At 44.9% G+C, this 140613-nt stretch overlaps 9 protein-coding genes across 13 annotated transcripts in view; 8 read left to right on the top strand and 1 right to left on the bottom strand.

The window, feature by feature from the left end:
* Positions 1-3329, top strand: part of LOC129343583 (phospholipase A2 inhibitor gamma subunit B-like) — a 5559-nt gene extending 2230 nt beyond the window's left edge. For both annotated transcript variants that reach the window (XM_054999875.1, XM_054999876.1), the window contains exons 2-3: positions 5-127; positions 2551-3329. In XM_054999875.1, coding sequence (XP_054855850.1) covers positions 5-127; positions 2551-2747 — 320 coding nt within the window. In that variant the 3' untranslated portion in view covers positions 2748-3329. The remainder of the gene's footprint in view (positions 1-4; positions 128-2550) is intronic.
* A 7987-nt stretch (positions 3330-11316) lies between these two features.
* On the top strand, positions 11317-32615 carry LOC129343657 (phospholipase A2 inhibitor NAI-like). 4 transcript variants are annotated; one of them, XM_054999995.1, is made up of 7 exons: positions 11317-11390; positions 15078-15166; positions 15829-15975; positions 20630-20746; positions 25464-25613; positions 26655-26795; positions 30427-32615. In XM_054999995.1, the coding sequence occupies exons 3-7, from the start codon at positions 15927-15929 to the stop codon at positions 30636-30638; spliced, it is 669 nt and encodes a 222-aa protein (XP_054855970.1). In that variant the 5' UTR covers positions 11317-11390; positions 15078-15166; positions 15829-15926; the 3' UTR covers positions 30639-32615. The 4 variants fall into 4 exon arrangements, with proteins under 4 accessions (XP_054855970.1, XP_054855972.1, XP_054855973.1 ...); XM_054999997.1 differs by lacking the exons at positions 11317-11390; positions 15078-15166 and adding an exon at positions 15199-15246; XM_054999998.1 differs by lacking the exons at positions 11317-11390; positions 15078-15166; positions 30427-32615 and adding an exon at positions 27406-27479 and having other exon boundaries at positions 15489-15975.
* Positions 32616-38018: 5403 nt separating this feature from the next.
* On the top strand, positions 38019-54577 carry LOC129343658 (phospholipase A2 inhibitor and Ly6/PLAUR domain-containing protein-like). Its single transcript, XM_054999999.1, has 5 exons — positions 38019-38566; positions 46338-46454; positions 48094-48243; positions 49885-50025; positions 51321-54577. The coding sequence occupies exons 1-5, from the start codon at positions 38518-38520 to the stop codon at positions 51524-51526; spliced, it is 663 nt and encodes a 220-aa protein (XP_054855974.1). The 5' UTR covers positions 38019-38517; the 3' UTR covers positions 51527-54577.
* Positions 54578-61621: 7044 nt separating this feature from the next.
* Positions 61622-76554, top strand: LOC129342787 (phospholipase A2 inhibitor and Ly6/PLAUR domain-containing protein-like). Its single transcript, XM_054998673.1, has 5 exons — positions 61622-62150; positions 70571-70687; positions 72002-72151; positions 74117-74257; positions 75766-76554. Exons 1-5 carry the CDS (start codon positions 62102-62104, stop codon positions 75981-75983), a joined length of 675 nt encoding a protein of 224 aa, XP_054854648.1. The 5' UTR covers positions 61622-62101; the 3' UTR covers positions 75984-76554.
* Positions 76555-80514: 3960 nt separating this feature from the next.
* On the top strand, positions 80515-85830 carry LOC129342788 (phospholipase A2 inhibitor gamma subunit B-like). Its single transcript, XM_054998674.1, has 5 exons — positions 80515-80733; positions 81147-81263; positions 82642-82791; positions 84202-84342; positions 85519-85830. The coding sequence occupies exons 1-5, from the start codon at positions 80682-80684 to the stop codon at positions 85716-85718; spliced, it is 660 nt and encodes a 219-aa protein (XP_054854649.1). The 5' UTR covers positions 80515-80681; the 3' UTR covers positions 85719-85830.
* A 6148-nt stretch (positions 85831-91978) lies between these two features.
* On the top strand, positions 91979-102198 carry LOC129343062 (phospholipase A2 inhibitor and Ly6/PLAUR domain-containing protein-like). Its single transcript, XM_054999040.1, has 5 exons — positions 91979-92315; positions 95754-95873; positions 96919-97068; positions 98662-98811; positions 99903-102198. Exons 1-5 carry the CDS (start codon positions 92267-92269, stop codon positions 100100-100102), a joined length of 669 nt encoding a protein of 222 aa, XP_054855015.1. The 5' UTR covers positions 91979-92266; the 3' UTR covers positions 100103-102198.
* A 22-nt stretch (positions 102199-102220) lies between these two features.
* Positions 102221-110165, bottom strand: LOC129343063 (phospholipase A2 inhibitor gamma subunit B-like). Its single transcript, XM_054999041.1, has 6 exons — positions 110096-110165; positions 108625-108763; positions 107151-107267; positions 104460-104612; positions 103665-103805; positions 102221-102405 (listed from the first exon to the last, which is right to left on the bottom strand). The coding sequence occupies exons 2-6, from the start codon at positions 108671-108673 to the stop codon at positions 102248-102250; spliced, it is 618 nt and encodes a 205-aa protein (XP_054855016.1). The 5' UTR covers positions 108674-108763; positions 110096-110165; the 3' UTR covers positions 102221-102247.
* Positions 110166-112030: 1865 nt separating this feature from the next.
* LOC129342978 (phospholipase A2 inhibitor NAI-like) lies at positions 112031-120408 on the top strand. Its single transcript, XM_054998935.1, has 7 exons — positions 112031-112626; positions 113581-113695; positions 114231-114347; positions 114874-114884; positions 115057-115192; positions 116549-116692; positions 120107-120408. Exons 2-7 carry the CDS (start codon positions 113647-113649, stop codon positions 120238-120240), a joined length of 591 nt encoding a protein of 196 aa, XP_054854910.1. The 5' UTR covers positions 112031-112626; positions 113581-113646; the 3' UTR covers positions 120241-120408.
* Positions 120409-128646: 8238 nt separating this feature from the next.
* On the top strand, positions 128647-133004 carry LOC129342977 (phospholipase A2 inhibitor NAI-like). The gene is made up of 6 exons (XM_054998934.1): positions 128647-128695; positions 130182-130298; positions 130448-130452; positions 130541-130598; positions 131962-132099; positions 132868-133004. Exons 1-6 carry the CDS (start codon positions 128647-128649, stop codon positions 133002-133004), a joined length of 504 nt encoding a protein of 167 aa, XP_054854909.1.
* Positions 133005-140613: the final 7609 nt, after the last annotated feature.

Here is a 140613-nt window from a genome sequence, read left to right as displayed (position 1 = left end):
CCAGCCACCGAAACCTCATTGAAGTGTGAGACGTGTATCGCTGAGGGCACCACCTGCTCTGGAGAGAGACAGATTTGTCATGACAGCCAAGATGCCTGCATCAGCTCTGTGACTGAATACACCAGAGGTGAGTCTATGGGATTACGATTCCAGTCTATCCAGGGAACAGGTGGTGGGATAGCTCAAGCCACATAGAGCCTAAGAAGCAGCTTTATACTGAATCATACCATGGGTATCGGCAATCCAGCATTTTCTGGCAGGAATTCTCGAAGGTTCCAGGCAGAGACTTCCTCTCAGCCTTGCTCACTGCAATCCTGGATAGAGTTAGACCCTCAGTGGTTATACCTTTCAAGCCAACTGGAAGGTGTAACATTGCTTAGGGTGACATTGTCAGTTCCTTTATATAGGGCCTGAACCAAGGACCTTTTATATACAATTTCAAGGCAGGAAGTAGGGCAGGATTGAGGCTCCAAGAAACACAGAAATATCTAACATTTCACTAGTCAAAGTAGGGATGAATTGGAAAGTGAGTGGGTGTAGTTTGGTACCTGGTCTAGTTAGGGTTGCCAGGTGCTCCTCCCCTACCCTCTGTTGCCCACACTAATCCAGTTTGCAGTGAGAGAAAAATGGATGTATGACGGTGCGAATGTTGTGACATCACTTTCAGGTGATTGTGGTGTTCTAGGAACTGACCCAATCTCTATGATATTTACCATAGAGACTGGGAGAATTCCTAAGGCTTAGATGAGCATGTGTGACATCAGTTCCAGTAATCAATAGAAGTGATGTCACAGTGTCAACAATGCTTCCTCTTCCCAGAGTCTGCCCCCTAACAGCTCCTGGGGATCATAGTGTGGGCCTGGCTCCCTAAGTCTAGTAGCATGGCCTGGCCGATGACAGTGATGTCAACCAGAAAACAAGATGGCAGCATGCAGTGAAGCCAGGGACCCCAGATGTCAAAAGCAACAAAACCAGGCAGAGGCAACTACATATATATGCCCTATTTTGCATCAATACTATTTAGAGGACATTATGTTAGTTTGGCCATCAAAAAGAGCAAGAGTCCACTTCTTCTTCTGAAGTGAGCTGTGACTTGTGAAAGCTCATACCCTACCATAAATTTTGTTAGTATTATAGGTGCTACTGGACTCTTGCTTTTTTGTGCTGCTACAGACAGACTAACAACAACAACAAACATTCGATTTATAAACCGCCCTTCAGGATGACTTAACACCCACTCAGAGCGGTTTACAAAGTATGTCATTATTATCCCCACAACAACAAACACCCTGTGAGGTGGGTGGGGCTGAGAGAGCTCTGAGAGAGCAGTGACTGACCCAAGGTCACCCAGCTGGCTTCAAGTGGAGGAGTGGGGAATCAAACTGCCTCTCCAGATTAGAGTTCTGCTCTCTTAACCACCACACCAAGCTGGTTCTCGCTGACATGGCTACCCATCTTCACCTGTGGCCAACAAAAGTCAGGCTTAGAAGTGATAGTTGGAAGGAAACAGGAACTAAAAGGGCATCGATGCTGGTGCGACATGTTTAATTTAATTTAATTTAATTTATTACATTTATATTCCGCCCTCCCCGCTTCAGCGGGCTCAGGGCGGATAAGAAGGAGCAAAATCTTAAATATCACTAAAACTTTAAAAACACTACATCTAACCATTAAAATTACAGCTATGCAAATATATAAATTTCATATATTTACATATACATAAATAAAGAAGCAGCACATAATTTGGATTTGCCGTTCCGTACAGCGGTTCTGCCAGAGCAAATATATGCAGTATCAAGTATGGACAACAGCATCTGCATAGGAGGGCACATGATTTAACCCCCTCCCCCCCAACGGGGGTTAGTCCTAGAATTGATTATGTTCTGTTTCAGCAATTCTCCAACCCCGTATTGGATGGTTGTTGTGGATTTTCCGGGCTGTATAGCCGTGGTTTTGGCATTGTAGTTCCTGATGTTTCGCCAGCAGCTGTGGCTGGCATCTTCAGAGGTGTAGCACCGAAAGACAGAGATCTCACATTGTCACAGTAGCACCAAAAGACAGAGATTTCTCAGTGTCACAGTGCTACACCTCTGAAGATGCCAGCCACAGCTGCTGGCGAAACGTCAGGAACTACAATGCCAAGACCACGGCTATACAGCCCGGAAAATCCACAACAACCATTGTTCTCTGGCCATGAAAGCCTTCGACCCGTATTGGATCCTTGCTAATGTTATGTCTTTGTAAACTTATATTCATTTACTCTATGACATTGTTTATGGAAATGTTCTTGACACTGTATGAAAGTGCCTGCCCTTGTCCTTGCCACTAATTGTATTAATCCCACACTATGTAATCCGCCTTGAGTCTCAGTGAGAAAGGCGGAATATAAATAACATAAACAAACAAATAAATAAACAAACAAACAAATAAATAAATAAATTTCAACTATGCCAACCGAAAGGTCGGATTTATGCTATGTGGATGGATGAAATAATTGTGGATGGAGAGAGACCTCCCCCTCACTTCTTGTTTTTTTTCCTTCATGTTCAGGAAAGGTGACCACGGTCACCACCATGAAGTCCTGCTCTACAAAGTCGGCCTGTGGTTTATTAAAACCCGGGGTCAGAGGTTCATCTGGAAGACTCGGGAATTTTATCAAAAAAATTCAATGTAGCAAAGCCACGGCCTCGTCCGGATCCTTCCTCCTGGCTCTCTCTGGCTTCCTGCTCCAGAACTTACTCTTTTAAGGTGCTTCTCTGCTAGCGATGGAGCCCTGAAGGATGCTCTCTCTAGCTTCTGGGGATTCTTCTCTAGAACCTGACATCTTGGACTTCAGAGGAAATTGTAATCTCCTTTCCTGCTATCCCTTACTCATTTTGATTTCCCCAAAAAGGGCAAAGAGAATGTTTGGCCTTGGGTATTTCTCCCCACCCCTAAGTAGGAACATGCATAGCAGCAGACTTTTTTTTAAAGGGGGGGGCTTCTTTCCCTCTCTCTTTCTCCTCTATTTGGCCTGGTCTATTCTGCCTTCGATGATTTAAAAACTTGGATTGTGAAGTAGGGTAAGACAACCTCCAGCTTGTGGCATTCCTGGAGATTTGGGGTGGGGAGGATGTCTGGGGAAGGAATAATTTGGGAATTGGAGAGGGAGCTTGAAGAAGATTTGATGTCATAGAGTCTACCCTCTGACGTTGCCATTCCCCCCCCCCAGAGGAATTGATCTCTGTAATATGGACAACAACAACAACAACAGCCAAGTTTATTAGCCAGAGACCATCACATTCTTGAAATTAATTCAAAATTACATGATTGCACATCAGAGAGACACACGCCATTTAAAAATAAATATTTAAAAGGTACACATTTCAACATATTACCACCTTTCGAAATTTACTTAATAAACCAATCTTTAAATAAAATAAAATAAAATAAAATAAAATAAAATAAAATAGATCAGTCTTAAAAGCATAATTATTTGACCACAATATGAAATTAAAATATCCAGGCAATCATTAAAATTGTAGCTCTGTAATATGGAGATTGTTTGTAATTAGGCCTCCCATTTACCTGTCCAAGGCAGGGAATTATTTGCCCTCAGAACCAATTTCTTGCCCCAGGGGAACTGAAGAGCAGGAGAAAAATGGTTTCCGATTAGTGATGCTCTAGGAATTTCCCCCTAGTCGCTATGATAAAGACCATAGAGACTAGAAGAGGCAGCCTAGGACAACACCACACTGTCCCCAAATTCTACCATGCCCAGGCCCTGCCTTCCAAGTCTCCCAGCATTTGCTAAGGCAGTGTTAGGAACCTTAGATGTAATTCTGGAAGAACTCCAGGTTCTCCCTTGAGGCTGTTGTTGTCGGTTATACAGGGACTTTGGGAGAATGTGGAACCATTATTAGAAGTTACATGCGATAAGATCCCTGCATTTTCTGGAATCTTTTAACTGCCTTTCTATTGGCTTCTGCTCTTTCTTGCTCACCTAAGGCAACTGTGCCGTAGACACAATATTGGAGACACTCACTTCCATGTTACCCTCTCTCAATCTTGCCTTATGCCTTCTTTCGCCTCTTACTTGTATTAGCGTTTATACTTCATGACAAAAGATGTTTCAACATCGACATCAGAAAGCTAAAGAAGTTTGGCATCCACAGAACAACAAAGGCAAGGAAACAAACCAGAAGACAAACCAACATTACAACATCAAGAAGTAATAGTGGGGGGAAAAATTAATACTTTATGCTTTCGGAGTCAATAAATGTTTGCCAAACTGTCTGCAGACTTTACTGTCTGCCATCTTTCAACCCTCCCTAGTTTCCGTCCTTTAATGAATTTTGCACTCTGACCTTGGCCGTTTCCACATGGCTCCCCGCTGCTCGTAACAACCCGGAATATCACGAAAAAACGTGGAAGATTGCATTTTCTCGTGCGAAATTTGCACGACGTCACATGAGAAAACGCGAGAAAACGTGATCTTCCACATTTTTTTCGTGATATTCCGGGTTGTTACGAGCAGCGGGGAACCGTGTGGAAACAGCCCTTATTTATTCATTTCTAAGTTGTAAAAAGATATTCGTGGACACCACTTCTTTGCAATCACCCACTTTGCTGCATCTAGAAATCAGAGATCAAGGAATTGTGGGGGTTTGATTCGAAGTGCGACAGTTTGATGGTATTCTCTTGGATTTCATTCATACTGTATTAACATAGGAGATGGCATAGAAACTTGGCAGGCCTTCTCTGAAAAGTTTCATGGTTGGTATCTTATTCATAAGTTCGTGCAACGGTTGAGTATTCTCAGCTGCTTGAGAGGGAAGTCTTGTAGGTCTCTAAGGCAGCAGACTGGCCATTGAACTTGGGGGGGGGGGGCTCTGCCATAGAACCCTGGAAACTCTGCCAGTGCCTCAGAGACCATTTGACTCAGACCACGTCCATCATTCTCATTGACAATTAGTGTCAGCTCACCAATGGTTTCTTCTGGCACCATCTGTGGACAGAAGCTATGGACAGGGTTGCCAGCCCTGCAACCAGCAATCCCTGGTAGCTTTGGGGGGGCAGAGCCAGCAGATGGTGAGCCTCGCTGATGCCCTGATGCCACACAACCCCCTCCCTCAACATGATGCTCTAGGACTCCTTCCAGCAATCTCTTTTCACAAGGGAAATTGCCCCATGAGAGGCTGGCCCTGGGACTTTCGACCTCTCCTGAAAGTGGGGATCTCAGTGCGCATTCATAAATGCTCACTTTCTAGGCTTGCCATTCCCCCAGTGGGGGTGGGGTATCCCCCACTCCCATCCTCTGCCCCCCACTACCACTCACCTGTCCAGCGGAGGGAGAGGCGCGGGGAAAGACTGGGGAACAGGCCTCCTGGGTGCATTCCCAGGGTGGCGTGATGAGTTCACTCTTGAGAGTGACGTCATTGTCCCACCCTGAGAGCCCTCCCCCTGGGGTTCAAATCGGCCCAGTGTGAAGCATATGCATGCTCCTGGGCCTGCCTGATGATGTCACTTCCCAGGAGTGATGTCTTTGTGCAGCATGCATGTGAAGAAAATAAGTGAGTGCCACGTCCCCCTCCTTCCACCAGGAGGGTAAGGAGTCCTGGCAGCCCTATCACTTTCTAAAATAATCACTTGGGTGGGGCCAGACCAGTGAAGGAGGGGATCAGTCTGCTACTGCACAGACATGCAAAAGAAATGGGTGTTGACCTTGACTCTGGGGATTTCCTGTCTTACGGGTGGTTGCACTAGGCACTGACTGTGTGTATAAGGACACGGCAGGAAAAGGGGTTCCAAATTAGGTGGTGGCAGGAATCTTAAGAACGTTTTCCTGGGAGTCAGCCCTGTGGAATACAATGGGGGCTTACTTCTGAGTAGACCTGCTTAGGGTGGCTGCCTCAGAATCACAGTACACCTGCTTATGCTGCTACACCTCAGTGTTGAGTTGTGTCTTCCAGGTTGCTTCGTGCATCAAGCTGGGAGAGCAGGGAGGGGTATGATTCTTCCCATCTCACCTGGTACAGGTGATCTTGGGGGATTGTCCTGGAGACCACCACTTAGACTTATTTTCCTGGGGGTGTTCAAAAGTTTTGATTTCCCCCCCTCTGACAAATAATTGATAATAACTTTCTGGTCATTTTTCATAAGGTAATAGGAATTCTTCCATCCGCATGACCTGCTCTAAATATAGGGAACGGAAGAGATTATTTCTTCGATAGCACAGTAGATTTGGGGTGGGGGAAGAGAAATTATTTAACTCTGGTTGGCTTAAAACATATAGCTGTCTCTTGTATGTTTAAATCTTAGGGGTTTCTGTTGTTGTATAGGGTCCTGCAATTAAATAAAAACAGAGAGCAAATAGATAAATTAATAATAGAGCATTAAAAAGAAAGGGGGGGATTGCACTAGCTCTCACACTTCCTATCACCAGGAAAGCTCTCCCAAGACTCTTTCTTGTCTTTGTGCATATAATCCTAGGAAAAAACTGAGTCCAGTCATTTGTGCCAAGAGGAAAGGAGGAATCGATCCGTTAAGTACAACGGGATTGAGTCAGATCCAAACTGATATCATTTGCTGTCATCTTCTTTCATTATTTAAGCAATTTGCATCTCACTGCTCAGACTGAAGATTCTCGGTGGGGCTCATAGCACCATAAAATACACACATGCCCAGAAATATTAAAATCTTGCCTAGGAAAGCAATTTACAGACAACAGGATCATGGATACGAATTTAAAATCAAACTAGAATGGGATCCACTGTGGCCGATTTATGTGCATGTTGTCTGAGAGAAATATAACCTGTGTGGTAGCCTGAACTGTGTGTTTGTGAAAGAACATACTGGCCACTTTCACAATCCTTTTGAAGTGGATTTTTTGTTCCACACATGGAAAATCAGTTTCAAATGTTCACTAAAGAGTATTGAAAGTGGATTATCCAACATGTGTGGAAGCAGCCTCAGTCAGGAAAAGCAGGCAAACTGTGTGTGCGCCTGAGAAAAGGTCTTACTTATAATTGAGAGAGAAATTAATATCAAAAGCAGGCAAATTGTGTGTGAAGCCTAAGAGAAGATCAGTGTGACTGGGTTTAAGTAAAGTAACTAAGAATTGAGATGAGAACTACTCTTTTGAAACCATCAAGTTTTAGAAATAATATGAAACCAATGTGTTTCTTATAAAAATAAAAGTTTATTTTGGTTTTTTTATATCCCAGAGTATCTGTCATTCCTATATCCCATTCCTATCCTCGGGGCCACATAGAACCACAAAAAAGCCTGACCTTTGGGCATGTTACTAAAGGGGAAATTTAAATAAAATATCTTAGAATATAATATTCCTGGTGGCAGCAATCTACCAAGAGGGGGCAAGAATAAAAGGCATTCCTCCTCTGCTGGGGTGTCATCTTACTCTCTGGGATGTTCCACTGCTGGGCTGACATCATCTCGGCTTTGGCCTTCTCTACTAGGTCGTTGTTTGCTTCTTCTGGTCGTTTCTCTATCAATATTCTGTTCCAGCCTGGTTTCACATCTGGATAAGGCATCGGCTAGTACATTAGTCTTTCTCTTACACCCTCTGGGTAGATTACTGCCACCAGGAATATTACATTCCAAGATATTTTATTCCAAGATATTTCTCCCTGACAGTCTTTGGGCAGTGCTCTGAAGGTACCAGTGGGCCCTATGCTGTAATAAACCACAGGCATATCTTTCCCAGTATTCTCTGCTCTAACATGCACCGTCTCTCCATGCCTTCTTGGAAACCTTTTCTGCAGATGGTGCACACTGAATCTTGGACGTTTTGCATACAGGCACATATGTTCTGTGTTGTAAGCAGCTGCTTCCCAATAGATAAGGGGCATGTTTCCAATTTCAGAAAGTGCACAGAGACTTTGGGAAAAACTAAGCAGTGTCTATGCATAGCAAGGGATACAATTGGCACACGGGCAGAGTGGCCGTTCAACTTCCAGGGACATTTCCCAGTGGGCTATTGCCCTTAAGGGGCACTGTAGACCACAAGCAAGCCTAACCAAGCTCTAACAACTTTACTTGGCTCAGGCTCTTCCTTGGCAATGGTGGTTGGTGTCAGTTCTCCCCCCACACACTGCTACCAGTTTTCAGGAGGAAGCAATGGGTGAGCTAATTGTTTGCACTGCTAAGCTGAGTGACCCCTGCAGTGGTGGCATGTAGCACCACATAGGTCACTCAGCTAGGCTTGCTCCAGGGCCATTTGTGCCCCCCAGTCCACTCCTTATGGTTTAGAAATGTAGAAACATAGAGCTGGAAGGGAACCTAAAGGTCATCTAGTCCAACTCCCTGCACAATACAGGAAATTCATAGTTCTCTCTCCCCTACCCTCCAGCTTCCCCTGCTTTATGCCCAGAGGAAGGCAACCCTCCCCCCTCCAGTATATCCGGCCAGTCTGGAGGCAAATTCCTCCCTGACCCCAAAGTGGCGATTGGCATTACCCTGGGCATGTACCAAAGGGTCCTGAGAGCCTAGGACTGGCTCTTCCCTTCATGTCCTCCCCCTTATGAAACCAGAAAGAAACCGCCATGTCTGTTCTCCTCTACCCCCATGCCATTCAGTGCTCCAGATGGAACACAATGAGTTTTGCTTCTGGCTTGACAAATGAATAATACGGCTTTTGGCCCACTCCACCAGTTCAGCAAGGCCGGTTATTTCTCAAAGATGACGGTAATATGATTTGCGAGAACGAAGGCTGTCCTACCAATTCATCACAGATAAATAGATAGATATGAGGTCACCCTCTGGAGCCCAGACCCCATTGCCAGAACAATTCCTCACAGACATGCAGACTCCGACTTCCGGAACAATCTGCAGCCTGCCTCCTGAGGCCCGGCAGCTCTCCTTTCTTTGGCTGATCCCTGAAAATGTAGAAAGCAAACACATCCAAACATTTATTTTATTGTTGGGGTCGCCTTTTCTCTGGGTAGTACTGTAAAACTGGACCAAGAACATTAGGTAGCATTATTAGGGGTTTCAGCAAGGTTCCAGGAGGATGCCACAGACTGCAAAGGGGATATCTGGACACAGACAGCAGGAGAACCTACCACAGCCGATTGTAAAAGGGTGTGCGTGTCTTTCCCTCCCGGTTTCTCCTCAGTTTTTGTAGATGTATTGTGAGGTGGACTGCTGAGGGAACGGACTGAGTAGAAAAGTCTGTTTTTTAAAAAAATAGGGGAGCTGAAGGGACCTGTCACCTTTAAAACAATTTTCCTCACAGGGCGTAACAAGTATGTTTGTGGTTGTTGCTGTCATAAAGATTTGCACATTATGAAGTAAGCAAGTTGGGTTTAGCATCCTCACTGTGTTGTGGGTTCTTTTTAATTCCCACTAGAGGTGGGCACAGACTGAAAAATGGACCAAAATTTAACACGGACCACCCCAGTTCGGTGTAGAGATGGCTTTCCTTTGCCTCTACAGGCTCTTCTTTGGTGGATCCCCCATCCCTGCTTAACTTCCAAGACCTGACAAGATCAGGGTATACTGTGTTACCTTCCCTCCATTAATTTCAAATGTGGGCATGGGCTAGGGGGTGGGGTGGGGGACTGCTGAAGTAAACGAATTCATGCAGAGTTGGTGTGTTTTTGCACATATACAATGTATCTGAAGAAGGGAGCTCTGAGGGCCAAGCTACACATGACGAATGACACTTGAACGGCAAGTGGATTGAGTGGAGGGCAAGTGAACAGGGAGAAATACACTTGCCGTTCAAGTGTCATTCGTCATGTGTAGCTTGGCCCTGACTCTTCAAAGGTTACACTCTGAAAATTTTGTTGGTCTCTAAGGTGCTCCTGTACTCAAATCCTGCTATGCAATATTGAGTTTGCTATTCACTGTCAAAATTAGGGTTGCCAATCTCCAGGTGGCACCTGGAGATCTCCCAGAATTACAACTGAGAGCCAAGCTACAAGTGACGAATGACACTTGCCTGGCAAGTGAACAGACTCACGTGTATTCCTCCTTGTTCACTTGCCATTCACTTGCGTTCCACTTGATCAAGTGGAGAGCAAGTGAATGGCAAGTGAACAGGGAGGAATACACGTGAGTCTGTTCACTTGCCAGGCAAGTGTCATTCGTCACTTGTAGCTTGGCTCTGAACTCCAGACTACAGAGAACAGTTCCCTGGAAAAAATGGAGTTTGGACTCTCCCCTCCCCAAACTCCACCCCAAATCTTCAGGAATTTCCCAACTCAGAGTTGGCAAGTGCAACTCCTAGAGAGAGGCACCTATTCCTCTGCGAGGGAGAAGTTCAGTCACTCAGGGAATCTTCTGTGGCTGGACACACTTAGGGATCATTCAGAACTCACAGTCAATCCAAAGAGCAGCAGCAGAAAAGCCAATTAAGGTGGCACTATGACAGTTAATTACAAAAAGTAGCAACGTCAGGCATTAATGTGCAAGGCGCCACAAATGCCATAGCCCTGCCCCTCAGAAGCCATTTCAGTCTGGTCTTTGGCAGGCAGGGGAGATCGCTTGGCTGAGGAAGCATAGGGCAAAATGACATCACGTACAATTAAAGCCTAAGCAAGAAAAATGCAGAGCTCATGTATGCATTTTGCTAAGTGTTCAGGGGTTTTAGATATGCGCTGCCTCGTGTCTGTTTCATTGCTTCACATATTCTAGAGCTGAGCGGAACATCAGAAGAGACAGCAGATTCGGGGGCAGCTCTCTTCTTAGCTCCTGTCCTGTCCCTCCCTCTTTATACCTCGCTTGAAGCAGGCCTGGCTTCTGGATAGCTGCATAGCAGGAAAGCTCCTACCCTACCATACATTTTGTTAGTCTTATAGGTGCTACTGGACTCTTGCTCTTTTCTACTGCATAGCACTGGTAAGAGTGAGGGTTAAAAGCCAGAAATATCCTATTGGATCTGACTCCAGCCCAAATATGGGCTTGGGCTGGCCAGACATAGGACATTTATGATTTTTTTTCCAGCTTCGCAAACAATGCAGCCCACACAGTTCTTCTCAGAACTAAATGTTCTCTGGCACTTCTGTCCAAATGGCTTGAACTAAACAAAAAAGAGGGTCAAATTTAACAGCACAGTAGCCTTTTTTCAAAACATTTCAACCTCAGGCAGTCAGAGGCCCTTTGGAAAATTAAGCAAAATTAGCAGAATGTGCAGTTTGAGCATTGCCTTGTTTCTGAAAAATAGCATCAAAAATGCCTCGTCCTCCCATCCCCTTCCATTTTATCTCTCCCTGTATCATCTCTCTCTCGAGAGGACAAAACAAGCCACTCCTCATTTGGGTATAAAATTTCAAGGAAATGGATGCCAAATTAAATTAGCCCTGTAAATTTGTTATGAGGAGGGAGCTGAGAAACAGGCATGGAACAAAATGGAACAAAATGAAAGCTTTACTTTAGAACAGCCCAAGGTACAGCAGCTGATTTGAGTGTGTGTGTTTAAATAGACTTTTTTGGTATGAGATTTAAGCCAAAATCTTTTAATCAGTATTCAGATCAAGTTAAACCTTGGCAAACTCCTTCCCTCCAAAATTTCACTGTAATTTAGGGGTGTGTGTGTTTTCTTTCTTCTTTTCCTCATAATTTTATAGATATATGTATTGTTAGTGTGTTATGTTTAGAATTGTGTGGTTTTTCTTGTTCTCTCTGTTGTTTATTGTGTTATGTAGTTTATAGTTTAAATAAAGAACATTTTAATACAAAATTTCACACAGAAAACTAAGAATACTGTGGTTACCTGCAGCATTCTTACCCTCCTTTCACCCAAAGCTGTTACCCACCCCATATTTTTATTTAACCAACCAGTGGAGTGTAGAGCCTAGAAACTAACCACCACAGGGTAGTAGTTAGGGTTTCGGACTAGGATATGGGAGACCCTCATTCAAGTCTCCATTCTGCCATGAAAGCTTGCCGGTTGCCAAGTGACTATGAGCTCACAGCTCAACCTTCCTCACAGGGTTTGTAGGGAGGATAAAATGGAGGAGAATGTTGTGCACCATCCCGAACTCTTAAATGTCTTAAATACAGCAGCAAGTAAACTGGATATCTCCAAGCTACCATAAAGCCAGTCACTTTCTCTTAGCCTAAGCTACCTCACAGGGTTGTTGTGAGGATGAAATGGATGAAAGGAGAACCACAGAGATGCTTATTAGAGGAAAGGTGGATTAAAACTGGGATAGATGGACTTTAATACTGCCTCTCTCATACTGTGCTCCAGAACAGAGTGTATTCTGGCTATCCCCAGTAAAAGCAAAATAGGAATGTAAAAAGCTCTTCCTGAGAAAATTTTGGAGAACATCTTCTGGCCTATTAGCTGGTTCCAAATTTCCCCTACAAGTCTGAAAGCAACATTTTGCTGAATTGCTGTAGGTATTAATCAATAGTCTTACGCCCACCTCCAGCCTCCAGTTTGTAAAATCTGAGTCAGGCAATTCATGATAGGACGTTCTGGAAGTTGCTAATTCATAGGGTCACTTTAAGTCAGAAGCTACTTGACTGCACATGACCCACGCATAAATAAAAGGAGAAACCCTAAACCCGAAGTGAAATATGCCATATCAAAGTGAAGGTGCAGGTGAAACCACATATCAGATTAAGGAAAGGGTGCTTAGAAAATCCCTGCCTGCTGAATTTCTAATGGGCTTTTCAGCTTCAAAACTACTGGGATTTTTTTTTTTTTACCAGAGTAACCCTGAAAATGTTAGAAAGAGTCAGAAAAGGGGTATTTATGTAAAGCTAAATCCCAAGATTATGTAGGAAGAAGGAATGCAAAGGGAGATAATGCATCTTGTTTCTCCGAAGCATTTAAAAAACTTTTTAAAAGTTTTTTTAAAATTACTCTTTTTGATTCTTTAAATGTTTTTTTTAAATATGTATTTTACTCTGAAGCACTACTAAGGAAAAGAAAAAAGAAACCCACAGGAAGAAAATTTGTTTCTGACAGGGAAGGGTTTTTTAAAAAAAACTTTTAGTGTTGATAACATTTACAGGAAACATTTGACTAGAAAACTTTCTGCACCAATGCTCCACTAAGAAGAAAATGAAAATGGTTTATGCACAGGATAGAACATCTTTTTTTTAAAAAAATCTTGCTTATTCTGCTGGAATAATTAAATAATTGAGCTGCAGGCTTTTCCTCCCATTTGAAGGGGGTTTCCCATTTGAGGGCAACCAGCAATGGGTGGAAGAGTTTTGCTGCCCCCATGCTTTCCTGCTACTGCCATACCCCACTGAACAAAGTTAACCTGCCTTACCCCTTTTGCTGTCCCAGTCTCCCAAATTCTTGCAAGATTACTTCATCTGGAAAACCTCTGCCACTGTTTTGGTTTCCATGATGACGGATGACCAGAAATTATGACCAAATTCTTCTCAGAAGAAAGAATCTTCCAAGGTTCAGGAACAGGCATGCACTCCCGGCTTCACTGCTTTGAAAAAGGCATGGGAGAGTGAGGAGCTATGGAGGATTATTTCCTTCATCCCCCAAAGTGTGATGGAAGTGAAGTGGCTCAGTGGATGAGCAGGCAAGCAATCCAAATGGCCTGCATGAGGTCAACTGCCTCATATGCATCATAATCTCTAGAGGTTTGGAAAACAGGGTATGGGGAAGTGGACTATTGCTCAACATGATGACATATCTTCAAAGTACAGACCACATTAAGTGACACTCTAGGAATCCTCCCAATCTACCATAGAGATTGGGGCATTCCTAGAGTGTCCCTCAGTGGAGTAATGTTACTTCTGGGTCTTCTTCACCCAGAAGTGATATTGCTGTGATTCTGTCTCCCTACCCATTTCCACTCCTGCTGCTGCTTCTGGTGGAGGCAGTAGACTGTGGAGATGGGAGGTAATTAAAAAAACAACAACGGGCCTCTATAAACTAGTAAGAGGATAGCAGAGTGGTATCAATTGCAGAGGAAATGTGATGGGTGTAACTTTGGATTGTACTGGCTGGCATGAGTGTGAGAGAGAAAACAACAAACTTACACTTATCTTAGGTTTAGAAAGGAAATAAGAGGAACCCCATACTCTGATAGGAAAGAGGAGAGCGAGATTCCCATCTACCTATCTTGTCTAAGGATGGGCAAGATGGAGAGAAGAGATAGTTGTGTGTGACAAAGAGAGGAAGAGAAAGATGTCACAAGGAGGAAGTCCTAAGATTAGCAATTTACACATCAGGATAGTAAAGGAGTAAACAGATGCCCTGACCTCTCTATCTTTCTAAATTTTGGTTTGCCCCCCTCTAAATCCTAAGGAAAGGGACAGTGTTAAATCCTCCTCTTCTAACAGAAGTTGTGCTCCATAACGGGTCACGTGGCCACCTTATCCTCAGAGCACCTCATGATACTTGAGCTTGCTGGACCTCACCTCTTCACTGCTAGCTACATAAACAGTGGTGGATTCTACTCCTTTTCCTAGGCCTTTGTCTGCCTATCAACCTTGGGAGCAGCCAGCTTAGGGAGAGACTATAATTTGTTGGAACTCCAGCAAAACACACACACACAAGGGCTCTCAACAATCCCAGTTAGCTAGGTGGGTATTGGAGATCTAGATGGGTACTGGAGATCTCCTGGAATTACAACTGATCTCCAGACTACAGAGATCAGGTCACCTGGAGGAAATGGCTACTTTGAAGGGCATTATACCCTACTGTGGTCCCTCCCTTTCTCCAATCCCATCCTCCCCAAGGTCTGTCCCCAGATCTCGAGCAATTTACCAACCTAGAATTGGCAACCCCACTGCAGAAGTGTCTCAGAATTCTTGTATTTTGCTCAGGACTCGCATGCCAAACCTTAGGTGCCTCCTGGAGCTCTTCCCTGTTCTTTCACAGGAACCTCAGGATCCGTTCTATTGAAATAAAGACTAATAATAATAACTGTGTTTATATAATAACTGCATTTATATACTGCTGGGATTGCTGGGGCTGAGAGGAGTGGCTGACCCAAGGCCACCTACAGTAGTGGGATTCAAACCAGCAGAGTGCTGATTCTCAACCCAACCACTTAACCACTGTGCTACAGCAGCTCTTTCTGTAAAGGTGCATCAGTTCTCCCATCTTGATGGTGCAATTGCAAACCTTGCCCCTTGTTTCTTCTTTGCAGGAGAATTGCAAAAGCAAGGTTCATTTCCCAAAGGTGCCAGAAGTTGAATTTAGCCTCTCTGGCCTCCCGCTCCGGCTCTTGTATTCTTGGTAGGTGTATGCGTGCTGTCCTTTAGTGGTGAGAAAAGCCAGAGATTCACATCTGTGAGGGGTGCAGTCTACTTTCAAAGGTAGGGAAGACAGAGGAAATAATGGATATGTAGTTTTCTCTCCACTCACAAACACATTCCCAAACCATTCTTTTGTACAGGACAGTGAAGAGAAACAGTTGCTAGAAATGATTGATTTGGAGGGGGGCGGGGGAGAGAAAACAAAGTGGTAGGCAGTGCCATGCCCTATTCTCCAAAGTCAATCCAAAACAAGCCCCCGTTGCAGAATTAGCTGCCATCTCTTGCAAGATTTGTGCTTCCTCCAAGTTGGCAGAAAGTGCAAAGCAATAAACCCTGGACTGGCGTGGATCAAAGAACCCACAGCGGGCTTTGGCTGGAACTGTGGCCCTTGTATGTTGTAATGTCATTTCCCTCTCTGACTGTTTTCTCGGATGCATCCAAACTGGTTTGGGTGTGCATTATAGTAAAAACAGAAAAAAAAAAACAGTTACTGGATTCCTTGGCAAGCCTTTTCTGAAAAACAACACCACTCCACCCTGGCTTCTTCTGAGCCCTCTGGTCTTTGGGGCAGGACAAAGGATGAGGGAGTTGTTTAGATGCATCTGTCCCCCTTTCTGGGAAGTGTTTATCTATTTTTCTCAGCATAGTACCTACCGCTGCTTCCAACAGAGAGGGAGACTAAGCTACAGCCACAGAATCCACCCTTACTCTTAACCTAGCCTCAGACAACATCTGGAATCATGCAAAGTCTTCTGATCATCTGCCTCCTTGCCTCTTTGATAGCTACAGGTGAGCATCTTGGGCCATTTGAGAAGAGACACCAGGGGACTAATTGGATCCAAGCTTTCCCTTGCCCTGCCAAACTCACTGCATGTTTTTATTGACTGATAAAATAGTTATCTCACTTAGTGCTGAGATAATGGGCTACTGCACTTCTGAACAATCGGATTAATCAATGTTTATAGCAGTATGTTGCAGCAGGCATACAGCTGGGGTTGCATCACGCGATCGTCTCACTACTCTGTCGTATTTCTTGATGTTTTTGATGTCTAGCAACTATTAGCGATATGCATGCAGAAGTTAATCACAACTAGAAGCAGATCACCTCCTGTTCACTGCCTTGAACATACCAGTTTGGATTCTTACTAATTAAAAACAGTCGGTCATCTACCAAACTGTTTTCCAGAAACTAGCGTCATACAGGCATTTTTCTGTCTGCTTTTCAGAGTTGCGTAAGAGGAGAAAGTGAACGAATATAATCTGATGCGGGGGAGGCATCTTCCAAACAGAAGATAGGAAATTTATTTTTATTTTCCTTTTTTATACCCTGCCGTTCTCCCCAGTGGGGACCCAAAGCAGTTTAGCTTATTCTCCTGACCATATTTTCATCACAACAACTCCCTATGAGGTTAGTTAATCTGAGAGTATGTGACCGGCCCAGGGTCACCCAGCTTTCATGTCAGAGTGGGGAATCCAACCTGGGTTGCCCAGACCCTAGTTTGTCACTCTAGCTATTATGGACTCTCAAATCCCGCCGCCCACCATGCCACCGAATGAAATTTCAATATAGAGCTTTTTAAACTACTCCAAACTGGGTTAAGGAGGGCTTCTTGGTTTACTGTTCGAGTAACCCTATCCAGTTGTCTAGCTGTTCTGTTCTTTGTCTGCACATCTGCCTGTACTCTATGGAAGGCAGGCACTGGGGAAAGGGGATAAAGATGGAGTCTAATATACTTTCCACTCTATGGTAGGCAAGGTACCTGCAGAAGAGAATGGAAACATTTTGCTTGCACCTCTGAAATGCAGATGTGTGGGGGACAGAGATTCAGACTAAATATACCCCCTGCCACCCTTAAGAAATAGGAGGCTTGCAAAGGATTGAGAAAGGCAGAGGGGCAAACGATTTCCCCAAATGAAAGACATGGCCATATCAGATCAAAACTGAAAGATACAGGATGAAGAAAAATCAGACCGCTTTATACCATGATCATTAAGAATAAATTTCAAGAAATTAGAGATCCCCTATTTAGATCAGGGCTATGGTGCTGGGAAGAGGTAAGGGGAGGGGGGGTGTACAAAATAAAAAGCTGATTTTCGCTGATTTTAGGGGGACAGGGCTTCGTGGTTACCTTGACAGTCTGGTGTAGTGGTTAAGAGAGGCAGGGCTCTAATCTGGAGGACTGGGTTTGATTCCCCTCTCCTCCACTTGAAGCCAGCTGGATGACCTTGGGTCACTCACAGCTCTCTCAGAGCTCTCTCAGCCCCACCCACCTCACAGAGTGATTGTGGTGATGATAATAATAACACACTTTTAAACCACTCTGAGTGGACATTAAGTTGTCCTGAAAGGCAGTATATAAATCGAATGTTGTTGTTGTTGTTAGTATTATTATTATTCTCTGTCCCTGCATCTCTTCAAGGAGAAGACTGGGTCAGTGTAGGCCAAACTAGACTTGACAGCATCCTCGTAGTGCCACGGAGATGCCACTGCCTTTTAAAAGTCATTTTAAAATGCTGTTTGGCATGATTCCACTCAGGCCTGCGGCATGGTGGGCTGTGGCTCTCTTTTCCCACCTGTGCTTTATCAAATGCCAAAATGGCTGCAATCAGGTGTTTTGGCACTTGAAAAAGGTGTGGGGGGCAGCATTTTAAGTGATTTTAAAATGGTGGTGGCGTCCTCATGGTATTATCACTAGTTTAACTTAGCGTGTTAGCCTAGAATGGGCCACACTGTTTTAAGGTTCTCTTTTGCAGACTTTCTTGTGTAAAGAAACCTACATGACAGGCTATGGTGTGTAAGATTACTATTTAGGGGTAGTTGTGGGAAGAGTTTAAAAACCTGAGGTAAAAGTCACTTTATTTTGCATTTAGAAACAACTGACTGTTACTGGCACACTCTTTGCTTTGACACAAATTACTTATTGCTGTAACAAACTGTAGCCTTGACTCACAGCCATTGTAGAACAGCTACGATTGTTTAAAGCCTCGAGTATCTAAAATTTATTTCCCTTCTCAGTAAAATAAACTCTTTTGATTTGTGTTTTAATTCTCTGTGTTCCTCCTTTGTTTATAAAAGAACAGACAAAGTCTGGAGAGAGATCCACCAAGGCAGGGCCAAGACCAGGGTTGCCACCAGCCTCAAGATGGTGGCTGGAGATCTCCTGGAATTACAACTGATCTCCAGGTGACAGAGATCAGTTCCCCTGAAGAAAATGGAAGGTGGACTCTATGGCGTTACAGCCAGCCAAAGTCTCTCTTCCTCCCAAACCCCGCCCTCTCCAGGCTCTACCCCCCCCCCAATCTCCAGGAATTTCCCAACCAGGAGCTGGCAACCCCTAGCCGAGATGCCTCTGTAATGGCATTGCAAATTACTTTAGAGGTGGCTTCATTTTAAATAGGGCCAAGGACTGACAGGTAGGAAAATAAACTTCTTAGTGGCTTCTGTGTCAACTGAGCTTAGTGTAGGTGGCGGGTAGAAACATGTGGTGTTGGTTTTACCCAGGGCTTTTGGGGGGGGGGAGAGGTGGTGGAACTCAGTGGGTTGCCCTTGGAGAAAATGGTCACATGGTTGGTGGCCCTGCCCCCTGATCTCCAGAATTTATCTAAACTCCCCTCTGTCTGGAGATCAGGAGGCGGGGCCACCAGCCATGTGACCATTTTCAAGAGGTTCCGGAACTCAGTTCCACCACGTTCCCGCAGAAAAAAAGCCCTGGTTTTACCCTTCAGTATACACAAGTTGTTATACTCACACTGCCATGAAGAGGATGAGGCCCTCTACTGAGGTTGTGTTTTCCTGCCAAACACACAAGAGAGTAATTGCTTTTTACTAACAGGCTGCTTTCTAGTTCAGGCTAATGTTTGTTTAAGTGCATGTCTGCCCATTCATGTGCAAAGGAAGTAAGGGTTTGAGAGAAACTCAAAAGAAAAATGTCGTGTGTTGCAGAGGACCGTATCCCTGCTGGACCTTGGATGTAATCCTAAAGCCAAACTCTAAACTGTCCAGGATTTAGGATGGTGCTGCCTACCAGTTTTTTCACGGCCTGGCTTCAGTACAGCAAGTAAACAGAGCCCAAATCGACATAGTACAAGCAAAGTCTGGGGGCAAAGGCGAGAAGAATGTTTGCCAGTACACTTCACTTTGGTTTAAAAATAGACACTGATCTCTACTTGAGGATTCTAGGAAAGCAAGTAAAATAAACCAGAAATAAATAAAATAAATACAAGGCAGAGGCCCAGTGACTCAGCCCTTCCCTCTCCCAAGTTTGTTCTGTACTGCAAAAGTAACCACAACATCTCCATTTTTGATTTCACTTCTCCCTTGGGCAAAATGAAACTTATTTGAATTCTACAAACTTTTATGCTGTTTGGGGTTTTCCTGTAAAAAGTGTGCATTTCAACAGGTCAATGCTATTTGTGCTAATAAATCTGCATCAGGCGTTATATGTATGTTCTGCATACTATGTAATTACCATATAAACTCCAGATTAAAAACCAGGCAACCTGTGTACATAATACAAATCTATAAGGCGGAGAGCTGAAACTCCCCAGTGGCAGGCTGCAAGGAATATCCTAATCTAGACTGAGTGGTGGTGGAGACTCCCTCAAGACATAGCTGAGTGATGGCGACCCCTGATGGGGTTTTCATGGCAAGAGATTAACAGAGGTGGTTGGCCATTGCTTGCCTCTGCAACCCTGGTCTTCATTGGAGGTCTCCCATCCAATTCCTAACCAAGGCTGACCCTGCTTAGCTTCTGAGATCTGATGAGATCAAGCTCACTTGGGCCATTTTCACACGGCCATGCACCCAGAAGATCGCGCGAAAGTCATGGCATAAAAGCATCTTCCTTGTACGATTTCCTGGCACGATCCTGTCTAATGGCCCTTTTTCTGACATCATCGGGCCATTAAAGGGGATCGCGCTGGGAGATCGTGCTAGGAAGACGCTTCGTGCCATGAATTTGCGTGATCTCTCGGGGCATGTGTGAAAACGGCCTTGGGCTATCCAGGTACCAAAAAAGGTACATGATGCCATTCTAGCATTGCCAACTCCAGCCTGACAAATTCCTGGAGAACTGGGAGTGTATGCTTGTGGAGAGGGATTTCACCAATAAGCTATTGTATACCATAGAGTTTGCCTTTTGAACCTGTCATTTTCTCCCGAAGAACTGATCTCTGTAGTCAGCAGATCAGTTATAATTCTGGGAGAACTGCAGGCCGTGCTAACCATGTGTCCTTCCTAGGGAGCAGCAACAGAAGTTCTGGGGCCACAATCCCCCAGCAGAGATGCAACTTCAAAGTGCCTGGAGAACATTCACTCAGCTCTAAGTTAGAGTCTCTCAATTTCCCCCAGTTTTAAAAGCCTAGGCTTGTAGTTTAATTCTACCCCAGCAAAAACAAAACAGAATCAATCTGGTTACCATTTCTTCTTTGCTCTGCTCTTTAGGTATGTCTTTGATGTGTGAGATTTGTGAGGGCTTCGGACATACCTGTGAGGGACCTTTGCACCCTTGTCCCTCTGGTTTTGACACCTGCGGCATCATCCAGACAGAGGGCACAGTGGGTAAGTGCAAAAGACCAGAAGCATCCAGCAGGCCTCAGTTTACATGGGGCAAATCATCCGAATCCATTGCAGTTTTCTCTTCTGCAGGCAAGTCCAGATTATTGATAAATATTAACTTCAGAGTTAGAGTCTGGCCCTATATCCCAGGTGCCTACCCATGGTGGGCAAACTCCCGGAGATTTACCCACTCATCTCCCAATCATCCAGTGATCAGAGGGAAAGGGGCAAGCGCCCAGAGGTTCCCCGCCACCATCAGGTACCTCAGGAATGCGTGCTGCACACATGCTCCTAAGCGGCATGGTGACTTCACTTCTGGAAGTAATGTTGGTGGGCTAGCCACAGGATATTTTCCGCACTTTGTTTGGGGTCGATTTGAGCTCCAAACAGGCCAAATCCGTCCCATGTGGAGTGCAGGAGCGCTTGGGGGGCCGGTGCAATGATGTCACTACTGGAAGTGATGTCATCGCCTCAGCCCCGTGGATCCTCGTGAGCGACATGGGGTAAGTGCCAGCTCTCCCTACCTCCTGGCAGGAGGTGAGAGGGACCTGAAAACCCTACCAATGAAAAGCCTGGCCATCGTGCGCATTTCATCTGACATCTTTGAAATCCGATGAACATAAACAGGATTCTCATTGTTATGAGGAAGGGGGACAAAAGATATTTTCCTCACTTTAGGTGAATTAAAAGTTAAACCAATAACAACAACAACAACAACAACAACATTTGATTTATATACCGCCCTTCAGGACAACTTAATGCTCACTCAGAGCGGTTTACAAAGTATGCCATTATTATCCCCTGGGAAGTGGGTGGGGCTGAGAGAGCTCTGAGAAAGCTGTGACTGACCCAAGGTCACCCAGCTGGCTTCAAGTGGAGGAGTGGGGAATCAAACCCGGCTCTCCAGATTAGAGTCCTGCGCTCTTAACCACTACACCAAACTGTCAGCATGAAAGCGAGACTATTCAATGTGGAGCTAATTTTACAGTTGGTCTCGCTTTGCAGTGTATACCTCTTTTTCCTTTGACTATACTCATTCAAGCCTTCTAGTGCCCTCTTTAGATTTTTGCCTGTGGTTCCTAGGCTGAGGCAAGGCTGAGTGTCTTCAGGGCTGTCTCTTCCCTTTTTTATTTTTTTAAAAAATTATTTATTAGTGCAAAAACATTTTAAAAATAAAAATAAAAAAGCAAAACAGGAGAGGAAAAAAAGAAAGAATACAATGCTGCCTACAAAAACACTATTGTAACCAATCAGGGGGTAATTAGCTTCACAAGGATAACCAACAACACAGCAAAAAAAAGCAAAAAAAGCACGCCCAAGATGGAACCGATTTACCCAATAGTTGTAATAGAATTACCCAGTAGTTGTAAAAGAATTGGGAGTACAATATTGCAAAAGAAGTAACACGCTGCAAGACATACATGCAAAATCAATCATTACATATCAGACCAGTTATTCCAAAGTCCTTTGAGATACAAAAACAAAGCCGCTGGTATGACCATTAACCAGCTGTAGCCGATAAGGTTCCCAATTGTATGACGAGAAGAGTTGTGAGCACTTGTAGAAGCAGCTGCAAGGCGGGCGGAAAACAAGGCAGGCGCTTGTGAAAGCCGCTGCAAGGCGGGCGAAGATTAAGGTGCGGGAAACAAAGCAGGCACTTGTAGAAGCCGCTGCAAGGCGGATAGAGATAAGGCAACGAGCATGAGCCGGCCAGATATTTCTTTTTTCTCGTTTCAGACTTGAAAAAATCTTTCCTCAGGCCACAATATCTAAACGATTAATTAATATCAGGCAATAATATCCCGACAATACATACAGGGACCCCCCCGGGGCAAATAGTTAATACTTACATCACAAATTCAACTGAACAACTTTTTCTCTCCAAGGAACATATCCATAAATGCCGAAGTGAGGGGTGTGTGACATATCAAGCGCTTTATACATGATGGGTCAATTATATCATTAACACAAATGATTTAAAGGTACAGTATAAAATTACACACATGGAAGAGTAAACCAAGGGACAGGCAATGTTAATATAAAAAATTTTTATGACTACCTGCCCGAAAGGATAATAGAAACAAGGAAGAATAGGGAGACCTAGAAAGATCATGGGAGGCTCAGAGACTGGCTACGAAATCATAAAAAAGAGGAGAAGTCCAAGTGATTATTGAGGCCATGTGGGATCATGGTTTGAAGTCTGAAAATCCACCTGGTCTCAGCCTGTAGGAGAAACCGGTTCCGTGGCCCCGATCTCGAAACAACTTCCAGGACAGTGAAATGAAAGGGTCTATCAGTTGGATGTCGGACCCTAAGGTGTTCATAGAGAGGAAGATCCAAACTTTGGGTTCTACATCTAGAGACATGTTCTTGGATACGTAATCGCAAGGGACGGGTAGTGCAGCCAACATAAAGCCGTTTGCAATCACAGATAAGGAGGTAAATAACATTAGGGGTGCTGCAGGTAGAAAAAGATTTTGAATACAAATGCTTACCTGTGGTCGGGTGTATAATTTTTGTCAATTCTATACTCAAGGGACAAGCATTACAATGACCACAGGGGAAATGCCCCTGTGGTAATTGAGACCCATCAGTTCTAGGTCTGAAATTTGAGTGGACCAAAAGATCTTTGAGGTTCTTAGTGCGCCGGTAGCCAATCTGCGGTAAGTTATTACACCCCGGCAGATCAGACAATATATGCCAATTTCTATGGATGGTATTCGAGATGGCACCCGACAAAGGTGAGTAGTCTAATGCCCAAGTAATTCTATCTGAAAATGTATCCCGACTGCGATAACTCAAAAGTTTAGACCGAGGAGTGGTATCAGCTTTCTTTCTCGCTCTAGTAATAACCCAGGGGGGGTAGCCCCGTGTTGCAAAGGCCCCGCTCATGCGAGCCTGCCTTGTTTTCCGCCCGCCTTGCAGCGGCTTCTACAAGTGCTCACAACTCTTCTCGTCATACAATTGGGAACCTTATCGGCTACAGCTGGTTAATGGTCATACCAGCGGCTTTGTTTTTGTATCTCAAAGGACTTTGGAATAACTGGTCTGATATGTAATGATTGATTTTGCATGTATGTCTTGCAGCGTGTTACTTCTTTTGCAATACTGTACTCCCAATTCTTTTACAACTATTGGGTAAATCGGTTCCATCTTGGGCGTGCTTTTTTTGCTGTGTTGTTGGTTACAAAAACACTATTGGCAAATCTATACACAGGTATCTATAAAAGAATTTCAAATATGTAAAAAAAAAGTTCATGTGCAGTTGCCTTCTAGAGGCAATACATTCAAATGTTGATAATTTATAAGGTCTTCAATCCAGTAATTTACAGGAGGTAAAAGTATAAGTTTTTCAGCAACTGTAAAGTCATGGAGGGTCCATTTCCATCGACCATCAGTAAGATTCCAGTGCTGATTCCGCACAGGTTGGATAATGCACTTCCAATCCTCTTTAGAGATCATTTGGAACTTAATTTTTCGAGTGTGAAACAAAAAATCCACTTCCAAACGATAGCTAAAGTGCATTGTAAGTGCATTATCCAACGTGTGTGGAATCAGCCCTAGTTTAACAGTACATTAACATTCTCAAAAATCAAAAAGAGTCCAGTAGCACCTTTAAGACTAAGCAACTTTAGTGTAGCATAAGCTTTCGAGAATCACAGTTTTCTTCGTCAGATGCGTGATGTCAGATACTTGATGTAGAATTGCAGCTTCATTTCTCTTGCAAGAGCTTTTGCTTTTATGAATTAACGCTTCTGATGAAGAGAACTGTGATTCTCGAAAGCTTATGCTGCACTAAAGTTGCTTAGTCTTAAAGGTGCTACTGGACTCTGTCTCCTCCTTCTCAGTTGTTTGAGGAAGCAGAATGGGGCCAAAGGTGGGTGTTTAACTACTGCAGCAATTGGCAAGCCCAGTCTCAAGCCATTTAGGGTTTCAAAGATAAATCAACACTTCACTGAAGGGCAAGTTCACATGGCAACAAGCAGCCTTTACATTTCTTGACTCGACAGTACAGCATTTTAAAGGTGATGAGTCATGATGACCAGCACTTTGAATTCTGCACAGAGAGGAAAAAGGTCTTTCTTTGTAAGTGTCTTTCTTTGTAAACTGGCAAGATACATCCGTCAATAATTTATGCCAGATGCAAAATAGCAGAGTCCAGTAGCACCTTTAAGACTAATGTTAGTTAAGACTAACCTAAGTTCTTTCATGAACTTATTTACATTTACATGACCCTTACTCCCTGCACCCTCTCCCCCATCCCCTCACCACCCATATATCTCTGTCCAGTTTCTTCATACCCTCCATGCATCGGAAAAACAGAGCTGTGGTTCTCAAAAGTCTATGCTACAATAAAGTTGGTTAGTCCTAAAGGTGCTACTGGAATCTTTGCTATTTTGCTACTGCAGACCAACATGGCTAACTCCTCTCGATCTTATACCAGATGCTTATTATACAATTAAGGAAGCAAACGAAACCTCATTTGATACCAATTGAAGCTTCTGAGCAGTATTCAAAAGCAGTCCCACAAAGAGGGCACTGCGGTAATCCAGCCTGGGTGTGATCGTTGCACGGTGTCAAAAAGGCAGCTTGATGTTATCTTGTGAGGGTTACGAAAGATACTGAGCAGTGTAAGCCATGGGGGAGAGGGGCTGAGCACCCCATATTGGTCTCATTTACTTAAAATACCTTTTCTCCGTCTCCTTTCTCATCCATATAGGACCCCAAATTAAGGCCACTGTGAAGACTTGTTTCCCAGTCAGCGCTTGCGAGGAAGGCTTCGCTGTTGTAAATTTAGGCAGCTTCGGAACACTGGCGACCAAAGTTACTTGCTGCGTGGGACACGAGTGCTCAAAGGTCCCTCACACCTGTATGTCACGACTGAGCCCCTCCCCTCTATGCTCTCACACAGCTCCAAGCCTCTGAAAAAGAAAACTTACATTCTCCCCCTTCAGTTCAGTGTCAAATTTCTTACTATTGCTTGCAGCAAGTGAACCATTAGATAACAACAGAGGAATCCCAATGCACAAGTAAACTCCTCCGCTGCTGCATAGATATTTTCTGGGTCTCTTTTTAATAGTAACTCCTGTTGGAGTAAAGTTTTTATTTGTCAGGCCACAATGATGGTTGGGTGTATGGCCATAGCCAAATCCGGATTTCCAGCTCAGAGTCCCTGAGGTTAGTGACTCATACAAAAAGTTCAGTCGTGCAGAAGACACTTGCAATGAGGAGTCAAAAGCAGAAATCCGGACTCCTCACAGATATATTATGCGTGACCCACCTAGCGGCTTCGTGTGGCCTGCTGATCACAAGAGTCGTTGTGATACAACCACTCTACATTGAGTACCGTGGTCTTTAGCTGATGGGTCAACAGTGCGATGTCACTTCCAGAAAAATCCACAGGAGACGCCAGTCCTCTCTAAGAATCACCGGAAATGTTTCATTAGGAGCCTGGATTTCCACTTTTGCTTCCTCACCGCGAAAATGTCTTCCGCTTGGCCGAACTTTCTCTACAAGCCACTGATTATGGGGGTTCTGAGCTGGAAAGTCCTGATTTGGATAGGAGGACAGACTCTATGGTATCACATTCTGGCTAAGTTCCTTCCCTTCCCCAGTTTCTGATCTCCCCTGGCACCACCCTCAAATCTCCAAGGATTTCCCAAACCAAAACTGGCAAGTCTATTGGCTTGGAGCCTTCCAGTGGTTTGTTTCCATGAGGGGCCAGGATCAGTCATCAAAGGGGCTGTTGTGAGGGCTGGGTCCTATGACTGATCCTGGCCCCTCATGGAAGCCATTTTGTTCTGGTCTCTACAAGTTCAAGAAAGTTGGGCAACAATGATCCCTAATTTATTCCTAATCATTTTGGTGGTGCTGTTCTTTCAGGACAAAACTGTCTCTCTCTTTCATGCAGTGCCACCGATAAATACTCATCTCAATGGAAAAATATGTCCAGCCTGTTATTCCATGCACAGTTTTACATGCAAGGAAGAGATCGCCCAATGCACTGGAGACCAACAATATTGTTTCGAGATAGCTGGAACTTCAAATATGGGTAACTATACATATTTACATACAAATACAATTACACTTACGTGGTGGGGGTTTTGGCTTTTTGCAGTGACACTTGCTCAACAATCACCTTGCGCAGGTTTGTAGGCTTTGCCCAGCTCTATCTCGTCTTACAGATTCCTCCCATGATACTTCCTTTGCCTAGTTTTATAAAAATCAAAATGGGGCAATTCTCATGCAAAACTGAAAGCAGAGAATACTGCAAGGGGCAAGGGATGTGAAAGTTTACTGGGCCTGTCCTCCATCTAAAAAATATGTCCTTAAGGGAACAGAGTAGTAGCTAATTTGGCATGGCCCAGCCTGTGTGTGTGTTATGTGCCATCAAGTCACCTCTGTCCTACGACGACCCTATGAAGGAGAGACCTCCAAAATGTCCTATCATTAACAGACTTGCTCAGATCCTGCAAACTGGGATGTTGCTTCTTTTATTGAGTCCAGCCATCTCCTTTTAGGGCTTTCTCTTTTCCTACTGCCTTCCCCTTTTCTAGCATTGTTGCCTTTTCCAGAGAATCTTGTGTTCTCATGATGTGACCAAAGTACGATAGCCTCAGTCCTGGTCCACGCTATTTCTCCTAGCCCTGCTCTTTCAACAGGCTTTATATTTTAATACTGAAGTCATCCCTGGCAAATATCAGGAAGTGATGAAGATTCCCATGTCTTAGCTTCCTTTTCTCCTAGCATCTTTATCTATGATGTATTGTCGAAGGCTTTCACGGCCGGAGAACGATGGTTGTTGGGGGTTTTCCGGGCTGTCTTGCCGTGGTCTTGGCATTGTAGTTCCTGACGTTTCGCCAGCAGCTGTGGCTGGCATCTTCAGAGGTGTAGCACCAAAAGACAGAGATCTCTCAGTGTCACAGTGTGGAAAAGATGTAGGTCATTGTATCTACTCAGGAGGGGTGGGGTTGAGCTGAGTCATTCTGTAAGAGTTTCCCAGGGTGTGGAATGCTAATGGCGGGAGGCTTCACTGTATCCCGAGGCGGTTCTTTTGCATATGGATTGGTGCTTGATGTGCTAATCTTCTCTGCAGGGCTATTGTCGGGTGTGGAGTGTTTTGTTGGCCTGGTGTTTTTCAGAACTGGAGCCCATGCTCTGTTCATTCTTAAGGTTTCTTCTTTCCTGTTGAAGTTTTGCTTATGCTTGTGAATTTCAATGGCTTCCCTGTGCAGTCTGACAAAGTAGTTGGAAGTGTTGTCCAGTATTTTGGTGTCCTGGAATAAGATACTGTGCCCTGTTTGAGTTAGGCTATGTTCAGCCACTGCTGATTTTTCAGGCTGTCCAAGTCTGCAGTGTCTTTCATGTTCTTTTATTCTTGTCTGGATGCTACGCTTTGTGGTCCCGATGTAAACTTGTCCACAGCTGCAGGGTATACGGTATACTCCTGCAGAGGTGAGGGGATCTCTGCTGTCTTTTGCTGATCGTAGCATCTGTTGTATTTTTCGGGTGGGTCTGAATACTGCTTGAAGGTTATGCTTTTTCATAAGCTTTCCCATCTGATCAGTAATTCCTTTGATATATGGCAAAAACACTTTTCCTGTGGGAGACTGTTTTTCTTTGGTTGTTTGATTCATCCTGGGTTTGATTGCTCTTCGGATTTCATTTCTGGAGTAGCCATTTGCCTGAAGTGCGTGGTTTAGATGATTAATTTCCTCATTGAGAAAGCGCGGCTCACATATCCGTCTTGCACGATCCACTAATGTTTTCAATTAGTGGACAGAAAAGAGGCATAATGAAAACATTAGTGGATCGTGCAAGACGGATATGTGAGCCGCGCTTTCTCAATGAGGAAATTAATCATCTAAACCACGCACTTCAGGCAAATGGCTACTCCAGAAATGAAATCCGAAGAGCAATCAAACCCAGGATGAATCAAACAACCAAAGAAAAACAGTCTCCCACAGGAAAAGTGTTTTTGCCATATATCAAAGGAATTACTGATCAGATGGGAAAGCTTATGAAAAAGCATAACCTTCAAGCAGTATTCAGACCCACCCGAAAAATACAACAGATGCTACGATCAGCAAAAGACAGCAGAGATCCCCTCACCTCTGCAGGAGTATACCGTATACCCTGCAGCTGTGGACAAGTTTACATCGGGACCACAAAGCGTAGCATCCAGACAAGAATAAAAGAACATGAAAGACACTGCAGACTTGGACAGCCTGAAAAATCAGCAGTGGCTGAACATAGCCTAACTCAAACAGGGCACAGTATCTTATTCCAGGACACCAAAATACTGGACAACACTTCCAACTACTTTGTCAGACTGCACAGGGAAGCCATTGAAATTCACAAGCATAAGCAAAACTTCAACAGGAAAGAAGAAACCTTAAGAATGAACAGAGCATGGGCTCCAGTTCTGAAAAACACCAGGCCAACAAAACACTCCACACCCGACAATAGCCCTGCAGAGAAGATTAGCACATCAAGCACCAATCCATATGCAAAAGAACCGCCTCGGGATACAGTGAAGCCTCCCGCCATTAGCATTCCACACCCTGGGAAACTCTTACAGAATGACTCAGCTCAACCCCACCCCTCCTGAGTAGATACAATGACCTACATCTTTTCCACACTGTGACACTGAGAGATCTCTGTCTTTTGGTGCTACACCTCTGAAGATGCCAGCCACAGCTGCTGGCGAAACGTCAGGAACTACAATGCCAAGACCACGGCAAGACAGCCCGGAAAACCCCCAACAACCATCTTTATCTATGCTTTGTTAGTTTTTGACCATAAAATAAAATATGAAAATAAATCTCCTAGTACCTTAATTGGATTGCAACTGGTTCCTTATCGGGTGGCTATTAGATGGTGAAAATGGTGAGACAATGGCCATTTCCATATGCTGTTAAAGCGACAGGCTACTTACTGAATGCTGAGGAGTTAGCCGTGTTAGTCTGTAGTAGCAAAATCAAAAAGAGTCCAGTAGCACCTTTAAGACTAACCAATTTTATTGTAGCATAAGCTTTCGAGAATCAAGTTCTCTTCATCAGATGCATGGTACAGAAACTGGTCAAATATAGAAGAGGAGGGAGGAGGAGGGGAGGAGAGAGAAGATGCAATTAGGGGGGGAGAGGGAGGATGCAACCAAAACATTCCTTTCCTAGTAAATGTAAACATCTCCTTTTGGTGTGGGGATCAGTTGGCTTCAAAGGAGTTTGCCGTGTTAGTTTGTAGCAGTAAAACAGCTAGACCATCCAATTCCAATGCAGTATAAGCCTTCGATAACCACAGCTCTCCCCGTCAGATGCATCTGACAAAGAGAACTGTGATTCCCGAAAGCCCACACCAGGTGCCACTGGCATTTTTTTTCACAGATTCCAAACGCCTCCGATTTTAAAGAGGAAGCAGGCAGTTTCGTTTGTTCAGTGTCTTTTGTGAGAACTGGATTTCCCACTCTTTCCTGTGCTGGGTAAAATACGCTGATCAAAAGGAAGCCAAACTGCCTGCTTCTGCTTTGAAATCGGAGGCATCTGGAATATGTGGAAAAAACCCTCCAGCATTCAGTAAGTAGCCCGTTGCTTTAACAGCATGTGGAAATGGCCAGTTAAGAGATTGCAATTTCAAGATACTGCAATTCTCCTGATAAAGCATATGTTGAATTTTTTTTGCAGGGGGATTGACCATGACAACTGTCATGAAGGGCTGTGCCAACATAGATACTTGCAACGATACACTTCATGCTTCAGGTTCATTTGATGGGGTCTGTGTTATTGCAACAGCCAACTGCACACTGGCCTCTGGGATGGCCAGCTCCATTCCAGAACCCACTGGACTCTTCCTCCAAGCATTTGCTGGAATCCTCCTCGTGAAGCTCTTCAGTTGATTTGCTCCAGGGTGAAGATTCAGGGATCCTGCTCGAGCAATTGCTCCTTGCCACTTGATGGCAGGCAGACTTTTCAAAGAATGCACCACAGTGTTCTCACTGCATACAATAGACATGTACATATCCCTCTCCCCCCTGCCCCTATCCTGGTATGGCCTCTGAAAGTGCTAGGTATTTGCAGAACAGGGTTACCAGTCTTAAGGTAAGGCTTGGAGTTCTCCAAGAATTACAACAGAACTCCAGTCTAAAAACGAAAATGACAGTTTCGGAGGATGAAACGACAGCTTCAGAGGGCAGACTCTATCGCATCACATCCCCACTGAATTTCTTCCCCTCCCCAAACTTTGCCTCCAAATCTCCAGGTATTTCTCAAGTCAGAGTTGGCAACTCTTAAAGAAGGTGGTATCCAAATGCTGCCACCAGTGTTGAAGGAGGCCGCATCTGCTGTGGTCAGCAAATGCCACTGGATAGTGGCAATGGTTTGTTGGGGATACTTGGAAGAGATGTAGCTGCCCTGGATCCAAGAAGCGGTCTGCAGCGTTCAGTCTGAAACTGATGCTGTCACCAGCCCCCTCCAGACGTACTGGATACTCTTCACTGCTGCCTGGGCCATGCTATTGTTTTTAAGCATATGTAAGTCCGCTAAGAAGGGAAGGTCAATGTTCTGTGGGTCCTAGAGGGCAAGGAGCATGCTTAGTCCTTGCTGAGACTTTTTTCGGGACGATGGGGGGTTCCTACACTTAAAAACAAGCATCTGCCTGTACCCCTGGTGCAGCGCTTGAGCAAGCATAAACCATGATCTTGCTCCCTTTCATTGCCATGCTCATTGGGTCAAATATGCTATTTGGAGGCATTTTTTAATTATAGCAATAAGATAAGCTGCTTAATCAACTACAGCACATCAAGGGTCCGTGGTCATGAGTAGACAGGGGCACGAACAGAAAAAAAAAATGAACATGGTGTTCATTGTTTGTTGCCATCCATGAACAACAAACAACGAACACTGATGAACATGATCCTGTCATGAACACGTTCATTGTTCATTGTTTGTCGAGGCCAGCAGGCTCTCCTCCAGCCATCAAGATCCCTACTGCACCACTCCCAGAAACCTGACCTGAGCAGGCAGCAGGAAAGGTACCAATAATAAATAATAGCTTGGCCCCAGAGCCTGGCAGCAGCCCTGGAACCTGGAGGGGTAGATCCCTATCCCACCACACACAAAGAAAATTCAAGCTCCAATGCACTCACCCTGTCTCTCTAACAGCAGCTGTCTCTCCCTGAAAGCCGGAGCTGGGAGCTCCCCTCTCGCCTGGTCTTTTCCTCTTGTAACAAATTTGGAGCTCCACACTTGGAAGGAAGACCTGCCTATCAAGCTCAATTGGACTTAGATTGGGGTTTCCAGGGCAACAGCAGGAGTTCAGACAGAGTTCAGACAATCCCTGCCTGAGTTGCCAAGGGAATTGATTACAGGTGCCAGACTGTCTGGCTTGACGAACAGCAGGACGAACAACAAAGAACGAGGCTTGCAACGACCACCTGTTCATTTAGAATGGGGCCTCACGAACAGCTTGTTCACGAACAGCAGATTGGGCTGTTCGTGGCTTTTTTTTTGTTCGTATTGCTGTTCGTGCCCATGTCTAGTCATGAGTCCTGTTATTCGCAGTAGCAAGTCAGAAGTCTGCTGAAAGCCCACAATTTGCCATGATGGTTACAGCTGTCTTCCATTATCTTAGAAACTGTATTCAAGTGATATTGAGGATTAGTACCGTGCAGTGGTTAGAGTGTCAGACTAGGATTTAGGAGACCCAGGTTGAAATCCTTACTGTGCCACAAAGCTTGCTGGGTGACTTTGGGCCAGTTAATCTCTCAGTCTATCCTACCTCACAGGGGTGTTATGAGAATAAAATGAACACACCCTTTGCTTCTTGGAGGAAGAGGTGGATAAAAATGTTAAATAAATATTTAACGGCATACTAACCTGGAGCCTCAGCCCCATTTATCTTGCACTAAAAGCCTATTTTCTCTTCTCTCCATAAACATTTCTGATTATCTTTTTAAGCCACCGACCATTACCATATCCAGCGGTAGCACATTCCACTGGTAAATTGTGTGTAGTATGAGCAAGTACTTCTTTTCATCCCTCTTGAACCTATTGACAATCTGTTTTTAGGATGTCCCCATATTTTAATATAATGAAGGTGAAAATCTGCATGCTTTCTCTTACACCTTCTGTAAGCGAGCCTTTCCCACTGAAGGAAATGGGCTCCGGAGTTGAATCAAGGAAAAAAAAAAAGTCAGGCCAGTTCTCAGAAGGTGGTTAAGCATGATAGTGCTCCTACATGTCTTGTGGATGGAGCAGAAAAAAGGATTTTCTGCTCCTGAGAGCACCAGGCTTTAACTGCTGCAAAACAGATAAGAAATAGGAAAAAAATTTCAAGCAGGGAATAAAACACAAAATCTTTCTAACTGGAAATGTACATAATTTGGGAGTACAACCCAAATCAAACCTGAACAGGAACTAATTTATGAACCTCTCAGATTATTAAGCAAAGCCTGTTTTCCAGTGAACAGGTTGGCCATGTTACTTCCCGCATACACAGTAAATTTGAACTCAATCTTGTTTTCCATCAAACATGTGGCAGAGTGGTTTCTCCCCCTACCCCAAGAGGTGGTACAGCTTTATCGTCCCTGTGTCTAGACTCTCTCCTGCAAGGCATGTGGTTTTCCCCAGTGCTGAGAGGAAGGCAGTTAACTTTGGTTCATTTGTGTTGTGTTTTTTCCCTTTCTTGTTCTCACCTGGGGAGCTTACCATTTCCCCCGCCCCCCGGTTGGAATGAAGAGGCAGACACAAGACTTGGAACTAAAGGGCCGTTTCATTGATATATAACATCGACCATTAAAACGGCAAGGGCCAACTAAGTGGTACAGGTCAAGCCATGGGGTCACCCCTGGACCACTGCCTTGACCTGTCTGGGCGAGCCCCACAGCCCCGGGCATGGGCCATCCATGGAATGGCTTGGACCCGGCCGGCCAGGCAAAATGAATCCCCCCTTCAAGCTCCTAAAGCCTCAGCCATAAAGCTTGAGGGAAAGACTTGCACCTGGGGTTCACTGCAGGCAGTCTCCAGTTGGTGGTAGCCGTCACAAGCATACCCCTCTGCTCCTGGTAGACCTCCATTTCCCCACCAATGGACAAGTGCCAGGGGGTGCTCACTGGCCCGCTCCCTCCCCCCAAACTCTCTCCTGCCAGTAGCCCACCATCACTGCACTATCACAGCTAATTACCTCAAACTACTGCCTGCAGTGTAAGGTAGGCGAAAAACCATCTCTCCCCCATGCCAATATGGGGAAAGGAGAAAAAACTCCTACCTGTCTCTGGGAACAGCAGCTGGCCAATCCCACACTACTACAATGTGAGGTGGGTGGGCCAAGCAAGCAAAGCAATGGCCTACTGGGAGGGGAGGGTGGAGCTTCTGGTGACTCCGACTCCGCCCCCAGCTGAATCCCTGTATGTTTGAAGAATGCCTCTGCCTCATCCTCCTTTCGAGTGGGCAAAGTACGCCCCCCCCAGCTTAAGCTGCTGTATGGCAGCTGGAAGTGCCACATTCCCAGTCTCAGAGCCAAGCTACAAGTGACGCCTGACACAGGTTGGACACTTGTCAGCTTCCCTCAAGTTTTGATGGGAAATGTACATAGGCATCCTGGTCTTGCAGCTGTAATGGAGAGCCAAGCTGCAAAACCAGGATGCCTACATTTCCCATCAAAACTTGAGGTAAGCTGACAAATGTCCAACCTATGTAAGGCATCACTTGTAGCTTGGCTTTCAGTGGGCAATCTCCCATCCTCATTAATGGATGGGAGAGAGTATGTTAATGGTGATACTCTAGGGGTCTCTCCCAATCTCTCCCAATCTTTGTGGTAAAGAGTGACAATGGAGTAGAACCAGCATTTTGAATTCAGCCTGGAGTGAACTGAACTAGAGAAATTCTTTCAGGACTGGCCATGCTTTTCAACAGTCTTCAGATGTTGAATTTCTACCCAGCCAGAGGCAAGCAACAGGAGGCGCTTTGGAACATCAAGAGCAAGGAACTCACACACTTTGGATTCTTTTTTTTAAATCCTCATTGCTGTCTTCTTCCTCCTTCTCCTGTTGCCACTATGTTGCTGATCCAAGGGCAACGCCAAGACAGCCCCTTCCTGCATCAGCTGATCAAGAATGTCACGTGTCTTCCATGCTAGCTACAGCATCAGTTTTCAGCAGGGCAAAGCTGACATGCTGAACTACCAAGAAAGTGCCCCCGAAGGCAGCGAGCAACTAAGCAGCAGATGCTTAAGCAGCAGGGTGGAGGACTTAATGTAGCTAACCCAGGAGCTAGTGTTGCCAACCTCCAGGTGAGGTCTGGAAATCACCCAGAATTCTAACTGAATTCCCGATGATGGAGATGAGTTCTTATGGAGGAAATGGTTGCATGGAGGGTGGACTGTATGGCATTATACCCTGCTATAGTCCTTCTCCAAACCCTGTCCTCCCCAGACTCCACCTCTTAATCTTCAAGAATTTTCCTACTTGGAGCTGGCAACCCTACCAGGAGCATAATGGAATAAAACTATTATTTTGTCCACTGCACCATTTCCCCCATTTTTTTTGTTTTGACTTTGGTGCACCCCTCTTCTCCTGCAACCCTCTTGGCTGGCTTCTGTTGCAGGCTAGAAATTTTCCGCATGTTGCTTAAAAGGACTTTTGCTGTTGTTACATCTCATTAAGAGGAATTGCTCCCTTCATACTGGCTTTGTGCTTCCTCCTTGACAGCAATCGGAAACACCAAAATGAAGCAGCTGAAGGTTTTCTGATTCTTTTGACCTTATACTAAAGAGTGTTTCACAGTGTTTATATTGTATTAAAGGCCTAAGAGCAAAGCCAGCCAGAACAGGGTTCCATCCGCCTTAGCCATGTGTCTGGAAACCTCTCATTTGCTGAAGGAAACTTTGATTTTTTAAAAAAGTGTCTTATCTGACACTTCATTATTAATATGCACACCAGATGCATGACTTGGTGTGCAAGCACCGAGTCATTACTGACCCATGGGGGGATGTCGCATCATGACATTTTCTTGGCAGACTTTATGAGGTGGTTTGCCATTGCCTTCCCCAGTCATCTACACTTTACCCCCAGGAAACTGAGTACTCATGTACCGACCTTGGAAGGATGGAAGGCTGAGTCAACCTTGAGCCGGCTACCTGAACCCAGCTTCCGCCGGGATCGAACTCAGGTTGTGAGCAGAGCTTTGGCTGCAGTACTGCAGCTTACCACTCTGTGCCAGTTAAGAGCCCCGTGGTGCAGAGTGGTAAACTGCAGTACTGCAGCTTAAGCTCTGCTGAGTTCGATCCAGGCAGCAAGCAGGTTTTCTGGACAAATTTGACCTTCAGGACCTTTTTTAAAATAAGAAATAAAAGCTGCCATCTTAAAGTATAAAGTTCGCCCCATCAATGACAGTATTTTATTCATTTTATTTACAAAGGTAAAGGTATTGGCTATTACATACAAAGTTCTTCATGGCCTTGTTCAGGCATATCTACAGGACTGCCTCTTCCCCTATGTTTTGCCATGGCAGCTTTGCTCATCTGAACGAGGACTTCTGCAGGTGCCATCTTGTGCACAGGCAAAATCAACAGCTGCCCGTACATATGTACAGTGGGCCCCTCAATGGAATGGCCTACCTGAAGAGGTCAAGAAATCTCCCGCTCTTCTGGCTTTCTGCAAATGATACAAAACTGAATTATTCAAGAGGGTTTTTTACTCAGATCTCAAAGAGATGCCTTGTTGTTTCAGATGTATGTGTATAAATGGATCAAATTTCTGTGCTATCCCCTTTGCTTTCCAGATTCTTTTGACTGCCTGAATTGTAGGCTCAGGGGAAATTAAATCAACACCCTTAGCCAATTGTAGATTTCCCCACTTCACTATTAGCCTGAGAAACCAACTCAAGGCATAAGCTTGGGAATCATGGAAGAGAAAAGGTTATTTAGCAATAAGCCTTTGATGCAATCAGATTTTTAAACGCATCCAGAGAAACATCAGCATTTGTATTTTATACCTTTCGGTCAACATGTAACAAATTGTTTATAGTACACACAATCTCCTACAATTTTATAAACTAGTTAGATTAGAAGTACACGGTCTTCAGAGAATGGTGGCTTGACAGATGATAGTTTACATTTAGGAATGAGAGCAGTCAAGCTGGCCACCTACAAACCCATAATAAAACTGAAGAGGCTGGCATTCAAGGCTAGAGCTGGAGAATGTATATATAACCCTGTTATTCTTTCAGAATAAGACAGAATAATAAGTCAGAGATCATCTTTGAGAAGACACAAAAAGTAACAGTGGCTCTGGTAGTTCTCATGAATGACATTCTTGGAACTTGCCCTCTTAAGGCTGAGAGTGGAAGAAACACAAGTAGTTGTGTGTGTGTGTGTAGAAAAACTAGCTGACTGCAACTCTTAATAACCTTTAAACTGCAACAGCTCAATGTGGCAGCATAAATAGCGCTCAGAAAGTGTGTGAGAGATTTATCGGTAGAAATTGAACAATCTAGTTCAATAAAATGAGGTATTTCAAGTATTTCTCTAACAGTCGGACAGTGTGCATTTGGGTTACACGGATGGTGTGTGCCCAGTGCCTCCCAGCTAGAGAGAGGAGGAAGTAAAGCTTCCTCTATTTGGCTGTTGCCAATAATTTCCTTGTGCAATTAAAAAACCCCATACAACAGGCTCTTCAATTACTGTGTTCAAATCCTCTTATTTAAGTTGTCGATTGTAACTTTTGTATGCAATGCCCTCTGCTGTTTTCCCAACCTCCCAACCTCCTCAAACTTTCCAGGAATACTCCCAGAGCATTTGCAAACAGAGTGGTGGGGAGTTCCACAGCCAACTTTGGTTGGGCAGTGCTTTATTGAGTCTTTCCCTCATCTCATTAACTGTTGATTTATTACTGCAAAGCTTGAGCAGGGAGGGAACGCACACATGCACAGATGGATCAGTGGTGGGTTGGACAGCGGCATCCGATTCCTTCCAAAGCAACATGTCTTCAGCATGTCACAGCTGCAAACTCTCCAGCTCTGCAGACTACATTAGATTAGATAAAGTTCAACGGGGGACGTGCAGTTAAAATTAGCCTCACTTGTATCTCATCTCTGTCCAAGCATTCTTGACTCACGCTGCTGCCCATCTACGGTGAGGAAAGTTGGTGCAGCTATACATGTTCTTCCCACGCATACATATCAGAGCAAAGGAGGGGCAATGCCTGCTCTCGGAGGGCAGCGAAAACCCGGCCAGCAATGCATGCCTGGAGTTCTAGACTTGCCTCTGGAGTGCACCAACCCATTCTGTAGGGGAGCCAAGGAAGTCAGTTGCAAAAGAAAAATCTATCAAACCAAACTAACAAACAGAGCAATGTCCCACTGCTGCTGAGCTCAAGTCGGCGTGAGCTCTGCAGAATTATTCAGAATCAAAAGAAAGAAGTGAGACTCCTTGAGATTCTGTTATTAACTACAGAAGGGGAGGCATCCACTCTGGGCCTCCAGTGCTGCATCCACCCTGTCAGTTGATAGCAAAGTGTGATAGTTCTTCCTGGACATTTACAGGTCTGATGGTGCAAAAGGAGAGAAAGAACGGGATGGTCTGTTCTGACAATCTATGGCCCCACCCCTTTGATCGGGGGGGGGGTGCATGAGGGAGTTGTCCTGCGATCTCCTCCGTTTTCTGGGAAGTGTTTATCCCTTTTGGGGAACGCCCACGACTGTTTCCGAAGCAGAGACTTTGCTACAATTTAAAGTTTTCAAGCCCGGCTTTGATTCCAGCTGCAGGTGACATCTGGAAATATGCAGCTCCCTCTCATCCTCTGCCTCTTGGCCACAAGTGTAGCTCTGGGTGAGTATCTCGGGTTGCTTGAGAAGGGAGAACTGTTTGGGACTGATGGGATCCAAGCCACGCAGATAATCCTCTGCAGACCTTAGTTCATTTTAAAAGATGTTGCTATTGGGACAATAATTTCTTCCAGTGCAGGAACAAACAGGCTGTTTCTGAGAGTGGATGATTACTGGCTGGATTGTGTCGCACAAAGACATTTTCTGATTTTCAGTTCTGAGAGTGAGAGATGCTTCTTTAATAAATAAATACCAGCAGTTTTCTCACCTTCTTTAGCCCAGTGATGCAGAGACAATGTTGGGCACCTTTTGGAAGTTGTCCTTGACGGAAGGAAATAAACTTGGAGGTTTGCATTTGGCCGGCAAGAAGGACTTTCGCTGCTTACTAATATATGCTATCACCTTTTGGGAGATGGAAGCCATGTTATAGATTGACACTATATCAACATCTCTGTGTTTTTCCTTTTCTTGCTCAACCTCTGCCTTGTATGCAGTTGGTCCCAGGTACCTCGTCTCCAGCATCTCTCATTCGAAGGATCGGGTAGGAGGTGATATGTACGATCTCCAGGGGAGACCCCAAAGAGATGCTGCCAGTCAGAGTAGAGATTGATCTTGACGGATGAATGGTCTGAGGACCAAGCTAGATAAGCAGGTTGGGACTCAACACAAGTTCCCTGCAGCAGTGTTCTTGCTAACGTGTGCTGCTGCACAATCGTGCATGAATTTTTACCTCTCAGTGCACAGCATCTCAGCTGAAGCGCACAGAGCGGTGCCCTGGGCCCTGCCTTCCCTGTTTCCTGCCCTTTGGCAGGCCCTTCCAAAGGGCCTGGCATGGAGGAAGGGGAAGAGGTGTGAGTCCTTTGAGGGGGAGCCAGTCCAGGAGAAGCTCCTTCTGCTACGCAACGGACAGACACTGGGCCAGGAGGCAGGGACGGTCCTCCACCTGAGTGGGAGGATGTCTCCCTCAGCAGGTGCTGTGCAAGAGAGGGACTGGGAAGAGCAGAGTGGAAGGGGACTGGGCGGTGGCAGCACCCAGGCCAAGCAGACCCCAGCTTGCCCGCCCCAGGGACCCTCCTTCGAGCCCAGCCTCAGGGCAGCTCTTCACCAGAATTTGCTTGAAGAAGTTGCTCTCCTTGGATGGCAGAAGTACGAGTGGCATGGCAAGTGGGCAGCCAAGCGGCCTCTCTGCCATGGTGCCAGGAGCTAGAGGAGGTGGTGGTGGTAGGCAGGCGGGTGAGCATGGCTGGGCGGGCGGCTGGCTACATGTTGAGCCCCAGGCTCGGCACTCGTCTGGGGTTGCCAGCTCCAGGTAAAGTTGAGAAATTCCTGAAGATTTGGGGGCTGGCACCTGGAGAGGGTGGAGGTTGAGGGTGTCTGCTTCCAGCTCCTAAAAGTCAAGCCATATTTTCCCCCACCCGCGCATCAAGTCTGCCCCACATTCTTACCCTGGTATAAATGTTAAGGAAATTAGGTTCTCGTTTCTTAATACTTTCAGCACTGTATCCAACTTCTGGGTGCCCCCCCCAAATTTCTAAAATAGTAAAGAGTTCAGTAGCGCCTTTAAGACTAACCAACTTTATTGCAGCATAAGTTTTTGAGAACCACAGCTCCCTTCATCAGATGCATCTGACGAAGAGAGCTGCCGTTCTCAAAAGCTTATGCTACAATAAAGTTGGTTAGTCTTAAAGGCGCTACTGGACTCTTTACTATTTTGTTACTACCGACTAACACAGCTAACTCCTCTGGAGCTTTCAAATGTCTGCAACCCATTCCCTAATGTATTGTTTATTGAATGCCCCATTCTGTTGATTGTTTTGACTTACACTGTGAAATGTGCCTTGAGTCTCAGGGCCAAGCTACAAGTGACGAATGACACTTGAATGGCAAGTGTATTTCTCCCTGTTCACTTGCCCTCCACTCAATCCACTTGCCGTTCAAGTGTCATTCATCACTTGTAGCTTGGCCCTCAGTGAGAAAGGATGACTATAAATAGTGCAAAGAAAAAAAAATAAATAGCAACCCTGAAAGGTTTTTAAGGCAAGAGATGTGCAGAGATGGTTTTCCATTGCCTGCCTCTGCAAAGCAACCCTGGAGGGCCCAGCCACTTAGCTTCCAAGATCTAAGATCAGGCTAGCTTGGGCTGTCCTGATCTGGGCTCAGGTGGTATACTGCCCCTAAACGTTGAATGTCCTATTAACTCTTATGTTCAAATAACAGTGAATGGACCTTTCATCCACACAATTGTCTAATCATTTTAAAAGTCCCTTAATACCCTCTAGCAGTTGCCACATCATGCAGCAGTGATTTCCATATATTAAAGATACACTCTTTAATATATGGTTAAAGAGGCTGATATAGTGGAGGAGACTACATTAGCCTGCATTGAATGGAGGTAGATCATTTTGACATACTCCATTAAATGTTTGTGAGTTTTATTAGATCCTAGCCTTCTGGTGAAAATGCATTCTGACAGTAAGTAGTTCAATTCATTAATAAGATCCTAGCAGATCACATTCCTTTAGATCCAAAAGTGATTCTATTAGATTTTTTAAAAAGAAATATATAGTTCTCTTCAGATATAAAATTGGTGTTAAGCTTGACTACTACAGCAAAAGTGGCCACAGATGTTAATGGGAAGATATGGCAAAATTCAAATAAATTTATCTGACATGCAGATAAATTTATAAAGACATGCTTTTTCACAGGTAAATGCAGACTCCTCCAATATACCAACCTCTCTAACCAACATCATTTGTCTGGATTCAGTTTCCCCTTGTTTTCCCTCTGTCTCTTGGCTACAATTACCATGCAGTGGCCCAATGTGGAGATTACAGTCTAGGAGGCTTATTTAAAGATATGCATAAGTGGATGTCAGCAGCACATGGATGGCACCCGATGCCAGTGCCTCAGACAATCTAATTAAAAAGTCTTTTAATCAAATGGATTCTGGTTTTGGAAAAGGTGGCTCAGAACTTAAATGCAAGTTGCTGCTCACAAAGTAGATTTCAGTCTCAAAATACTGCACTGCTTAGAGGGAACATTGCGCAGCTACACAGCAGCTTTGTGGAATAACTGTTAAAAATAAAGGTGAGCCCAAAGAGCCTCAGGGCCAAGCTACACATGACGAATGACACTTGAACAGCAAGTGGATTGAGTGGAGGGCAAGTGGAGGGCAAGTGAACAGGGAGGAATACACTTGCCATTCAAGTGTCATTTGTCACTTGTCGTTTGGCCCTCAGAATGGCTTTGCGGGGGGGAGGAGGGGCTCCTCCCTCCCATTTACTTTTTAATTGCTGTATGGCTGTGGAAACCCAGATCCAACTCTTTACAAAACTGCATGCCTAGAGAGACTGTCACTTAGTAGGAAACAGCTTCATATGTTCAAAGGACACAAGTTTTAGCTGAAAGAAAAATACATAATTTTGTAAGAACAGTGATCCTCTTGTTCCTCGGACCCTGGAAAAGATGGAGGAGTGGATATGATGCTGCATGTGTTTCTCTGACAGGCCTTTGAACTTGAAAGTCACCTTCCCTGGTGAAAGTGCACGGGGAAGAAGTTTCCTTGGTACGTTGGTTCCCTGGCAGAACTAGCCAAGTCAGGCAAGCTCTCCCCTGTGATCTAATCTAACTACTCGATTAGCTGTTTATGTTAAAGCAGGGCTTGCTCTCTGTTTCTCATTGGCTCATAGCCAAATGAGATTTCTTCTGCTGCTGCTGTGTCATCATATAACCAGTAGATGGCACTGATAAAGCATTATCTCCCAGTCTTGTGAGGCATTTAAGCAACTCCACAAAGTCAGGGAGCTATGCAGGGTCATTGGGTATGGTGGTACATCATATTTCGTGGGACAATTGGACTTCCCCAAATCCACACTTGAACTTGGTCTCGGTTAGGGATGGTGCAATCAACACTGGGAGATCCCCAAATACCACCATTGGCATCGTTGTGTACTTGCTGAAGAACAAGGCGGGCTGAGTTGGCTGTTTTGGACTGTACCACTCCATACCCCATGTCTTAACTCCACCACCTCCTGAGGAAAAACTCGCTGCCTGGCGGAAACTGGAGCACCAGGGATATAGGCTTTTGGCACAGCCCTTTCCTTGACAGAGATGTATACTTTCAGGCTAGGGAACGGTGATCCCTCCACATGACAGGCAGATTCCAGGAGAGAAACAAACAGACCTTTAACAGCAACAATAACAGCAACTGAGCTTATATATACAGCCGACCTGGCCACCTGGATCCATGCTATGGCAGCATCGAGGCTTGACTATTGTAATGCTCTGTACATAGGTCTCCCATCTAAGTTAACTAGGAGGCTCCAATTGGTGCAAAATGCTGCAGCTTGACTGTTATCAGGACGAGCAGGAGCATGAATATCCCTCCCATCCTACAGTCGCTCCACTGGCTACTATCAGTTACTGTGCTCAGTTCAAAGTATTGGTTATTTTATACAAAGCTCTTCATGGCCTTGGCCCAGCATACCTACAAGATCATTTCACTCCTTATGTCTCTCCACGGCAGCTTCGCTCATCTGAACAGGTTCTCCTGTGGGTGCCACGCTGCACATGGGCGAAATCAACCGCAGCCTGTATGTGGGCTTTCTCTGTGGTGGCTCCACCGTGTGGAACAGCCTGCCTGAGGAGGTCAGGAGACCCCCCCCCCACTCTCCTGGCTTTCTGCAAACAATGCAAAACTGAATTATTCTAAAAGCCCTTTTACTCAGATGAGTTAGGGACCAGTGATTTCACCACTATGATGCCTTACATATTATCTGCTGCTTTATGTATGCCTGTGTCCTACCTGTGCTTCATGTTGTGTAATGTCAGTCCTAGAATTGATTACCTTCTGTTTCAGCATTTGTTCAGCTCTGTAGTCGATCCTTGCTAATTCTATGTCTTTGCAAACTTGTATTTATTCACCCTACGGCATTGTTTGTGGAAATATCCTTGACACTGTATGGAAATGTCCTGATACTGATTGTACTAACCTCACACTGTGTAATCCGCCTTGAGTCTTACTGAGAAAGGCAGGCTATAAATGACATAAATAAATGAACAAACAAATAAATAAACCACTCTTCTAGACAGATTAGAGTCCCATACGAAGTTGTGAACAAAGTCAATGTTACTATTTTCCCCACAGTACAGCTGGGGAGCTGGGGCTGAGAGCAGTGGCTCAACCTACTGAGCTCATAGCAGTACTTGGATTTGAACCAACAGAGTGCTGATTCACAACTCAATTGCTTAACCACTTAACTACAGCAGCTCCCTGGGCCTTACCTTAAATTATCTGGCAGGTGCGTGGAGTTTTCTGGCTTCTCAGACCCAAAGGCAAATTACCTTGTAGAAAGTAAGTTTGCTGATTGGCTGGCAACCTTCTTGCCTGATATGCTAGTTCTCTACGTGCACAGGGAAGTCTCTTTTTCCTTGAGGAAACACTACACCAGTATGCAGTCTGAAATGATAATGTCAGACTATGGAATCCCAGTTATCTAGAGTTCGTCTCCCCCCTTCTGCAAGAAGCAAAGTTTCTTGATTCCAAAAGGTTTATTGAAAGACTATGCTCAGGATACAAGCGTCCATATTCCAAGGAATAAGAAAGCCTTGGCTGAACAAAAGCTTTGTTGAGAATGACACATAAAATGAAAGTAACAACACTTCAAACACCCATTCTCAGCCACCCCCCTTAGTCCTGTCTAGAAGGCCTGGGAAGGCGAGGATGTCAAGGTCGGCTGGAACGGGTTGATAAGAATTCTTTGCTCCCATGGATATATGCGGCCTGGGCAGCACCTGGGCCCGGAGGGAGAAAACTAAACAACTACAGATTATAGCATGTGAACATGGCGTAGCTCTGGTTTGAGAACTGACAAGCAAACTGACACTCTGACAGATATAGTCGTCCATAATGGAACACTCTGGAATTCCATGATATATACTTGTTGTCCTATTCTGTGTAAGGTGTAGATTGGCCATGAGTTTGCATTTTGCAAACGTCCCTGACACTATGGAGATTTTCTTCCACCTTCTTCCCAGCCCTGAGTTCCTTGGAAGAAGGGTGGGATCAGGGTGGTTTTAGAGATTCTGGATCCCTAACAGAATTCAAGGATGGGGCCCAAGAATCACTGTGGGGCCCAAGAATAACTGTACTGCCTCTGGTCCTGCCCCTCAATGGAGAGAGTGAGAAAGAGCTGGCTGGCACCTTCTTTCCACGTGGGCAGCTGAGACGTTGGGCTGGCCAGGTGGCTAGGCATCTTCTCCCTGCACCACCTGGATGGTTTTAGGGCTTGGCCAGGCAGGCACCATTTCCCCACCCTATGAAGGCAGCTGTGAGGCAGCTGGCTGCAGGGTGTTACACCCTGCCCCAAGCAGGGTCTGGGCACCTGCCCCAGATGCCCTATGCCTAGCTGTCCCTGGGAGGGGGAAAGGTACAAAAATAGATGTACCAAAGAAATAGATTAATGGGTTTGCTCTGCCCAAGGGTGCAATAAAATTGAAATGAAGATTTTGAAGTTGAAACATGAAAAGAACAAAAAATTCCAAATCATGCCTACTGAAAAACAGGAAAAGGGAGACTGATGGACAAGAGCAAACAGGTTGGAAACTGGAGTCAGATGTTGATGTTTCCGGCGAAAGCTGCAGTGCTACCTCCATCCATTTGAAGGTTTGTGTGGATCAGTTTTCCAGGTGGGGAAACAGAGAGCACACAGCCTCCCAATCAACCCATCTGGCTCCTTTACAATGCAGAATCAAAGACAATTTTGGTTGGAAGTTGAAAGGGTGATTCTCTAGGGTGACATGGATCAAATTTCTTGGAATTGGACCTTTTTTGGGAGACTGGGCAGACAGTATCAAGAGACCCTGGCTAGCCATCTTCTTCCGCCTTACTTCATGCAGGTCAAGTGAATGTCTCATCCTGTCTTCTCAATGGGAGAGTTTGGTAAGAGTCTAGTAAAAGTCTGTTCCCTTGCTAGAAGCTGAAGGAGTTGTAGAAAGGGTGATGACCACCAAGCCATCCAGTCATTACAAACCTAACCCGCTTAGAGAGATTGCTGGGGTCAGTGAAAGCAGAGGGGGTTTCCCCAGCTGTCAGAGAAGCAAACGTTTCCATTCAGCAGCAGCAATCACAGAGCGAGGAACGAAGGGAAAGGGGGTTGTAACTTTTTGTTTTACCAGAGCTCCTAGGCCTTATTTATTTATATTTGATTTATATTCTGCCCTCCCCATACCAGCAGGCTCAGGGTGGATTACAAGCGCATACAGGTTAAAATACATAGAACAGTTAATATATTAAAAACCCTAAAAACATTTAAATTTCCATAGTTAAAATCAGGGTTTTTTTTCAGCTGGAACATGGTGGAACGGAGTTCCGGAACCTCTTGAAAATGGTCACATGGCTGGTGGCCCCGCCCACTGATCTCCAGACAGAGGGGAGCTTAGATGGCCCTAAATTCTTAGATTGCAATCTAAACTCCCCTCTGTATGGAGATCGGGGGCGGGGCTGTCAGCGATTTAAACTTTAAGAAACTCCCTTGTTCCAGCTGACCCAAAGTGACGTTATTGGCCCTGGGAGCATGCGTGCACTTTGCACATGCACATGTGGTACTGGGGCACCACCTCCCACCAAGAGTTACCCCCTGTGCTGGCAACCCACTGAGTTCCACCACCTCTTTTCCCAGAAAAGCAGCCCTGGTGGCGACTCTACTTTTTTTGAACACGAGGTAAAACTACGGAGGATTAATCTGTCTAATAGGCCTTCTTTTCCTTCTTTTCAGGGGTTTCTTTGTCTTGTGAACATTGCCATGGCTTTGGGAATACCTGCAATGGAACTTGGCAGAATTGTCCTTCTGAGCAACATTCCTGTGGTATCGTGCAGGCAGCAGGCACAGGGGGTACGTTCAAATGACCAAAACCTGCCAGCAGGAGTCTGACGAATGGGGAACATCTGAATCGACCCATTTTTACCTCCATGGGAAAGTGGGTCAATTCTTAATGCTAGCTACTACAGCCAAACCGGAGCCCCTGCTACGGTACAATTATCTGCAGTTTCCAGTTGTGAAAGATCTCCTGTACAGCTCCTTCCCCTTGTAATCTTAGAATATGCAGGGTTCCTATGCAGGGTTTCCCTTATGACAAATTGGAAACAAGTGTGCCTTATGTCGAAATTGAGTTAAATTAAGATTAATAGCTTCATCATAAAGATAACTAGATTCTTCACAGTGGAATTAACACCTGCTATCCTCCAGGTCTTATTGGTTTAATGTTTGTACCCTTAGCTTCTCTTTTTAGTTATGGTTGTTTAATTCCTCCCCTCCCTTGGCCCAACTACCTTTATTTCTTCATTGCCCTTTGAGGCTTGTAATAAACTGCTACGCATGCCAGGCTTTTATGGGGAGAATTGGCGCAAGCTGTCTCAGAGAGGAAGGAAGCTCACTTTTGGGAACTGGTATCTCCAAGCCTAGGCAGATCTTCTTACCTAGAGGCTCAAATTTCAGGGGAAACTTGGCATGCACGCTTTTCTAAAAAGTACGAAGTTATCTCTCCTACTCACAAGTTATCAGATGACAAGAAGCCTTTATTTCTCCTCCTGATTCAACTGTTTGAATGGCCAAAATTCTGTGGTCAGAATGTTGAATCAGACCTGAGTCAATCGAGGAGGGAAAGACTTTGGGGGAGGGGTCCGAGGTGGGATCGCTGACTATTACTTTATCTCTTGTGATTCCTTGTGGGCGGTCCCTGACATAGATTTTAATTCAGCAACTTTTTGCTATACTCCCTTTTTGGGCGAAGAAGGCCGTTTTGCAGGGCAGTCACTGCACTGCAGCTTGCTACAAGAATTGTGACCATGCTTTGGAATTGACAATTCCATTCTATGCAGAACCATCTTTGGCTCTTGGGTATGTGGCCGCTCAGTTGGAGATCACGGGTACGCATGCAATTCAAAAGGCATCTCTACCTGAACAGATCTAGGATGGAACTAGGCTTGCCATTCCCCTAGTGAATGGCAGGAGGGGGGAGAAAGATGCGAGAAGGTGGTGCTGGGAGCAAAGAAAGCTCCCAGGTGCTCTGGAGCACCCTGACTCACATACGTTTTGTGCCAGTAATGACTTCACTCCTGGTGAAGTAATGGGTCGTACTGGTGTCCGCTTGAGTGAGGTAAGTTCTCCCATGATTTCTCCAATGCCCTCCATCACCCAATTTGGCTCCATAAGGACCTGGCAACCCTAGACAGAACCCACCTGAAACTTTGGCTGATTCCGCACACGTTGGATAATGCACTTTCAATGCACTTTATCAATCGTTTGAGGTGGATTTTTTGTTCCGCACACAAAAAAATCCGTTCCAAATGATCTATAAAGAGGATTGGAAGTGCATTATCCAACATGTGCGGAATCACTCTTTGAAGAACTGTCACCACTGGTTGTGAAGGATGGGCAAGATAGTTCAACAAGGGGACTTCATGTGGTCAGGGGATACCATAACATGTCTGTCTAATTGACTTCCTTGTTCTTTCTTCCTAAACCACTGCAGTGCTGCAGATGAAGGGTGTTTTCAAGACATGCGTCCAATCAAGAAACTGCGATCAACCCCTCAATTCTTTTAATTTGGGCAAGATAGGACAAATATTGACCCGAACGACCTGCTGTGAGGGACTCGGGTGCCAGAAGACCCCTCCTGCCTGTATGTCACTGCTATCCTCCCTCTTTCATTTCCCCATTCTCATATAGCACACCAGCTCCCTAAAACTAAACATGTTGCATGGTTCTTCTACACAGCTCATGACAAAAGCTCCAGGTCAATTCCATAAAACAAGCATGTACGGGGTAGGCAAAGTCAATAGAGCTTTTTCTCCCTCTCCCATAATACTAGAACTTGGGGGAAATAGGTTCAAGAGAGGCAAAAGGAATTAGATGGTGGAATTCATGGCCTGTGGGCCCTGTGATGGCCACAATCACAAATGGCTTTAAAAGGGGGGTTGGATAGAGTCATGGAGGAGAGATCTATCAATGGCTACTAGCTATTGTGACCAAAGGGAATTTCCATTTACAGATGCAGATGACCTCCGAGTAGAAGTGCTAGGGGGCAGCCTCAGGGAAGGCACCGCCTCTATGACTTATTTGTTGGCCCACCAAGAGAACCGGCAGGCTAAATAGATTGACCACTGTTCTGATCTAGCAGGGCTTTTCTTATATCCACATGTAATGGTGCAGCAACCTGCCCATCCCTTATGACAGAAGAGTCTCAGGTTTGAAGAACCTCTGGTGCTACCGCTAGACAGATCGTTTCGGTTACCTATTTCATACTCATTCCTCCCTTCGGTAGAAAAAGATTTGACTCTATCAAGGGAAGGTGGAAATGTGGTATGGTGAGTTGTAAGATTTTGGAAGCTAAGCAGGGTGGGTGTTTGGATGGCAGACCCCCAAGGAAGACTCTGCAGAGGAAGGCACTGGCAAGCCACCTCACTTGCCTTGAAAGCCACTCGATGGGGTTGCTGTAAGTTGGTTGCATCTTGGCGGCACATACATGCATCCATATATTTGTGAGGGCCACAAGACAGTTATGGCGGCTGGTCAATTTTAGGGGTGGTGCCGGGAGATCTTCCAGAATTATCACTGACCTCCAGCTTACTGAGATCAGTTCCCAGGGGTGGGGGGGATGACTGCTTTTGCAGGGTGGCATTATACCCGGCTGAGGTACCTCCCCTTCACAAACCCCATCCTCCCCATGCTCTACCCCCTAACCTCTTGGAATCCCACAACCTTTGAGTGGAGCCTTGCTTGAACTCCACCTTACCCTCCTCTGGAGAGCCAGCCCTAGCAGCCCTACTTGCACGGATGCACTCACTTATTCACTCACTCACTAGTCACGAAGGAAAATAAAGCAGCGGAATGAATTGAAGCAGCTTACCCTCCCCCTTTGTAGATCCAGGCCCAGTAGCCCAGCTTTCACTCACTCATGAATGAATGAATGAATGAATGAATGAAAATAAAGCAGCAGAATGAACTGAAGCACCTTAACCTCCTCCTTTGGAGATCCAGGCCCAGTAGCTTGGCTTGCATGCACTCACTCATTCACTCACTCACAAGTCACGAGGGAAAATAAAGCAGCAGAATGAATTGAAGCAGCTTACTCTCCTTTGCAGGGGAGGCAGAGGGGAGGGAAAGGAATCATGTGGGCGGGGCCACAACCCACGTGACCACTTTCAGCTCTACCAGAACGCCGTTCCGGTGTGTTCCCCCTCCAAATGAGCCCTGTGCACCCCCAACACCTTGGCAGGACAGTTCTCCCACAATACATCTTCCTGTCTCCTCTTTCATGCAGTGCCGCCCATAAACAACACACCCAATGGGAAGAAGTGCCCATCTTGCTACGTTTTTCACAGTCTTAAGTGTGAGGAGGAGATGGCTGACTGCACTGGAGACCAGATCCACTGCATAGAAGTTGCTGGAACTGCAAACATGGGTAACCATTCTCATATGCATACACTCCTACAGTGCTTTCCTTATTTAGGGTGTCATTCCATTCAGTCATGTTCTGGAAGGCACATTTTGTCAGCATTGAAAAAGTCTTTGAGGATCAGTGTTTGCTTTCATAATGACTTTTTGGCAAAAGAAAAAAAAAACCCTTCTAGGCTTCACCAAGGGCTTGCCAAGTCCTACCCTGGTTCCACCAGTGGCATTTTTTCTGGCTCTACTCTGTGGCCTAGGCTAATTTTTTTGAAGCCAGAGTTTGGCATCTCTGCAAGTGAAACACATGGGAAGGACTGCATTATTTATTTTGAGAATTTACTTGCCATATCTCCAGAGATTTTGCTCAAGGCGGCTCACAGAGTATTTTAAAAAAATGCAATCCAAACAACAGCATAATATTAAGACACTCCGCCCTAGTTTCAACCAGCCTGTAGAACCTTGGACCGAAAGTATTGTTCCCAACACAGCTTTGACGGATGCCAGGAGATTTGGGAGGCTGTGCCCAGGGGGGGTTTTCTGGGAAAAGAGGTGGCGGAACTCAGTGGGTTGCCATCGGAGAAAATGGTCACATGGCTGGTGGCCCCGCCCCCTGATCTCCAGACAGAGGGGAGTTTAGATTGCAATCTAAGAGTTTAGGGCAATCTAAACTCCCCTCTGTCTGGAGATCAGGGGGCGGGGCCACTAGCCATGTGACCATTTTCAAGAGGTTCACCATTCCACCGCGTTCCTGCTGAAAAAAAGCCCTGGCTGTGCCCAAGGAGAGGACGAGATGTCACTTCCAAGCAATGCTCTGGCTGCTTCCCATCTATGGTCTTTACCATAAGGAGTAGGGGAATTTCCTAGAATGTTGTTATGTGGAGGACATTGTTTCTCCTGCTCTCTTCCTCTGGATCAGGGAATTGGTGCTAGAATGGGGAATTCCCTGTTCATGACAGGAGGCTTAAGGGAAATTCTCCCCCCCCCCTTCTTGGTAAGGTTGCTGACCTCCAGGTGGCTGCTGGAGATCTTCTGGAATTATACTGATCTTCAAACCCCAGGGATCAATTCCCCTGGAGAAAAGGGCAGCTTCAGAGGGTGGACTCTGTGGCATCATATCCATGTTGAGCTTTCCCCCCTCCCAAAACTCTGCTGTCCCTCCCCAGGCTCAATCTCCAGAAATATCCCAACCCAAAGATGGGGACCCTGGTCACTCACCATTCTACACAGAAACAGAAGAGGGGGAAACGATGTAGTCGCAGGCGCTGTACTTCTCATGTTCACTGGAGTCTCCTGAAATTCCCTTGGCAGGAGGAACGTCTGCAGAGGTGCTTATGAAGGGCTGTACAAACGTTTTGTGTAACAGTACACAGGATGGCATGTCATTTGGTGGGATCAGCGTTATCACAACCGCAATTTGTACACCAGCAAATGGGGCCGCCAGCTCTATTCCCGGATCGTTCGAACTCGTCCTTCAAGCCTTTGTGGGACTTCTCCTTCTGAAGGTTCTTGGATGACTTCTCCCGAACCCACCTCCAAACGGAGATTCAGGGAACCTGCTTGAACAATTAGCAATTGCTTGCGGACTGTTATGTTACGTACAAACCATACATTTTGCAGCTTGCAGTTATTCTGTGCTGTCAAGGCTTCTGGTGGCTGCCGTTGCTGGAGAGGTGGAGGATCTTGAGTGATGACCCCTTGCTCTGGTTAAGACGAAGAAGGGTCTGGTGTGCTTACCAGCAAATGTATGTGTGAGCTGGCTGTGGTGCTGGGTTGCTGATGCTGCAGCCAGGAACTTGAGGAATGAGCGGCCATGCGCAGCCTGGACTAGGGTTGCCAATCTCCAAGTGGGGCATGGCGTTCTGGAATTCCAACTGATCTCCAGAGATCAGTTCCCATGGAGAGAATGGCTGCTTTGGAGGGTGGGTTCCTATGACATCACATCCCTGCTGAGATCCCTCCCCTTCCCAAACTCCATCCTCCACAGGCTCCATTCCTGAATTTCCAGGAATTTCCTAACCCACCAAGGTTCCACTGAGCAATCTATATTAATAGCATTTGATGGGCCTCTCTCCCATAACTTTGCCTACAGTCACCTTAGGAAGCAGATATCATTATATCTTGTGGCAGTGAGTTCCAGAAGCTAATTATGTTCTGTGTGAAGAAGTGCTTGCTTTTGTTTGTCCCATTAGCTTCACCGAACAGCACTTTTAGGAGAAGTTCTCTCTATCCATGTTCTCCATATACTGTCCATAATTGTGTAATGTTCTGTCAGGTCCAGGCTTACCTATCTTCTTTCTAAATTAAACAGCCGCATACTCCTCTTCATAGGAAAGGTGCTGCCATCTGTGCCTCGTTTTGGCTGCCCCCTTTGGCATCTAGATTAACTCTGTGATATCTTTTTTGAGATGGAAAGTGTGTGAACAAAAGGTTTTTATAACATTCATAAAGCTGAATGATGATATGGAGGTGAATCTCTTATCTCCTATACCCACCTGAAACAAATTGCCTTCCTTAGCTAGATATAGTTTTCAGATAGGTAGCCAAGTTGGTCTGTAGTCAAAGCACAAAACCCAGCATCTTATTTATTTATTTAATTTATTTATTTCAAATTTCTATTCTGCCCTCCCTGTGAGTGGGCTTAGGGCGGATAACAACATATTAAAATACAAAATACAATAAAAACAACATATTAAAATACAATAAAAATCCATACACATTTAAAACAGGATGGTGGACAGCCTTCACAGGAAGGATTAAGATTTTATACACCCTTTCTCCCCCGCCCCGGCCGGCGGAACAACTCTGTCTTGCAGGCCCAGCGGAAGGTAGGTCCTGCCGGGCCCTGATTTCAGCAGACAAAGCGTTCCACCAGGTGGGAGCCAGGACCAAAAAGGCCCTGGCTCTAGTTGAGGCTAGGTGGGCCTCCTTGGGGCCAGGGACCACCAACAGCTGTTTGTCCCCTGATCGGAGTGTCCTCCGGGGAATATATGGGGAGAGACGGTCCCATAGATATGCTGGTCCCAGTCCACACAGCGCCTTATAGGTCAATACTAGAACCTTGAATCTAATCTGGTACTCCACTGGCAACCAATGCAGCTTGTGTAAGAATGGTGTTATATGTGCCTTATTTGGCACTCTCGTAATAACACACGTCGCTGCATTTTGTACTAGCTGTAATCTCTAGGTCAGGCTCAAGGGCAGCCCCGCATAGAGCGAGTTACAGTAATCTAGCCTAGAGATGACCAACTCAGTTTCCATGCTATGAGCTTTCAAGAGTCAAAGCTACCCTTGTCAGAGTGTTAAATCCTTTTGAAATTCTTGTGGCCAGAAGGAGGTTTACAGTACAGGTACTGTACAGGTATCTCTCTAGACCTGTACATGTAATTCTCTAGACCTGTACAAGTTTTTTTCCATTTTACTTGTAGCATGATTTTTTAAAAAGACCCCGATGATTCCTAGAGAAAAGTACAGCTGGACTATTATGTTTGTTCATATAATCTGAGGATATTTTCACAATTGACTTATGATGACCCCAGCAAAGGGCTTTCAAAGCAAGTGAGCAGTTGCCTTCCTCTGCAGCAGGGCTCATTTCCAGAGGGAATGCACAGGAACACAGTTCCGGCAGTTCCCCCAACAGTCAGGTGGCCCCACTCACCTGACTTTTGGATATTTTGGGCCGTTTAGGCCTCGATTGGGGCCGAAACGGCCCGAATTGGGGCCGAAACAGCCCAGATCATGTTGGTACCAGGTGGGGGAACCCTCCCCTGCTTGGCACCAACCATTTGGGCCTGTTTTGGCCAAGATTGGGGCCAAAATGGCCCAGATCTGGGTGGTAGTGGGCAGGGGAATGCTCCCCTGCCAAGCACTGACCCAGTCCCAGTCGTTTCGGCCACGAACTGTGCCCATTTCCGCCAAAACCACCAGGATTGGGTTGGTGCCTGGTGGGGGACCCCTCCCCTGCCCAGCACCAACCCAATCTTGGCTGTTTTGGGCCCAGTTCAGGCTAAAACGTGCCCAAAATGGCCATTTTGAACCATTTTGGGCCCGTTTCGGCCTGGATTGGGGCCAAAACGGCCCTGATCAGGCCACTGCCAGGTGGGGAAAGACTTCCCCATCTGGCAGCAGCTGAATCCTGGCCATTTTGGCTTGATCAAGGGTCATGGCATATGCTAATGGTTTATGCTAATGAGTTCCTGCAGCTCTTTTTCTAGAAAATGACCCCTGCTCTGCAGTATCTTCCTTGGTCGTCCCTCATCCAAGTAACTCTGCTTAGCTTCTGAGATTTGGTGAGATCAGGCTATACCATACTGCCTTCTCTCCCCTCAAGGTATACTGATTTAAAAATACAGAAACTTGTGCAAATACCAGCAGGGGATATATGTTAAGCAGCAGTTCTCAGATTTCTGCTCCGCTTTGGTGACAGATTTATGTAATCATACTTTGAAAGAATGCTTTCTATATTTTGAAGAATCTATTCCTATCATGTATCTCCATTGTAGAATGTCTTAATTTGATCAAAAGACACACCAGCTGAAGATGGATATAAAGCAGCAGTTTCTAATTTTCATGTGGAGTGTTAGTTAGATAATTAGTTATTTGGATTATATTATTTTTGTACAGAGATTACCCTTTCTTAGATACCTGGTGTAGTTGTTAAGATATCTGATTAGAACTGGTGAGATATGGCCTCATATCGTTATTCACCATGGAATGTTCTGGTTGACCTCGAGGCAATTATTGTCTCTCATCCTTACCTACTTCTCAAGGTTGTTGTGAGGATAAATGGAGGAATGTGCTATCGAATATTTCCCCTTCTATCAAATTATTTCCCCTTGTATCAAAGCTGCTGTTTGTGTCTTCCAGGGAAAACATAGTAACTGGATGTTTTTTATTTCCTTCACTGGGCAAGTTACAATTGTTTCGGGGGAAAAGCAAAAGAAAGTCTTTCCTAGCCATACCTGCTCTGAAATTCTATAATTTTGTACAAAGGAAGCTCGCAGACTCACTGCAGGCTGTGTTGCCACTGAAGACTAGGCTGAAGAGGAGGCAAGATCCAGCGCCGGAAGTGGAGATGCAGGCAGGAGATCCTCTTCCGAGGGCTTCAACATGGTTGGCACCATTCCAAAAGAGACTCGGCTGGAGCTTTCCTGCCCACCCACCACTCAATATGGGCGGCCAGTGGACCAGTCACAACTTTAGGGGTTAGGCGGTTTTGAGGCATTGGGGCAGATCCTGAAGGGGTGAGCAGGGAATAACTGGCGGCTCACCCTTGTGGTCTCATAGGGAGGCAAGGGCCCTCCAGCACCACTGGGGGCTGAACACCACTTGCCGTCCAGCAGAGCCAGCATCAGGGCTGGGGAGTAATGCATCAAACCACAAGGGGCCTTTTGATGCCACAGGGTCAGTTGCCCAGATGCCTGGTCAATGCGACAAACAGGCTGTAATCAACTTGTGGCCATTTCAACGTAAAGGAAGTGTCTGTGGGCCAAGCTACAAGTGACGAATGACACGTGCCTGGCAAGTGAACAGACTCACGTGTATTCCTCCCTCTTCACTTGCCATTCACTTGCTCTCCACTTGATCAAGTGAATGGCAAGTGAACAGGAAAGAATACACATGAGTCTGTTCACTTGCCAGGCAAGTGTCATTCGTCATTTGTAGCTTGGCTCTGTGTTTCATTGACAGAGTCCAGTGAAACATAGGACATAGGTTGCAAACTGCCATTTCACGTCCCGTAGCTCGCAAGGCTCAAAATAGCTCCCAGCAACACACAGTCTGCCCTGTTTGCCCTCCCCAAATATACACTAGCCAGTTCCTTAGACTTAGAGCCAAGCTACACATGACGAATGACACTTGAACGGCAAGTGGATTGAGTGGAGGGCAAGTGAACAGGGAGAAATACACTTGCTGTTCAAGTGTCATTCGTCACTTGTAGCTTGGCCCTCAGAGCCAAGCTACAAGTGATGAATGACACTTGCCTGGCAAGTGAACAGACTCCCGTGTATTCCTCCCTGTTCACTATATGATCAAGTGGAGCACAAGTGAATGGCAAGTGAACAGGGAGGAATACACGGGAGTCTGTTCACTTGCCAGGCAAGTGTCATTCGTCACGTGTAGCTTGGCTCTTACATTTGCATTTCCTTCTGAAGGACCTAGGATTCATTACCCTTTTCATAGCAGAAGTGTTGTCCTTTTAACCCTCAAGTCGAGCTCTTCGGGGTGGGGGTAGGAGTGCACACATCACATTGGGGGTATATTTTTAGCTCGAATCCAAATTCTAGGGCATCTTAACACACAAAAATGTTAGTGGTGAGTGACAGTTATATTGTGTTTTACTGCAAATAAATATGGAGGGGTTGGAAATCACACTTGGACAGGAGGCAGAATTTTTCTTTTGCATCGATTCACCCCTCCCCTTTTGAATGTCGAATGACTCACGCCAGTATGGTTTCTTTTGCAAATTTGCAGTGCTCTAATCTTTTAAAAAGACTAAGCATCCCAAATAATTGGGTTTGGAATCTAAGAGATTAGACCACTAACATAAGCCTCCGTGAATTTTAAAGGAATTAATAATTTCTATAGTTGGTTGTTGTGGGTTTTCCGGGCTGTATTGCCATGGTCTTGGCATTGTAGTTCCTGACATTTCGCCAGCCGCTGTGGCTGGCATCTTCAGAGGTGTAGCACCAAAAGACAGAGATCTCTCAGTGTCACAGTATGACATCTCAGGCAGATGTGAGGAAGAGATCTCTGTCTTTTGGTGCTACACCTCTGAAGATGCCAGCCACAGCTGCTGGCGAAACGTCAGGAACTACAATGCCAAGACCATGGCAATACAGCCCGGAAAACCCACAACAACCATTGTTCTCCGACTGTGAAAGCCTTCAACAATACATCAATTTCTATAGTTTTTTAATCTTTGGGTATTTTCTACCCCTTTTAGCATAACCTGGGATGAAAAAAGCCTACTCCCACATCGAATGTGAATAGTTTTCTCGGGTAGTTTTCAGGAAGCAAATTATAAGTGGTATCTGGGTGTCCTGTGGGGATATTGTTTACCAGGGCTTTTTTTCTGGGAAAAGAGGTGGTGGAACACAGTAGGTTGCCCTCGGAGAAAATGGTCACATGGCTGGTGGTCCCGCCCCCTGATCTCCAGACAGAGGCACAGAGGGCAATCTCAACTCCCCTCTGTCTGGAGATCAGGGGGTGGGGCCACCAGCCATGTGACCATTTTCAAGAGGTGCCAGAACTCCGTTCCACTGCGTTCCAGCTGAAAAAAAGCCCTGTTGTTTACTACCAAACAAATGATAATGCCCTAGGAGGACAAGCTTCTAGAGCCACTTCCTCCTGAATTTAACCCCCAATAAGTACAACTGGGTGGATAATTCACCCCAAATAGGGTTTTGAAACTTGAAGGAAAAGACAGAATGTCTTGCTCAGTGCATAGGAACAGGAATGAAATCTTTTGCAGGGCTGTGGCCTGTGGATTTGTTTTTGTACTTCATAACTAGGGCTGATTGTGAAATCATAACAAGGTGGATTTCACAACAGAATCCCTCCAGACTCTTCTTTGGCTCCAAGCTCAGTTTAGCAGAGCTCTAATGAGCAATCTGACAGGGTTGGGCTTTTCCTCGAGATTTTCCTTCAGTTTTCTTGCTGGGATAACCCTCTCTAAGTGTTGCAACAGAGAAACAACCCAAAGAACGATTCCTTTCATACAGACCACTTGTTCTCAACCTCTTCCCTCTTTAAAATACGCCTTTCTGCACAGTGCGGTATAGTGGTTAAAGCAGTAGTACTCACTCCATGGCTTATGGAAAGCCACATTCATATTCCCCATCAACCTAAAGAGCCCCTTGACTGTTGGACAGTCTGTGTGTCACCACTAGAGATGGACACGATCCGCATTACGATAGAAAAAAACCACGATAATGGCGATCATGTGATCGGGAACTGGCGGATCGTGCTCGGCCATGGCCACCGATCCAGAGGTTGGGAGGGAGCTGGATCGGGGCTGGATTGGAGCGATCGTGCTCGGATCGGGAAGCCAGACAGTCAGGTGCCAGCAATCTATTCCCCTGGCAACGGAGCCAGGGGAATGCCTGAGCTGTGTTTGCCCTCCTTCTGTCGCCCTGGAAACCTGAATGGAAGCCCAGCTTTCCTTGATCAGCAGGGCTTCCTTCCAACCACGGAGCAGCAAAGCAGTCACCAGCTGGGAGAAGACAGCCAGGGGAGGGAGGGGGAAGGGGGTGTTCTGTAGCCATGGGCACTCCAATCTCATCCCTGCAAACCCTGATAGGCAGCTCTGACGGCCAAACACAGACAGCCAAACACAAACACAGATGCTGCCGGCATCACCCACCGTTCCTGTATCGCTGGGAACAGTGGGGCGCCCCTCCGCTTTGGCCTCCACGATCCACGATCCACGATCCACGGATCTGGAATGGGAGATGATCGGTGTGGATCGTTAATTTGGGATCGTCGCCAGCGCCAATTCACGATCAGCTTGATTGGTATTTTTGGGGGGGATCGTGCCCACCTCTAGTCACCACCACATTGAATACACACATACAATAGTATAACTATTAATATTATACATACATAACTATGGACCGTTGAATGACCAGGCTGTCTCTGAGCATGTTGGGGTTTCTTCCCCTACCACTGTTGAATTTCTGTCAGCCTTTGTGGTATCTAGAGTGAGATGAAGGGCTTCTCTCTCTGCCATCTCAGTGTTTGGAGGAAATTTGGTGGGGGGCAGGAGGAATGACCACCCAAACATACATACATGTACCATGGTCTAAATTTGAAAGCTCCTATTTTGTGTCTAGATCCAGAGGAGTTAGCTGTGTTAGTCTGTAGTAGCAAAATAGTAAGGAGTCCAGTAGCATCTTTAAGACTAACCAACTTTATTGTAGCATAAGCTTTCTGATAAAGACAGCTGTGGCTCTCGGAAGCTTATGCTACAATAAAGTTGGTTAGTCTTAAAGGTGCTACTAGACTCTTTACTATTTTTTGTATGAGTGTGTGCTTTTGTACAACACAATAGCCAAATAATACTATGAGCCCCTTCAAAAGTAGCCCATGGTGTTCAGAAAAGCATTCCCCCAATATTTTTTAAAAGTGTGCACATCTAGTACTTAAAAAACAAAACAAACTCTCTCTCTCTGCGGATATTGGGGAAACTCTGTTTGTCTCTCTCTCTCTGACCATTCTTTCTTTTTCCCTTCTTGAAATTTACTGACATTTGCTGGAAGGAGTCAAACTGCAAGAGTAAAGACAGAACAAGTCCAATTTGGCACAGAGCTGAGGGAATCTACTTATCTTAATCCCAGTTGTGGAAGTCAGAAACCTGGAAACAACGCTATAAAAGCTCTTCTGAATATCGCTTGCTTGCTTGCTTGCTTTTGCTTCCCAGTGTCCAGTTAACAGAATCACAAGTGCACTGCAGACTGCAGAAGAGATTTCTAGCTCCTGTCCCAAATGCTGTGGTCAAATAAATAAAGAGGTGCCGTAGCCTGATTGAAAAGAAAGAAAGAAAGAAAGAAAGAAAGAAAGAAAGAAAGAAAGAAAGAAAGAAAGAATTGTTGTGCCTGTCTCCTCATGTCAGTCTCTGGCTGATAGATTACAGCAGACAGATCCCTGGTTCATTGTAACAAGACACTGGTTCTTGATTAAATGACTTTGGGCCAAGCTACACATGACGAAAGACACTTGCCTGGCAAGTGGATTGAGTGGAGGGCAAGTGAACAGGGAGAAATACACTTGCTGTTCAAGTGTCATTCGTCACTTGTAGCTTGGCCCTCAAATTCAGAAATCAGTTCTTTCCATAGTCAGATCCAAAGGTCTACTTAAGAGCAAGGTAAGCCCCTAAGCAGTTCTAAGAGAAAGTTGACCAGAATGGTTACACAGGAAAATTACATCCCCCTTCTATCCTCGGTTCCATCTCCCCTCCCAATTTCCAAACAACTTAGGGCCAAGCTACAAGTGACGAATGACACTTGAGCGGCAAGTGGATTGAGCAGAGGGCAAGTGAACAGGGAGAAATACACTTGCTGTTCAAGTGTCATTCGTCACTTGTAGCTTGGCCCTCAGTGTCGTTTGATCTGTGTGAGAACAGGATGCATATTTGGGTCACCAGGCTACACGGAGAGTAGACATATCACAAGTAGGAAGAAAGCCTCAAACTGGTAAACACCCGGCCGCCTGGGAACGGATGAGAACTTATTGGAATATTAGCAACAAGAATACATTCAGGCATACCAAATGAAGTCACCTCTGACAGAATAAAGCATACACTTGACAGCAAAATCATTGGCATGAATGAATGGGTGCAGTCAGACATGACACCTCAGAAGAAAGCCCAAGAAGTCATTACTGACCCATGGGGGGATGTTGCATAGCTGCAAGCCCATAACCTAAAATGGTTCCTATAGAGTCCCTATCAATTGAATCCCTTTCCACCAATCTCAACATCTTTCCTGCTAGCATCTGTACAGCATGCACATGGGGAAAGCAAGTGGCCATGGCAGGAACAGCCTAGAATCATAGGTTGGAAGGGATCTCTAGAGTCATCTAGTCCAACCCCCTGTTAAGTAATCATCATGGTGAGTACTTGTACAACCCCCTGCACAAGGTAGGAAATCCCCAACTATCTCCCCTGGTGATATCATTAAACCTGTTCCACTGATATTAGGACAGAGACTCCAGAAGAGGTCCAGGTAGGGCCCAAACATGCCAGTGGGGAGAAGAATGGGCATTCCAAGCTCCAGAGGATCCCAGCCAGACCTTCAAAAACCCACTCCCACAATAGGTTACATTAATCCATAAACAGAATAATTTCTTTCTCAATGCACAGAAGAAAGTCATATGCCTGGGATAGAGTTGTGCACATGGATCACACATGGTTGTGCACATGGGCTGGCACAATGATTGGAAACACTCCAGCTGGTCAGAGAGAGAGGAAGCTAGAGAGATGGACAATAGGAGCTGAAGGAAGAAACCCTTAGGGCCAAGCTACAAGTGACAAATGACACTTGAACGGCAAGTGAACAGACATGTATTCCTCCCTGTTCACTTGCTCTCCACTTGTGCTCCACTCGATCAAGTAGAGTGCAAGTGGAGCGCAAGTGAACAGAGAGGAATACACGTGAGTCTGTTCACTTGCCGTTCAAGTGTCATTTGTCACTTGTAGCTTGGCCCTGTGTAATAAAACTCTTTTCTGTTTTTGGCTTTCCCTTTTGTTCCTCATGAAAACGAGCATCAAAAGTAAACGGCAGGCATACTAGATGGTTACTTGGGGACACACAGCTAAACTGAGCATACGTGCCTCCCTGGCCCCTGCATTCTTGGCTTGCGCTGCTGCCCAGCAACGGTAAGAAAAACCAGTGCAGATAATATCCCTTTTCCCAGCACTCGCCTCTAAAAAAGGGAGGGGCGGCGCTCAGTCTAAAAGCCAGGGGCTGGAACCACTGACAACGAAGGGCTCGCTTTCTCTCTGCTTTGCCTCATTTCTTGGGCCGTGAGCCAATGTTTGGAGGGGGAGCGCAAACAGAGAGAGAAACAAGTTGCTAAAATCCCTGCTAAGCCAACTTGCAGAGCGGAGGCTGACTGGCACAAAAGCATGTCAGAGCAGGCTGCTCGCAAGACCGCTGAGATCTTTGTAATCGACAGAAAGATACGAGACTTTCCCAGATTCTCTCATGAATTGCAAAAAGTTAAAAACAAACTTGGAGACACTTGATCCCAAACGGAGCGGTGGTTGTTGTAAGTCTCTTCTCGAGATCTCAGATTCTTGCAGAAGCATCCAAACTCGGATGCTTCTTCAGCTGAAATTCCTCCAGATTTCATTCACACGGTGATGAAGGGATTGGATTGGACCCTGTTAATGGGCCTCATATGTTTTGTTTAACTTTGACCTTGGAGGCAGGGCAAAGACTGGATGAGTTTTCTCAGTGCCTCCTCCCCTTCCTAGGAAGCCGTACTCTGCTTCCCCCCCCCCTCGTAGGAGAGCCACAGCTGTCTCAGAAGCTTTGCTGCATTCAAGGTTTCCTGCCTGGCTTGGACCCTGGTGGCAGCTCACATCTGGAATCATGCAGACATCTCTTAACATCTGCCTCTTGGCTGCTGTCGTAGATCTGGGTAAGTATCTGGGGCTGTTTGCAAGCAGGTTTGGGGAGGTCTAATGAGATTTCAAACCTTCCCTTTCCCCCTGCTACCAAATTCTCTGCAGGTGTAATTGTTATCATCACACCTAGTGCAGCAGGAAGCAGGGGACTGTGCTTCTCAGTGAACGGATTGATCAAAATCTGCATTAATATCTTGTCATGGGAGTCCTCTTGGGTTTGCAAAGATGGATTCCCTTTTTAAACTCTGGTCTGCACTTTGGACTGGTCGCTACTGGAGTTTCAACTGGTTTGGGTGGGGCTGGGGGAAAAGGTTAGGCACTTCTGGAAGTAGCCCATGAAGGCAAAACAAGTTGGAGGTCTTGGGTTTTCGATGGCAGGAAAGAGCCTTTCGCTTGCTGCTGTCTGGGAAATTCTCTTTTACGGATCGGCTGGCCCTGCCTGCCCCATTCCCCTCATCCGCAGTGTACGTTTGTAAACAATGAGAAAAATGCTCTGTTTCCGGCACATTATCTGCACAAGGGAAATGAGTCCAGGAAAGCCTCGGCCCGAATCTACTTAGGAGCAACGTGGCAAAACAATTTGCAATTTTATTCAGGCTTATTGCCTAACACAGTTCTTAGGCTGGCTGGGCAGGAAGGAGGAGAAGAGCAGGGGAAGAAGAGGAGGAGAGCAGGGTACCAAGGGGACATCCTGGTGATTCATCACGTTGGTCCTCCTGAATGCTGTGAGCTAACGGAAAAAAATGCTTTTAAATCAGGTGATGCATGCATTGAAGTCTCCAGATTTGTCACTCAGCAGGCAGCTCTTTGGAAGGCTGAGCCTGTCTGTTCCAAGCCCCATCCATGGTTGTTACTCCCCTTCTAGCAGACTTGCTTATTCAAAGCGGGAGTCTCTCTACATGAGACATCTGACACATGAAGAATACGTGTCAGGAGAGGCAATGTTAGCCGGGAAGGGTAGTCTGAACAGAGCCGACGGCAGGGCAAAGGCTTTGCTATACCCTGGAGCTGTGTGCAAGGAATGTGAGTTGCCGGGAGGGAAACTTCAGCCCATTATAACCTCTCCAGGCCCAAGGCCAGCTGTGGAAGGCAGTTCCAGCTCATTTCCATTCCTCACTGTTCTCTGGCTCTGATCCCACACAGTTTTAGACTGGAGAGGTGAAACTGACAGAGCCTTCCGGAGGCAAAGATGAAATTAACAAACCCTCTGACGAATGATCTCCGCTGGCTCTGTCTTTTTAAACTACGCTTCCTGGCTAACATTACATCTCCTAAATGTGACGAAAATGCACCAAGGCACCTCGTGTGGAGAGACTCAGTGAATATTGTCTTGAGGGAATAAGAAATTATTTCTTCAACCCTAATATAAAAGCATCCTTTGGCAGTACAAGTTCCGTGCTCTTGGGCTCCCCCCTCCCCTTCCATGCTGCCATTCAAATAGTTACTTCCTCTTCTTCAGAACAACCACAGTTGGCTCCTACTCTTCAACTGAAAAACCTCTGACCTGAGGTAAAATGGAGGTCAGGAAGGGGCAATGGCTCAGTAGCAGACAGGGTTGCCAGCTCCAGGTTGGGAAATTCCTGGTGTTTTTGTGAGTGGAGCCTAGGGAAGGCAGGGTTTGGAGAGAGATGGGACCTTATCAGGATATAGTGCCACAGAGTCCCCCTTCCAAGGCTGCCATTTTCTCCAGGGAGATCAGTTGTAATTCCAGGAGTTCTCCAGCCACCACCTGGAGGCTGGATACTGTAGTAGCAATCTGTTTGGCATGCAGAAGGTACCAGTTTCAATCTCCAGCATCTTTAGCTAAAAGGACCTAGTAAGAGGTGATGGGAAAAACCTCCGCCTGAGACCCTGAAGAGCAGACAGTACTCACCTCGATAGACCAAAGATGTGATTTGGTATAAGGCAACTTCATGGCTTAAAAGAGTCCCTCATCCACCCTGTTTTTAACATCCAGCCCAATGAAGAATTCTGGAGAACTTGAGGGCTCTCATACCATGTTGTGCTGTTCTGATGGACCTTTTAAAAAGGGTATTATCAGGGCTTTTTTTCTGGGAAAAGAGGTGGTGGAACTCAGTGGGTTGCCCTCGGAGAAAATGGTCACAATGGCTGGTGGCCCCGCCCCCTGATCTCCAGACAAAGGGGAGTTTAGATTGCCCTCCACACCGCTCAGCCATGTGACCATTTTCAAGAGGTTCCGGAACTCCGTTCCACCGCGTTCCAGCTGAAAAAAAGCCCTGGGTATTATGCAGCTTTTGATTTAATTAAGAGGTGGCCTTTCACCTTCTGATTCTTCTGATGTTTCCAGAGAATATTCTATACTTAAATTATTCAGACACAATAATAGTAATGGCCTAAGTAGATACACTTTGCTGCTATCTCCAACAGTGATCTCTGTCTTCATTCTTATTAACACAATTCATGTACCTCCCCCCCCCAGATAGGATGGTTCAGGATAGCTAAAGATGCCTTTAAAATCATCTGTGTGGGGTGGAGGTGTGGATTGGGGCCATAGTAAAATCCTAAATTCCATGCTGAGGAACTTTTCCTTTATCATTTTTCCCTGCACTGGTTCCCTGACCAGATATAACCTGTCTAGATTGTCAGTATGGAAAAAATACACGTCCCCATCACACATTGCAGAATCTTAATCATGTGACTGTCAGTGCAATCCTAAACAGAGTTACTCCAGTCTAAGCTCACAATTGGCTTAGACTGGAGTAACTCTGCTTAGGATTGCACTGTACAACAATATGGTTCCTTTGACTGTATGTCAGAAACACGCCCCCTGCAAGCAGTATCCCTGAGTGGCTGCATTGCAACCCCCTCTCCCCGATCCCTTTATTACATCCCTTTGCCACAATCTCTCCCATGTTCGTTTCTCCTTTTTTTTAAAAAAATAAATAATAAATCTGGCTTCCCGACTCTTTGATTAGTGTCAAATATTGTCCGTCTGCCATCAGTCTGTTTCTGGGATCAAAGCGCTTGAGTGGACATCATTCTAATTCAGCGATGTGTTGGAGAGACTTCAAAGGGAAGCTGCACTAAGTATCCTGTATTATCATCAACTGCTGAGGATGATGGCAGGGTTTAGCGGTATATTTTTTTCAGCGCTGGACTAAATCCTGCCTCCACTATGAAACTCATTAGGTGATCTTGGGGAAGTCATTCTCTTTCAGCCTTACTTCGCACAGTTGGCGTGAGGAGGGGTTGTCAACCTCCAGGTGAGACCGTATTGGGAAATTCCTGGAGGTTTGGGGGTGGAGGCAGGGGAAAGCAGAGATTGAGGAGGAGAGAGAGCTCAGTAAGGGATCTGATGTTATAGCTGCCATTTCCTCCAAAAGAACTGCTCTCTGTAGTCTGGAGGTTGGCTGGAATTCTGGGAGAATTTCAGGCCCCACCTGGAGATTTACCTCGGGGGTACACTAAAGATGAATTAAATATTTTAAAAAATGTTTTTGTGCCAAAGTGCCAAAGTGTTAATGTACATCATCCAATAAATACTGTATATAAAAATCCAATAATCACATACAAATATATATATAAACAAATTCAAACAAAAGTCCAACCGGTATAGCATTGGTTTCTGTGTGGAGTCTTTCCAGGAGACAATGTGATCTAGTGGTTATAGTTGTAAGCCAAAAACCAACGCAATTTACAAGAGAACAGAAAAAAGGATTAATTCATTGTCCATCTCTCAAGTAACCACCCTGTGGTGAAGCTAGACTGGCTGGACTTTTGATTGAATTTGTGTGTGTGTGTGTGTGTTTATTTGTATATGATTATTGGATATTTATATACAGTATTTATTGGATGATGTATATTAGCACTTTGGCACTTTGCACAAAAAATTTTTTCTTGTTCATTGGGTAGCTTTCCAGACTCGCTTTGCCCCACCTGTAGATTGGCAACCATAACAGTCCCATACCCTTTCTAGAATAATGCATTAAAACAGTATAATACAATCTCTTGTAAAACTGGGATGCAGTTTGCACTAAGCGCCATCTCATCGCCTGCAAAACTGCCAGGTGCCTCTTTCAGAAAAGCTACAAACCGCAGATTGGAGGTTTTCCCGTCGTGCAACACTTTGATATCTCTGATAAAGGGTTCTCTGCAACTTGACACATGTTTTCATGACAAATTGGTGTCTCGTACTGAAAAGATACTACACTGCTGCTATCTGTTTTTAACAGGTTTGCTTTGAGGTTTCCGTTATCAAGATAATCATTGCTCCTCTACTGCAATGGGATAAAAAGCGCAATTATTGTTCAGGAAATTACAGAGTTAATGCTACTGTTTTACATTGGGAGATGAAAACGCAACATCTTAGCACTTAACATAGATTTTATGAAGCCAACTAAGGCTTCCATTACCTCTACAACTCCATTCTAATTATACCTGGGAACATGAAGTATTCATTCCAAAAGTACAAATACTCACTGTGATGGTTATATTAACAGGGAATCTGTTTATTGGGGCAGCAAGCTGGCAGCGTCCAAACACTACAACTCGGCAGTTACCAGAAAATGCAAGGAACTGTGGAGGTTAAGCTGCATCCCATTGTTGGCCAGCTATTTAACTCTTTCTTAAGACTTCCCTCCAATCCCAGTTTTACTTCACAGAGCTTTTCCGCATGGGTCTCTTTACAGTGGTTCAGAATACAAAGTGCTTTGGTTTGTCTGCGGAGTTCCACATGTTCCAAGATGATCAAAGTAGAAATTATATGCATTTTTTCCTGGTTTTTCTCTGAACACTTATGCACATTTTCCTGTTTTTTCTCCTGACGTACACAATGCTTCACACTTACAAGTAGGGTTGCCAATCTCCAGACTGGAGCCTACATTGCTCCTGGAAATCCAACTGATCCCCAGACCACAGAGATTAGTTCCCCTGGAGGAAAGTTTTGAAAGATGGATTCTAGGACATCTTTGGCTGCCAACTCTGGGTTAATACATTCCTGGAGATTTGGGGGTGGATCCTGGAGATGATGGAATTTGGGGAGGAAGGGACCTCAGTGGTTGTTCTCTCCCGAGGAACTAATGTATGTGGTCTGAAGATCAGTTATAATTTGGGAGGCCTCCAGGCCCTAACTGGAGGTTAGCAACCACATCACATCTCTGCTGAATTCCCTCCACTACTCAACACTAATCCCAAATCTCCAAGAATTTCATGACTAGAGTTGATAACACTTTTTATAACCCTGTGAAAAACTAGGAAATTGGGGTGTTTGCGGTTAGATGTTTTCAGACTTTGAATTTAATGCTCTTATCCCCCCACCCCTCAGCTGGTAATGGTATAGCTGACTTATAGTGGTGGAAAGGCCTTCTAAATTGCCAAGATAGGACCTTGGATTTCTGCCCCAAATTCTAGCCCTGTTGGCACCATTTAGAGAAATTCCCCTCTAGAGAAGTTGGTTGCTGAGTTGTTCATATCCATTGGACTGGACTATCCAGATCCCATCTCCCCCCCCCCACCACTCCCATGCCTCCATGCTGTCTGAGAATGGGATGCCAATGTGAATGTGGGGGTGACTGAATAGTCTCCACCCCCCCCCCCCCAGACCCAGCTAATCCTTCTAGTTTGGCTTGGTGTTTGGCATCTACATCTGGATGAATGGCCAGGTGCCTGGGGCAGGGCTGAGATCTTTTGCAAGAGAAATAGATGTTTATTAAAACGACAAAACATCCTGTGCAAACTTAGGAGCACAAAACCACAGGAACTTATAGCAGAGCAGAGTACTGGCATTACAGAGAACTAGGAAAATAAAAGGCAAAAAGAATACTTGCCAATGTCCTGAGCTACCTTGGCATTCCTCTGTCTGAGAAATGGGTACAAGGCAGCTGGGACTTTAACTGCAGGCTTCACTTCCCTTTCTCCTTGTCCCCTGGTGCTTGGGCAGGTGACCATTTAAGTTCTTCCTCCCCAGCTTGGAGGGGTTGTGCGATGCCAGCCATGTATTTAGGGGCTAAGTTGCCCCTCAACTGCCTTTGACCAATCCGGCACTACCAGCTTATGAAAAGGAATCCCTCTTCCCCCTTCCTGATAGGCTAGCCAAGCCTCTCCTCTCCTCCCCTCCCTCCTACAAATGTTCATCCCTTTCAGCATAGCATGGGATTTTTACGGCAGAGCTCATAGAGGAGTGTGTATATTCACAGCAGGTGGCCCGCTGGTCCATAAGAGCAAAAATAGAAAGCAGGAGGGCCTACAGTTACTAGTTCCAGCTTGGGAAATTTGGGGGTGGAGCCTGGAGAGGGCATGGTTTGGGGAGTGAAATATGGTTGCCTGTCCCTATACCCTTCTGGAAGGAGGGGGGAACCTGGCACTTGCCTTGTGCCTTCGGAGTGTTGATTTTTGTGCTCGCTCCTCACACTTGCATGATGACATCACTTCCTGGAAGTGGCGTTATCATACCAGCCATTGGCAGGCTCCACTGTCATGTTTGACTGTACCCATTCCTCCATGTCAATGTTAAGTCTGATGTTTATGGTCATGAGTATTGTAACTAATCTCATGTTGTAATGAGTACGTCCCTTAGCTTTTGAAACCCCCTTTCCTTCTCACAGCATAGCCTGGCAGCTCCCAAAGCTGTGGACAATGTCTCCTGTTGATATTTTGTGGACTGACCTTGAGGGTCTGAAATGTTGCATTTCTCAGTATCTTGTATGCCTAGGGTGTGAACTCCAAAAATGTTTCCCAGACTGCTTCTGAACTTGTGGTTTAGGAGGAAGGGGGTTGTTTGGGTATATAGCCTTTTAACTGCCTTAAACCTTATTCCTTTCAAAGAGAAGTTGCCATGCTCCTATGCATTTTACTTCATGTACTCCTATGGACCTGTGTATATGGGAAAAGACTGATTTCTTGAATAAAAGTCATTTAACCAAGGACTGGTGTCTTGCTGAAATGATCCAGGGATCTACTTGCCATATCCTGCCATCCACAGGCTGACACCCACATTTTGCATGGGGCTAATTCTGGCCTATTTGGCCCCAGAAATAGGTGGGCAATGGAGCAAACTCCCATGAAATTGCCCGCCTCCCGTGAACACCTGGGAAGCCTAGAGTGGAAGGACCTCAACAGGGTGTAATGGTATACAATCCACCCTCCAGGCATCTATTTTCTCCACCTGGAGTCTAGCGACCACCTGGAGAGCACCTCTGCTTGTCTTTCCCCATGGGAAGACTGCAATCCCACTTTTTGGAATGCTTGCTTTAATTGCATCTACCTGCTTCAGATATGCCCAGTTGGCCTGATGTAGCTCTTTGCACACAATTTCTCCCCAGCTTCCTCCACTATTCTTTTCCAAGCCACTGGTGGGCAGCCGATTAGGTTTTACAGGTTTTTTTATCCTCCACCCCCTTCTCACAAAACCAAAGGGTGGGGTTCCTTTTAAAAAAGCTAGAAACGAATAGATTCACCCGGATCTTGCCTGATTTCACTCCTGGGCTTTTGCTCCAATGATCTATCAAACTGTATGTATCTTCAAAAGACAGTGAAATTTTTTTTCTTGTTTCTCATAGTGAGAGAATGTTCTTATTTCTCTAGTATAGGCGGAGAATAATATCTTTTTAAAATCATTGCATGGGTTTGACATTGGCATACACCCCAGGTTCTTTTTCAGGATGATTGTGAAATCCATTTGGGGTGGGTTTCACAAACCAGTATTTCTTCTTGTTGGCACTGCATAGCCCTTCTGATCTATAGAAGAACCAATCAGAAAGATGTTTGTATTCCGGTTTTGTTGTTTTAAAGTTTATTTATATCCCTTCAAACTGGTAGGTTCTTTAGTTTCAAGTTTCTGTAACTCTTGGAGATCATGGGAAAAGAATACTTGTGCTTGCAGCGTGAGAATAATGCAACAGAACCTCTGTCTTCACAACAGCCCCTGTCAGATGTGCCCTGCTTATCTGCTATGTGTGCCTATTATACTCTGTATTGTATTCTGGGCCTCTGAGAGTGTGTAAAGAAATATCTGTGTAGCTGTCTAACTGTGTAGCTGTGAATTGCTTATCTTGCAGGTGGCTGCTTTCACTTTCTCGACTGGCATGGGAAAGTGTCCTTGGAATGCCAGCCGGAGCCATATCCCCCTGAGACATGAAATGAGCTCATCTTTGTCTTCCCTTCCCCTACCCCATCCAACCTTCTAGGCCATGCACATCTAAATTCTAACAGTCCTTATCCCAGGGCAGTAACCTTGCCCTATAGCATTGCTTTCCCCCTTTACATCACTTCTGCCAATGCTGTTGTCTGAGTGCACTGATACTGATGGATCTCTAATAAAGAAACTTTAACTGGAGTGAAGTAACTGGGGATCTAACTAGCAGAGCCTGACTGACAGCCCCCTTTAATGCTGTTTTTTTTAACGAATCTGAAGATTGTCTGCTTTCCAAAAAAAAAAAGGTAACATCTGATTACCATTTCTTTGTCTCTCTTTTAGGGATGTCTTTAATTTGTGAGATATGTGGAGGCTTTGGGAATACTTGCAAAGGGTCCTTACAGTTTTGCCCACCTGGCCAAGACAAATGTGGCATCACTCTGCTAGAGGGCACAGGAGGTGAGTCCCGAAGACCCAATGCCAGCGCAGCCCAGTGAATGTGGGACAAACACCACTCTGATTTTCTGTTCCATGGGGAAGGCTGGCCTAGTCATCCTCGCTTACTATACTACAGAGTAGAAGCCAGCGGAACTGGAGCGCCCGCTATGGTGTACTTTAACTGGAGCATCCAACTGTGAAAATTATTCTATTTTGTCCATTCACTTTTATTTTATGCTCTTCGATCAGTTTCCATAACTGCATTTTTTATCCTCTTGCCATTTGCATTGTGTATTGTTTATATATCAGGTACCTATATGAGACGGGGCCTTTTCAGGATTGGCACCATCAGTGATGGAGCTTAGATGGGAGGTTAAGATAATTTCACAGCGAATGTTTGGGCTTTTGGAGAATTAGTTGCTCTATGCAGGTACGGTCTTGGGAATTCTGAGCCTTTGGAACTGCTGACAATTTACTGCCTGGCTCGTGCCAAGGGGGGCAACCAAGGGGGGCACTTGCCACTTGAGAGGTGGACACTAGCCACTGCAGCTGCTGGAAGCCCCCAAGACCCAGATGAGGTAACTGCAAATGGCAGCAGGAACCTGCTCTTCTTCTTTTTCTTTTTCTTTGGCAGGTGGGGATGTGGGCAGCTGCCTCTCCCAAGGGTCAGCTTCTTCAGCTCCGATTGGCTAAGACTGCCCATGGCGCAATGGTTTTGTTCTGTTTTCTTCTGCTGTTGCCTTTGTCTAAGATCAACTGCTCTTAGTGACATGGAGAGTTACTATCATTTAAAAAAAAAGAAATTATTATTAAGAAACATAACTACAACTACAGAAGAAACAATAATGTTGAACAATAACAGTAAATTCATGGAGTAACAACAGCAAAGATACACTTAGAACAGTTTTAACTATATATACTAACAGATGGAGTGATTATCAAGAATTGTCTGGTATAAGTCATTCGGAGGAGACATATCTTGATTAGCAATAAATTCAAAGAAGAGCCACCACTTTTCAAAGATGATTTGAGAGAGAGATTCTCGTTTTTGCGTACAACATATGTTAATTTTTCTAATATGAACGGATCCCAGACTTTAACATACTATTGATCTACATTTGGGATACTTCTCTGATTCCATCTTGCTGCTATTAGTGTTTTAGCCGCCACCAGTATGCTATCAATTGAGAGTTACTACCATTTGATGAATCTAGCAATGCTGTCCATGAGGAATCAGAGGGCGGATTCTAGGATACAGAAGCTTTGTGCAGTCAATATGATGTGCCTACCTTATTTATTTATTTAAAAGTTCTGTCTTTTTTAAAATCTGTACAGCTCTTGAGGTGAGGAGCATTGCGAAAATGTGCGTCCGGTCAAATGCCTGTGATGAACCCTTCACTTCCATTAACCTAGGCAGGGCTGGAGAAGTATGGACCCAACTCACCTGCTGCATGGGAAACGAATGCCAAGGGATCATTCCCACCCGTATGTCCCTCCTCTTTCCTTTCCCTCTGCTTTCCTACAACTTCAACTCTCTGGTAACCCCCACAATCCTATCACGTATCTTTTGTATCCTTCCTTTCCAAAGGATCCAGTTTAGTACTGTACACCTTATTACTGATCAAGATGGATAGCCATGTTAGTCTGTCTGTAGTAGTGGAGAAGAGCAAGAGTCCAGCAGCACCGAGAAGACTAACAAAATTAGTGGTAGGATATGAGCTTTCGTGAGCCATGGCTCACTTCTTCAGATATAGCTAGAATGTGAGTCCATCTGTCCTTCTGTCTTGGAGAGTGGAGTGATTACAGAAGCCGAATGACAATAGCTGGTAAATGACAAAGGCAGGTGTGATTGAATTATGCATCAGTTCATCACTTATATAGATCATTCTACTGTTGTGGCCCAGGGTGGTAAGCTGCGGTACTGCAGCCCAAGCTTTGCTCACAACTGAGCTCAATCTTGGCGGAAGCTGGGTTCAGGTAGCCAGCTCAAGGTTGACTCAGCCTTCCATCCTTCCAAGGTCGGTAAAATGAGTACCCAGTTTCCTGGGGGTAAAGTGTAGATAACTGGGGAAGGCAATGGCAAACCACCCCGTAACAAAAAGTCTGCCAAGAAAACATTGTGATGCGACATCCCTCCATGGGTCAGTAATGACTTGGTGCTTGCACAGGGGACTATGTTTTTTTTTTACCTACTGCTGTTGTACAGATGTTCTCTGGATCTTGTAGACTCTCTCTCTCAGGACTAAAAAGCTAGTATCTGCCAGGGCTAGACTACAGTGGGGGTGCTTGGCCTCGCTTTAATCTAGACCCTCCTGTTCAGAGTTCCTAAAGTCAATGACTTGAACCACAAGTTTAGCAAGTAGAAAGTACCACAGAGCAGGCCAAGGGAAAAGGCCAGGTTCTTAGCAGTTAACCCATGCCTGGCCAATCCAGAGGCTTCCTGGTTGCAGTCACAAGAGTTCATGTGGCACGCTTCCATTCTGCACTTACAAAGGTTCCGAATGGTGGTGGAAAGTGCTATCAAGTTATATCTGACTTATAAACCCCTGCTGAGGTTTTAAGGCAAGAGACTAACAGAGGTGATTTGTCATTGACTGTCTCTGTAACCCTGGTCTTCTTTGGAGGTCTCCCATCCAATTACTGACCAAGGCCAACCTTGCTTAGCTTCTGAGGTCTGATGAAAACAGGCTTGCCTGAGCTATCCAGGTCAGGGTAAGTCCTGAATGCATGCAACCATACAGTTAATCCTCAGACTGAAACCCCAAGGTTTTGTATTCAAGTGGAAGATCGCATTTTAAAAGGTATTGTGGTGATACCACCACATCAGGCAATGCATACGCATCATTGCTTCTTCTCCCTCCTCTTGTAAGCATGACTTCTTCATGTGGCAAGACAACTGGCCATTCAGGTAGAGATGAAATGTGTCCCAGTAATTACATGGGTTCATAGAAAAGACATCCCAGAAGGTTTACTCTGTAGAATGGGAGGGGCTTAGAAAGTGGCCAAGTGAAGAAGTCAGCTGTGTTTGGCCCACATTATCCCCCTCTCCCAATTAATCTAGGCTCACAAGATTGCCCACCATGGCAGGTAATTTCCTTGCTGTGGCTCCTGATGCTTCTCTTTATTCCCAGCAGGAGCAGAAATGGAGGTGGGAATCAATGCTGCCTGATCTAACGACATCACTTCTGGTTGTACCCAGAAGTGACATCACAACGTTCTAATGCCTCAAAACTCTATCATTTTCTGCCATGGAGATTACAGAATTCCTAGAGTATTATGACATCACTTCCAGGTACAACAGGAAGTGACGTTGTGGTGTTGTGCAATGTCACCCCAACCCCCATTTTTCTCCCACGGGAGCAAAGAGGCCACCTGGCAGCCCTACCCCCATCATTTTGCTAGGACTGTTCTTCTTTCATTACAAACTTTACCATCTCCTGTTTCATGCAGTTCCACCCTTGAACACCACACCCAATGGGAAGCAATGCCCGGCTTGCTACGCTCTACGCAGTCTTGAGTGCAAGGAGGAGATCATCGAATGTACCGGAGACCAATTCTACTGCCTTGAGAGATCTGGAAGTATAACCGTTGGTAATTTATCTGTCATTGTAGATGGAAATCCTGGTCATTATTTTAAGGTTGTGCCAACCAATATCATCCCATTCTATTGGAGTCTTTCTCTCCCCTGTCCTACTTCTGCCTTCGTACGTACTGCCCTAGCCCCATCCTCTTCCCCACCTCCAACACCCTGAATGTCTAGAAGAAACAAAGTCTTTTCTTGCCCTTCTCTTCTTCCTGTGCTTTTAACTTGAACGAGATTGAATCTGGTTCCTAAATAACCAGCCGCTCATTTTCACACACAGAAATAGAACACACATAACTCAGAGTTTCATAATATATTTGAGATGACTCTACACATGAGATAATTTTTTCCCCAAATATTCCAACCCTGGGATCCAGAGCTCCATGAAATTAGATTTATAATTGGGACGTTCTACCAGCATAATTTGGTCAGAGATCTTCTCCATAGTAAAATAATCCTAGATATTTAGGAACCAGGTTGAGACCTGCGGGACCTTTTTCACTCTCCAGCAAGTCGTGATAGTTGTTTTTACAGCTGGTAGAAGAATAGCTATTAGAGTTTTTTGAGTGGGTGGAATTGTTGTATCAAGCCAAAGGTTTAATAAAGGTTCCAGCTTTAAAGGAACTAAGGGCCAAACTACACATGACGAATGACACTTGAACAGCAAGTGTATTTCTCCCTGTTCACTTGCCCTCCAATCAATCCACTTGCCGTTCAAGTGTCATTCGTCATGTGTAGCTTGGCCCTAAGTCATTTGTCATGTTGAAGATCATTTTTATTACTTTTAGCCAGAATTTCTGAATTTCTATGCAATTCCACCAACAGTGGAGAACAGTACCCCTTTTACCACAACCTTCTCTCTGCCTACAATCCATTTATAAATATGTTCTGACTGCCTAGTTATAATGCTTAATTACCTAAATGTGCCTATGCGTATTTACTATTTGTTACAAGTTTACTTCAAATTGTATTTATATTGCAACCGAAGTTAAATAAAAATTTTAAAAAGAAAGAAATAGAATACATAAAACCAGGACTTTTTTTCTGGGGAAAGAGGTGGTGGAACTCAGTGGGTTGCCCTTGGCAAAAATGGTAACATGGCTGGTGGCCCTGCAGTGCAGAGGGCAATCTAAACTCCCCCCTGTCTGGAGATCAGGGGGCGGGGCCACCAGCTATGTGACCATTTTCAAGAGGTTCCAGAACTCCATTCCGTGTTCCAACTGAAAAAAAGCCCTGCATAAAACTGCCTTCTACTGAGTTGGAGCACTGGGATATCAAGCTCACTCTAAGTAGCAGCAGCTCTCCAGGGAATGAGGCAGAGGCCTTTTACATCACCTATCACCTGGTCTTTTTAACTAGTATTTAACCAGTCTGGTCTTTTTACCAGAGAGCTAACCTGGGACCTTCTGGTTGCCAAGCACATGCTCTGGCACTAAGCCACCACCCTTCCCCCAGATGGTTGGTAATCATAGGATACTCTGATTCTGACCAGTGTCTCTTGCAATTCTCTTGGCAGGTGGAACAAACGTGATGATCATCTTAAAGGGATGTGCAAACAACGCATCTTGTAATGATATGCACGAGAATTCTTTTTTGGATGGGATCCATAACATCGTAAAGGCCAACTGCACGCTAGCCTCTGGGGTAGCCAGTATCGTTCCAGGAGTATTTGGACTCTTTGTCCAAACTGTTGCTGGGCTCTTGCTGGACTGGTTCCCCCGAGCACAGATTTAATGATACTGTTCGAGCCGTTCCTCCTGCCTGTTTGCTTGTGGCTCTTAGCTTGACTACTGACTGTACATTTTATAGCGAATGTGCCATAAAGCTCTTACGGCCCTCATGACCAAAGATTCACTTCATCGGACCCATCATGGGCCCTGGATGTAGAGGAAGGGAGCGTATGGGCAGTGCAACCAGCGGTTGGGTCTGGTGGTGCTCACCAGCTGACAGCAGTGCTGGGTCTTGGATGAAGTGGGTGGGCAGGAGCTGCACATTACAGATGCTTCAGCACCCCCCCCCCCCAGGAGGGGGACTGGTAGTGCCCAGGTTGGGCCGCTGTTGCTATCATGTATCAGCACATCATGGGAATACTGGGTGCTGGCTCTGTATGCCTTGCACTTTAAATGTCTGAAACTGCCTTTTTCAAGGGGAAGGGGGCAGCAAAAACAATCCCAGAATACAATTTATTAAAATATTCTGAAAAATTCCAAATGGATCATATTTCAAGTGTGCAATATTTCTTAAGGATGCTTTCGAAGAAAAGGCAGTATTTCTCACTCAAAAAGACAATAAATATTAAACTGCATCTATTTGTATTATTTATTTATATCTTGCTTTTCTCTCCTAAAAGCTCCCCCATTACAAACTACTCTTCATTGTCTTGAATGGCTCCCTTAGGCAAAAATAACACCCCCTCAAACTGTACACACTGTTTCTCATATAAATTGTCACAATTAATTTAAAATAATATCTGGAATTGAAATATACTTCTGAATAAAAAAAGTTAATGTAATATAACAAGATATTTGACATTGCAAATATATGAAAGCTGGTGTGGTGGTTAAAATGTTGTACTAGGATCTGGGAGTCCCTGGTTCAAATCCTCGTTCTTGCCATGGAAGCTTGCTGGGTGACGTTTGGCCAGTCAGAAAACTCTCGTCCTCAATACCTCACTGGGTTTGTTCTAAGGGGAAAAAATGGAGGAGAGAAGAATGGCGTGAGTTGCTTTGGGTTCCCACTGAGGAGAAAGACAGAGTATAAATGAAGTGAGGTAAAATAAATTGTTCTTCTCCTTCAGCAGCTTTATATGAGAGAGTATGAGAGAGAGAAAGTAAACATCATGGTTGAGTTTTTCGTGGTTCTTCTCCAACATTCTACCCAGGGCTTTTTTTCTGGGAAAAGAGGTGGTGGAACTCAGTGGGTTGCTCTCTGAGAAAATGGTCACATGGCTGGTGGCCCCGCCCCCTGATCTCCAGACAGAGGGGAGTTGAGATTGCCCTCCGCGCTGCATGGTGCGAAGGGCGATCTCAACTCCCCTCTGTCTGGAGATCAGGGGGCGGGGCCACCAGCCATGTGACCATTTTCAAGAGGTTCCGGAACTCCGTTCCACCGCGTTCCCACTGAAAAAAAGCCCTGATTCTATCCATACTGTGGCTATCAAAGTGGAAATCTATTGCCAATGGAGTGCCAGGGAAAACTCTGGACTTCAATCATGGGTTTCTTGTGGGCTTAAAGGACACATCTTCTTACGGACCATTCAGAATGGGTTCTATGTCAAGAACTTTGCCACAGCATTCAAGAATAAGTTTTAAAATACTTCAAGATGAGAAAAAGAGAGGAGGGTTAGCCGTTCCAAATATAAACATATTATCAAGCAGCAGGTTTGGTCTGGATTGTGATCTAGATTAAAAATCCAAGACAAAGAATAGTAAAGCTTGAATCAGCAGTCTTAGATGAAGGCTTACATAATTATTTATGGATAAAACAAACAAAATGATTATTAAAATGCAAAAAAGCAGTCATAAAATTAGAGACAAACTCTTGAGAATATGGTTTAAATGTCATAACTTATTGAGTTCTCCAAGCTCTCAGCTCCTGTCTCTGATAGAAGCTTAATATAACAACAATATGAGAAATAAAAGTGTTTTTTAAATGTATGGCAATATGGTAAATGCTCAGGGAAAACTCCTGGCAAGACATTAGAGATGAAGGAATTAATATTCAATGGTTACCATATTGCCAGTGTCAAGACTAGATTATTATTAACAAGGAAGGTGGAGCTTTAAGAGAGATGACTGAGTTCAAACAGCTGATTACAAAACAAAAAGATCACTTATTACGATGGATATATAAGCTATTACTTCATAAGCATAAGGAGAACAAGTGAAAAAAGAAGATTAAAAGGATGCAGAATTTTAGAGTATGTGGTAGACTTGCAAAAAAAAATATTGGAAGGAAATGCATGGAAAATGCAGAATGTATTAAAATTTAAATTTCCTATGGAAGCCAAGAATATGTTATTAGGAATATTGCCTAATAAATTACCAAAAGTTTTGAAAGAGATATTTGAACATATGGTGACAGCAGCTACAATAATTTGCACAGCAAAATGGAAATCAGGTATTTGTCCAAGTTTAGATGAATGTGAAAATAAACTTGCCAAATACACAGCAATGGCAAAATTAACAACTTATTTGAGAAATAGATCTATCATGGAGGAAAGATGGAATCAGAAAGCAGAAAACAAACCCAGAATGATTTAATATCTTGAATATAAATGTATAAAGAAGTAGCTTTTGAGCAGAAGTATCCTTCATGTTCATATTATGAGATACATAATTGAATTTCCTCTTGTATTTTGATATACTATCTCTTTGTTAAAAATTAGTGGCTTTGTAGAAGTGCAAAAGCACGTAATATTGAATATGTAGCAATGTTGAAACCAATAATGTAGTTGCAAAACAGTTATGAAATGTGAAACAGAAAATGTTGATTATAAATGTAACCCAATATAAGTAAGTACTATTGCATGTAGACAGTGTCTTATAAAAATTAATGAAGGGGATGTTCGGGAGATATACTTGTTGTTTTATATATGTTGGGGAATTTCTTAAATTCCTCAGTGTACCAATTTGAGGTTCTCTTCTTTCTTAGTCTGAATAATTAACCAGGGCTTCAAAATTGATGATCTCAGAAGTAAAGGTTTATTTTTCAATAAACCTGACACACACAGCAGACAGTAAAGTGCATACCAGAGTTTTGTAGCATCCACTTCTATACTTTTCAGAATTTTGTTTACAGAACAAGAAATTATTACATGAATATATATAAACAATCAAGTGAAAGTTATATGATGTTCAAACATGAGGGACTGACAGATTAAGTTCATTTCTGCTTTGGGTTAAATACCATAAGGCTCCAGTGATATCTAGACATGTCTGGGAAAGGAAGGCTGAGAGAGAGGGGCAGAAAGGAAAAAAATCTGACCTTTTATTCCTTCAAGGCTTGTTATGTATGCCGTGTTTAACTTGGCCTTCATCTTGTACCAACCAAGTAAATGAAGAACTATATATGTAAAAAGAACTTTGACACAGGTAAGGATGGTGTGAATTTCTCAACAAACCTGTTCAGCAGTTGCCCCCCCCCCCCCACCAATTCGGCACTCCCAGTCAGACTGTGATCCGATCGAGGTTATGTTCGCCTTGTACCGAACTACTCAAACAGCTGCAGAAAAAAGGTTTGCAGCCGGTCTGTTGGTCAGAAGGCAGCTCTTGGCTGATCGGAGGATCCGTTGGAAGTCAGGTTCTGAATCTGACACGCCTGCCCCCCAACGTGGTGTAGAGGTTTCTCCTCTCCCCCTACAGCCAGGTTGGAGCAGAGGGAGAAAAAAAGTGACTGGTAATTGGAGATCAGATGTTGACTGCTTTTCTGTCCCTCCACTCCAATCTGAAGTGCGGGGGGCAAGGATTCAACCACAGGGAGATGAGGCCAATGGCTTCTGTTCCCTCCCAAGCTTGGGTAGGGGGTGACGCTGGAAACAATTGGCTTGCAATCTCCTCACTCCATGCAGGAGGTTGAGAAACTGATCGCCAATGTTCGCTAACGGAGTTCGGTTTTTTTGCAAAATATTATTAGATCATTAATAAAAATCAACAAAGTACGAGATCTTAAGCACTCAGCTCCCAGATTCAATGAGGGATGGTATGGCAATTGAAACTGTATTACCTGCTCACCTGTTGCCACTGAGGCTGTCTTGCTCACTGCAGTGGCTACTCTCACGGGTGGCACATGGGGTGCAGGCCGCCACCCCGCCGTGGCAGCATCTGCTCACCCACCCCCATGGGGCAAAGGGCCACCCTTTACTTGGGGCCTGGTGCTCAGGGAGTGGGGCAGCCTGCCATAACATGAGCTCATTGCTGGTATGGCCAATCCACTCCCGAAGGTATGAGCAGTTTCCAAATTGTCTCCAGAACTTCAGAGGGGAACTACAGAATCCAACGAAGTTTCAAAAGTCGCATTCATCTGGAGTTATAGCAGGGATGCGTATCTCCTCTTGGAGGACAATACTCTGTTAGATGCACCCAGACATTAATGTCTCATGTGGAATTCGGCCAGATGTAATTAAATCAATAAACTATTATGCTCTGTTCCTCAGTATGGTATCCTCATCCATAGTCATTTGGACCTCCTTCGGCCACGGGGTGGGGCAGAGAATGCTTTGATGCCTCTTCCTCCTCTTTCCATATTTGTTTCCTTCCATAGAACATTCACAGCTGGATCAGAGGAAAAGGCTGATGTTTCTCCTCCTTTTCTGGGAAAAATCATCTACTTTCTTCTGGAGAAGAGCCACTGTTGAATAAGACAGAAGCAGAGACTTCGTTGCATTCAAGTCTTCCTGCCTAGTTCTCCTCCCAGCTAAAGGCAACCTTTGGAATGATGCAGACCCTTCCTACCATCTGTCTCTGGGCTACCTTCATAGCTACAGGTGAGGATCTCAAGGAGTTCGCAATGGGTGACATTGGGGGCTCCAAATTCGGGATGCCGCAAATTTCGCTGTAAACACATTCGACTGTCAAACTTAATCATATTTGATGTAAGCTGTCTGATCAGTTTGTGCCAAGTAAGTAAATGCTTCAGGCCAGCCTGTTCTTGCAGTAAACTCGATGGAATGCAACAGTATGGGTGGGACTGGTGTATTCCCTTAGCTCAGCAAACGCCTCTGGTTTGAATCTTTTCTTGCTCAGTTCTCTGCACTGAATCACCCTCCCTTGCAGATGTTTCATGACCCTCCCCAGAAGGGCCATGCGGTCCTACATTTTCAATACCTAGATGTTAATTGCAACTCCCCCCCCTCAAAAGATCAATCTGATGACTGCTTTGAATCCCCCTTGCTTTTAGGGGTGTCTTTGTCATGCGAGAATTGTTTGGATTTCGGACATACCTGTGAAGGGCTTTTGGAGCCTTGCTCCTCTGATGAAGACGCATGTGGCATCATGCAGGTCAAAATCTCAGGAGGTAAGTCCAAAAGATGCCAGCAGGGTCCAGGGAAGGTGGGCCAAATTCAGAAATTCCAGATGTCTATTCCATGGGAAGGACTCACTTAATCACAAATGCTACCAAGTATATTGAAGCTCCAAGTGGCTCGGTTCACTCCCTGCCAACTATCTGTAAGGAATCAAGGCCTCAGTCGAGGGTTTGGGTGCCCACAGTTGGGATGTAGGGGGTGACTCTTCCAGGAACAACACTGTGCTAAAAATATATATGAACAAAATATCTTAAGGATTATTCCAACCTTAACAGCATCCTTGCTCTCGTAGATAATTGTCTCTACCCTCCTCATTTTCGGTGTCGGACACTGCTGTGTGTTGACAGAGGCGCAGATCTTTTAGTCAAACCAGTGACCCACCTGCTCTGCTGATGGGAGGGATAAAGGTTCACCGTTTCCCCAGGGCAGGAAATGGTAATCAAAGACAGACATTTGAAGATAAGAAATTTCAGTTGCTTTTACAAAGGGGAAGCAAATTGGAGGTGAGTAAGACCAGGGCTTTTTTTCAGGGAAAAGAGGTGGTGCCCTCGGAGAAAATGGTCACATGGCTGGTGGCCCTGCCCCCTGATCTCCAGACAGAGGGGAGTTTAGATTGCCCGCCGTGCTGCTTGGCGGCGCGGAGGGCAATCTAAACTCCCCTCTGTCTGGAGATCAGGAGGGAGGGCCACCAGCCATGTGACCATTTTCAAGATGTTCCGGAACTCCATTCCACCACGTTCCAGCTGAAAAAAAGCCCTGAATACGAAAATCTCTTGGGTGAGAATTCCACCAACTGATTGTGAGAAGGAACGTTTTAGACTGGGGTTGGATCTTGTAAATCATTTCTACTAAGGGAGGGACTATGACTCCCCTCTCATAGTGCTCCTCAAGAGGTCCAATGTCCCCCAGAAGCTGCAATTCAGAGAGGCAATTTTGGTTGAGGTAGAAGAAGAAGGAGATTTTCAACAGAATCCAAGCCAGGATGGATTTTCTCATTGAGAGAAATATAAGCAGTGCCGTGAATGCACTGATGACCTAGAATAGAATGTAATGATATAAAAGAATCCACATGAAAATTGTAACAAAAAAACCCAGTCTGAATAAAGTTTCTGTGTACAGTCCCTGAGACTGAAGTACAGCAAGATTTGTTTTCCTGAAGGCACCCTGAAGGAGCACAGACATTATATGAAAAAGACCCCAAATGCAATTTAGGCAGCCGGTAAATTTACACATGGTGGCCTAAAGCTCTGCCTCAAGAGGAAATGGCTTTGTATGATTCTCTTGCTCACAAACAATGTTGGGCTGTGTGGCCAGAGGTTGACCATCCTAAGTCGATCTCTCTACATTCACTTTTTTTTCTTGCTACAGTGTTAGAGACGGAATTCGTTATGAAGACTTGCTTGCATTCGAGAGACTGCTATGAACCCCTCAGTTCTATGGATTTTGGCATGGCAGGACAACTGTTGGTCCAAACTACCTGCTGCATGGAAAACGAGTGCGAAGAATTCATTCCTCCCTGTATGTCACTTCTTTGCCCCTCCTTTTCCCCCCAAATTCCCTCTTGCCACTTCAAAGCCCTGAAGGTAAAACGAGTGGGAGGGATTCATTCGGCCCTATATGTCACGTCTTTGTCCCTCCTCCCACCCACCCCCATTCCCTCTTACCACTTCAAGACCTTGAAGGTAAAACCCAAGCATTTATCCTGCTGTTCCCAACCCTTCTAAATCCTCCAGTTCAATTCCACAGAGCTTGTAGAGATGCAGCAATTTATCAATTAAATGACAACGGAACAATTTCTGTGCTGAAGAACCTCTATGGGTGTTGCACAGGTATTTTCTGAGTTGGTAGCTGCCAACCCTCCCCTGGGAATACAAAAGATTGAACCTGCCAGACTGGAGTCTAGACCTTCCAGTTCATGGTCCCTGAGATCAGTGGCTTGCACCAAAAGTTGAGCAATGCAGAAAAACAACTTGCAAGTGGTTACACCATGTGTGCTACCATTCTCAAGGACCAAGAATCTATCCCATCCCCTCATACCCGTTGCTGCCCATACTTGGCTGGCAGTATGTATTGGAGGGAAGCAAGATGGTTAAGTAGCATGCAGGCCCCCTTCATCTTGACCCAGGCCCACCTTGTCTGCTAGGGTGCAGGCACGTCTTAGTGGTACCATTCAGCAAGAAGGTCTGAGGCCAGAAGAGAGGCAGGCAGACAAAATCTCAACCACGGCCCCTGAAGTTGTAGAAGTGATACCGCAACAAGTGGGTGGGGGCTTGATTTAGCACCACCTTCTGGTAAACATGAGTCCTTCATTCTGCAAGGCAAAAGAGGCAAGGACTTTTCTGCTTGATACGTGAGGAGAGGTAGAGCATCAGCTGGACGTGCAGAAGGTCCCAGGTGTGGTTCTTTTGATCGAAACCATCAGTTAGCAGGTGATGTGAATGACTTCTGCCTGAGACCTTGGAGCATTGTTGCCAGTCTGAGTAGAGAAAGCTGACCTTGATAGGTGAAGGGTCGAATTCAGTAGAATGCAGCTTCCTCTGTTTACATGAATGTGTGTTCAGGGGTTCTTAGAAAACTTGTCCCGTACTCAGCAGAATGTGGTGTGTGTGTGTGAGTGTGTGTGTGTGTGAAAGTGGTCTGATAAAGACATCACTTGTTTTTGTGATTGTGTGTTTCCAAATCATCTTTACCATCACTGATCTAAGGTTACCAACTCCAGGTTGGGAAATTCCTCAATATTTGGGGACAGAGCCAGGGTGGGGAGCAGGATTTGAGGAGGGACCTCGGCAGGGTATAACACCACCCTCGAAAGTAGTAGAGAACTGATCTCTGCAGTCTGGAGATCACTTGTAAGTACAGGAGATCTCCAGACCCTAACTGGAGGCTGGCAACAATAGGACCAATTTTACAGTTCCTTATTTCATGCAGTGCCACCCATCAACACCTCCCCGAATGGGAAGAAGTGTCCAGCTTGCTTGGCTGTCAACAGTTTCCAGTGCAAGGACATTGTTGCAGAATGCACGGGAGACAACAACTATTGTGCAGAGCTCACCGCAACTGGAAACTTTGGTAAGTAATCTTATACAGCTGCACACAGAGACGAGCCATTATTTCAGTGTTCAAAGTGATAAAGTCCCTATAATAAGGGTTCATCTAGCCCACCCCCTCATGCTTGTCGCTAACCATATCTGGCCAGCAAGAAAGCACTGACCAGTATAGGAGGGAAGCAGGGGGGTTAATTAGCATTCACTCCCCCCATTTCAACCCAGCCCGCCCCCAGCTCCTGGGGTACAGGCATGTCTTGGTGGTACCTTGCATGCTAATGGTCCAAGGATCAATTTCCAGTATTTCCAAGGAAAAGGACCAGAGAGTAAGCGATGTGAAAGACCTTTACCCAAGACCTTGACCTCGATGGACCAAGGGTCTTATTCAGTATAAGACAGCTTCATGTCTTCATCTGCTCTCTGCCTGGTCCTCTGCACATTAGGATGGAAGCCAACGTGAGTCTTCCTTAATTGGTTTCTGTATTGTGTAAAGTGCCATCAAGTCACAACTGACTTCTGGCAACCCCAGCAAGGGGCTTTCAAGGCAAGTGGGAAGCAGAGGTGGTTTGCCATTGCCTTCCTTTGCAGAGTCTCCCTTGGTGGTCTCTCATCCAAGTACCGACCCTGCTTAGCTTCCGAGAACTGATGAGATTGGGCTGTATACCACGCTGCCTTCCCTCCATAACTGGTTCCTATCCCGTCTTCAAGAATGTACAGCAATCCATGGGCGTGCCCTTTCCTTGTCCTCCAGCAAGGTTTCCATCACTCCTGGTTTGGTGGGGGAACTGAGCGGTCACCTTCTTGACTGCCACCAGCATCTAAGCCAAGTTGCTCTGCAACTTCTACATCCCCACTGAACGCCAAATGGCTGCAGGCTATCAAAGGTGTGAGAGCTACCAGCAAATTATTTCTTGGTTTTATCTGCAGCTTGGGGGTTCCAACCTGCTTCCATTCATCATCTTCCCAGCCTCCACCCTTCATATATACTCTCACATTCACCATCTGTCTCCCCCGAAATATGCATACTCATAATGTCACGAAACAGCGATGGCTCTTTTAAGCTCTAAACCTCCAGCGGGGATGAATCTATGCTTTCCGTGTATGTAGCCATACACTCATTTTCCCGTATAAATACAAGAAAGGCAGGGTTGGAAGTCACAGGGCACTTGCAATTCTAACTCTGACTGCCATTTCTCTGCAGATAATGTGAGTGTGCACTTCGTCCTGAAAGGTTGTATGAGCCATGATGTCTGCAAAGACGTGCACGGGGATTCCTCTTCCGATTTATTTGACATAGCCAGTTGCGTAATATCCTCCAAGGCTCCTAGCACCGTTCCAGGATCATCTCAACTCTTCCTCCAGATTTTTTCCGGGCTCCTGCTACTCCAGATTCTTAAGTAATTTGCTCGAGGGAAGAGATTTGTAGGTGCCGAATGAGCAACCCTTTCTTGCTGACGCCCTTATGTCAAATAGAGAATGTAAATCTTTCACAGTAGTCATTTTACAATTTAAATGTCCCTCTCTCTCTTCTTCATTACATCTTGGTGAAGATTTTTCTGCAAAGCTGGCAGTTCGCACCATGACAGGCAGTATCCTCGCATGCCAGACAGCCTCAGCACTAGGTTGATCTTCCTTCTCCACCTGCTCATACAGGAAACTTTGGGCCACAAGAGCATGCATGCGCTGCTCCACAACATGGTCAACATGATGGGGGAGTTAATGGAAGCCCCCCCAGGGAAGGGACCTGAGTGACAGGCCACTGATGGCTGTGGGGGCAGGTCAGAATGTTAGGGGCACTGCTGAATGCAAGTGGGTATGAGAATATGGCAGCAGGGAAGCTGAACTGCCTGGCATCCCTGACACCAGCAGTTGGATGTGAGGGCGATCTGGCTGCAACATCTGTCACCTCATTGATTGCCAGGTTGATTCAACTGATCTTGCTAGCTAGGCGGGGGTCCCCTTCTTCCCTCACCACTCCATGCACATCCCTCCTGAAGCTGCGTACTCGATAGAAGAGGAGGACCATCCCAGATAGAAGGAGTGGACGGTTCTTCAGCCAATGGAAGCCACACATTCCCCTCAAGCCACCCAACAGTCTAGTTCCTGCACACATGACACCATGTGTGTGTGTGTAGGAGGGCAAAGGAACTTCAAGGAGAGCCAGTTTGGTGTAGTGGTTAGGAGCATGGGACTCTAATCTGGAGAGCCAGGTTTGATTCCCCACTCCTCCGCTTGAAGCCAGCTGGGTGACCCTGGGCCAGTCACAGCTTCTCAGAGTTCTCTCAGCCCCACCCACCTCACAGGGTGTTTTGTTGTAGGGATAATAGCGGCATACTTTGTAAACTGCTCTGAGTGGGCATTAAGTTGTCCTGAAGGGCAGTATATAAATCAAATGTTGTTGTTGTTGTTATTAAGGTGGGCTCAGTCTTTAAGGTGCCACTGGACCGCTGCTAGGATTGGCTGTTCTTCTGGTCCATTGGGACCAGAAGAACCAACATGCTATCCTAGAGTGAGCATCCCTAGGCCAGACACCAACTTCTTGGATGTGTCAAAAGGCAGCCCTAAGAGGAGGTCGCAGATGGTGAGGAGGGAGGTGGGGCAGGAAGGGGAAGGAACAATTCCCATCCAGTCAGGAACATACAGACAGGGGCCGTTTCCAGATGGCTTACCTGAAGCTGCTCCATGCCGCAATGTTGTGGATCATGCTGGGGAAAACGCGAAATATCGCATTTTCTTGCGAGAGTTTTGCGACGTCGAGCAAAACTCGCGCGAGAAAACACGATATTTCATCGCGCAAAACTTGCCTGAGAAAACGCGATATTTCACGTTTTCCCCAGCCCGATCCACAACTTTGCGGCATGGAGCGGCTTCAGGTAAGCCATCTGGAAACGGCCAGGGACAGAGTTGTTGAACATCCAATACATTTTTCAACAGGAACTCATGAGTTGGTCCAATGCACTGTGTTTGCCAGCCCCTGTGTCCGGGATGCCTTTGCGAGTTGCTGCCAGGGCCCCTGGGGAGACAAGTGAACTGTCTCTAGCACAGCATGCACCTGAGTGAGACAGACTGTCAGGTCATGAGGCTGTCTGAGGTGGGATGCTCCAGGAGGTGTGCTGCCTCCAGCAACTGAGCAGAGCGGCGGTCACTGCAACGATCATGTTGCCAGGTCTCCCTGTTGAATCACCACCTGCACAGATGCAAGACATGGACATGCACAGCCATGGCACACAGCACAGATACCATGCTCACCGCCACCATGCCTGTTGTACTCCCATCGTATTTGCAGTCCCACCCCCATGGGGAGAGTGTATTTGCCAAGGAGTCCCTGCTGAGGCACATGCAGCTGGAATCCCACTGATGCTGACATGACACACAAAGAAGTGGTCTGCAACTGGGAATGGGTCTTCCAGTGCAGCCACTGCAAGGATCCTGCAAGGCAAAGTGTCCCGTGGTTGCTGGGCCAGATGACCCACACAGAGGATTTGCAGGTGCCTGCTGGTGGCAAGCGAACTCCCAGCAGTTTGCTCCATTGCCTGCCAATTGCTGGCAATCAGCAGGAGGTTGCAAGTCACCCGTTTATTGCCCACCACTGTCAGGCAACCTTGGCAAGAGTGCTGCAGGTGAGCTCCCAGTGGGGCACAATGATATCTCTTCAGGAAATGAGTTCATTGATCTTTGCAGGGCAGAGATCCTGTGCTTCATGGGGCGGGGCGCGGGGTTGATTTTGGTTCCAAACAGGCCTGGTCTAAAAGAATCAGCCCTGTGCAAAGCATGAGAGTGTTTCTGCACAAAGCGCAATGACGTCACTTCCGGAAGATTGTCGTGCTGGTGAGTACCGGGGAGGGTATGGGGCCCTGGCAACTGTAGCAAACCACCAGGCACCCCAAACCACAGTTGTATCCTGCCTCCTGTATGAACAAGGGCCCCGCCTTGGGGCTGTATTCTAGTCCTCCCCATAGGCAGTTCTCCCAGGGATAATGCCTTGCGGGGATGGCCCATTGCATGATATGGAACTTGGTGCTGGGGGGCTGCCTTGTACCACTCCTCTGCACACACCCCTCTGGTCACGGTTATGGGAGCTGGTATTGACAGCCAACATCTATAATATTTGTGCCAATCCTTGGTACTCCAAGCCCATGGCTTCCACACAATAAACATTTTAGTGCTGCAATGTGTACTTGTAATGTGTATCTGAAGAAGTGAGCTGTGGCTCACGAAAGCTCATACCCTACCACAAATGTTGTTAGCCGTTCAGAGCCAAGCTACAAGACACGAGTTACACGAGGAGGAGCATATGAAGGGAGTCGCAATATTAGTGGGGAAGCTGAGCTTTAAAAGAGATCCGCTTTGTTAATTTCTCCTCTTTACAGAGGCAGGGAGATTGCTGCTCAGAGGGTTTGTTCATTTCCTCTTTGCCTCCCAAAGGCTCTGTCAGTTTCACTTCCCCTTTTAAGAGGCAAAGAGGAAATAAACAAACCTTCTGAGCTGCAATCTCCCTGGCTCTGTAGAGAGGGGGAATTGACAAAGCCCTCTGATCTCTTTTAAAACTCAGCTTCCCTTCACATGTTCCTCCTCACGTAATTTGTCATTTGTAGCTTAGCTCATAGGTGCTACTGGAGTCTTACTCTTTTCTATTGTTTCAGAAACGTTTCAGAAAAATTAGGAGTACCCACTTATTATGATTTTGCCAAGCCCCTTTCTACAAAATGGTGAGCTCAAAATTGCTGTACCTGAGTGCAGAAAGAAGTTACTAGTTCATCTTGGAGATGTACAGACAGCCACGAACCTGGATCAAGTTACAGCTGAACACATGGGTGAACTGGTTTGGCTTGACTGTGGATTATAAGATGACTAGAAACAAAGCTCGTTGTGCAAATAAATACAACGGGTTATGGAAAGCTGGGGCTGGGGAGGGCTGGTGGGGGGTGGGAAGTGCTGGCTGGCAGGCAGGGGGGTCTTGGAAGGGCTAACAGGCAGGAGGGATCTGGGGAGGGCTGGCAGGTAGGGAGAGCAAGGGATTTGGAGAGAACTGAGAGGCAGGAGGGGTCTGGGGAGAACTGGCAGGTAGGGGGGCAAGGGGGACTGGAGAGGGCTGAGAGGTAGGAGGGGTCAAGAGCGAGGCATCCGCCATCACACTCGCCATCACTCTCGGAGCCCTGCCAGAGCTGGGCTCGGAGCCCTGGCACTGATGAAAGCGACGCACCTGGCTCCAGTGGGGCTCGCAGGGTGGTGGGCGCATCGCTCTCGCCCCACCGCCCGGGCTCCACCAGGGCTTGCAGGCACATTGCTCTTCCTGTGCCACCCTCCCCCTCCAGCTGGGCTTCATTGTCTGGTGGCAGAGAGCTGGGCAGGCTCGCCAGGCCATCCACCACCAGCGGAGCCCTCTGGAGGCCATATCTGACGACTCACTTTTTATCCTGGTGCTCGCGCAGGCGCACCAGGATAAATGGGTGTCATCGGAAACCCGCTAAGACAATTGTGTTATAGGATAATACCACACACCAATTATTAACAGGGAAATCATACAATTAAGCCCTGCAAACCCACCAATTTGCTCGAGACTCACAGTGCAACCTTCTTTCAAGATTTTTTGGTTTGGTAAACAATAACGATTCCTGAACTGAAGCTGAATCTCAGAATGTAGATAAAATTGTTCAATCAACTTGACAACTGATCTACCGGTGGGTTTTTTGTTAGGATAGGAGTAGTTAAATCGTATCTAAGACTGCGATAAAAAGAGCAACACAGTAAAACATGCCCAACAGTTTCAACTTGCCCAATTATTAAGAACAATTTTCTTCATACCCAATTTCTCCCTTAAGTCCAACCATCTGTTTCTTTCCCACTTTTTAGGCATTCAGAATCTGTTTGTAATCAATTCAGTTTGGATCGAAGATAAATTCAAAGAGAGGAGGGGCAGGAAGGAAGTTGCTGCAACATTTCAGAATTTCACTGGAAGGCAGGCAATCTTTCTTTTTTTAATAAAATTTTATTGGTGAGTGGAAAAACAAAAGAAAATTTTCCAAATTTAACACATATATTCCCATTTTTTCCCCTTACTCTGTCCCCCACCCTTTTCCTCCCCCCTCCCTATTGACTTCCAACAACTTTCCAACCCTTAACCCTTCTTATTACTTAAATCTATTTCATTTATATTTTCCTACCAACTTTGAATCATAATATCTCTTACTCTAAGCACATTCTTATTCTTTTACATAAACTCTATCAAACATACTATCAATATAGTATATCTCATATCAATATAGCATAACAATATAGTGTAATATATAACAGGGATCACACTATCTCTTACTTTAAACTTATTCTATTTCTTTTCTTTTAAACATATGCTCCATCAAATACACTATCAATATAGTATATATTATAGTAATATATTATATATGTATTGTATGCTATGCCACCAATGTAGCACAGCACACAACACCATATAGCACAACCACATAATATGTTATAATGTAGAGTCTGATCCACTAAACCGTTATTTTATGTTATATATCATATATAGTATACCTCATTGAGATATCTGTTTACCCCTTCTCATTATCCCGTATATTCAATGTAAAATTCCCTTAAATGTTACATTCGCTTAGATTATAATTACATTCCCCCTAAATGGTAAGATCCCTTCTCTCTTCTCATTGTAACATTGTTCTTTAAAAATTTTCAAACTGCCACAGTTCTCCTTTTACATCCCACTTTTTTCCCAAAAATTGTTTCAATTTCCCCCAATCAACAATATATTGTCCTAGGTCAAGATCTTTAAGTTTCCTTGTCATTTTGTCCATTTCTGCCATGTACAGCAATTTGTAAATCCAGTCTTCTACAGTTGGTATTTCTTGTGTCTTCCATTTCTGTGCATACAAAAGTCTGGAAGGCCGGCCCGGCAATCTTTCCAAATCTCTCTTTCCTCCTGCTAGAGCCCCACCTGGTGGTGCATAACAGAAAAGCAAACATAAGGGCTGACCTCTCAGAAGGGTGCAGTGATTTCTCTTCAAAGAGAAGTGAAAGAGAAGACCCCTCTTTTAAAGGAGGAAAAAAAGATAATAAGAGGAATCAGTGGCTATAGCTAAAAAAGCAAATCTTGGGAAAATAAACTCTCCTCTCCATAACCATACTCATTTCAGCCCCTGCCCTCCACCGCCTCTTAGAGCGAAAACACACGTTAAGAAAAACCTAGGTTCAGCACGTGTTCTCTTACCTCAAGGTTTGCCGGGATCTGTAGGCGTCCTGGAAGCTTAAAGTAGGCGTCCTGGAAGCTTAAAGATCTGTAGGGGTCCTGGAAGCTTAAAGTCCTGGAAGCTTAAAGGATCTGTAAGCGTCCTGGAAGCTTAAAGGCGTCCTGGAAGCTTAAAGCTTAAAATACAGGCGCCTGTATTTCCCTTTCCCTTTTTGCTGTTCTGTAAATGCTAAACTTTAAGCTTCCAGGATGCCTACAGATCCCAGCAAACCTTGAGGTAAGAGAACACGTGCTGAACCTAGGTTTTTCTTAACGTGTGTTTTGGCTCTCACCTGGCCAGTGGAGGGGAAATGTGTGCAGAACGGGAACAGGCCCTACAGTCGCCAGCACATCTGGACTTTGATAGTATGCATGGAATTTGCCCAAATCAATCAAACAAACAAAACCATAGTGGATCCTGCAGAATGGTCTGGCATGCCCCCACCTTTAGTCGTTCGGAGTCCCTTTTACCAAGAGTGCAGGGCTTAGAATAGAGAAGTTGTTCTGATTTCCAGGAACTGTTTTCTGTCTGGCAGAACACTTGCCACTACAGCAGAAGAAATTAGTGGATGCCTTTCCTCTCTTTTTAGGAAGTGGCTCTCTACTCTCTTTTGGAGGAGAGCCACAGTTGTATCGGACAAAAGCCGAGACGTTGCTATATTCAAGATTTTCAGTCCAGCTCTTCTCACAGCTAAAGGCAACATCTGGAACGATGCAGACCTTTCTTACTATCTGCCTCTTGGCCACCTCCGTTGCTACAGGTGAGGATCTCAAGGAGTTTCTGCCCCCAAAATCTCTACAGGGGTTAACTAATTTAAAGATTTGAGTCCAGTGGCACCTTTGAAGCCAACAAGATGTTCAGCGTTCAAGCACCCTTCTTCAGATATCCTTAAGTGTATACCTTGAAAGTCTTGTTGATCTCTTAGGTTCCACCAGACTCAAATCCTGCTGTTGTAGTGCAGACAAACACAGCGCCCCACCAAAACTGATGTAAAGATGTTACTCAAATAATTGCCTTCTCACAAAGGACAAGACTAAACAGGCTTCTGTCCTTGTGAGGACACCAGTGAGTTAAGATCTGTGCTGGTATATTACAGTTAAGGTACAATCTTGGTATTGTGTGATGATTTTTTTTTTTTTTAGAAAGCCTGGAAATTTTAATTTCTGGTAACAATTGGCTACCGGACCCATTCCACTTCTTTGGGTGTGGCTACAGAGAAACCCATGAATGGAGAAAAAGAAGTCAGAGGCACCCCGTTTTATTCTCTGCTAAACTGACATTTAATTTGATTGATTATTGGAGATTTGATCGGCTGTGTAGATATTTAAAAACATTGGTTTGGCCGAAGCTACTTCCACTGCAAAAAAAATCTTCACTGTGTGACTGAATGTAAACTATAGCAGCCATTTTATGTCTGGCTCAGCCTCCTGCAGCAGCCATTTTGTGGTAGCCATTTTGTTGCTGCGCCCACCACACTGTATCACAGTTTCAAATAGGGTTGCCAGGGCCCCTCAACCTCCCGGTGGGGGACAAGGGCCTTGCACTTACCTTTGGGGAGAGGGGGGTGAGTGCATGTGGAGCGCACGCGCAAGTGAAGTCATCGTGCAGCCCCTGGGCAGGCCTGAAATGGGCCCGTTTCGGGCACTGTGGAGTGCAGGAGCGTTCCTGTGCTCTGCAACGCCTCAAAATGGGCCCGATTCACACTGAAATGGGCCCGTTTTGGAGGGCTGTGGAGCACAGGAGCACTCCTGCGCTCTGCAACTGCTGAAAACAGTCCTGGTTTGCTGTGGATCGGGTTCACTTTGAGCACTGCAGAGCACAGGAGCACTCCCACACTCCACAGCAGCCCTGATCCAGGCCAAAACTGGCCCGATCCCAGTGGCTGCAGTGCACGGGAGCACACGGTGCCAAGGGGGAACGCGCAAGGAAGGTGAGCGCCCCTCCGCTGCTCAGGTAAATGGGGGCGGGGTGTGGGGAGCAGGGGCAGGGGATCCCCCGCCCTCACCGTGGGTCTAGGATCCCTAGTTCCAAATATGCCCACAAGCTTAAAAGATTGGGGACCCCTTTTTTGGATTGATGCAGAAAATTGGAGACATTGCCTAATGTATAAAGTTTCCCAAAAGACCACACTCTAAGCAGTGCCACAAATTAGAAGAATTGAGGACTTCCTCTTTGTGCAGAGATGGCAGCATGTGAGTCATTTGATGACCACAAATACCAATGCCGGGCGTGTTCAGTCTGAGAGGAAGTTGATTAGATCTTGTCGAAAGCGTCTCTAGTTTCCTCTGCCTCTTCTTGTGCTTCTCTCTTGTCTGTAGCTTAGGGCCAAACTGCATGTTAGGACTTCGGGCAATCTGAGTTGGGGTTCCCTGAGCTAGACTGCTTAGCCTGGAGACTGCAGCAGCTGCAGGGAAAAACATTTTAGAAATGACGGAGAGCCCAATTCCAGTCAGAACTGTGGCTCCTGCCTCCTCCTCCACGCTGTTTCCCTAACCCTGAACAACCCCAACAGGAAGCTGTTTTCATCACAATGGAGCTGCACATGCTCAGGATACTCCATGTGGCGCTCCAAAGTTCTGCAAAAAACTCCCTGCAGGGGCTGCTATGGGGTCAGATAATGACATGGAATGGAAACCCCTCCCTTCCCCCTTGCCACAATTCTGAGCCGGACTGGGCTCCTGGGCTTTCGAAATGCCTTCCTCTGCGGCTGCTGTGTGCTTGGAGGGAAAGCGAGTCAGAGCCAGAGAACCCCAACCCGACTCCTCAAAAAACATAGTGCATAGCTTGGCCCTTAGATTTATCCTCTTCGCTACTGGAAAGTGTAAGGTCAGTAAAGGCTTCCGTTACTGCAGTAAACTTGTCAGGGGGCAGCTTCGCTCCCAGAAGAGCAATTGCGTCACTACCCAGAGCAACAGCCCTGTTTCCCCCAACTCACCAGCTAACATGGCTGGGGACGCAGCTCGCAGCAGCGGACTGGAAGCTGAGCAGGCAGGGATGGCCGCTGCAGACTGCATTGCTGATACATGGTTCTTGCCTGATGCAGCCACATGATTATTATGGCTGGCTGGAGGCCCATCAAGCCACCCCTGGGCCTGCCTGCTTAGCTGTCTCCAACGAGGCCCAGAAGGGCAGAGTCTGGCAGGGACAGGTTCTGACTGGCATGGGACACTGTGCTATATCTTTGACTGATCAAGGTGCTGCAGGCAAGGTTAGGGTTTCCCCCTTGTGGTGCTAGGCTTCCCAGTTGCTCGCCGATCTCTAGGCAACTGTCCCAGTGATCTCCTGCCACTGGAAGGCAACCCAGGAAAGCATGCACCGGATGCACTTCTGGCTGCGTGCGATGGGGTCACTTCTTGAAGTGACCTCATCGCATCAACCGCAGGCATGCACTTGCACTTTGCTGAGGCCAATTTGGGGCCCAAACAGGCCAGATTATCCCTTTGTGAAGCGTGAGAGTATGACCATGGCCAGGAAATGATGTCATCATGTAAGCCCAGGAAGTGACATCATCACTCATGCCTGGGAGCTCATATGTGCTTTGCTCACATGCAAAAAAGAGACTTCTGGGAAGGTCGAGGTAAGTGCCAGTTTCCCCCTCCCACCAGGAGGGTATAGGGAGCTGGTAACCCTCTGTGGTGCTCTGGTCCCTTGCCATGGGAATAGCCCACATCTTGGGGGTGGGGAAAGTGGATGGGGCTGAGGATGAGAGAGGGGAGAAGGGAGAGGTCTGGTGTCAGGCTGAGGAGGAAGAATGGAGGCTGCTACTGGAGGCCCAGTGAGATAGGGAGGGAAGCAGCCTTCCAAGAAAGCACCCCATGTTGCCCTGTCTGAGGCCTGTGGGAGCTCTTGGGAAGGGGCTGCCAAGACGGTCAACTAGCAGGAGGCAGACTGCCAATCCCCCGAGGAGCCACAAAACTTTACAGTAGGCAACTGCTTGAGTGGGACTGGTGCCTTCCCCCAGGTCTGCTAACACCTCCTGGTCCAGCCCTTCTTTGACAAACCCTCAGTGAAGACTCTGCTTTCTGCACTGAAGTGCCTTTCCCAGCCGATGCAGCATCGTGAACCTTCCCAGCAAGGACTGCTGTCCCACAGTTTAAGTGCCTAAGTGTTGATTGCAACTCTGGTTGTACCCTTGGAAATGAAAAGCTGCCCAAAACAGATCAGTTTGGTTACTGCTTCTAATTTCACTTACTTTTAGGGGCGTCTTTGTTATGTGAGAGTTGTTCTGCATTTGGATATGACTGTAATGGGCGTTTAGAGAGCTGCCCCTCAGATAAAGACGTGTGTCGCATCACAGAGATAGAATCCTCCTCAGAAGGTAAGTGCAAAAGCTGCCAGCAGGACCCAGGGAGGGCTGGCCCAATTCAGAAATTCCAGATCTCTGTTCCATGGGAACAACAACAACAACAACAACAGTGTGCTTATGTACTGCCTTTCCAGACAGATTAGTGCCCACTCAGAGTGATGAAAAAAGTCAGTGTTATTATTATCCCCACAATACAGCTGGGGAGCTGGGCTGAGAAAGGTGGCTTACCCAAAGGCTGCTTGATGAGCTCATGGCAGAAGTGGGATTTGAACTAACAGAGCACTGATTCACAGCCCTACCACTTAACCACTGTGCCACAGTAGCTTTGTATGCTACACAGTTAATGTTTTCATTATCCCTACCATACAGCCGGGGAATGGGGGTGAGAGGATTGGCTTACCCAAAGCCACCTGCACAGCTCATGGCAGTAGTGGGAGTCGAACCAGCAGAGTACTGATTCGCAGCCCAACCACTTAACCACTATGCTACAGCATATATGGGAAGCTGTCTTAATTACGAATACTTTCATAAATTCCCCCCTCCGCCATTCCCAGTCCTATAGTTCCTCTGGGGTCCAATGTCCTCTAGAAGTAGCATTTCACAGAGGAAACTTGGGTTGCAGTGAGACGGGGAGGAAGTTTCCGACAGAATCCAAGCCAGGGTGGTGTTTCTCATTGAGAGAAATGTAAATATCTCCTGTACTCGCTAACCATCCTGAACAGATTGTGATGGGATAAAAGAAGGCAAATGAAAATTTTAACAATACTTTTAATAATTATTAAACAATAAACAAAAGATAAATATCCTTTGATAATAAAACCAGCCTGAATAGAGTTTCTGTGGACAATCCCAGAGGAAGAAGTACGGAAAGTGCCCCGAAGGAGCCCCTGATGAAGGCCCCAAATGCAATCTAGTAGGTAGCCTGTAAACCTGGGCATGGTGGGGAAATAGCTTTGCGTGTTCCTCCGATGCCACAAAAGATGCTGGGCTATGTGGCCAGGAGCAATCCATCCCATGTCCATCTCTCTTATGTCAATCACTTTATTTCTCACTACAGAGTTAAGAATTGCAGCAGTTGTGAAGAGTTGCTTCCATTCGAGAGACTGCTCTAAACCAATCAGTTCCATCGAGACCGGCCTGGCAGGACTAATTTCGACGGTAACCACCTGCTATGTGGGAAACGAGCGTGAGAAGATCCTCCCCAACTGTACGTCACTTCTGCGCCCTTCTTTCCTACCCCCTCTCCTTCTTATCCCTTCAATGCCATGAAAATGAAACCCAAGCTTTGATCTTCCCATTTCTAAATGCTCCAGTTCCTCAGAGCTCGTAGAGATGCAGCAATTTGTCTATTAAACAACTACAGGGCAATCTCTGTGCTAAGGAACCTCTATGGATGCTATGCAAATCTTTCCTGAGTTGGTAGCTGCCGACCCTTCCCTGGGAATAAAAAGCTTGCAGCTGCCAGACTTCGATCTGGACCTTCCCGTTCACAGTCTTGTTGACAGTGGCTTGAACCGAAAGTTCATCCAGGCAGAAAGCCAGCTTGTGGGTGGTTACACCATAGGTCCTGCCAGGGCTTTTTTCCTGGGAAAAGAGGTGGTGGATCTCTCTATTATCACATGTGCACATGCGCTGGAAACACACGATGATGTCACTTCCAGGAAGTGACATCACTCCAGAAGTGACCTCAGGGCAGCATGGCAGGAAGAAAAGGAAGAAGAAAAGACATGGAAAGAGGGAGGGAGGGAAAGTAAGAAGGAAGCAAGGAAAGAAGAGAAAGGGAGGGAAGAAGGGAAAGGCCAGGGAAGAGATGGGGGAAGCAGACGGCCTGGGAGAACCTCTACCCGGGGAGATGGCCCACAGGTCTTTGGGTGCTGGGGCGGGGCCACCAGTCACATGATCTTTTTTCAGAGGTGCCAGATCTCAGATCCTGGGAGATCCTGCTGAAAAAAAGCCCTGGGTCCTTCCATTCACAAGGACCAATAATTACTGAACATGCTTGTTCCATCCAGCAAGAAGGTTCTGAAAACAGAAGACAGGCAGCCGAAAAAAAAATCCCATCGCCCCTGAGGTCGTACAAGCGATACCACAAGTGGACAGAGCCTTGATTTAGCTCCACCTTCTGGTAACCTTCAATCTGGAAAGCAAAGAAGGCAGGGACTGTTCTCTTCAATACATGGGAATGGGTTCCTGGTCCCCCTGGCAACCAGCAGGAAAGGGGGCACAGCATTTACTCTTGTGCACATGTGCGCTCCTTGGCAGAACGTGATGACACCACTTCTGGAAGCAATGACATTGCACTGGCTGTAGGAGTGCTCCTGTATGAGACCATAGTTGGGGTTGGCCGCCAGTGGCTGGCAATCACTGGACGGCTTGCCACTTCCCACCATTTGCCAGTGATTGGCAGGCAGAGGGACAAACCTCCAGGAGTTTGCCCAACAGAGGGCACCTTGCAAGCTTAGCTGTGGCTCAGTGGTAGAGCATCTCCTTGGCTTGCGGAAGGTTCCCGGTTCAATCCCCAGCATCTCCAGATAAAAGGTTCAGGCATTGTGGATGCTTGAGACCCTGAAGAACAGTTGCCAGTCTGAGTAGAGAAGATTGACTTTGATGGACCAAGGGCCTAATTCAATAAATGGAAGCTCCCCGTGTTCTCATGCTCATAGAAAATTTGTCCCATTCTCAGCACAACATGAGGCGGGTCTGAAAGTGGTTAGACACGAAATCATTTTGTTTTGTGATTGTGTTTCCAAATCACTGATCTTCTAGCAGGACAGAGCTTACTGTTTTCTCTTTTGTGCAGTGCCACCCAAGAATACCACTCTCAATGGGCACAAGTGTCCGACTTGCTACAATGAATACAGTTTTGAGTGTGCGGAGGTTGATGCAAAATGCACAGGAGACAACATCTATTGTGGGGAGATTACTGGGACAGCAGACTGTGGATTTCTTGGTAATAACCACACAGATGGGCCCTTATTTTAGAGTTCAAAGAAACAGAGCACCTATGGTGGTGGGAGGTCATCTAGTCCATCTCCTCATGCCTGACGCTGCCCACATCCGCCTGGCAGAAACCCACTGGCTTCCATATGGAAGGGACGGGCAGATTAGGCAGCCTCCAGGCCCTCCATCTCCACCCAGACCCACCCTATCTTCTGGGGTGCAGGTGTGGCTTTTTGGTAGCTCTGTAGGCTGACCGTCCCAGAATTTCAGAATCTCCAATGAAAAAGATGAGACTGTAGGCGATGTGGAAGCCCTTCAGCCAAGAACCCTGGGCAGTTTAAGTGGGGAGGCATGTTGGTTTGCTGTAGAAGAGCAGGATTTGAGACCAGTAGCACCTTAGAGACCAACAAGACATTCAGGATAGGAGCTTTGGAGAGTCAGAGCTCCCTTCTTCAAACACTTGAAGACAGTCAGTGCCAGTCAGAGTAGACAAGACTGCCTGTGATGGACAAGTCTCCTCTCTGCCCAGTCCTCTGCTCCTTAGTATGGAAACCAGAGAGAGTCTTTCTTAACTGGTTCCTGCCCAGTCTTAAAGAGTCCACAGTGATCCAGGGGCACACCCTCCCCTTGTCCTCCAGGAAGGTCTCCATCACTTCTGGGATGGCAGGGGAATTGAGCAGCCACCTTGTTGACTGCCACCACCATCTTGGCCAAGTTGCTCTGCAACTTCCACACCCCCACCCAAGCGCCGAGTGGCAGCTGCAGGCTATCAAAGATGTGCTGAGTGTCCCCTGAACCCACACTTTGAAGGAGCCACCAGCAAATTATTTCTTGGCCTTACGTGGGGTTTGGAGGTTCTATTCATGATCTTTCCTGCCTCCACCTTTCATATGTGCCACAGCCGCCATCTGTCCCACCCACCCCCCATACACAGAATGTCACGATGCAGAGAAGGTCCTATCTTTTCTTCGTTCCTATAGCTCCAGCGGAGCTGAATCTACACATACTTTCTGTGTAGCTGTTCATTCACTCTCCCATATACAAATAGGACAAGAAGGGCTGGAACTCGCCGTTCTAATGCTGACTGCCATTTCCTTGCAGAAACATTGGCTGTGCCATTCGTCCTGAAGGGCTGTACCAACCAAAATGACTGCAATCACGTGCGCGAGGTTTTATCTTCCGAGTCTGTTGGCGTAGCCACATGTAAGGTAGCCTCCAAGGCATCTAGGGCCATTCCAAGATCATCTCTCTTTTTCCTCCAAACCTTTTCTGGGATCTTGCTGCTCAAGTTCCTCAACTGATTTGCTTCAGGAAAGAGATATGTGGATGCTACTTCAGAAATCCCCTCCTACTGCCCTCTTATGTCTGATACAAAACATAGATTTTTCACACAATGTGCTGTGGTGACCTTCCAATTTAAATGTCCCTCACTCTGTTTCTGGGGTTGCATTTTGGTTATGATTTTTCTGCAAACCTAGCGGTTCCCCCAGGTGTCACCCCAACTTGTACGTGGCTACATTGTGTGATTTTTTTTATCTGCATGCTGGGATTAGGTTTAGAATTAGGCCTGCAGATAGAAAAAATATATTCTTTGTTGACGGGAGTAATAGCTACATGCTTCCTGTCTTTTCACTGGTGACCCCATCTATGTGAGCTGGAAATCCACGTAGAGGAAGAAGGGTATCTATTGATGCTGGATATATCCACAGTTGGGGCATGGGGGTCGCTGCTTCCTAAAGCTATGAAACAAAATGAAATCAGTAGTTTTCTGCCTAGTGAAAACTAAAGTGATTGTGGATTTAATTATCTTAGTGCCCCCCCCCCCAATCATTTATGATAAGTGTTTTGAGAAGTTCATTTTCCAGAATCATAGAGCCAGAGGAGTTGGCATGTTAGTCTGTAGTAGCATATTAGTGTCAGATTAGTGTCCAGATTTGCCTACAGACAGCCCCCCAACCTTAAATGACTTCTCAGTTACAACCATGAACCGGCTAGCAGAGTCACCAGCACGGGTACCAGACCCTGCAACAGACACAGATGCCAGCTCTGCCTCATATCTACCCAGAAAATAGAATTACAGGACCCAATGGCATCAACTACACTATCTCTGGCTCTTGCAGCTGCTCATCTTCCAACAAGCCCTCAGGTGCCAACAATGTCCGTCTGCTCTGTACATTGGACAAATCAGCCAACCTCTGCGCAAAAGAATAAATGGACACAAATCTGACATTAAAAATGGCAACATCCAGAAACCAGTGGGAGAACACTTCAGTCTACCAGAACATTCCTTCAAGGACTTAAAGGTCACTGTAGTTCAACAGAAACCTTTCAAAAACAGAATCCAATGGGAAGCTGCTGAATTGGAATTCGTATGTAAATTTGGTTCAGTCGGGCTAGGATTGAATTTAGACTATGAATGGTTATCTCATTATCATAAGTAACTGATTTCATTAACAGAAGCAAATGGATCCCATTATCAGAAGCTACTGATTGCCATCTACTCCCCCACTCCCCTGTCCCCTCTCCACCTATATACGTGACCAGTTTCTTCATGCCCTCCGTGCATCTGATGAAGAGAACTGTGATTCTCGAAAGCTTATGCTACAGTAAAGTTGGTTAGTCTTAAAGGTCCTACTGGACTCTTTTCGATTTTCCACACCTTGCTCATACTCAATATAAGAAAAATAGAAGACCTAGTAAATGAAAGCAGCCTAAAGCACTCAAGAAGGCATGGTGGGAATTGTTGTCCATTTAGATAGCAGACAGCTTATCTACAGGAAATGCAAGAATATTGCCAAATAAATTCAAAAAGCATAGTTGTAAATGGCAGGGGGGTGGACAGACTGAATGCCAGCTGAAGAAATTGGGGCATCGAGGGAAAAATTGGAGCCTCAATGGATGCAATAGTCTTCTCTCTCATATTTATGCAGGGCTCATTTTGAGGGGGAACGCACAGGAATGCAGTTCCGGTAGTTCTCCAAAGAGGTCACGTGTCAGGTGGCCCTGCCCACCTGATTTTCGGCCATTTTGGGCCCATTGCGGCCTGGATTGAGGCCGAAACAGCCAAAATAGGTGATGTCAGGGGGTGTGGCATATGCAAAACAGTTACGCCAATGAGACACTTTTGGTGATATCAAGGGGTGTGGCACATGCTAATGAGTTATGCTAATAAGTCCCTGCAGCTCTTTTTCTACGAAATGGCCCATGTATTTATGGATTTACTTTTATGGTAATAAGCATTGGGTATTGAATGCTAAGGCTCTCTGTATATTAAATGTCTCCGATGGAAAGGAAACTTTGAACAAATAATACTATGGTTTTTTTTAAAATGACTTTTATTGAGTAGACTTGGGAAGAAGTTAATTCATCGGAAAGCTAACAAACCCAAACTGATAGGTCTTCTCTTGGGATGGTGTCAAATGAGGTAGAGAGTCCCAGCCGGCCAGTCACGGAGATTTTTTGGCTGCCTTGGAGGCTGGGGTGCAAGCAGCTTTCGTCAGGTCTGCACTTGATCCTGATAAGGTGAAGTGTCCCAGTTTTAAATGGGAACAAACTAGCTGATTAGCACAGCCCTTCAAGGCAACATCCAGGTTCATTGGACCTGCTAAAAGAACCAAGATGGTAGTTAGAATCAAATGTACAATAGTTACCTTACCTCCCTCTCATTAGAATTACCACCCAAGTTCCCCTTAAGTGAATTTTTGAAGCCAGCTTGGATTCTCATGGGAATTTTGAGAGAATCAAACAGCTTTGAGAAGACTAGAAACACTTTTTGTATATTCGTGCTACTGGGACAAATTGAAAACAGGACCCAGTACTGTTAGTCAAATTTGGAGGATTCTGCTCAAGAGAATGCAGATCTTGTCAGATCTCAGAAGCTAAGCAGGGTTGGCCTTGGTTATAATGGGATGGGAGACCTCCAGCGAAGACCAGGACTGCAGAGGTAGGCAATGGCAAACCACCTCTGATAGTCTCTTGCCATGAAAACCCCACCAGGGGGGTCACCATAAGACAGCTATGACTTGAGGGCATAAACACACACTCTAGAGAATATTTATCAATCACAAGTGTGTGCACAACTATTCCCCACATTTCAACTTTCCAGCTCCATCCATAATGTCCAGGAATGGGCCTTCCTAAGATGTTCTTTCCTGAGTTATTTTCTCATGAGAATATATCTCCCATTGTACAATTACCTATTTCAGAATGTGGTAGCCTCTGAGACCCCATCCCTACAATACAGCCCTCTCATTTGAGTAAAAAGCCTTTTTCAATTGTTCGGTTTTGCATCATTTACGAAAGCCAGGACAGTGGGGGCTCTTTTAATTTTTCCTTTGTTCCAAAATATATAGATCATACAGAGACATCACCTCTTTTATTAGAAGATAATAGTAGACCTATCACTCTTTCAGATACGAAATTTGTGATTGTGATTGCTTGTCTGTTTCACAGCTGTTTAAATATGGCCTAATTTTTTACATGCTGACAGTCAGCTTAAAACTATTAAGTTAAGAAGCAGTATGAAGTAAAGAGAGAGAGAGAAGAGTGTGAGGTGTTGCCTACATCCGGAACGCCATGGAATGTCATAAAAAACATGGTAGAGTCTTCTTGTGCGAGTTTTGTGTGACGTCGTGCAAAACTCGTGTAAGAAGACACTATCTTCCACGTTCCAGAAGAAGGTAAGTAGTGTGGAAACGGCCCTTGAAATCCACCCCCAGCCATGAAAAGTCCTTTGGCATCCTAGAGTACATAATTCTCATTAAGCCCAGCCCAACCCCACAGAATGTTGTCTGCCCGTAAGGATCACTTCATGGGAGGAAGAAGAAGCTAGGAATATGAATTATTTTTAAAAAATCAAATTACACATTGTCAGTTTCCCGGCCATGTCCATGCATTTGGTCTCGGATCCAGTGCAAGCCATTTCTGTTTCATGACATTCCGTTGAAACCCCAAAGCATCCAGGACACTTCAGTCCATTGGGTTTGGTATCTACTGGTGGCAGCACTGCGAACAAAAGGAGAAGGTTTGACAGCACTTTTTTTCTCCAGTGTTCAACCACGAACCTTTTTTAATGCTACATTTCAATTGTGGAACACAAGAAAAAAATCTGAAGAAAGTATCCTTGAATTGGGGCTGGTGAGACGGAATGGAATTTCCTCTCTCTCTCAAGTCCTCACTGGTCACCTTTTATAAGGTACGGAGACACAGAAACAGAGAAGATAGAGAAGATAAAGGCGGAGTTCATTAGCACAAAATGCTGAAAAATACATACATTATTGGAGGAAATTCGGTATGAAGAAACAGAAAATGAAAATTCGGTATGAAGAAACAAAAAATGAAAATTCGGTATGAAGAAACAGAATTACGGATTCAGTTCACAGAAGGCAAAAGCAACACCAAAATATGGATTGGGGGGTTGGAACAGTAGCAACGGTAAAGGAGATAAAGGCAGAGTTCATTAGCACAGAATGCTGAAAAAGATATACATTATTGGAGGAAACTCGGTATGAAGAAACAGAAAATGGTACAACAAAGAATTACGGATTCAGTTCACAGAAGGCAAAAGCAACACCAAAATGCAGATTGGAACAGTAGCAATGGTAAATTCAGGATATCATTGCAGCCGTTCACCTTTCTAGACCTCCTGAATAAACATACCTGGAAGAGGAGCTGTTTTACACGAATGCCCAACGCAACAAGCTCTGTTGACTCTCACTCGATTTCCATTCCCAAAATTCATCTCGGCAATGCCAAGGTGGCACATTTTGGATGAGGCACAGCCCTTGCCGAAGCTCTTTATTGTTCCTGTGGCTGCATAGAAGAGGAAAATGCATGTTTTATCTTGCTCTTTTTCCAAGGTGGTCAGAACTGCATACATAGCGCTCCTTTCCTCCATTTTATCCTTGTCACATCTTTTGATGCAGGTTAGGCTGAGTAAGGTGACTGGCTGAGGGCCAAGCTACAAGTGACGAATGACACTTGAACAGCAAGTGGATCGAGTGGAGGGCAAGTGAACAGGGAGAAATACACTTGCTGTTCAAGTGTCATTCGTCATGTGTAGCTTGGCCCTCAAAGTCACCCAACAAACTTCATAGTTAAGTGAATGTTTGAAATTGGACACCCCCCTTTCCTATCCCAACAGCCTAACCACCATAACATGTATGCTTTCAGAAGGGATATTCACTCCAACTGGAGTACCATAAGGGTCTCTGGAGCCTAGCTTTCCTAAACCTTCTCACCAGTCCTAAGCTAGCAGGACAGATCTTTTAATGAAACATTATGAACATCAGAATTGCCTTGATGGATCAGGTCCAGGGATTGGATCCATTAGAAATAGTTATATTTCATTTTGTAGCAGAGTGGTACAACGTGCAATAATGAATCCTCAGGCAATGAAATTGTAGAAAAGATTGACCTTCCAGTTTATTGGGGTGGATTCCATTCACAGCAATATCTTGGAGTAGAAAGAAAGAGTCCTAGGCTAAAGAGATACTCCCCTATACCAACAGCCAGCTAATCCGGCATCAAGGCTGCATGCAGGTGTGCAAATGAGGCCTCCATGGCAGGAGCTCTGAGAAATATGTCCATAAGGCCATAAGGGAAGAAGAAGAAAGAATCTCCCAAGAGACACAGAGACAGAGGAGGAATCAGGATGTGTTCCCACCATGGACAAAGAGAAGCAGCTTACTGTCAAGAGTTACAATATACACAGATAGACATGCAGCACCCCCAGTGTTGAAGGCATGTTGAGTTGCTTATTCCATCAGGATCTAGCCAGATTTTTCAGTCAATTTCACCCGATTCCTCTCCTTACTACAACCTCTTCCCATTTATCTTTTGTACACAAAGGTGATCTCCAGCATAGAGGGTTTGGGGGGGGGCGTGTCAGTGGAGGCTCCTTTCTTTTTCATCCGCAAAAAAAGCTGGGTGGATCTAGCCCAAGGATTCTGTGGCTGTGCTAAAATAATCTGCACCATTTTATCAAATGCAGTCAGATTAAGAGCCCTTAAGCACTTAGCTCCCAAACTCTTTGAAGGGTGATATGACCACTGAAAGAGAATTAAACTGACATCAGTCAGGGTTCTAGACATGTCCTTAAGAAAAAGCATATTGTCAGAGTCAATCTCTGAAAGAGAATTTCTCCAAGCAATTTGAAAAAGCATGTGTTGGAATTTTTGCAAGTGTCCTATGCTCAGTCATGAAAGAGTTAAATTGTTATTCTGTTTATATAGTCAGTTAGCATAGGACCACTTAGGCTTTGAGAGAAGTTTCCACTAGAGAAAGTGGGTGTCTTTAGTCTTAATGAGAGAATCCAGGATTGTCTATTGGATGAGCCAGTTTATTGGGGGGCAATTAGCTAGCAACATATACTAAGGTTTTATTGCTATTTGTTCAGTCGTCTGCTGCTCCACTACTACTACTACACTAGACCATGCAGTCTAAGCTTTTCTCTCTCCAAGACCTAGTTGAGACTATCAAGATGCAGTTAGAAACTGTTTGTTGTTTTTCCTACCAAATGTACCCTTTTTACCCTATTATGTAGTAAAGTATTTTTTATAGAGCTAGAATCACAGAAATCTGTCTACTTATTTCCATTGCGCTATTATCAAACTCTGCTACTCTGCAAACATATATCTTATTGCTGTGCAACCCGCCAACAGCATGGTAATTATTTTGCAGGGTCATTTATTTGCATAGGCATTACTGCTATGAGAAAGGAACAGTCACTCTACATGTTACTTCTTTTACAAGTTCGGCCCAGAGCCAACACGTGCTCTGCTCAAACACACGCCACCTTGGGGATTGGCTTCTATAAAAAGAAAAGCATGCAAATGGATTCAGAAAGCTGCCGCCGGAGGAGAGAAGCTCCCGCCTTTCTCCCAAGCTTTCCTCCCTGTGCAAAAACAGTGCGGAGGGGAGACATTTCCCCATTTCTGCTGCTCTAGATGGAGGCACTGTGAGCATGTGAAGCAGTAGAAAGGGGAAAACTCTCTTCCCAGCACTATTTATGCACAGAGAAAAGGCAGGAGCTTTTCCTCCTCCAGTAGCAGCTTTCTGAGTGCATTTGCATGCTGCTTTTTTAAAAAATAGAAGCCAGTCCCCAAGGTGATGTATGTCTGCACAGAGCGCAGGACAGCTCCAAGCCGAACTCATAAAAGAAGTAACATTTAGAGTGACCAGAAGTTTGCAGAGTACTGAAGATCTGCCCCGTCCACTGAAAATAGTATTCTGCCACACTTTGAGCTTGTGGGGTTTCACAACCTAAATATATCAAAGTAGACAATAGCATCTGTAAGGTCTAGAAATGCAGGGGGGGGGGGGTTAATGAAAGCTGAGGCTCTCACGTACGTATTGAAACCTCCATCACACTGGCGATGCAAGTATTTTCATCAGACCCGCAAGTTTTCATTGGGCCATGACAGTTGTCTTCTGAGCTGCTGCAAACCTCACACTCAAGACAGGTGCCTGGAAAAGGAAAAGCGAAGGCATTTATTTGTATCAGTTTGCTTGAGAAATTCCATCCCTTCTGCTGCTCTTTGGCACAGAAGGTAAGGATAAAAGCACACCTGGTGCTTTACGGGTAACACATCGGAAAAGCAGATCTTTGTCTCAAGAAGCTCACACTGTAAATTTATATTATGGATAATCATGCAATCCACTCCTTTTTTAGAAGAGTTCTTTACACATTATTTTTTATGCTCCTCCAGGGCTTTTTTTCTGGGAAAAGAGGTGGTGGAACTCAGTGGTGGAACTCAGGACTGCACAATGACGTCACTTTGGGTCAGCTGGAACAAGGGGGGAGTTTTTTAAAGTTTAAATCACCTTTGGCGAAAATGGTCACATGGCCGGTGGCCCCGCCCCCTGATCTCCAGACAGGGAGGTTAGATTGCCCTCTGTGGCACTGCGCAGAGGGCAATCTAAACCCCTCTCTGTCTGGAGATCAGGGGGCGGGGCCACTGGCCATGTGACCATTTTCAAGAGGTGCCAGAACGCCGTTCCACCATGTTCCTGCTGAAAAAAAGCCCTGTGCTCCTCCCAGTGGATTGCTGGGAACAGATCACAATGCCAGGAAAACAGAAGGGCTTCCTATTCTGCTGCTTTATTCTAAAGTCTGGAAACTAGGTATAAGGATGTTCTTGTATGAGGGATGACATGTTTTCATGTTTCATCCAAATCAAATGGGAAACACAAGCATTGCAAACATAATATTTCATTTATATAGCGGGCACACAAACTCTCAAAAAGTCCCCGTATGGTTTAACAAAGGTTTCCTCATGGGATTCTCTTACGTGATATTTTTAAATTATTTCAATTAAGAATTCTTAATTAAGTGGGTTCTTCTTGCTTTCTCTTAGCGTCTCTCTGCACAAGATGTCTCAGCATGTGTTCGTCAAGTGTTGGGAGATGCAATGTTAGCTGGGAAGTGTAGTTGAAAAAGACGGAGCTGGCGGAGATCGCCCTCAAAGGGTTTGTCAGTTTCATCTTTGCCATCCCAAAGGCACTGTCAATTTCACCTCTCCAGTCTAAAACTGTGTAGGATCACAATCAGAGGGCAGCAAGGAATGGAAATGGGCTGGAGCTGCATTCCAGAGCCAAACTTGGACCTGAAGTGGTTATAATGGCCTGAAATTTCCCTTTTGGCATTGCACAGCCCCTTCACACAGCTCCAGTGTATAGCAACGTGTTTGCCCTGCTGCCAGCTCTGTCTTTTTAAACTACCCTTCTGGCTAATTTTGTATCTCCTGACATATGTTCTTCACGTGTCAGATGTCTTATGTAGAGAGACACTTATTCTCTCACATTGTTGGCAACATCTTCTTACCTAAAGTTAGGAAAGCGCCCATGATGCAACAGCTCAAGAGAAACCTCATGTTGGAGGGTGGAAGTTATGCAAAACTGAGTCCTACAATGGATTCTACTTTGTAGGATTTATTCTGGCCGATTATTCTGGCCGGAGGCACCTAGAAGTGACAACAACCACAAAAGAAGACATGGAACTCATTCTTATTAGCTTTATTCTTCATTTTTCTACACTACATTAGTATCAATGACCAAAGCAATGGACATTAAAAAACAAAACAAAATTGCAGCACCCCCCCACCAGCGCAATCCTATATAAAGTGACTCCAGCATAAGCTCATTGACTTTGAGGGGTTAGATTGACATCTCTGCAAATAGGACTGCACTGTAAACCAAACAAATTTACAAATGAAGCGTGGCGACTGGTACTACTTTAACTTGACACTGGCTGTTTGGGCCGGATCACTATTCCCCTTTAATGTAACTGCAAATTTTGTCGCATTCTGTTTTAGTGGAGTACAAAGGCATTCTGAGTTTTATATCAGACACATGACCAAACAATACGTCTGAAGGTTTGACTTCAAGCTAACTCTTTGTAAACATTTGAGAGAAATTTGGCCTGGTGTTGCTCAAGGACACTTAGAGCCAAAACACACGTTAAGAAATACCTAGGTTCAGCACGTGTTCTCTTACCTCAAGGTTTACCGGGATCTGTAGGCGTCCTGGAAGCTTAAAGTTTAGCATTTACAGAGCAGCAAAAAGGGGAAGGGAAATACAGGCGCCTGTATTTTAAGCTTTAAGCTTCCAGGATGCCTTTAAGCTTCCAGGACGCTTACAGATCCTTTAAGCTTTCAGGACTTTAAGCTTCCAGGACCCCTACAGATCTTTAAGCTTCCAGGACGCCTACTTTAAGCTTCCAGGACGCCTACAGATCCCGGCAAACCTTGAGGTAAGAGAACACATGCTGAACCTAGGTATTTCTTAACGTGTGTTTTGGCTTTTAGAATCTCTTTGGTATTAACCTCCTTGACAACGGGAGCAGTAGGCACCTCTGCTTGCTTTCCACAAACAACAGTAAGTCGACCTTTTGATTCTCTTCATCACTGAAATGCACTCGAAGTTCTTCCAAGGAAGAATAAAATCAAATTATAACAATATATATATTCAGGGCTTTTTTTCAGCAGGAACGTGGTGGAATGGAGTTCCGGAACCTCTTGAAAATGGTCACATGGCTGGTGGCCCCGCCCCTTGATCTCCAGACAGAGGGGAGTTTAGATTGCCCTAAGCACCACTTGGAGCAGAGGGCAATCTAAACTCCCCTCTGTCTGGAGAGCAGGGGGCCGGGCCAGCAACCATGTGACCATTTTCTCCGAGGGCAACCCACTGAGTTCCACCACCTCTTTTCCCAGAAAAAAAGCCCTGTATATATTCCAGTTACATAGCTGGGGATTCTTTGGGGGGAAGTTCCAGATGCCTATGAAAAATATGCTTACCTTTGAGAAGCTGCAGAGATGGCAATCTTTCCTAAAGGCCATAAGATGGCTAATGCACCCGTCTTTTTATCCTTTCCTTTTAAAAATGGGGCTGGCTTATCGTTTTCTCCACCCAGCTGTCTTATCAGACAAAAAATGGTAAGAAGGAAATAAAACCAGTTCAGGGTGGAAATTCACTGACCTTGAGCAGGAAGTAAAGGAGAGTGTGAGAGAAAACTCTTCATCCTGTGCTGTGTGGCAGGGCCATTTATTAGATATTCACGTTTGCCTTGCCCAAAACCGGCTACGGAGTCACAGTCCCAAGAATATGAAAAATCTTCCTCAGAAACCCTTATCTTCCCTCAAATCCTTTCAACCCCCCCCAACCCCGAGGAAGCTCCCAATTCTTTTCATATACTGCTTTAGGCAGGGGTCATTTCGTAGAAAAAGAGCTGGAGGAATTCATTAGCATAACTCATTAGTATAACTCATTAGCATATGCCACACCCCTTGACATTACCGGAAATGTGTCATTGGTACAAAGTGTTACATTCAGAAATTAGTTATTTTCCCATTCTGTTTGATGAAGTATTCTGTATGGTTCAAAAAAACATATAGGCCATTTCCACACACATTGAATAATGCACTTTCAATGCATTTTCACAATCCTTTTGAAGTGGATTTTTTGTTCCACACATAGAAAATCAGTTTCAAATGTTCACTAAAGAGTATTGAAAGTGGATTATCCAACGTGTGTGGAAGCAGCCCAAGTCAAGTGTCATACTTAATATGGTGATAGGCAAACTTAAATGTAGTTCGTTCGACTGTAGTTTTTTAAAAATTGCATTATTTTTTAATTAAAAAAATTGAATGTGTGTGCAAAGAAAGAAAAAAGACTAACAGATTGCTGCTATGCAAAGAATGATTAACATTTACATTTGCAACACGCTTTTTTGTTATCAGCTTTACTGTTTTTTTTAAATAAAAGTTTATTAAAATACAGGTTTCAAATACAAAAGGTAACAGAAGAATATTAAAATGTTACAATCCAAATACCGAGAGAATAACTCATATCTAATCATAACCTAGTGCAAATGATAAGGCCCAATATACATCTGGCTTTAACTCCTAAAGGGAAAGCCTGATTAAACAAAGGCAAAGGTACAATTTCCCCTTTCTGTTTGATGAAGTATTCTGCGTGGTTCAAAAACACATACAGTCAGTGGCACACTTTGGTAATCATAAAATCCTAAGTACAGTTGCACCCTTTTAAGTAACCCTTTCAATTTTTTTCCCCCAGTGAGGCAGTATTTTTATAGGCCTTTGTTGGTTTTATCATTACTGGGTTATTGTGCAACCTTGCATTTTAATTAGAGTTGTTAAAAGAATGAATTTTGAAAAAGAAATTCCACTCTCCAACACACGGCTATATTAAATATGGTTCGTTAGACGGTAGGGTTTTTTTTAATCGCATGATTTTTTTAGTTTAAAAAAATTGAATGTGTGTGCAAAAAAAGAGGAAAAAACTAACAGACTGCTGCTATGCAAGGAAAGGTTTACATTTGCAACATGTTTAATTGTTGATTAAAGTACAGATTTCAAATAAAAAAGGTAATAGAGGAATATTAAAACGTCACAATCCAAATACCAAGAGAATAAATTCCACTCTCCAACGCACTGTTATATTTAATATGGTTTGTTAGACTGTAGTTATGTTGTATCTACCATAGACTTTGTAAGTCACTTAGATGGCATCTCAGACCCCCAAACATATAATTTCCAATGTTTTAAATGTCCGTCCAGCCAAACACCCTCAATCAAGCAACATTTCTCAGAAGGCTCCCCCACAAATCCTATGTTTACCTCAAGAGGAGTTAGACATGTTAGTCTGTAGTTACAAAATAGTAAAAAGTCCAGTGGCACCTTTAAGACTAACCAACTTTATTGAGGTATAAGCTTTCGAGAACCACAGCTCTCTTGGTCAGATGCATGTGTTTATCTCAAGATTTTGCCTGAGGTAACATTTGAAGTGAATTTGAAGGTTCCATTCCTGCCAAGTAACTGGAAGGATGTTGAGGGAAGATGAAGGATGGGTGATACTTTCTCAGGAGGGGTTTTCCATATCTTTATTTTTTAAAAGTTTTTGTTCCTTGCTTTCTGCCAATAGCACTGGTTATTGCCAAGGCCTGTGGCCCTAGAGCAGATTTCTAAATGAAGGAAGGCAGGAGTGGTGATTTAAGATATGTCCCCAAAGCAAAGCAGGGTGAGGAATTTCCCCTCCCGCTGTCCCTTTACTGACCCATTGTGTCATTCTCTCCTTGAAGAGGACAATGGGATCCTACCCAGAACTGGTTTTGTTTTCCTTATGAAATAGGACAGAACAAATGTCCTAACTGGCTGTTGATATAAACTAGGAAGAGATGACAAAATTGAGTAATGGTGATATCTCAACTACAGTATAAAAAGGAAGATCCATAGACTGAGACTCCAAAGCTGTGGCGAACGGACTGTGCATCAGCTAACTCCTCAGCAGCAGCAGCTCAAAGGTCTTGGTAAGCATATCTGAACTGAAAGCCAATGTGGTGTAGGGGTTAGTGTGTTGGGCCAGAATCTGGGAGACCTGGGTCTGTTATGGTCACTTTTTCCCTCTGCCTGAGACCCAAGCTACAAATGACTCCTGACACAGGTTGGACACTTGTCAGCTTCCCTCAAGTTTTGATGGGAAATGTAGGCGTCCTGGTCTAGCAGCTTGGCTCTCCATTTAATTGAAGTTTACAGAGTGGCAGTCTATGGGAGGGAGAACATGCGGTCGGGAGGGGAGTGCAGGCGTAGGGCGGTCACTGCTGCCCCCTTCCCCTCAGCTGGGTATGTGGAGGGAGTTTTCTGTAAACTTTGATTAAATGAAGAGCCAGGCTGCAAGACCAGCACACCTACATTTCCCATCAAAACTTGAGCTAAGCTTACACGTGTCCAACCTGTGTCAGGCATCACTTGTAGCTTGGCTCTGAGCTATCTCATGGGGGCTGTTGTGAAGAGATTGTGGGAGAAAGAGAGAGGTTTATCAGGCAGGACCTCTGAAATTCTTCTTCGGCATCTGAAATTTATCCTCGAAAATCATATCCCGTACAATTTGGAATACATTGTGCCTTTCCTTCTCCTCACAAAACAAGGCAGTATTATCCCTCCCCACATTTTACCTTCATAGACCCCGAATATTAGATACATCAGGCTGAAAGAAAATCACGCAAGCTTCTCAATGAACCTGGAGTTTGAATGGGAATTTGAACCCAGTTATCTCCCCATGCGTGCTTGGGATTGCTCTGTTAACCTCATTTTGAGATTTCAGAGGAATTGTTTTGGTATTTCAGAGGGGGGGGGTTGCAATTGTGATTTTATGTATTGCCCCGTTCTGCTTTGGATGCTAGTAATCATATTTAACAGGTAAAAATAAAAATAAATCTGATAAGAATGGGTTTTCTAATTCTGTTGTTCCTTTATAATTTTAGGCAGAATACATTCTTCAGCAGTTTCCTCCTCTAGGACACAGTTTTGTGCATCTTCCATTGTGCACCATGCAGTTTCTTCTGTGCTGTTGCCTCATTGCAGCTCTTCTAGCTACAGGTAAGGGAAGGTTGGGAACCACCTGCCGGATTGCCCTGTTGAGGTTCGTTTGAGACATGGAAGGTCCATTCTCATAGCCTTACCCGTTTCTAGAGTTGATGTCCTGGATTTCCAGTTGATATACATCCATCACCTTGGCACAGTGCACGACAGTGGTTAAAATAGCTTTTGTAAGTGATTTTTAAGTTCTAGATGGAGATGTGCCTTGAAATGGATTGTACGAGAACGGGGCCAGGTTTAGGGGAAATTGATCTCTTCCTTCGGCCCTCATTTCCAACCAAAGCAAAGCCTGTAACTGTATTTCCTCACATCTGTTCTTTTTATTTGGCTTCTCCCAATCTGCCCACTCTGTCTGCTGGTTTGATTTTAAGGTTTCTCATTCCACACCCATCTACATATAGACTGCAAGCCCCTACCTCTGTTCTGTGGGATGCTGCAAAATGCTTTGTATGCCAAAAGCTTCATAATCTGGGTCAGAGGGTGGTACAAAGAGTAGAGCAAACTGGTACCAATGCCCTTTGCTTTCTACCTCCAGGCACCTGTCTCAAGTGTGAGGTTTGCAATGGACTGGGGACCACCTGTAGAGGGGCCATGAGGACTTGCAGTGTTGGTGAAGATACCTGTGTTGTCGAGCATGTGGAGATTTTGCAATGTACATGACAATTTCAAAGTTCAGGTTTTCTTCTTTTATAAAAAAGTGTCTGATTTATAAGTTGTTGCTGGAGACACACCTTGAATGTATTATCCAGGGCTTTTTTTCTGGGAAAAGAGGTGGTGGAACTCAGTGGGTTGCCCTGGAGAAAATGGTCACATGGCTGGTGGCCCCACCCCGATCTCCAGACAGAGGGGAGTTGAGATTGCCCTCTGCGCCGCTGTAGTGGCGCAGAGGGCAATCTAACCTCCCCTCTGTCTGGAGCTCAGGGGGTGGGGCCACCAGCCATGTGACCATTTTCAAGAGGTTCCAGAACTCCATTCCACCTTGTCCCAGCTGAAAAAAAACCCTGGTAATATCCAATAATAAATGTGTTGTCCAGTCCTCCCATGTCTGATTGCTGGTTTGATATTAAGGTTTCTCACTTCTTTCCCATCTAACTTCCCCTTTTAGGGGAGAAAAGCAGCTTATAAATATTGAAATGAATGGCTAAATTAAAATTAAGACTTTTTATTCCATCTCTCAGCCAAACAGCTGGTACCAAGGGCTAAGGACATATTAACAACCTTGGACAGAACCAACAAGACAAGTCTTCCATTCTTAATGATACGGAAGGGCTTTTTATCGGCATTTGGCACCAGAACCCCAGATTCCTTGATGTTCCTCCAAGTGGAATGAATGCCTTTGTTCTCCTTTCTCTTTTTTGCAGTTCCAATTACTTGGAAGACAATTGCTAAAGACTGTTATAATTCCATTGTCTGAGGTAAATCTGGGAAATGGGATGCGAGTGAGAATGAGAAGGGTTTGCTGCACTGGGGCTTCATGTCGAACAGCTTCCCCTCCAGGTAGGTACATTCAGTGGATCTAGAAACGTGGATGGTTGTATTGAGCCAGTAGTGGTTAGCGTGTCAGGCTAGGACATGGAAAGCCCAGGTTCAAATCTGTGCTCTAGCATGGAAACTTGCTGAGTGAACTTGGGCTAGTCACACAGCTTAACCTACTTCACAGGGCTGTTGTGAGGATAAAATGGAGAATGATATAATCTGCTTTGGATTCCCTTTGGACAGAAAAGCGGGGTATAAGTGAAGTTAATTAATTAATTAATAGCCAAAGGTTACTAGCATCCTGTTCTTCTACTGGCAAAATTAGATGCTATTGTAGACACAGAGCTTCCACTCTTCCAGAAACCTTTCTCTCTTATTCCTAGAATTCTATGTAAAATACAACCTGTGGTCCAACATCATTGTCCTATATGTATTTTATTGGCTGGAAAAGGTGAAGAAACACACCATACAATGATGTCAAGATGTGCACTTTGTTGATGTTACCTTAAAATGGGGGCTGTAACCAGGTTTTGGCTAGTGAATGAACCTTTCCCATCTAGGGTACCAATTTGCTCTGTCTAGAATTGCTTTTCCAAAAGGCTGTTTTAATGTATTACATTGGCATTTATAAAACATACGTCTCAATGGCATGTTACAGTTTCTTCCAAGTTTATTCTACATGATCCCCCTTTAAATATATATATATATATATTTATGCTATTTATAGTCTGCCTTTCTAGTGGAGACTCAAAGCAAATTAAATGGTAGAAGTCAATACAATCAACAGCTGGTATATTCAATACTCTACAAAATAGGGTATAGATGCAGAAATTTGATACAGAGCTTAAACAAGTAATTTGACATGACCTAATAAATGGAAACAACAGACAGTGCACAGTAGTATAGTCTGCAGTCCCTATTCCTTTATCAAAGCATCTCTTTTAACCATTTCCTTATAGCACAGACCCATTGCCTGATTGCTTCATCAAAAAACAGAACAGCAGGGGAAGGGAGTGGGGAGGAAAATTAACTCTTTTCTCCCCTCTTGGTCAGATGCTAGGAAGCCACCCAAATCTGCTTTTATTCCTGCAGGGGAAAACTTAGAGGCACATATATTTTCCCCCATTGAGCATAGCAGGATTCTTAGAGACATAAGGGGTAACTTAAACTGAGGTATTATTTAAGGAAACTGTTCATTATGTGAGTGAAACTTTCAGATAACTGTTTCTTGTGTGTTAACTGACAGCTTTCTTTTGTCCCTAGTAAAAATCTACTTCTTGCTTAGATATTTACCTATTTATACCCCAGTTTTTTCCCTGGTGAGTAGTGGTACTGCATTAAGCCCTGCCAAATTCCACTTTTTAATTCTGTTTGCAGCACTTCCACCTCCGGATGTCATTCCCAATGGACTCCAGTGTCCTGGATGCATGGGACTGTATTCAACCGAATGTCAGGAACAACCAGTTGCCTGCATGGGATCCCAGAACAAGTGCATCGAAACAGCTGGGAACATAACAAACTGTAATTATATTTTTACACTGCATTAATTATGTCCTGCTCTTTTACCACTGAATCGACATGGTACATCAAGGAACAGTTTCTTCATAAAACCAACCCAGGAGGTAGGTTCAGTTGAGAGACAGTGAGAGCCAAGCTACAAATGACGAATTATATGAGGACTGCACGTGAAGGGAATCGTAATTAGACATGGGCACGAAGCAAAAAAAATTACCGAACCAGGGGATTGTGGTTCGGTGCAGACCACAATCCCGAATTACCGAACAGCAACGAACATCTCCCGTTCCCAAACCGAACTGTGGATCATGGAGGCCACAGTGGAGGGGCGCCCCGCTGTTCCCAGTGATACAGGAATGGTGGGTGATGCCGGCGGCCGCTGGGCCTGGCTAGCAAGTGGCAAGCAAGAGCTCTGTCCCACTCCACTGCTAGCAGAAAGTGAAACCCAGCCTGGGAGCCCATGGCTGTTTATAAGCACAGGTCCCGTTCAGCAACACAGGAGGTCTGTGTTTGGCCATCAGAGCTGCCTATCAGGGTTTGCAGGGATGAGATTGGCGTGCCCATGGCTACAGAACACCCCCTTCCCCCTCCTTCCCCTGGGTGTCTTCTCCCAACTGGTAACTGTTTGCTGCTCCGTGGTTGGAAGGAAGCCCTGCTGATCAAGGAAAGCTGGGCTTCCATTCAGGTTTCCAGGGCAGCAGAAGGAGGGCAAACAGAGCTCAGGCATTCCCCTGGCTCCGTTGCCAGGGGAATAGATTGCTAGTGCCTGATTGTCTGGATTCCCAAATTGAGCCCGAACACCACGATCCAGGCCTCTCCCAACCGCTGGATCATTGGCCGTGGACGATCACAATCTGCCTGGTCACGATCGCATGATCGCCATTTTTGTGGGTTTTTGACATTCGTAATGCGGTTCGTGCCCATCTCTAATCGTAATATTAGCCAGAAAGCTAAGTTTTAAAAGAAATTGGAAAGCTTTGTCCTCTCTACAGAGCCTGAGATTGCTCCTCAGAGGGTTTGTTAATTTCCTCTTTGCTTCCTAGAAGGGGAGGTGAAACTGACAGAGCCTTGTTGAAGTAAAGAGGAACTTAACAAACCCTCTGAGCAGCCATCTTCTTTGCGGCTCTGTAGAGAGGGGAAATTGACAAAGCCTTCCTATCACTTTTAGAACTCAGCTTCCCGGCTAACATTGTGACTCCCTTCACGTGCAGTCCTCATGTAATTTGTCATCCGTAGCTTGGCTCTGAGAGAAGAGGGATTTCAAGCCAAGTCTTCTTGATTTACCATGATATCCAAACACTTTCTCCATACTTCATTGGCTCTTATCTTTACACACTGATACCCACCTTTCTTAATTCAGCCTCCCCATCTGAAATGGTTTGGGATGAATTTAACATGAACCTGGGTGAGATTCATGTCTATTTCCATTCATTGCATAGTATCAGTAAAAGGTAATATATTCAAGTTGTTGCAGAGTAACAGAGCTGCAGAAATGTGCATTGGACATAATGAGAACACACACTCCAGCTCTACAAAATAATTTACTACATAAAGAATAAAAAGGTGACATTGGGAGAAAATAAGAAACGGCTAACTGGCTACATCTTGGAGAGAGAAACAAGACTGAAAGCAGATTTAACAAAGAGCAATAAACTTCAGTATATCTTTCTAGTTAATTGCCCTCCCTCCAATAAACTGTTTGTCCAATACAGAATCCTATATTCACTTCATTAAGCTTAGAGACTTAAACGAAGAAACTTTGTTTTCTAGCTAAGTTACATAGGTAAAGGCAGTCCCCTGTGCAAGTACTGAGTCATTACTAACCCATGAGGGGATGTTGCATCTTGTTTTCTTGGCAGACTTTTTGTTATGGGGTGGTTTGCCATTGCCTTCCCCAGTCATCTACACTTTACCCCAAGGAAACTGGGTACTCATTTTACCAACCTCAGAAGGAAGGATGGCTGAGTCAACCTTGAGCTGGCTACCTGAACCCAGCTTCCATCAGGATCGAACTCAGGTTGTGAGCAGAGCTTGGGCTACAGTACTACAGCTTACCACTCTGTGCCACAGGGCTCAGTAACTAAGTAACAAACAACAGTTTAACTCTTTCATGACTGAATCTAAATACTTGCTAATTCCTAACAATCAAAGACATCAGCTTTACCATTCATAGCAAGTCTGAGAGGCTGAGTGATGGGAGGAAGGCTATGGACATTCAAACACCAGGATACCCCAGGCTTTCGTTCTGGGAAAACAGGTGTTGGAACTCAGTGGTGGAACTCAAGACCGCACAATGATGTCACTTTGGGACAGCTGGAACAAGGGGGGGGGGGTTAAAGTTTAAATTGCCCTCGGCAAAAATGGTCACATGGCTTGTGGCCCCACCCCCTGATCTCCAGACAGATGGGAGTTTAGATTGCCCTCCGTGCTGCTCAGCGATGCAGAGGGCAATCTTAACTCCGCTCTGTCTGGAGATCAGGGGGTGGGGCCACCAGCCATGTGACCATTTTCAAGAGGTTCCGGAACTCCGTTCCACCGCATTCCTGCTGAAAAAAGCCCTGAGGATACCTAATTAAAGATGATTATTTTACACTGCAGAAGCTCTCTAGATTGATAAACTCAATCCATTTCAAGTATGGAGGAAAAATCACTTTGAAACTACTGCTGTGATTCAGATTATTGAAACTACTTTCAGGGGACACAGGGTTGGATCCAGCCAGTTTTTACAGTCAGTCTCACCCAGTTCCTGCCTTTGCACCTTTGTACCTAATCTCCAGCATAAGCTTTTTGGTAGCTGGAGACTCTTTTTTCCTTTTTCACCAGTAAAAAGTTGGTTGGTTCTCTCCAGTTTTCTTACAAGAATAAACCCAGATACTTTGCCAGAACTGCTGGGTGGTTGGTGTGTGCTTGGAGCAGAATGATAAGTTTCAGACAAAAAGGGAAATAGTATTGAATTCTATTGGACATGTTTCTAGTCCTCTTGAAATTTCTCTTGAAACCTCTTGGCTGGATCTCGACAGCTGAAGCCTCCAAATTCATCTTAAAATGCTACTTGATCCCCTGTTTCTTGATCTTTTCAACTTCCCTAGTTCATGGAGAACTTTATAATCAAGAGCTTCATAATCAAACAGTATTGGAGGAAGACAGACGATTTCTATGGCACACTTGACTAAACACTGTCATAAATAAGTATACAAATAAACGAACAGTCTTGGCATGGTAAGTTGCACAAAACAACCCGCCGCAGAATTTTTTCTGGTCTCCTCAAAATTAATTTCGCCTCCCTTAACATTCCTCAGACATTTTCCCTGACTAACTTTGCCTCAAAATTTTGCTTCAGGAGAACTTCGGTTGCGGTGAGCAAATGATGGCAGGGCATGGAGGGCTTGATTTTGATGGCCATCTTGTTTGTTTGAACAGATGGAGTTCACTTGGATGTTGCCTTGAAAGGCTGTGCTAATGAAGTTGTTTGCGAATATTTGAAACCGGGCTTCATGAACTTTGGAGGATCAAGTGTTTGGCTGACTAAGGCTTCCTGCACCACAGCTCCATAATCAAACAATTCATTCATACCAGAATTTAAGTACCACATCAAAACTTTTCCAACTGAATGGGCCTCCCTTTCTTACCAGAAATTGTCCCCATTGAAAATGTATCATTCTAGGGTGGTTGGCTCCCCCAGCAATCAACTTTCTTCAAACTCGATTCAATAAAACAGTTATTTAAAAATAAAATAACTTTCTTATAAAGTTTTATTTCTGTCTAAAATATTCTTATTTTTGAGGCCTGGGAGCACAATACTTACTGATGCCAGAAGGGGGTGAACTTACTCCTATAAAATAAATAAATCTGTCATTCCCAAAGAGAGGTTGTCTCCCTTATTTAGGATTTTTTACAGGAAAGAAAACAACTTTCAATTTAAGCTCAATAAGAAAACAGGAAATGAAGGTGGTGTGAAAGAAATTTGTAATGCGGGACGATGCTTTTCATAGTGAAAGAACTTCTAGACAAATCACCAAACGAGAAGTAGCCTCAGGGCCAAGCTACAAGTGACAAATGACACTTGAACAGCAAGTGGATTGAGTGGAGGGCAAGTGAACAGGGAGGAATACACTTGCTGTTCAAGTGTCATTTGTCACTTGTAGCTTGACCCCCAGATAGAATTTTCCAGTTATTTTAAGTCTCAAAGCCAAAGAACTTTAGAGTAGTGCAGATGAGTGTACGCTAGTACAGATGTCTAACAGAGACTGTGTGCCAGCCTGGTTTATCTTAACAGGCCAGAAGGAGAGCCTTGAAAGCAGATCTTGAGGGTTAAACCACACGCGACAAAATACACTTGAATTACACTCGAATTACACTCGAATACACTTGAATTACAAAATACACTTGAATTACCTGTGTAATTCAAGTGTGTTTTGTCTCATGTGGTGAGACCCTGAGGCAGAAGAAATGGTGATCCTGGGGAAAAGCCACAAGAAGGATCTGTTTGCCTCATAATCTGTGGCCCGATAGCCCACAGACAATCCCAGAGAAGTGCAAAGAGTGTGTGATGGAGTTTACTCTTAACCGTGTGTCCTATGCAGTGTGTTTATGAGTGTGTGTGTGTGTGTGTGTGTGTTAGATTTGCTTCGATTGAAATCTGCTTCCATCGTAATTCCAAGTCTGGATTTACATGATTAACAGACTTGCTCAGATCCTGCAAACTGTAGGATGTGGCTTCTTTTATTAAGGTATAAAAGATCTAGCTTTCTCTAGCTCAGTTATATGTGCTTGGAGTTATACACATATAACTCAGTTATACGCACTCCACCCAGTTCTTTGGCATCCTTCCATCTCCAACAATCCCAGCCTATACTAAACACTTAACAGTTCCTCGCTATTGCAGAGCATTTATGCTTACACGTCTGAGTCGGTCTTCAGCAGTTTTATATGAGAGATACTGTATGAGAGATACTTGGATAGTTTTATATGAGAGATACTTGGATAGACTTGGAAAAGGTCGACTGTCTTTGTCCCATATGATATTGGAATGCCCTCATTATAATTCTTATTGTGAATTGTGGATTGCTCTTATTTTAACTAAACTACCTCCAACTGTATCAAAAGACAATATAGTTCCTTAGTTGTTGGTGGATAGAGAACCAAGGATCGCATTGGCTTTGGCCAAGTATCTCTCACCATATTTTCTTTAAAAAAAGGCTCCTTATCTGCTGTTCAAGATCTTTGGATCAAAGGAGCTTGAAAGAGGAAAGAAAAAACATCACAGGAACAGGTTAATTGGAAAGTACCATGGCTTGCCCAGGAGCTGGCTTCTCAACATCCACTACTCCTCTGCATACCCCACCCTAGCCAATCACACCTGCTATTGTCATTCACCAGCTTTTGTCGTTCGGCATCTGAAATCACTCCACTCTCCAAGATATAAGGACAGATGGACTCACATTCTAGCTGTACCTGAAGAAGTGAGCTGTGTGACTCCCGAAAGCTCATGCCCTACCACACATTTTGTTAGTCTTACAGGTACTACTGGACTCTTGTTTTTTTCTACAGCTACAGACAGACTAACATGGCTTCCCATCTTGATAAAAAAAATACCAGTAAGAGGTTTTTTGGATATATATTCAGAATGAAAATATTTGAATGCATATCCCTACTTTCAAATAAGTACAGATTAGCTTCTTTACTGATTTTCTGCCTGGAGTGAAGTGGAAAGTGAACAGGCAAGGAATTATTCTCTTGTCCTTTTGGCAGGACAGCAGAATCTCAATACAGGGCCCCTTTGCTCTTTATGGTAGCGTGAATATAATAACTTGTGTATACTGAGGAGTAAAACCAACCGCACACTTCTCCACCCACCATCTACACTAAACTCCACTGACACAAGGAGCGACTTGCATACCTTGATCTTATTTAAAATGAAGCCAGCCCTGAGGTAATTTGCAGTGCCATTACAGTGGTGCCTGTGTCCCACTTTGGTAGATCTCCCTCCAGACTTTGCTTGCTCTTTCATAAATCAAGGAACACAGAGGATTAAAACACAAGCTGAAGAAGTTTATTTTATTTGGAAGGGAAATAAATTTTAGATGCTCAGCACTTTGAACAATTGTAGCATGTGAGTCAGGGCCAAGCTACACATGACGAAAGACACTTGCCTGGCAAGTGGATTGAGTGGAGGGCAAGTGAACAGGGAGAAATACACTTGCCATTCAAGTGTCATTTGTCACTTGTAGCTTGGCCCTCAGTTTCTTACAGCCGTAAGTAATTTGGGTCAAAGCAGAGAGCGTGCCAATAACTGTTAGGTGGTTCTAACTGGAAATTAAAGGGACTTTCCCCTCAGATTTCTTAACTTTTCTCACATTGACCCCTAAACTGTAATCTTACAGACCGCATCCTGTCACACTTCTTTCTCTGCACATGAAGATGTGAAAGAAAGTACTTTAATATGTGTGGCCTCCGCTAGGCTAACACACTAACTCAGTTTTCTTCCCTTTGAAGAGACTCTGGGATAGAATTCAATCCCTAGCTCATGCCCACTTCCACTTCCCTTTTCCCTCGGAGAGTTCCAGAGGCTCTCATAGGTCAACGCTGGTTTCTCTGCTTTGGTGACAGGGTTCAAATTAGGATTGCCAATCTCCAGGCGGGGCCTGGATGTCTCCTGGAATGACAACTGACCTCCAGACAACAGAGATAAGTTCCCCTGGAGAAACTGGCTATATTGTGGAAGGTGGACTCTAAGCCATTACAATCTGCTGAGGTCTCTTATCTCCCCCAACCCTGCTCTCCCCAGGATCCAAAATTTCAGGAATTGCCCGACCCAGAGCTGGCAATTGGAGGTTCTCCTTGTGCAGCATTTTGCAGACCATCACAAACAGGCAAGGGAGCTCAAATTTTCAGTAGATCCAGATGAGTTAGCTATGTTAGTCTGTAGTAGCAAAAATAGAAAAGAGTCCAGTAGCAGAGTCCAGTAGTCTTAAAGGTGCTCCTGGACTCTTTTCAAATTTTCAGTACTACAGGTTTTGAAACCAAACTGGTCAAGGGATATGCAAAGAGACTTTTTCAGGACAAATCCTTCTGGATATATGAACTGAACATAGTTGTTCCTCAAGGTCTAACTCAAACCATTGATTTGTCATATTATCTATAGCAGTATCCTTCCATGTTATGATTGGAGTCTGAAAGCCACAGTTTGGTGTTAGATTTTTCATGGGGGATGTACTTTTAAGGGCATCTCTGTAGTAGGATGTAGAATCAGCCTGACAACAGCCTCTTTAAATAGGGGATGGTGTGAAAGAGCACAGGAAATCACATACACCTTAGAGATAACTGCGGAGGGTATTGAGTGAATATTATGATGTGTTTCTTTATTTGAGCATGGGACATGATGACTTATTTTTAAGCAATTTATTACAAAACAATGTATTACTATTGTGCTTGTATTATATAGATATTGAAGTTATTTGAATATACTGTTTCCTTGATAAAGAAGAATATGAAACAAGAGTAAAGCTAGCAGCCTGTTGAGACGATTTTGTGATGGTTCTCCCCAACTCCCCTGACCCTGCTCCTTGTGGGGACCTGGACGGTGTTGAGTTGGATAGCAGCTGATTGGGTCTTCTGTGTTCTGCTGCAGCTGCAAAACTAGCATAAAGAGTAGTCAAAATGGAGCAAACTGTATGCAGTTTTTGTTTACTACTTACCATTTACTATCTACTCACCAACATACAGTGAAGAGCCTACACGCAGCCCCTAAGAATGATTGTCTTGGTGTGTATATTAGAGCCAAGCTACAAGTGACACCTGACACAGGTTGGACACTTGTCAGCTTCCGTCAAGTTTTGATGGGAAATGTAGGCATCCTGGTATACGGTATACTCCTGCAGAGGTTAGGGGGTCTCTGCTGAGGATACCCTCTGATACCCTGCAGCTGTGGACAAGTTTACATCGGGACCACAAAGCGTAGCATCCAGACAAGAATAAAAGAACATGAAAGACACTGCAGACTTGGACAACCTGAAAAATCAGCAGTGGCTGAACATAGCCTAACTCAAACAGGGCACAGTATCTTATTCCAGGACACCAAAATACTGGACAACACTTCCAACTACTTTGTCAGACTGCACAGGGAAGCCATTGAAATTCACAAGCACAAGCAAAACTTCAACAGGAAAGAAGAAACCTTAAGAATGAACCGAGCATGGTTGCCAGTTCTGAAAAACACCAGGCTAACAAAACATTCTATCCTTGACAATAGCCCTGCAGAGAAGATTAGCACATCAAGTACCAATCCATATGCAAAAGAACCTCCTCAGGATACAGTGAAGCCTCCCGCCATTAGCATTCCACACCCTGGGAAACTCTTACAGGATGACTCAGCTCAACCCCACCCCTCCTGAGTAGATACAAATGACCTACATCTTTTCCACACTGTGACACTGAGAGATCTCTGTCTTTTGGTGCTACACCTCTGAAGATGCCAGCCACAGCTGCTGGCGAAACGTCAGGAACTACAATGCCAAGACCACGGCAATACAGCCCGGAAAACCCACAACAACCATCTGCTTCTTGGGTTTCCTATGAGAATAAGCTGGCTAGAAATACAGTTGTACAAATTGCAATGAGTCACAAAGCTTCAGTCGGAAGGGGCAATTAATTGCCTAGTCGATGGAGGATGGCCCCGCAAAGTTTGTATATATCTTGCAGGTATTTGTTGCTGCCCACCTTCCCCAGGGGAAACGTGGGTCACTTCTGGGATAAGTAGGAATGTTAAGGGTCTCCCATGATTTCTGCGCTTCGTAAAGTGCCATTAAGTCACAACTGAGTTATGGCAACCCCTCAGGGGGTTTTCAAGGCAAAGGACAAATGGAGGAGATTTGCAATTGCCTGCATCTGTGTTGTAACTGTGGACTTCCTTTGTGGTCTTCCATTTAAGACTGACCCTGTTTAGCTTCCAAGATCTGGCTAGCTTGGACCATCCACATCAGGGCAACTGGCAATTTAGGGGGACCATTTTTCATGTAATTCATGTTATTTCAGGAGCAATGGGACACCAAGGCCTGGCCCCTGCTGTGGTTAGGCCATGACTAGATTGGCTGGAATGGGGGGGGGGCTGCAAATTATAGGTAGTAAGCACTGTTGAGCATCTGGAAGCATCACATTCTGGAACACCCAGTATCCACTCTAATATGAGATGGGCTGGAAAGGAACACCCTGGGGGCTGAGGAGCATCAACCAAAGCTTTAGTTGCCTGTGTAGCACTTTGGGGGGAGAGTAGCTGTCAGTCCTTGGCAGTTAGATCCCCAAGTTCTCCATTGCAAACACTCAGGTGTATGAGTTAAAGTAACTTTTTTAGAGATCCATCAGTTACACGGTGCTCAGACAGTAGTATTGGCAGAAGTGACGTAAATGGGGATGGTACTGTTAGTTATAGGGAAGATTCCTGCCCTCCAGACAGGGACCGTTAGAATTCTGGTACGATGGAGCCAGGGGGCGTGGAAGAGGGATTTAGGCTAGGCAGAGAAGAATGGGATCATCTTGGCTGCCAAGGATGAGACATCTCGAACCAGCACTCAGGGTCATACACTCCAGTCAGCTGCAAAAGCAAAGGTAAACACCTGCAAGATAAGCTGCCAATTTAGCATCAATGGTATACTTCCCATACCCTCAGAGGATCAGTACAAAACACAGAATACATTCATGGCAGGTACGTTGGTAGATGGATGACAGTAATGTTCCCAATACTGTGTCAGCAAATACTGGGAGATTGGGAGAGGGCGGTGTCTGGGAAGAGTGGATTTGGGGGAAGGTATGAGGTCACTTCTGGGCAATGCTCTAGGCTGCGCCCCCTAGGGCGAAGCTGCAAGTGACGAATGACACTTGAACGGCAAGTGTATTTCTCCCTGTTCACTTGCGCTCCACTCAATCCACTTGCCGTTCAAGTGTCATTCGTCACTTGTAGCTTGGCCCTCAGTCTCTATGTTCACCAGAGAAATTAGTGGAGACTCTGGAAGCCATTTTTCTCCCACTCCTCAATCCCTTGAGGGTAGGAAATTGTGGCTGGAGGTTGATAATTCCCCAAAGCTTGGTGGGAGGGTGGGAATTAAGCTGGGGACCTCTCATCCCATTCCCATGCCAATGAGGATAAACAAAGCTGGTGGTAGAGAATTGTGATCCTCTGCTATGGCCTAAGGAGAAGAGCCAGAGTTCTTGAAAGCCTAGAGGGAGACACAGCATGCAGAAAAAGGAACCCGGAGGAGAAAGCTGTATGTGTATCTGATTGTCACTGCAAAAAGATCACAGAATCTGACACTGGCAAAAAATTTGAAGTCAGGGGTGGCTCAAAAAATTAGAGCCATTTAGAGGCTTTCTAGCTAGAGTTGCCAGGTCCCCTTATCTTCCCAGCAGGAGGGGGGGCTAGTACTCATCTTTCTGGATGTCTTCATGAATGTAATCCTGGGGTGGTGCGACAACATCACTTCTGGGAAGTGATGTCATCACACAGAGGCCAGGGGTGCTCCCACGCTTCTCAGCAGGCCAATTCGGGTCCCTAACGACATTGTCGGGCCACTCTGGGAGCACTCCTAGGAGGCCTATTTCCCCAACCTTCCCCCCACCCCAATGGCTGGGTGAGTGGGGGTGGGGGGGTGGTAGAAAGTGATAGTGGGGGGGTCCCCTGCCCCCAATGGGGGACCTGGGTTCCCTATCCCTAGCACTGCTGGCCCTTAAATAGGATAGCTAAGTATGTGGAGCAGGCACTTAAATAAGCAAGTTTAATACAAATTACTTTGTCTTCTGTCTTTATGGGCAGCAGAGGGTGGGGGGTGATGCTCAGTAGGTAAAAGGTAAAAGGAGTCCCCTGTGCAAGCACCGAGTCATTACTGACCCATGGGGGGACGTCACATCACATTTTCTTAGCAGAGTTTTGTTACAAGGTGGTTTGCCATTGCCTTCCCCAGTCATCTACAATTTACCCCCAGGAAACTGGGTACTCATTTTACCGACCTCGGAAGGATGGAAGGCTGAGTCAACCTTGAGCCGGCTACCTGAACCCGGCCTCTGCCAGGATCGAACTCAGGATCATGAGCAGAGCTTGGGCTGCAGTACTGCAGCATACCACTCTGCTCCACGGGGCACAGATGCTCAGTATGAGTGCTAATTATTACTATAAGGGGGAGGGGCTACTGCAGGCCAATTGGGTCCCAAACAACATTGTCGCACCACCCTGGGAGCGCTCCTAGGAGGCCTATTTCCCCAACCTTTCCCCCCTCCGATGGCCAGGTGAGTGGTGGGGGGTGGAGAGTGGTAGTGGGGGGGTCCCCTGCCCCCTGCCCCCATTGGGAGATCTGGTTTCCCTATCCCTAGCGCCGCCTGCTCTTAAATAGGATAGCTAAGTATGGGGAGCAGCCGCTTAAATAAGCCGCTTAAATAAGTTTAACGCAAGTTACTTTGCTTGCTTTGTGCCTTTCTTGGCAGTGGGGGAATGCTAGTATGAATGCTGATTATTACTATTGCGGGGGGGGGGAAGGGGGCTACTGCACCAAGCAAGAAACAAGAGGCCCCTTGAGTTAGTTCATTTCTGCCCCATCATTATGTGGAACTACAGTTTATGGCCTCAGAACTCATCCAAATACAAACTGCAATCCCAGAACCTGAAATGCCACTTTAATGTTTCTGCTGAATGCATGAGAAGATGAGACGTATCAAGTAACCAGGAGGCATAAATTCAGAAAAAAATAGCTCATTCTAAAATCCTCAAATAAAGATTAATGATGAATACTGCTTGACTACTTGATTAATAACGCGCCTTGTAGCAAAGATAGATCTCCCTCTGATCTCATGTTCAGTAAGTCTTGTTTGGATACTTTCTCTGTGAAAAATTATACAGGTTGCTCCTGGGCAAAGAATTTGGTTGTTCAAAAAGAAAGGTTGGCATCAGCTCAAACACAGGTGTACTCCCAACCACTATGGAGGCTCTCCTGGAAATCTTCCTCTTCTCTCTGCTTGTGACTTTAGGTAAGGAGTGAAACAATTTTCCTCCATTGCCATGTGGGGTTTGTTCCATTGGGGCTAATGGTGCTGAGCCAACTTCAAACTAACCATCTGGAATCACTGTATTGCTGCAATGCAACCACATTAACTAACAGCCCCAAGCTAGAGAATGGCTGATTCCGCACACGTTGGATAATGCACTTTCAATGCACTTTATCAATTGTTTGAGGTGGATTTTTTGTTCTACGCACAAAAAAAATCTATTCCAAATGATCTATAAAGAGGATTGGAAGTGCATTATCCAACGTGTGTGGAATCACACAATGGTAAATAAGACATAGAATTCACACGGACCAAAGACCGTCCAGTCCAGGGCAGAAAAGTTCTTCCTAATTCAAGTCAATCTTTTTCTGGCCATGAGATGAAAACAGGGCCATTTCCACATGGCTTACCTTATCCTGCAAAATAGCGAAATCTCGTGCAAAATCTCACGAGAAGACACTGTTATCGTGCAAGAAGACACGATAACAGCGTCTTCTCGTGGGATTTTGCGCGAGATTTCACTATTTTGCAGAATAAGATAAACTGTGTGGAAACGGCCCTCATTCTGGGCTGCTTTGCACCATGCCCCAATTCATCCCCAGAAAGAGCTTCTGTGAAATATATCCCTTGGGGTGAAACCAGTGAGGGATCAATGGATAACCTAAACATCAGCGTAGCTCCATTACCAAGCTGCACATGTGATCTTGCAAAGTTGATCTTGAGACAGAAATGATTAACAGATTAGGGTGGGAGGGGAGCAGGGGGTGAAAAACAAATAAAAGGAATTGTGTGCTGACTTTATCCTCCTGAAATCGGGGTGTAGAATTCAGCTTCCTGTGACCTTATGGCTGGGAACATGGTCAGCAATGCTTGTTGAAATATCAGAAGTTAGAAGAGTGCCTTGATACTTGCAGTGGGCGGAGGTGGAAATTCGGTTGTATCCATTGCCTCTAAACATATTATAAAAAGTAATAAACAGGCAAAATTTGCATATTTTTTTACAGGCCACAGATTTTCAGTTTGAATTTTCTTTTAGCTTGGAATATACAGAGCCTTTCTTGTAGACACAAGGTCTCATGGGTACATGAGAGAGACAAGCAGTTCAGATGGACATCACTGCCCACCTGTGTGGTTGGCACCACCTTTTATCTCTGAGTCTTAACTAAGGATACCATGGTATTGTCCGTCCCCCCTAGGAGGATTTAGGGGATGGGGAAAGTCATATCAGCAGCATGCTGGTATGTGACATCCTTCCTGGGTGAAAAACAGGAAGTGATGTCATGATGTTGGGGGTGATGCTTAAATTGCCGCATGTCATGATGCCATTTATGATATTTTGCTGGAAGTAGCATTGTGCATTGATGCGATGCTGGTGCATGCCCGCAGCAGGAACTGCCAGGAGGTCTCTCACCTGGCCCCTCTACTCCTAACTTAGAAATCTTTGTTTCCTCTCCCCCGCCCCCGCCAGGAACCTCTTTGCAATGTGAAACTTGCAGTGCTGTTGGCAAGAGCTGCTCAGGCCTCCCGATGACTTGTTCTGCCAGCCATGACACTTGTTCTTTTTCTTTGGCTGAAACCTCAATAGGTGGGTGAGAGGAAGCCAGTAAAGGCTCCCCAATAATCAGAAAAGACCAGCTTAGGAGTAGGCAAAATCTGCTGTCCTGTGCTTGGGATGCAAAGGGAGGTGGCAATGTCACCAGACACTAGATCATTCTTCTTTCCTTTTGTTGGCAGTTGGAGTAAAAGTTTTGATTGCGGAAAAGGGATGCGCATTCTCCTACAGTTGCAAAACTGGAGCAATATACATGAACCTCGGTGCAACAAAAGCACGGGGGGGAAATTCTCTGTTGCACGGGTCTCTCCTGTGCATTGGCTTCTCCTCAATGTGAGTATAAATTTAACTAATTTTTTTAAAAAACTTGTTGGCTAACTCTTCAGGGGGAAAAAGTGGTTCTAGAATCCCAAGTCCTGAGAATCCCAATAATAATAATAATAAAAATATGGAATAGGAAACTCTATAAATGAAGAACAGCAACTACCTTTTAGACATTGCCTGGGATCCTGCAAACTGTCAGTGGAAAGCTCTGACAGTCTGGGATCTTCCTTGCTGTCCCCTTCAGAGCCATTTCCGATCCCTGGAAAATTTATTCCTGGAGTTAAGGGACTTGGGTGTACTAATAACTAGAGATGGGCACTAACTGGAAAAAGCCCGACCCATGAGGTTCATGGTTCATCAAATTTCACAAACCACGAACTTTCACAAACCTGCCCCTGGTTCATGAACCAGTTCATTTGGTTTGTGAAAACGTCACATCCAGGTCAGAAAACCATCACTTCCAGGTCAGCAGAAGGTCACTTCCAGGTCAGCAGAAGGTCTGCTGGAAGTCCATCCCCTGTTGTCTAGGAAACTGATTGATTGGCACCAGGCTTTCTGCAGTCACAAACCAAAAAATGAACCAAACGAACCAGCCTAATGTCCGTGGCGGTTCATCAGAAATAGGATCTGATGAACCGCAGTTTGTGAACCACGAACCGGCCTGGTTCATGCTTAATTTTGGTTCGTATTTTGTTTCATGCCCATCTCTACTAATAACTGCACCAATAGAGGTAGGTTAAATGAGATTTCTCTTTTTGCCTTTTGCTTGAGCAAAAGTCAGCTTGTGGAGGAGAAAGAAAGGAACAATTTTGCCCAGTCCTCCTTCCTGCTACAGCTGCCCAACTGGTGTAGCTATTAGTACACATAAGACCTAGGATTGGAAATGGCTCTGGGGAAAGGCAAGGGTAGGGAAGACCTTGTAGTCCTTATGCCCGCAGATTATGAGATCCAACCATAATGGCCACTCAGCGGGTACAGAGGATAATACATTGTGGCTCAGCCCTGTTGATGGAAAACAGTTCTAGAGCCACAAAATATTCTTCTGTATTCTTTTGCTTCTTATTTGCCAGCATGACCAAACTCCAAAGGTTTCACCATGAGAGGATATGAAAAAATTTCGACTTGAAAGCTTTGATTGGTTCATGGTGATATTGATTCAACTAAACCTTGGTTCACAAGTTAATGTTTGGGCAATGATTCATTAACGGGACTGTCATCTAGCAGCGCCTGATGGGATGGTTTTTGGTGATCCTAGGACAACTGCCCCTTTTGCCCACTGATTAATACCACCCTGGCAAGAAGTGTGATTTAGAACTCAGCTTTCAGCCACATGCCCTCCCATTAAGCTATCTGATTCTGTCTTCTTTTTCAGTGCCACCGATCAACGCCACGGCCAATGGAAAGCAATGCCCAGGCTGCTATTCTTTTGCAGGTTCATGCGTTCCAGAGGTGGCGTATTGTACTGGCTCTGAGAACTACTGTTTTGATGCCCTTATACATAAGTATGATGGTAATTCTGACTTTTGTGTGCCTTTGGATTTTCATCCCCAATCCTCTAATATTATCTAATATTAATATTCTAATATTAATTTATCCCCAGTGATAGCTGACTTATACATAATAAAGGAAGCAAAACACATGGGCTCTGGGACCCAGGAGAAAAAGACATCAATTGATACCCCAGTAAATAAGAACAGCTATCACTCAGTGGCAGAGTTAAGAATATCAGAATAGACCAATGCCTCGCCTCTTCCAGCATCCCATTTCCAACTGTGACCAGCCGCATGCCACAGGGAAGCCATAAGCAGGGCCGCCTGGCAACAGCCTTCACCTTCCAACTGCTGGCCACCACCTGAACATCAGAACCTGGAGGGTCCATGCAGCTTTGCACATTGGTTCATAGTCATTGATAGACACATCTTCCATAAATCAGTCTAATAAAAAATAGTGGGCCATCAAGTCACAACCAATTCGTGGAGACTGCAGAGCCATGGGGTTTTCAAGGCAAGAGATGGACGCAAGTGGTTTGCCATCGCCTGCTTCTGCTTAGTGACCCTGGTCTTCTCTGCCGGTCTCTCCCATCCAAGTGTCAACCATGGCCAATCCTAGGCTTGCCATTCCCCTGGCCAGGGCAGGGGATCCCCTGCTCCCACTTCCTACCCCCCCATATACGTGGCCAGCAGGGGGCATGCCCCCAGGGGTGTGGCGCACCCCTGGGTTGCATGGCATGCCCCTATGCCCTGTTGCAGCGCACCCCCACTCCTGTGCCCCACAACAGGCTCATTTCGGGCTGAATCAGGCCCACACAGGGGCATGATTCAGCCCTTTGGTGAGTGCGGGAGCACTCCCGGGCTGCCCTTCAACCTGCGTGATGACATCACTTCCTGGAGAGATGCTGAAGCCTCCATAGGGTAAGTGCCAGGCTCCCAGGCTCCCACCGGGGGATTCAAGGGACCTGGCAATCCTAGCTGACCCTGCTTATCTTCCAAGCTTTGATGAAGGTAAGTTAGTCTGTGTTCTCAGGCTGCTAATCAGTCCAACCCTATTCAACTCCATCTAAATCAATGGCCATCACTACATCTTGTGGCAGGGAGTTCCACAACCCAACATTACTTCTTTTTGTCTATCTGGAATCTTTTCCCAAATAATGTCATAGTAGGGTGACACCAGGGCTTTTTTTCTGGGGAAAGAGGTGGTGGAACTCAGTGGGTTGCCCTCGGAGAAAATGGTCACATGGCTGGTGGCCCCGCCCCAATCTCTAGACAGAGGGGAGTTTAGATTGCCCTCCACACCGCTGGAGCAGTGCAGAGGGCAATCTAAACTCCCCTCTGTCTGGAGATCAGGGGGCGGGGCCACCAGCCATGTGACCATTTTCAAAAGGCGCCGGAACTCTGTTCCACCACGTTCCCCCAGAAAAAAAGCCCAGGGTGACACCAAGTTCAAATATTCTAGGGAAAGGAGAACTCTTTCTGTCTTTTTCTGCACTCTGGCTCTACCGTGCCTATTTCTGTAGACCTTTTATCATGTTTCCAGGCTGCTTTTATTTGCTTTGAGAGTGACAGGTCACTCCTAATCCATTGGGGGGAAAGGTGGGGAAGGAAGCAAATAAAATAAAGTGATCTTCAACCTGTTCCTGTCGTAAAGAATCAAGGACTTACTTTTTCATAGCAGGATACATTCTGCTGTAAAAATAAAGGGCCTGGCTTGCCAAAGGTAGAAGCGGCAGAAGAGTTATTTATTTATTTATTTCATTTATGCCCTCCCTTTCTCCTCATTGGAGACCCAAAGGAGCAGACATTCTTCGTTTCCCCTCTAGTTTATCCTCACTACAACCCTGTGGTGTAGCTTGGGCCGAACGTGTGTCTATCCCAGTTTTCTATGGCAGAGCGGGGATTCAAATCTGGGTCTCCCAGAACCTAATCCGACACTCTAACCCCTACACCACACTGTCATATTATTCTTAAATTTCATTTTAGTTTTTAAAAAAATTCTAAACAAAATTAGGTTTTTGTTACATCGATGTGTTCTGAATTGCTAGTAAAGGCCAAAACTGTCTCCAGCACTTGGGTGGCCCATTCATTTAGTCCGAGATCCCGCAGGTGTCTTTGTAATACAACAACCCATATCTATCCTCCTGCACGCATGTATGCGTGTGTGACACACACACACACACACACACCGTGGCAAGAATGCATTAGAATAATATTTTCACTTGCACTGTTGTAATCTGCCTTGGATCTCAGTGAGAAAGGCGGACTATAAACAAACGAATAATTTTGATAATGCACAGAGATTTAAAGGCACAGCATTCATGGAATAGCCAGTTTGGCGTGAGAGCCAGTTTGGTGTAGCAGTTAAGAGTGTGGGACTCTAATCTGGAGAACTGGGTTTTGGTTTTTTTAAAGATTTTTATTAGGTGAGAAATAACAAACAATAATAAAAAATTTCAAATAATCCCCTCATTTTCTTATTCCCCCACCCTTTCCCCTCCCCCTTTTTATCTTAGACTTCCAAACAGTTTTCCAACCCGCAGTCTAACTCTAGCTCTTAAGTCTCTAATTTACTTCATTAGTTAATTCTTATAACCTTAATTACTTCTTTAACTACTTTCTTTAATAAAATACTTTCCTAAACTATAAATTACTATTCTAAGTTATCTATATTTCTTGTAAAGATCAGTATCTCCTCCCTTGTTGTCCAATTAATACTTATCTAATAACCATAATTCCCCCTTCACGTCCCATTTCTTCTCTAAATATTGTTTCAATTTCCCCCAGTCCTTAAAAAATTCTTCTGCATTTTGTTCTCTTAGCTTCCTTGTTAATTTGTCCATTTCTGCCATGTACAGCAATTTTTGTATCCAATTTTCTATAGATGGTACTTCTTGCATCTTCCAAAGCTGAGCATATAAAATCCTTGCCACTGTTGTCATGTAGAACACTAATGTCCTATCTTGTATGGGAATTCCTTCTATATTCAAGTTTAGCAACAGCAATTCCAGGTTTTTACTTATTTGCTTTTGTAAAATTTCTGACATAGCTTCTATAATATTCCCCCAGAACTGCTTTGCTATTTCACAAGTCCACCACATATGGTAAAACGACCCTTCATGCTTCTTGCATTTCCAGCATTTATCTGACACTTGGTTATTCCCATTTGCTATCTTCTTTGGTGTTAAATACCATCTATACATCATCTTAAAAATATTTTCTTTGAAGTTGGTACACATAGATATCTTCAATGTATTTTTCCAAAAATATTCCCATGTCTCCATTGTTATGTCTCTATTGCAATTTATAGCTGATTTCACCATCTGAACTTTAACAGTTTCATCCTCTGTGTGCCATTTTAACAAAACCTTATAAACTTTAGATATCGTTTTTTTCTCTTCTTGCAATATACATTCTTCCAATTCAGAGTCTTTTAATTTAAATCCAAATCTCCGACCATCTGAATCATACAAGTCTTTAATCTGTCTATACTGGAACCATCCATATTGAGAGGATAACTCCTCATTCGTTTTAATCCTTATCTTATTTTGTTCCACTTTCAACAGTTCCTTGTAGGTCAAACATTCATCTCTATTATAAATTGTTCTCGGATCAATCACTTCCGATGGCACCACCCACGTTATTTTAGCAAAAATTTTATAGTCATTGTTAAGTAAAGATATAGGTCGATAATTTTTCACATTAGACAAATCCTGCTCCTCTTTCGGAATCAATGTTCTATTAGCCTTATTCCAAGTTTCTGGTATTTCCTGTCCCTTTAAGATTCCATTCATCACTTTTTTGAGGAAAGGCGCCACTTCTTTAACCATTACCTTATAGAATTTGGCCGTTATCCCATCAGGCCCTGGTTCCTTCTCCAACTTTGTCGACTGTATTGCTTCTGCAATCTCATCTTCTGTGATTTCTGCATTTAATTTTTCTCTTAATTTTTCTGGTATCACTGGTAAATTAATTTTGTCCAAATATTGATTAATAGCATTCACATCCACCATTTTACTCTGATATAATTTAGCATAAAATTTGTAAAATGCTCTACTTATAGCTGATTGGTGCATTAACATTTTATCATCCTCCACAATCTTAGTTATCATTCTCTTTTCTCTCCTTTTTTTCAGTTGCCATGCTAAATATTTTCCCGGTTTATTGGCACCATCAAATGACTTTTGCTTTAATTTTTTCAGTTCCCACTCCAATTCTTTGTTCTCCATTGCTTTTATTTGTTCTTGTAACATCCGTATCTCCTGGTATAATTTCTTTTCCCCCTGTCTTTTCTTTAATTGCGTCTCTTTAACTTTTATCAGTCAATCTTTATTACGGTCATAGACCACACAATAATAGCATACAACCCAGTCATGGTAAGTCATATTATTTACAAATCTATTCACTAAAATTTCAGGGTACAGAGTCTTAAATATTTAAAACCTTAAAACCTGAGTGCCTAAGACCAAATTATTAAATATTAAAATCCTTAACATTATAAAATATTTAAATATTTCCCCCTGTAAAATACTTCCTAATCCGTATGGCTTGCACAGCAAAATTTGCCACCTTTAATGTAATTTCATGGTCCTTATCGGCTAAAAGCTTATCTAGATAGAATCTGTCATTTCTACCTGGAAACCGATTACAAATTGGAGTTATGAAGATTGCCCTAATATTTTGATAAAGCTCACACTTGAAGAGTACGTGTCCCCTAGTTTCTATCTTTCCAGCCCCACATATACATACTCTTTTCTCGAGTGGTTGTTTTGCATATCTGCCCTCCATGACCGCTGATGGTAACGTGTCCATTCTGAGGAGGGTAACTGCTCTTCTATAATCTGCTGTATCCAAGTTTTGTAAGTAAGGCATCATTATCACTTGGTTTAGGCTATCTATTCCCGGGAAATACCCTTTGACTTGACTCAAGTCGTTCTGCCTTTCAATATCCAGGATTCTTTGTTTCACAAAGGGTTTGACCATGTCATGTTCCATATTCATCAGAAACTGTTTGGAAAGACCATAATAACCCAATTTGCGCTCTGTTTCTTTGATCCAAAGTGGTACTTTAGAATCCCATGCTATTAAACCGGTTAAACCGGAGGGATTCGTTATTAGCTTAAACCAATAGACAATGGTAGCAATCCACAGGCGTGCTTTTACAGTGACCATACCGGATTCCAAACGAATATGTGCATTAGAGACACAAAAGGGAACCTGCAAAATGTGCCTTAAAAACTTGGATTGCACTTTTTCCAGTGACTGCCAATAAGACTGATGTGTTGTTATGCTCAAGGGCGCCGCATAAAGTAATTGGGCAAGAGACTTAGCCTTGAAAATCTTGACTGCTGCTGCAACATTCCGGCCCCCAGAAGACCAATAAAATTTCTCAATCGCTCGCGCACTTTTAGCTGCGCTTGTTGTAACATGGTCCACATGAGCTTTTCTAGAGCCTGAAGCCTGAAAGGCAGTTCCTAAATATTTAAAACAACGGACTTGCTCAATATCCACCGAGTCTATCTTCCACTGGTAAGTTCGCCACTTGCTTCCAAAAACTAGAACCTTTGATTTTTGATAATTAATTTTGATGTAATTGGCCTGACAGTATTGAGCTAATATTTCCATAGCTCGTTTAAGGCCACTGGGGGTTCTAGAGATTAATACTGCATCATCTGCATATAGCAGAAGGGGGACATGCCTGTCAGCAACCTTGGGGGCATGTACCTCCGGACAGTTTAAGTACTCCCCTAGGTCATTTATAAAGAGGTTGAACAGAGTTGGTGCTAAAATACAACCCTGTTTAACCCCTTTCTCTGCTTTTATGGCTTCTGTAAGGTGGCCTTGGGCATCTGTCCTTACCTGGATCTTAGTATTCCTGTATAGAGCCCTCATTAGGGTCAGCAATCTCTTTTCAATACCCATCCCTTTTAGCTTTTCCCATAGTAGGTTACGATGTATCATATCAAAAGCAGATTTAAAATCTATAAAGGCTGCATACAGGGAAACGATATTATTAGATGCGTATTTAGTGATCAAATGGTCTAAAATTACACAGTGATCCAAGGTTGAGCACCTTGGTCTAAATCCGGCCTGTTCTTCTCTCAGAATATTATTTTGTTCAATCCACTCCCAGAGTTTTCCTTTCAGGTGACTAGCATACAACTTACTTATTATACTTAGGAGGCTGATAGGTCTATAGTTATTTGGGTCACTTTTGTTGCCTTTCTTAAAAACAGGAACTATAACTCCTGTATTCCAGCCTGTAGGAATTCTTGCTGTCCTGTCTATTTCTGTAAACAATTTGGCGAGCAGTGGAGCCCACCAATCTCTATTTTCTTTAATCAGCTCGGCCGGTATTAAATCGAGTCCAGGAGCCTTTTTTGATTTCAAGGTTTCAATTAGAGATTTTACTTCCGAAGGCTTAACGGGTGGCCATTCTGATAAATCTTCTAAATTCTCCAGCAAAGGCGCTGGCTCCTCAGCTGTTCCATATAGTTCTTTATAATGGTTTTTCCAGGCCTCTGGCATAACAGCATTAGAGACCTGGGAAGGAGTTCTATCAGAACAGTTGGCCACCATCCTCCAAAAGAGCGAGGAGTTTTTTAGCCTTACTGCCTGCCCCAATTGTATCCAAGCCAGGTCCCTTGCCTCGTTCTTTTTCCTATTAATTAGCTTTTTATATTTGGCTTTCTGTGACTTTAACTGTTCTTTATTCGCAGTCCCTGGGTCGGATCTGTATGTCAGATACGTACTACCGAGCTCCTTCCTTGCCAGTATGCACTCCCTATCAAACCAACCATTTGTCTTTACCCCAGATTTGCTCTTTGGATCAGTTGGATGTCCTTCTAATGGGGGGTGTAAATGGTGAATGAGGACCTCATATAATTTAATAGTCTCATCCCCTTTGTCTGATGTGATGATTTCCCTTGCCAATTTTATAATAGTTTCTTGATTAAGAAGCTCTTGCATATATTTCCTCATTTTATCATCCCATCTTAATTTAAGATATTTCCCCCCATATTCGATGGTGCCCTTATAACTATCTTCGGTTCGTGGATTGAGGCTGGAAGTTGACATAATCAAAGTGAGAGGGATGTGATCGCCACCACAATATGTGGCCTCCTCAAATGATTCCACAAAATGAACCAAACTTTCTGAGATCAACATGTAGTCAATTACACTTAACCTTGTGCCAGACCAGTATGTATATTCCCCAGGATGGTCATTTATATGAGAACCATTTAGGATTCTTAAGTTCAAGGCATACGTCATACGTGCCAGCATGAATCCTGCATAATTATTTTTTAGATCTTTCGATAACCTAGTATAGGGTAAGTGGGATGTTTCTAAACTAGGGGGGCAAGCATTGTAGCTATTGTGTAAGGTGTTATCATCTCTTCCCAGTCTAGCATTAAAGTCCCCTCCCATTACAACATGAGTGGCTGGGTTTGTTCTAAATTGCCAAATATACATTTCCAAACCTCCCCATGTCTGTTCTATTTGAGCTTTAGTTTTAATGGGGGGGATGTAGGCATTCACTACTAGGCAGTCAATTCCTTTAAATTTCAAAATCAAGGCCATCGCGATTTGATCATACGAAGGGAGTTGGATAATCTTAACTCTCAAGGCCGTTGATACCAATATTCCTAAACCACCCTTGGCTCTACCTCTTACAGAAGGTTCAGCCTGTACCTCATATGAACTATATCCCTCTAACATCGGGGAGTGAGTACACCATGTCTCCTGCAACAATATAACATCAAATTTCTTCATAAGGTTTTTTGCATCTGGTTCTTTTGTTCTAGGCCCCCAACCCATAATATTCCAGGATATTATTGCAATCAAATGGAAAGGGTGTCCTCTCTTCTGCTGTCTCTCTGATAGTCAATCAGCTTCTATTACATCCAGTGTCCTATAGGGGTCTTGATAGACACATCCGTTTTGGGTGAGGGTCTGCTGTCCTTTGTAACTCTTATAGCTGGCATCCTTATGATCATTCTGACTGGGAACATGACTTCTGGTGTCAGGCCCCTTCCTTTGGGGCGTATTATCGCCAGTTTCTTCCTCTAGCTTCTTCTGTTTCTGGTTTGGGCTTGAATAGTCCAGCAGAAGATGATCCATATCGTTGTTGGCTTTGCTCTGAGTAGCCCCCACAGTCAAACTGGCTTCCGTTGCTATTTCCATCTCCTCCTTTGCAGGCGCTTGATGGATTTCCACCAGCTTTTCATAAACTCCACCCAATCTGGAGATTATAGCTGTTTGATCTTCAGGTGGGAGAGTTGCAAAATTATGAAGCAGCTCTTTCTCCTCAGGGTTCTCAAGCCAGTCATTCCCTTCTTTGATGTATGGCCTTGTTATTTCTGGCCTCTGGGTTGAATTATCATCTCCTTTTATTGCAGGTTCCTGGGGGGATTCCTTGTTATCCGTTGTCATCTCTTTAGTATCACAGGCTTCTTTATTTGGCTGTTTGGTGAATAAAGATCTTTTAATAGTGTCACCAAACACACGGGTAGGGAAAATACCTTTATGCCTCA

The sequence above is a fragment of the Eublepharis macularius genome, chromosome 15 (genome assembly GCF_028583425.1).
Source record: "Eublepharis macularius isolate TG4126 chromosome 15, MPM_Emac_v1.0, whole genome shotgun sequence".
NCBI classification, from domain to species: domain Eukaryota; kingdom Metazoa; phylum Chordata; class Lepidosauria; order Squamata; family Eublepharidae; genus Eublepharis; species Eublepharis macularius.
Note: the sequence above shows the minus strand (reverse complement) of the source record. Positions and strands in the feature narration are given on the sequence as shown.

Coding starts and splice junctions, on each gene's coding strand:
- LOC129343657 (XM_054999995.1), top strand. CDS start 15,927: ATGCAAAGTCTTCTGATCATCTGCCTCCTTGCCTCTTTGATAGCTACA. Junction 15,976..20,629: donor TGCCTCTTTGATAGCTACAG/GTGAGCATCTTG, acceptor TCTGCTCTTTAG/GTATGTCTTTGATGTGTGAG. Junction 26,796..30,426: donor AGCTGGAACTTCAAATATGG/GTAACTATACAT, acceptor TTTTTTTTGCAG/GGGGATTGACCATGACAACT.
- LOC129343658 (XM_054999999.1), top strand. CDS start 38,518: ATGCAGCTCCCTCTCATCCTCTGCCTCTTGGCCACAAGTGTAGCTCTG. Junction 46,455..48,093: donor GCAGGCAGCAGGCACAGGGG/GTACGTTCAAAT, acceptor AAACCACTGCAG/TGCTGCAGATGAAGGGTGTT. Junction 48,244..49,884: donor CCAGAAGACCCCTCCTGCCT/GTATGTCACTGC, acceptor TCTTTCATGCAG/TGCCGCCCATAAACAACACA.
- LOC129342787 (XM_054998673.1), top strand. CDS start 62,102: ATGCAGACATCTCTTAACATCTGCCTCTTGGCTGCTGTCGTAGATCTG. Junction 62,151..70,570: donor GGCTGCTGTCGTAGATCTGG/GTAAGTATCTGG, acceptor TCTCTCTTTTAG/GGATGTCTTTAATTTGTGAG. Junction 72,152..74,116: donor CCAAGGGATCATTCCCACCC/GTATGTCCCTCC, acceptor TGTTTCATGCAG/TTCCACCCTTGAACACCACA.
- LOC129342788 (XM_054998674.1), top strand. CDS start 80,682: ATGATGCAGACCCTTCCTACCATCTGTCTCTGGGCTACCTTCATAGCT. Junction 81,264..82,641: donor GCAGGTCAAAATCTCAGGAG/GTAAGTCCAAAA, acceptor TTCTTGCTACAG/TGTTAGAGACGGAATTCGTT. Junction 82,792..84,201: donor CGAAGAATTCATTCCTCCCT/GTATGTCACTTC, acceptor TATTTCATGCAG/TGCCACCCATCAACACCTCC.
- LOC129343062 (XM_054999040.1), top strand. CDS start 92,267: ATGCAGACCTTTCTTACTATCTGCCTCTTGGCCACCTCCGTTGCTACA. Junction 95,874..96,918: donor GATAGAATCCTCCTCAGAAG/GTAAGTGCAAAA, acceptor TTCTCACTACAG/AGTTAAGAATTGCAGCAGTT. Junction 98,812..99,902: donor AGCAGACTGTGGATTTCTTG/GTAATAACCACA, acceptor ATTTCCTTGCAG/AAACATTGGCTGTGCCATTC.
- LOC129343063 (XM_054999041.1), bottom strand. CDS start 108,673: ATGAGGTTTCTCTTGAGCTGTTGCATCATGGGCGCTTTCCTAACTTTA. Junction 104,613..107,150: donor TGTGATGGAGGTTTCAATAC/GTACGTGAGAGC, acceptor TCTTCTATGCAG/CCACAGGAACAATAAAGAGC. Junction 103,806..104,459: donor TAAAACAGCTCCTCTTCCAG/GTATGTTTATTC, acceptor TTTTGTTCGCAG/TGCTGCCACCAGTAGATACC.
- LOC129342978 (XM_054998935.1), top strand. CDS start 113,647: ATGCAGTTTCTTCTGTGCTGTTGCCTCATTGCAGCTCTTCTAGCTACA. Junction 115,193..116,548: donor TCGAACAGCTTCCCCTCCAG/GTAGGTACATTC, acceptor TTCTGTTTGCAG/CACTTCCACCTCCGGATGTC. Junction 116,693..120,106: donor AGCTGGGAACATAACAAACT/GTAATTATATTT, acceptor TTGTTTGAACAG/ATGGAGTTCACTTGGATGTT.
- LOC129342977 (XM_054998934.1), top strand. CDS start 128,647: ATGGAGGCTCTCCTGGAAATCTTCCTCTTCTCTCTGCTTGTGACTTTA. Junction 130,599..131,961: donor TGCATTGGCTTCTCCTCAAT/GTGAGTATAAAT, acceptor CTTCTTTTTCAG/TGCCACCGATCAACGCCACG. Junction 132,100..132,867: donor CCTTATACATAAGTATGATG/GTAATTCTGACT, acceptor GCCCCACAACAG/GCTCATTTCGGGCTGAATCA.